The 144179-nt window shown below is 40.8% G+C and overlaps 1 protein-coding gene and 2 pseudogenes across 1 annotated transcript; 2 read left to right on the forward strand and 1 right to left on the reverse strand.

The window, feature by feature from the left end:
- The first annotated feature begins 654 nt into the window (after nucleotides 1–654).
- On the forward strand, nucleotides 655–40710 carry LOC134760247 (E3 ubiquitin-protein ligase HERC2-like). The gene is made up of 12 exons (XM_063716511.1): nucleotides 655–748; nucleotides 1364–1466; nucleotides 2368–2519; nucleotides 4496–4620; nucleotides 7092–7666; nucleotides 8969–9021; nucleotides 13038–13113; nucleotides 31774–31888; nucleotides 38245–38354; nucleotides 38822–38931; nucleotides 39444–39611; nucleotides 40640–40710. Exons 8-12 carry the CDS (start codon nucleotides 31816–31818, stop codon nucleotides 40656–40658), a joined length of 480 nt encoding a protein of 159 aa, XP_063572581.1. The 5' UTR covers nucleotides 655–748; nucleotides 1364–1466; nucleotides 2368–2519; nucleotides 4496–4620; nucleotides 7092–7666; nucleotides 8969–9021; nucleotides 13038–13113; nucleotides 31774–31815; the 3' UTR covers nucleotides 40659–40710.
- Nucleotides 40711–44028: 3318 nt separating this feature from the next.
- Nucleotides 44029–94109, forward strand: LOC129050305 (putative HERC2-like protein 3; annotated as a pseudogene).
- An 11327-nt stretch (nucleotides 94110–105436) lies between these two features.
- LOC129053770 (ATP-binding cassette sub-family B member 10, mitochondrial-like) lies at nucleotides 105437–117404 on the reverse strand (annotated as a pseudogene).
- Nucleotides 117405–144179: the final 26775 nt, after the last annotated feature.

Below are 144179 nucleotides of genomic sequence, written 5' to 3' on the forward strand. Positions count from 1 at the left end.
TATGTTGCCTAGTCTGGCAACATGGGATCCTCCAACTCCTGGCTTCGAGGGATCCTCCCGCTTCGGCCTCCCAAAGCGCTGAGAATTACATACGTGAGCCACTATGCCCGGCCTATATTGTTTTATATTTCTTCAATTTTATTTTGTGGTCGCTGGAGATCTGTTTCCTTCTTTGATTCCCCGCACCGTGCTTCTACAGCTGCTCCATGTAATCTGCTCAAGACTTCTGCTGCATTCAGTTCAACACAGAGGAAGGAAGCTCTTAGGCCCGAGTCAGCCAACCAGACAAAGATCCGTTCTCATACCCAGGGGAGCTGGTCTAGCCACTCGACCAGCGCCCTGGATAGCTCCAGTTTGTGTGAGCGCGACCACCCGCAGCCGCGTGATTAAGAGCGCTCCGGGCCAAGCAGTCTCCGTGGGAGTGAGGGCGTGCGTGCGTGCGGCGGAAATCCCGCCTTCCGGCTCCCGCTGTTGGCCTTGGCCACGGCCAGGGCGCTCCAAGTAGGAAGATAAGCGGGATTGCTGGAAGCGGGAGAGTCCGGAGGAGCAGCGAAGGGCTCCTCTTCCCCATTGGCTGCGCCCGTGGAGCAGCGTCGTTGCGATTGGCCGTACGCGGAGGGCGGCTGTCCCGCGTCGGCCCCTCGGGCCACGAGAGACGCCGGGATCGCAGGCGCCGGCTGAGCAAGCGGCTCCTGGGAGGCTGCGTCCGGACGCCCGCGGGGCGAGGCGGCCGGGCCCTGCGCTTCAGGTCCTGGCCTGGGGCACCCGGGCGGCCGGTGGCGGGGGCGGTGCGGGCGCGGGGCTGGCGGGCGGCGGAGCACGGGAGGCGGGCGTGGGCGCGGCGGCCGCACCGCGGCCCGCGCCGACCGCCCGCGGCGCAGCCTCGGGCCTCTCTCCATCTCTTAAGTGGTGGTGGCTGTGGGTTTTTCTGCAGGCGATCCTTTTGAGTGATTTGTTTCACGCACGCGCCCTGCTGTGGGGTAAAGCGGCAGATTCATGCTGCTGTCATTTGTCGTTAAAACGATGGGCTCCCTGTCGTGTGTGTGTATCTTTTCGATTTGAGGGCAGGGGGATGACATTGTGACTTGGCTTCCTGTGACCGTCCATTCTCAAGGTCTCGTCAGCGTGGTGCAGAAACTCGGCACACCCTGCCTACCTTGGAAGGAAGATTTCCCTTCCCCACCTCCCTCTCCCTCCATCTCTTCCCTCTTTCCCTGTCCCCCCTTCACTCACCTCCCCAGCTCTTCTCTCCCCCCTTTCTGTTCTCTCGCTCTCTTTTTCCTTTTCTGCATTAAACCGTTCGGGAGTGTCTTTGTAAACTATTAAAAAGCGTTAGGTCTTCAACATGTACGTTTACTTGCAGGCCTGAGACCTGGGAGGAAGCTAGAGAAAAGATGCCCTCTGAATCTTTCTGTTTTGCTGCCCAGGCTCGCCTTGACTCCAAATGGTTGAAAACAGACATACAGGTGAGGTTTGACATGTCTTTTTCTTGGTGTGTTTCTGCTTCCATGTTTAAATTTCTTGTGCAAGGCTTTTGTTTTTTAGGGTATGTAAAGGGAGATCAGTTGTATCTTGCTGAATTAGAGGAGCAGGTTTGTTTCCTGTAACTTAAAATGTAACAGTTTTTATGGCTGTTTTTGTAGATTGTGCACGGCTGCCTTTTAATTAGTTTCTTGCAAGTGCACGAAACTTGAGATCTATGAATAGGCAAAATTTTTTTCCTATTATTACTGGTTAAGAAATCTGCCACACTCCTAACCATATCATGGTGACTGTTGTTTTTTACTGATAGTTTTTGAGCTGTTGAGTTAACTGTGGAGGGGAAAATTGGAGAAGTAAGTTGCAGTAATTATGGCCGCTAGGAACTCACTCATTTTATGAGGTCTTGTGTTTGTGTTTCTGGAGAGAGAAGAGTTAGTTCAGTTGAGCTGTTTGTTTTGTATTTGTAACTCCTTATTGAGAGGAGTGCTCAGATTTTCACATCAAGAATATGAGGAAAGAGTGTTGGCCTTAGATCCTAATTTTTTTATTTAACGTGGTAATTGCAAGCTTGTCAGGAGATTATTAAATAAATACTAACAGTAATATTTCGATAGACAATTCTTTACACCCAATCTACTTTTATTTGGAAATGGCTTGGAAAAACTACTTTTGGAACTCCTTATCAGCAGCAAAAAGAAGTGTTTGAAATATCTTGTGTGTGTCTGTGTATTTTACTACTCCCTAAGGTTAACCATTTTAAGTATTAAGTAATCTGCCTTGACTGTTCATCGAAAGTCGTGTAGGCTGTTAAGCAGTAGTTGATCATGGATACTTACACTGAAATGTTATTGCCCCTTCCTAATTTTTCTTTTTCTTTTTAAACAGGTATTGAGTGTTGGTAGATATGAGAGTCCAGTGTTTAGAACTGTGTTGTGTGGCCGGGCGCAGTGGCTCACGCCTGTAATCCCGGCAGTTTGGGAGGCCGAGGTGGGTGGATCCCCTGAGGTCAGGAGTTGGAGACCAGCCTGACCAACATGGTGAGACCCCATCTCTACTAAAAATACAAAATTAGCCAGGGGTGGTGGTGTATGCCTGTAATCCCAGCTACTCGGGAGGCTGAGGCAGGAGAATCGCTTGAACCCAGGAGGCGGAGGTTGCAGTGAGTCAAGATCACGCCATTGCACTCCAGCCTGGGCAATGAGAGCAAAACTGTTTCAAAAAAAAAAGCTGTCGTGGATGATGGGATTGTTATTCATAGTGTAATGTTACATAAGACAGAGCACAGAGAATTGGGTCAAGAATTGGTGTAGTTACTCTTTGGGTTTGTTTCTCTTTAAACATGTCCTTTGATTTAGCTATAATGGTCTGTTTTTGTCATTTTAAGTGGATGGGAGAGGTGAGAGATGAGTACTTTCATATTTCTGAAATCCTGAGATTCTGGCAAAGTTGTTTTAATAATTGTTTTTATATTAGTGTTTATGTATTTAGAGAAACTTTTTGGAGTAAAGGACTTTACCTAATGAAGTTTTTTTCTTAATAATTGTAATTTAATAACTGCTAAACATGAGTTCTAGTGTCTTGATCTAAAACCAGTTTAATGCTGAATTGAGTTCCTGTGATGGGTTAGGCAGATAAACATACAGTGAAGCACCATTTATGTCTTAGAGGGCCTGTTGTTTTGATTTATTAAGTTTAATACACAGTACTTGGCCCTTGTTACACATTTACAATATGATTAGAAAGTCTTTTTTTTTTTTTTTTGAGACACAGTCTCGCTCTGTCGCCCAGGCTGGAGTGCAGTGGCATGGTCTTGGCTCACTGCAAGCTCCACCTCCCGGGTTCACACCATTCTCCTGCCTCAGCCTCCGGAGTAGCTGGGACTACAGGCGCCTGCCACCATGCCTGGCTAATTTTTTGTGTTTTTAGTAGAGATGGGGTTTCACCGTGTTATCCAGGACGGTCTCGATCTCCTGACCTTGTGATCTGCCTGCCTCGGCCTCCCAAAGTACTGGGGACAGGCGTTAGCCACTGGGTCTGGCCTCTGCTTACCTTATCAAATAAAACAGTTTACAGTAACCTTACAATCAAAACACAGCATCATAGATGGAGACACAAAGCCCGACGTTGTTATTACTGTTTTTTTATCAGCCGGTACAAGTATTCTAGTGATGGTGCTGTGCTGCGTAGCTACCCTGAACACACTACTTTCTCACTGTGTTAAGGGTATGTCATATTTTTACTGTTAAGTACTTATGTGTCAATAAGTGTAAGGAAATGTTTGCCTATCAGTAGCATATAAATTCAGAGGCAGGAATGATGGTAATGCCAAACAACCACAGATATTCCACGTGGGTGGCTGAGATAATGACAGTTTTGCTTTCTTACGGTTCACTGTACACAAACTTTGTGTAATGTAGAAAATAAATGTTTTGTAAAATTACCTTCAGGCTATGTGTATAAAAGATGTATATAATACGTAAATGAGTTTGCTGTTTCAACTTGGGTCCCATCCCCAAGATAACTTATTATGTGTATGCAAATATTCCAAAATATGAAAAATTCTGAATCACTTCTGATCCCAAGCATTTCAGATAAGGCATACTTAACCTGTAACTCAAGATGTATTTTACCCGTTTACCTGATCTAGATGCTATATTTTTGTTAGGTATATATTAGCTTTATATGTACAGGTGTCAGTGACTATAAGACCTGGCTTTAAATTTAACCTTTTCCTTAATATTGGATGGGCCACATATATTCTGTTGTATGTGTATATAAGGTAACACAAGTCCTTTTGTCTCCCCCAGTTCCTTTTGCATATGAGAAAACATAAGCCATTTTGTGCCTCTTGCATCTTAAGCCATAGTCTATTTTACTGTGTGGTTTCCTATCTGGTTACTTTTGGGAGTACCAGATGGTCTCATAAAAACAGTGGGTTTTCCTGAAACTTTTGGATTAATATTGAACTTGTTTATCATCTTTTATAATATTGAACTTGTTTATCATCTTTTAGCTGTGCGGTCAGAGAAGAAACGCCTTAGGAAGCCAAGCAAGTGGCTTTTGGAATATACAGAAGAATATGATCCGGTATTTACTCCTAAGAAAAAACAAAAGAAGTTACAGGAGCAGGTGCACAAGGTGTGTTGCAAAATTTTGGCAAACTTTCACTGGTCCTTAGGAAACTGCAATTTTATCTTCAGTGTCATACTTTAGCTTCATGAAACAGTAATTTCCTTAACTGGGATCTTGTTTTTTATTCTCAGCTTCTAGCACAGTACTTAGGATTTAGTGGTTATTCAGGAAATATATAAATGAGTCTACATATTATATTTCTTTATGTATATATTTTTCCCTCTTTGCTTTCAAAGAGTATTTAATGACTTAGGAATATTGTTATGATTTAATCTTAAGTAAAAATATGGGATATAAAGTGAAATATATATAATCTGACCCTAATTTCAAAAATAAATACATCTTATTTGTCTTATTTTTTAATTCAGTTTTTTTAAAATGAAGTATTTAGAGACATTTTGACCTTCTACGCCTACATAGGTTAATATGTAGTTAAAAAATGGAACATTTTCCTTTATAATCAGTTTAACAGATTTACATCTTATATAAGATCTGTTTATCTGACATCAACTGCCTTTCAGATTTCACCAGTTATCCCCTAACCTTTACCTTTGGATTATTCATACCAGGTCTCAGTCTAGGACTACTCATTGTAACTGGTTGTTATGGTTCTCAAATCCCTTTGAATTCAGAGCAATCTCTTTTTCCTGATCAAGATCATGTCTTTAAGAGAGTGACATGTAAAGTTATCTACTTCTCTATATTTGTGTAATTGCTTCCCCATAGGTGTCACTTAGATTTTCTCTATCTCCTGTTCTCTGTGAAGTGGAAGATAGAACCTATCAGTTTGATAGATTGAAGTTGAACATTTTTAGCTAGACTATACCAGAGATGAAAATGTGTAACATATTGCATATGGAGGGTTACAAAAAGGAATATTTTATTCCCATCAGCCATTCCCTGACAGTTTGTTTTTTCTTTTTTTAAAATGGAGACAGGGTCTTGCCCAAGCTGGAGTGCAGAGATACATGAACACAGTTCACTGCAGCCTTGACCTCCTGGGTTTAAGCAATCCTTCCATCTCAGCCTCCTGAGTAGTTGGGACCACAGGTGCACACTACCACACCTGGCTAATTTTTAACAACAAGTTTTTTGTAGTGGCAATGTCCCACTGTGTTGCCCTGGCTGGTCTGGAATTCCTGGGCTCCAGTGATCTTTCTGCCTCAGCCTCCCAGAGTGTTGGGGTTACAGGTGTGAGCCACCACGCCCAGCTTCCCTGATGGTTTCTTGAAAATGCCAGTTGAAGATCTTTACCTATATTAATAATTTTATTAGAGGTTACAAAATGCAGACTTCAGGTTTTATTATTTTCTCTATTTTTATTAAGTGATAGTCTCTTTCATTAACTGGACTCTATTATTGTCCTGAAATACTTGAAAGGCAGAATAAGTGCTTCTTTCTTTCCCATTAATTACCAATTGTAACATTAAGGAGTTCATTAGTAGTTGTTTTAATTGGAGACATTAGAGCAGTCTTTTCCCCTGCCTTTGAATTACTGTTGTGGACTTATCATGATATTATAGCTTCAGTGTATCTCAGTCAACTTCATTGTTTTCTTTATTTAATTTTGGTTAAAATATATATATTTATATGTTATATATATGTTATATGTATATGTTATATATATTTGTATGTTATATATGTTATATATGTTATATATATAGATATGTTATATATATTTATATATGTTATATATAGTTATATATATTTGTATATATATGTTATATATATGCTATATATATATAAAAATATATATATATAACATTTTATTATTTTATCCCTTTTTTTTTTTTTTTGGAGAGAGAGTCTCGCTCTGTTGCCCAGGCTGCAGTGCAGTGGCATGATCTCGGCTCACTGCAAGCTCCGTCTCCCAGGTTCACACTGTTCTCCTGCCTCAGCCTCCCAAGTAGCTGGGACTACAGGTGCCCACCACCATGCCTGGCTAATTTTTTGCATTTTTAGTAGAGATGGGGTCTCACCGTGTTAGCCAGGATAGTCTCCATCTCCTGACCTTGTGATCCGCCCGCCTTGGCCTCCCATAGTGCTCGGATTATAGGCGTGAGCCACAGCGCTGGGCCTGTTTTATCCATTTTTAAGTGTACAGTTCAGTGGCATGAAGCACAGTTACATTGTTGTGCAACCATCTCCACCATCCATCTCAATAATTTTTTTCATCTTTCCAAACTAAAAGTCAATACCCATTAACCAATAACTCCCTTTTCTGCTCAGCCCCTGGCAATTGCCATTCTATGTTCTATCTTAAGAATTTTCTTATTCTGGATACCTCATATACTTGAAATCATATGATATTTGTTCTTTGTGTCTAATTTCCCTTGGCATACATAATGTCTTCAAGGTTCATCCACTTTTTGTAGCCTTTGTCAGAATTTCATTCCTTTTAAAGGGCGTTATTCTTTTTGACACTTAAATTGCAACAATTTTGGCCTGTGGACTCTATTTTTATTTTTTGTTCTTAGGTAAGCTCCCGCTGTGAAGAGGAAAGCCTTCTAGCCCGAGGTCGATCTAGTGCTCAGAACAAGCAGGTGGACGAGAATTCTTTGATTTCAACCAAGGAAGAGCCTCCGGTTCTTGAAAGGGAGGTTCCGTTGGCCAAGCATGGTGGCTCAAGCTGGTAATCCCAGCACTTTGGGAGGCTGAGGCAGGTGGATCATGAGGTGAGGAGATTGAGACCATCCTGGCTAACATGGTGAAACCCCGTCTCTACTAAAAATACAAAAAATTAGCCGGGCGTGTTGGCGGGTGCCTGTAGTCCCAACTACCCGGGAGGCTGAGGCAGGAGAATGGCATGAACCTAGGAGACAGAGGTTGCAGTGAGCCGAGATCCTGCGACTGCACTCCAGCCTGGGTGACAGAGCGAGACTCCATCTCAAAAAAAAAAAGGAAGTTCCGTTTTTGGAAGGCCCCTTGGCTCAGTCAGAACTTGGAGGTGGACATGCTGAGTTGCTGCAGCTGACCTTGTCTGTACCTGTGGCTCCGGAAGTCTCTCCACGGCCTGCCCTTGAGTCTGAGGAATTGCTGGTTAAAATGCCAGGTAAGGTGGGGTTGGGGTCTCAGTATTTGAGCAGGTATGATTAGAGGAAGCAGGAGATTTTAGTATGTTTTGATGTAAAGCCAACATAGTATCTATATACAATAAACTACTCCCTTTTGTCCTGGGAAATACTTACAATGATGGCTAATTAGATATAGTTACTAACTATGAATTGTAGCACGCTATCAAGAAGACATATTTTTGATAACTATGCTCCTTGCTCCAGTGTTGCTCTTCATGATTGTTGATCAGCCACTGTGTAAATTACAACCAGGATAACAGGGCTTCAAGAGGGGCACCGCACATTAGTGGAATAAGGACTGTGCTTCAAGTGCTGGCTCCACCAGTCCTTGTGTTACTTGGGAAGTTGTTTAGTCTCTGAACTTGTTTCCTCATTTATAAAATGGAGATCATAATGTATTAATGTATGATGTTGTATACCTGACCACATAGTAATTACCAGTTCATTCGAAGTTAATTACCAGTTACTTCTCACTTGATCATTCTTTATATATCACCTGGGGAGAGTTGGATCTAAACACATTGTCTCTAATTCACCTTGTAACTATTGAATATTATAGGCAGTCAAGGAATGGGAAGAATCCTCTTTTCTGTACCCCTTTAAATTTTGGATGTAACTTTTTTACATTATCAACAGGAGCTTTTGATGTTGTTCCTTAAAGAAATGATTCCAATTGTGCTTAAACTAGTTGGGTATAATAAAAAAGATTTTTTAAAGAATAGTAAAGATAGTTGTTGTTTCAGTACCTATTATGTGCCAGACTCGATTTATTAAGTCAGCTCTTTTATATAATTCTTGAGTCATCCTATGAATTATCTTTTACCTATTGAATTTTATTTACTTAGGGGCAGAGCAGAAAGTGTAAGTTTGGTCCATTTATGACCATTATTCAAGCTCTGTTTCACTCCTTTTCTCCTTATTTTGTCCTCCCAAAAATCAGTTGTTATAAAGATAGTTCTGTCTCTTTGATTTCTCCCTTAGTTATTTTGTGATTTAAAGTCAACACACACATCCCTCACATTAGTTTGTGCTTGCATTGAGAACTATTTACTTGTTTTGTTTACTAATATTTTATAATCAAATTACCATCCTGCCTCTTCCCATAAGATGATGGAGAAAACATCAAAAACATTGACATTCATTTTGTGTGGTATACAGATTTTTAAAAAATTAACTTGTGCCCAGTTTCTAAATCATTTAATGTAAAGATACATGCATTTGAGGACTGTATGAAAGTAAATGTCAAAGAAAACCAACTAAGAAACTTCTTGAATCCAAAGATTTAGACCCTGGATTTATGCCCAAGAAGGGGGACCTTGGCCTTTCTAAAAAGGTATGTTATCTTTGTAAGTTCTAAAAGAAATAAACTCAGGAAATGAAGAATTTTAAAAATGACATTTTGAGTAGTAGTTATAACATTGATGTGCATGCATATAGAAATTAGTGTGTGTGTCAGCAGGCATACATGATCTGAGATTTCCTACAGGAAAGGCTGTTTTGCAGTTGTGTGACCATGTATGTGTATAAACTGGTTTCAGGTGTCCTTTCCAAGTGAAAAAAATGTTTCAATGCTTTTAAGATTAAGTTTGTGTTTGTTATAATTTCTTTTCTGGGTTCAAATCCTCTTACCTGTTTTCTGCTAAACTACTCTCTCAAACATCACTAGTCTATTCTATCCTATTGCCATGTTGTCGTAGCCCTTTTGTTTTTTTTTTTTTTTTGAGACAGGGTCTGATTCTGTCACCCAGGCTGGAGTGCAGTGGCATAATTTTGGCTCACTGTAATCTCTGCCTCCCAGGCTCCCCAGATAATTTTTTGTATTTTTTTGGTAGAGACGGGGTATCAATTTTTTTACGTGATTCATACTTTTTGTGTTTTATTCAAGAAATCTAGTGTGATGGCTCAAGCGTATAATCCCAGGACTCAGGGAACCTGAGGCGGTAGGATTGCTTAAGCTCAGGAGTTTGAGACAAGCCTGGGCAATAAAGGAGACCTTGTCTCTACACAACAAAAAAGAATGCCAAAAAACTCCGGGAAACGGGTGTGGTGTTGTGTGTCTGGTCCCAGCTACTCAGAAGGCTGAAGTGGTAGGATGTCTTGAGCCCTGGAGGTCAAGGCTGCAGTGAGCTATGAGTGCGCTATTGCACTCCACCCTGGGTGACAGAGCAAGACCCTGTCTCAATCAATCAATCAGTGAAATCTCTGTGTACCCCATGGACACAAAGATGTTCTTCCTGTGTTTTCTTTTAGGAGCTTTTTAGTTCTGATTTCACATATAGATGTTTGTTCCATTTTGAATTTTTGAGACGGAGTTTTGTTCTCCCCCATGTTGATGTCCAGTTGTTTTACCACCATTTACCAAAAAATTCGTGATATTGGCGGGGCGCGGTGGTTCACACCTGTAAATCCCAACACTTTGGGAGGCCGAGTCAGGCAGATCACTTGAGGTCAGGAGTTGGAGACCAGCCTGGCCAACATGGTGAACCCCATCTCTACTAATAATACAAAAAATATATATATAGCTAGGTGTCGTGGTGTCTGCCTGTAATCTCAGCTACTTGGGAGGCTGAGACAGGAGAATTGCTGGAACCTGGGAGGCAGAGGTTGTAGTGAGCCGAGGTCACGCCGCTGCACTCCAGCCTAGGCGACAGAGCGAGACGCTCTCTCTCTCAAAAAAAAAAAAAAATTCCCTGCTATTTATCCTCACCATCTCTCAGACTCCTAATCTCTTTTAAGTATTAATTATGCTTAATAACTCTTTGTCACTGTTGAATTTTTACTTTGGGGGAGAGGGGATTGCCATTAAATTTGGGATCAGAGCAAGAGAAAATCAGAATTATTGGTTATGGCTAGCACCAAACTCTGGAGAAAAGTGCCTTCTTGTCGGTTTGGGAGTCTGTCTTGCCATCTGACCTGGTCTACTTCATTGTTGAAGTCCTGGTTACCCTGAGGTATATTTTGTCATAAGGCTAAAGCCATGATTCAGTTCCATTTTAGTTTACCAGGCACACCACCACCCTGTCTGCAGGTGGATTAATCAGTAACAGAATGAGAGATGATCTGTTCTGGTAGTGCTTTAAGGGTACTCTGGCTGAATGTATATCCACACTAGACTATATATACACAGTAAGTCACTGGCATCTTAGTCACATCCTCTAAGAAGTTCTTTGGTCTTTTTCATTCTAAACAGAACAGTTTGATTTTTATTCATATGGTATGATTCTTGTGTGTGTGCATGGGTGTGGGTGTGTGTGGGGGTGTGTGTGTGTGCTGTTAATTTTTATTTTAATTTATAAAATTGATCAGAATAGAAATGAGAATATTTCCTGCATTATTCTCTGACTGTAGTTTGGGGAGCATTGTAATTATTTTGTTCCACAGCTTTTGGGTAACTGTTAAACAGTGAACTAATTTGTTATCTAAATAAAATGATTGGTATTTAAAAAAAAATACGGAAATGTATTTTGTGGATTTGTCTAGGAGTGTCGTTTTGTTGAATTGGATACCTAACATTTGCCCATTCATTTTACTTCACGTGGTTAGACTTCTGATATATACTGAACATGAGGAGAATTGCAGTCTTATGATTTATTAATATGATAAAATGAGCATTGAGAAATTCACAGCTGTATTTTATTTTGTTTTAGTCCCAAACATTAGGAACTCTACAGCAAGAATGGCCTTTATTTTTTATTTATTGATTTATTTGAAATGGAGTTTTGCTCTTGTTGCCCAGGCTGGATGCAATGGTGCGATCTTGGCTCACCACAACTTCCGCCTCCCAGGTTCAAGCGATTCTCCTACCCCAGCCTCCCGAGTAGCTGGGATTACAGGGATGTGCCACCATGCCCAGCTAATTTTTTGTATTTTTAGTAAAGATGGGGTTTCTCCATGGTGGTCAGGCTGGTCTCGAACTCCCGACCTCAGGTGATCCACCCGCCTCACCCTCCCAACATGCTGGGATTACAGTCGTGAGCCACCATGCCCGGACAGAAGGGCCTTTATTGTATTGACTTTTTGTGACCACTAAATGTTGTTTTACAGTTATGATGAGGAATATTATCATTCTTGTAGGAAAAGACATTTGCTTGGGTTGAACTAATTCATACAAGTACAAGTATTAGTAGTGGGTGAATCAAATGTTTGGCCCTTGATTAGACTCCTGATGTTGAGTATTTGTTTTGAGTTTTAATGTTGCTTTAATTTGGATTAATCTGAAGTCATTTTAAGTTGGAATGCCATTCAGTATTTCAGAACTGTTTAATGTACAGTTCACCAAGTATACAGGTCTGTGTCAAATCTAATAGCTGTGAATACAATTGTAGGAAGATGGATTATTTTTCTTTTTTTTTTTTTTTTTTTTTTTTGAGACTTGCTCTGTCTCCCAGGCTGGAGCACAGTGGCGCAATCTTGGCTCAACGCAACCTCCGCTTCCTGGGTTCAAACAATTCTGCCTCAGCCTCCCGAGTAGCTGGGATTACAGGCGTGTGCCACTGCACTTAGCTAATTTTTGTATTTTTAGTAGAAACGGGGTTTCACCATGTTGGCCATGGTTGGCCAAGCTGGATTCAAACTCCTGACCTCAGATGATCTGCCCCCTCTTGGCCTCCCAAAGTGCTGAGATTACAGGCATGAGCCACCATGCCTGGCCGGGAAGTTGGATTTTAAGTACAGGGTGGAGTGCAATAACATTGAACCTGTGGGTCTCTGGGTACATATCCCTTCTCTTTCTCTACTTCAGTCACAGAAAGCATTGTGTATCTGGTCTATATAGTCTATATGTTGGAAATCTCTGGCCAGTCTTTATTGTGGTGTTCACAGGTCTGTTGGAGTTTTTTGTTGTTGTTGTTGTTGTTTGTTTTTTTGAGATGGAGTCTCTCTCGTTGCCCAGGCTGGAGTGCAATGGTGTGATCTCGGCTCACTGCAACCTCCTCCCTCCGGGTTCAAGCAATTCTCCTGCCTCAGTCTCCCAAGTAGCTGGGATTACAGGCATGTGCCATCATGCCCAGTTAACTTTGTATTTTTAGTAGTGATGGGGTTTCTCCATGTTGGTCAGGCTGGTCTTGAACTCCCAACCTCAGGTGATCCACCCGCCTCAGCCTCCCAAAGTGCTAGGATTACAGATGTGAGCCACTGTGCCTGGTCTGTTGGAGCATTTTTAAATCTGCTTCCTTTTCCCCCTGAAGTTTCTGTTCAACCCCTTACTGTGGTCATGTTGATTTTTTTAATTGCTAAAAGAAGTCAAAAGTGTATATCCATGGCGGCTGATGATTCAGACTTTGGCATATAAGGTAACGGGTTTATTTTTTTCATTCCTCTGTAAATGGTGTTGTTTTCACTTATTTGTAGTGCTTATGAAGCTGGTCACCTGGAGAATGGACTAACTGAATCTTGTGCCACATCTTATTAAAAGATTTTGGTGGAGGTGAGTATTTTTGAGATTTAAAAAATGTAATACAGTAGTAAGTTTGAAGCACTTTGTCCGTTAACCACAAAAATTGTTTCATGTGTAAGCCAGACCAGTGAGGTACAAGTTTTCAAACTGGTTTGCCCAAAATCTGCTTCCTGAAACAGATAAAACATTCATAAATTGAACATCTACTCTACTAGGACTTTTAGTAGGAATGCTACCTGTAATCTCTTGAAAGCATTACAGAGATTTCCGTTATTATCTGTAGTATTCCTGTTTTTTAGAAGAAATGTGAAGATGAACAAGGTAGCAAGATCAGGGAACTAAATCCACATCTGACCAATTTCATGGTCATATTCCTGTCTTCTTATCCACCCCAGGTTTTCTCCATGCCACTTCTGTCTTCCACTCTTCATTTGTCTGCCAATGCCATTTATTGATTAGTGTCATTTTTGAAATATTATTCCAAATTTGAGCACACTGCAGCAGACATGGTGTGCTAGCAAAGAGTATCATGGGAAGATGATATTTCATATGACCTATGATTATTAAATTTTCTAACAAGTAAATCTAGCAATATGTTAGCTTATTTAGCCGTGTGGCAATTGTAATCCCATAGGTTGGTCAATTTGCTTGTAAGATTTAAAAATAGGCTGCTTTCAAAATAATATCAGGCCGATCATGGTGGCCCACAACTGCAATGCCAGCGCTTTGGGAGGCTGAGATAAGAGGATCACTTGAGGCCAGGTGTTCCATCCAGACCAGGCTTGGCACTTAGTGAGACCCTGTCTCTATCTACAATTTAAAAAACATCAGCTAGGGATGGTGGTGTATGTCTGTAGTCACAGCTGCTTGTTAAGCTGATGTGGGAGGATCCCTTGAGCCGGAGAGGTTGAGGCTGCAGTGAGCTGTTGCTCACACCAGGCACTGTAGCCTGGGCAACAGTAAGAGGCAATGTCTCTTAAGATAATAGTAGTAATAATAATAACATCAGCTCTTTTCCTGTATTTTTATATTTCGTTTTTAAAATAAAACCTACAACATGAACTTTATCCATTATAAATTTTGTGGAAGTGTTCCAGCTTATGAGAATTTCAAACCTTTCTGTTGTGCTCATATTAAGTTGTCTTATAGTGTTAGGCTGCAAGCAGTTTTGATGGCAGAGCTTCTCCAACTCAATCAGGCAGTCAAAAAAAGAGCTCACTGAGGCAGTCTTCAAAACTCCAGCTTTCATATTGTTAACTAGCAGAAATATCCTAGAATGTTTAATGAAATATCTCTTAGATTCCTCTTTGTGTTTCTATAACACAGTTGAAATGTGTTTAATGGAAAGTGCGGGAGGGACTAGAAGAATTTCTTTTTTTTTTTTGGTTTGAGACAGAGTCTGGCTCTGTCAACCAGGCTGCAGTACAGTGGCGTGATCTTGGCTCACTGCAGCCTCCGCCTCCCGGGTTCAAGCGATTCTCCTGCCTCAGCATCCTGAGTAGCTGGGACTACTGGTGTACTCCACCACACCCGCCTAATTTGTTTTGTATTTTTAGTAGAGACAGGGTTTCACCATGTTGGCCAGGATGGTCTCGATCTCCTGATCTCGTGATCCGTCTGCCTCAGCCTCCCAAAGTGATGAGATTACAGGCGTGAGCCACTGTGCCTGGCCTGGTGTTTTAAAGAACTAACTTTTAACTTTGGTTCTTGGAAAAGACTAGTAATACTAGTTTTTTTTTTTTTTTTTTTTTTTTTAAGGAAAAGGGTTTAGTCATAGGACTTTGATGACAATTCCTTTTTTTTTTTGAGACAGAGTCTCACTCTGTTGCCCGGGTTAGAGTACAGTGGCACTATCTCAGCGCACTGCAACCTCCACCTCCCAGGTTCAAGCCATTCTTGTGCCTCAGCCTCCTAAGTGGTTGGAATTACAGGCGTGCACCACCACACCCAGATAATTTTTTGTATTTTTAGTAGAGACAGGGTTTCACCATGTTGCCCAGGCTGGTCTTGAACTCCTGAGCTCGGGCAGTCCACCCACCTTGGCCTCCCAGAGTGCTGGGATTACAGCAGTGAGCCACTGAGCCCAGCAGATGACAATTCTTTATGAAGAAGAAATTGAGTAACCTGTTTAAGACACTCAAGAAAAGAAAATGTGAGTAAAGCATTTTTTGTTCTAGCAAAACCAACTTTTCAGATGAAAAACATGTAAACTTCTCAATGAGCTGTAACTTTGGAAGTATTGTTCTCATGAGCCCTTCCTTAGGAATGGAGTGGAGAAAGATCTTTGGACAACTGGATGACTGTAGATCAACCTGCAACTGATGATGGGCGTGAAACAGTTATTTGTTAAACCTAGACTGCATGAGTGTTAAGGGAGAGAGCATGGCATAGCTATGTGCTTAGACATTGTAGATTATGGTTGTAACTGTTATGCAGTGTTTCTTCTGTTAATATCATCCATCACAATTTTCACTTTTGTATTTTCATTTCTAGAGATTCCATTTGAGTCCTTTTTATATCTTCTGTTTCACTCTTTATAACATTCATGCTTTCCTTCTATTAGCATAGGGAGCATTTCTGTAAGAGAGGTTTTAATGTCCTTGTCTGTGAATTCCGTAATCTCTGATCACTTCTAGATCCATCTCTGTTGATTGATTCTGTCATTTCTATTGATTGATTGCCCTAGTTATGGGAGCATGGTTGTATGCCTGCTAATTTTTGATTGAATGCTAGACGTTAATTTTATGTTCTGTGCAGGATTTTGTTTTATTTTTTGAAAGAGCCTTAGTTTTGTTCTGCCATACATGTAAGTTACATGGGGTCAGTTTGATGTTTTCAAAGCTTGATTCTGAGGTTTGTTAGGGCTGATCCACACAACCTTTACCCTTGGGCTCATTTATCCATACTACGAAGGCAATACTCTTCTCAGGACTCCACCTGATGCTTGGTGTATGAGAAGATCTTTCTGTCCTTCTTTGTGGAAACACAGGCTTTTCCCAGACTGTGCATCATGGTGATGCTGCTTATTACTTTCTAGTGCTTCTTTCCCCAGTATTCTGTAGTTTTCTTAACCTATGCTCAGAGCAGTACTCAGACAGATACTCAAGGGGCCCCTCGACTCATCTCTGGAGCTTGCTGTATTCTTGTCATTTGGCCTACGTATAGCTGATCTGTCTCCTGAGCTCAGCAAGTTCTTTGGGCTCTATTTGGGTTCCCCTTTCCTGTGCTGCAGCCTGGAAGCTGCTTCTGGGCAGTGTTTTGCTTCTCTGAGGGATCCCAGCTCTGGGCTTTCTGTTGTCCAGTTTTTGGTAACAGCTTTTTGGTATATTCTGTCCCGTTTTCTAGTTGATTATAGCAAGGAAGTAATTTCTACAAAATTAATCCTTTATAGGTGGAGGAAGCACAGGCCTTCCCAATCTGTTTTTAATCAAATCCATTGAGTTTTAAATTTTATTATTGTATTTTTCTATTCCAGAATTTCCATTTTTAAAAAATATCAACTTTATTGAGGTATAATTATATTAAACACATCCCTTTAAAATGTTTAGTTTGAAATGTTTGACAGTTTCTTTAACTGCCACTTTAGGTACTTTTTTCTAGTTGAAACTTCTGTGTTGGAATTGTTAATATGATCTTTTTTTTTTTGAGAAGGAGTCTTGCTCTGTTGCTCAGGCTGAAGTGCAGTGGCACAATCTTGGCTCACTGCAACCTCCACCTCCTGGGTTCAAGTAATTCTCCTGCCTCAGCCTCCTGAGTAGCTGGGACTGCAGGTGCCTGCCACCACACCTGGCTATTTTTTGTATTTTTAGTAGAGATGGGGTTTCACCAGATTGGCCAGGCTGGTCTTGAACTCCTGACCTCATGATTCGCCTGCCTTGGCCTCCCAAAGTGCTGGGATTGCAAGCGTGAACCGTGCCTGGCTGTTAATAGGATCTTTTAATTGCTTGACCCTATTAAAGGTAGTTATTTTAAAAGTGTATTTATAAACCTCGTCCAACCCCATAGATTCCTTAGCTGCCTCTCTTTGTCCCTCTTGGTTGACTCATGCCTGTGAGCTGCCCTTCGGCTCCAGTCTCCGCTGTGATGTCACACAAGAGAGTTGGAGTATGGCTTCCTGACTGCCTACCAAGGAGTCAGTGACACAGCCTGGAAGGTGTGGCGAGTGTGGGTGTGAATTCCCTGTGGTATGAACATTCACCACTTTACAAGGAGACATGAGGGAACTGAGTGTTTTTATTCCTCCCTTTTTCTTTCCTCCTTGGACTATTTTATGGTGTAGTTTCTTCTTGCAAACCTTCTGGAAAAGCTACATATGCCTAGTGAATGTGCTGGCTGAACAGTTGGTTGTATTTGCAGCTCATTGAGAAGAGGGGGCACTAACATAGGGGTCAGCACATTTTTTCTGTAAAGCACCAGCTAGTAAATGTTTATGTGGACCATACGTGCTCTTTTATAACAACTCACCTTGGCCATTGTCCTGTGAGAAGCCGCCAAACGTGTGTGTGGCTATATTCCAGGAAAACTTTGTGGATACCAGAATTTGAATGTCATATAATTTTCATGTGTTGACATATGATTTTTTTTTTTTTTTCCTGAGAGGGAGTCTTGCTCTGTTGCCCAGGCTGGAGTGCAGTGGCGCGATTTTGGCTCACTGCAACCTCCACCTCCTGGGTTTAAGCAATTCTCCTGCCTCAGACTCCGGAGTAGCTGGGATTACAGGCATGTATCCATGTCCGGCTAATTTTTTTTTTGTATTTTTAGTAGAGACGGGGTTTCACCATGTTGGCTGGGCTGGTCTTGAACTCCTGACCTCATGATCCAGCCATCTCGGCCTCCCAAAGTCTGAGATTACAAGTGTGAGCCACTGTGCTTGGCTGACATACGATTCTTTTGAGTATGTTTCAACCATTGAAAAATATAAAATCACTCTTTTTTAATATATATTTTTCTTTTTTTAGGAAATTAAAGGAAATAAGAATGGCTCCTACATAGAGTAGGCTAAAATCACGCTTAGCTGACTGTGAAGTCATATACCACATACCATTGCTTCATTGATCTTGTCTTGCTTTCCCACTTCCCTCACCCCATTGCCCCGAGCTGGCATCTGCTGAGCAGAGTGTCAACACTTCAGTTCATTCCTCAGGCTCTTCTTTCGTGACAGAAGTCTTTATATTTCTGTTTTCAGGATCCACTTTTGGTCTGTTCTATTGACTTCTATTTTTTTTTTTTCATTTTTCAATGATGCAGTCTTGTATCTTTGTCATTATTATTTTTGCCTGACTTCCAGATATTGTATATGCAATATTGTAGCAATAAATCGAGGAGCAATATCTTCCTCCAGAGAGGATGTTCTAGGCAATCCTAGGTCACTGCAGTCCTGCTGGAAATTGAGAGAATGCGGAACTGGGCTGGTTTTCTGTGAAGGCTGGTCTACTTCTAACTCGCCTATATTTCTGGTGTGTGGCCCTTTGAGGTTCCAGCTCAGAGCATGGGGTCTTCCAGGCCTCTTTCTCTTGTATGAGGGCCCTGGGAGTCTCTCAGAAGCTCCGTTTTGCTTCTCAGTCTCATACCTGCTTGCTTAGGTTCTCTGGGCCTCTTTCTTCCTCTCGTGGGTCTTAGGCTATAGGAAGACGTCACTCCCTTGCTGCTTCTCAGATGTCTTCAAATCGACGTACTTAATGTTCCTGTCTGACCTTTCTAATTGTTCCAGGAATCTGTTCTTAACATTTTTTCATATGTTGTCCTGTGTTCAGTAGGTGTTTAGTATTTTTCTGTAGATTTCAGAAAAAAAGCCATATACCTCTACTCATCTGCAAATATTTGAAGATATTACTTTTCTGTCAAATTGTAAGGACATGAAAAAGAAACATTTTCTAACCTATACATTAATCAGATATTCATTTGTTATATTATTCAGTTTTGGATTTTACTGCCTGACTCTATTGTTCTGAAGGCACTTTAATAAATGCCTTAACGGGCCGGGTGCGGTGGCTTACGCCTGTAATCCCAGCACTTTGGGAGGCCAAGGCGGGCAGATCACGAGATCAAGAGATCAAGACCATCCTGGCTAACACGGTGAAACCCCAACTCTACTAAAAATACACAAAAAATTAGCCAGGCCTGGTGGCGGGTGCCTGTAGTCCCAGCTACTTGGGAGGCTGAGGCAGGAGAATGGCATGAACCCAGGAGGTGGAGCTTGCAGTGAGCCAAGATGGCACCACTGCACTCCAGCCTGGGCTACAGAGCGAGACTCCGTCTCAAAAAAAAAAAAAAATGCCTTAACGGTTTGCTTGCCTAGTCCTGATTGGTATTAAAGTATTGGTGGCCTACGTATGGGAGCGTGAAGGCTTGCCCTGGCTGCCGTGTTGCAGGTGTGGGTGCATGTTATGGTGTTGGTGGGAAGCGAATAAGCCTTGGAGTTGGGCCTCTTCCCAAATCCCACCTCTCACAGCCTCAGTGTTGTGTGGCCTTTGGTCAAGTCATTGAACCTCTGAGCTTCAGTTTACTAACTTACAAAAAGTGAGCCTGTTACTGCCTCTTTTGCTGGGGTCTTTTGATGATGAAAGTGCCTTTACTTGGCATGTCATTTCAGAGGTGTGAGATAGGAATGTGAGATTGGAAAAAATTGGAAAAGAGTTCTCAGCCCAAATAACCTAATTAGAAGCATCTGGGATCTGAACCAAAAAAGTCAAAAGTTGAAAACCTACTGGGCACGTTTAGGTAAGTCAGCTACTAATAAAAAGCTAATTGGAGACAGTTGTAGAAATAAATACTCTCACTTTACAAATGGAAAGTCTCATTCTTTTTTTTCTTTTTCTTTCTTTCTTTCTTCCTTTTTTTTTTTTTTTTTAATGAATAGGGTCTCTGTCACCCAGGTTGGAGTGCTGTGGTGTGATCAGAGTCAAACACCTGGGTGCAGGTGACCCTCCTGCTGTAGCCTCCCCAGTAGCTGGGATTATAGGCGTGTGCCATGTACTTGGCTAATTTTTATATTTCTGTAGAGACACGGTCTTACCATGTTGCCCAGGCTGCTCTTGAACTCTTGGACTCAAGCAGTTCTTCTGCCTTGGCCTCCCAAATCTCTGGGATTACGGCGTGAGCCACCACGCCCTGCCTGTAGTCCCTGTTCTTATCAGTGCCATGGCTGTCTTCCAGTTGTTCCCAGGCTGCTGCTTCCTCAGTCAGGATCCTGTACTGTGTGTCATCTGGAGAGCTCTTCTCCTGGGCTTCACTTTTGCTTGTTCACAGTCTAACTCTCTGGAGACTTCCTCCAGTGAGGCTTGCTTTATTGCCTTAGTAATGTTCCACCTTTAAGGTGCCCAAATTGTTTTTTGAATGGTGCTTACCATTTATTTCGGTCATCAGTTCCTAGGAGGCTTCCATAGTGCTTGTCCCTCCAGGAGTCCAGTCTCCACCTTCCAAAAAAGAATTCCTTGTCACTCAGAAGGACAAGGTCTGGCCTATCCTCTTCCTTCCCAGGTAATAATTGAAAGGTGGTGGTAATTATTCTTGTTTCCATGTAAACTGGGCTTCCTCCTTGGCTTAGTCTTTAAATGTTTCATCTTTTGGCTTTTTTTTTTTAAATGGTACCTCTGTAACACCAATGTTTCTCAATCTAGGCTGTACCGCAGAACACTGGTGTGTGGATCCCAGCCAGTCTGGGGCGATCTCAGAGTGCTTTCAGGGCTGGGCAGGGGTCTCCCCTCTCTGCTTGGGTGTTGGCATCTTCTCCAGGACATCACCTACAGTCCATTTGTTGACTACTCCCAGATTTGAGTCTCTAGCCCTGAACACTCTGCTAAGATCTGGATCTATATTTACTGAGGGTTGGTGGAGTGGGGAGGAGCTCCATGTTTATGTTCAGTAGTTAGTGCAAATCTTAGTGGTTAAGACAGAACTAATTCTCATTCCTCTTCTGTTCCCTCCCTTATTTTCCCTTTCACATTTGATTTAACTGATGTGATTTGAAATAGTTTCTTTTTAAGTCAGGGTCTCACTCTGTTGCCCAGGCTGGAATGCAGTGGCACCGTCACGGCTCACTGCAGCCTTAACCTCCCCAGGCTCAGGTGATCCTCCCACCTCAGTCCCCTGAGTAGTGAGACTACAGGTGCGTACCACCACGCCTGGTTAATTTTTGTATTTTTTGTAGAGACTGGGTTTCACCATGTTGCTCCGGCTGGTCTCGAACTCTGGGGCTCAAGCAGTCTGCCCACCTTGGCCTCCCAAAGTGCTGGGATTACAGATGTGAGCCACCGTGCCCTGCCTGAAGTAATCTTAAAGACTGTACCTCCCTGTCTTGACTTCGACTCTCATCCTTTCTTTTTTGGACCCTTGGTAATAGCCTTTTTTGTTTTGTTTTGTTTGAGATGCTGTCTCACTGTGTCACCCAGGCCGGAGTGCAGTGGTGGGATCTCTGCTCACCGCAATGTCCGCCTCCCAAGTTCAAGCAATTCCCTTGCCTCAGCCTCCCACGTAGCTGGGACTATAGGCGCATGCCACCACACTCAGCTAATTTTTTGTATTTTTAGTAGAGATGGGGTTTTGTCGTGTTAGCTAGGATGGTCTTGATCTCCTGACCTCATGATCCGTCCGCTTCAGACTCCCAAAGTGCTGGGATTACAGGTGTTAGCCACCGCGCCCAGCCAGTAATAGCTTCTTAATTCATCTTCTCTGTTTCTGTTTTCTGAAACACTTTAAGACGCAGATCAAGTGTCATATTCCCTTGAGTGCCTAAAGATAGTCTGTAACTGCTGCAGCACGGCCCACATGGGGCTGTGAGTTCTGGCCACTGTTAGCCTGTTATCATGTGCACTGTGGTAGGGTTTGGACTGAACCCCAGTGCATGTATTCACTGCCCTCCTCTGACTGAATGAGTAGAAGAGTCAAACCTTTCCATTCACTGGTTAAACTTCAGGGGCCCTGAATGCTTTCGGCTTCCTTTTTAATTTTATTTTTTATATTATTTTAATTTTTTAAATTTAAATTAAAAAAATTTTTTGATAGGGTCTTGCTCTATTGCCCAGGCTGGAGTACAGTGGAGTGATCTCAACTCATTGCAGCCTCTACCTCCTGATCTCAAGCAATTCTCCCACCTCAGCCTTCCAAGTAGCTGGGAGTACACGTGCGCCACCACCCCTGGCTAATTTTTTGTATTTTTGGTAGAGATGGGGTTTTGCCATGTTGCCAGGGCTGGTCTTGTACTCCTGAGCTCAAACAGTTCACCTGCCTTGGCCTCCCAAGTGCTGGGATTACAGGTGTGAGCCACCATGCCCAGCCTTCTGGCTAATTTTACAATTTTTTTGTAGAGACAGGGTCTTGCTATGTTGCCTAGATTGGTTTTGAACTCCTGGGCACAAGTGATTCTCTTGCCTCAGTCTTCCAAGGTGCTGGGATTAGAGATGTGAGTCACTATACCTGGCCAGGGCTCACTTTTTAGGAAGGAGTTTACCTCTCCCCCACCAGCTGATATTTTTACCAAAAGTCATATGTTTTGGTTTCAAGTATGTTTATGGCAGTTATCCTGTTAGTGATGTGAACAGAAAAAATAAGAGTGCTGAGAGAAAGCTGTTCCTTCTACAAAAACTGAAGGATGCTGGCTTGCTTGCTGTCGCTACAGAACAAGTTACCAACCACAAATTTGGCAGCTTGTAACAACAAGCATTTACACTCTCACAGTTTCTGTGGGTCAGGAGTCTGGCCATAGCTTAGTTCTGTCCTCTACTTCAGGTTTCACAAGACTGTAGTCAAGATGTTGGCTAGGGCACACTATCACCTGGAGCTCAGGTCCTCGTTGGTAGAATTGGATCCATTGTGGTTGTGGGACTGAAACCCTGGGCCCTTGGAGGCTGCCCCTCCCTACAGGCAGTTCATTGGCTGCATGCTTCTTCAAATTGGAGACCACCTCTTCAGGACGGTGCAGGGGGATGGAAAAAGGGAGAGGCAAATGGAAATCAAAGAAAAGCATAGTGGTTATATCAGACCAAATAGATTTCAAGACCAAAACTATAAAAGGAGACCAAAAAAGTCATTATGTAATGATAAAGGGGCCAATTCAGCAAGAGGCTGTAACTATTATAAATATATGTGTATATGCACTCAACACTAGATCACCCAGATACATAAAACAAATATTACAGCTAAAGAGAGAGATAGGCCTTAATACATTAATAGACGGAGGCTTCAACACTCCACTTTCAGCATTGGACAGATCATCCAGACAAAATTAACAAAGAAACATCAAACTTAATCTGCACTGTACACCAAATGGATTTAATAGATATTTCTAGAACATTTCATCTGATGGCTGCAGAATGTACATTGTTCTCTTTAGCACATGGATCATCCTCAAGGTTAGACCATACGTTAGGCCACAAAATAAGTCATTAAAAATTCAAACCTTGATACTAAAAGCAGACAAAGACACATCAAAGAAAGAATACTACAGGCCAGTGTCTCTGATGAATATTGATGTAAATATCCTCAACAAAATACTAGCAAACCAAATTCAGCAATACATTAGAAAGATCATTCATCGTGACCAAGTGGGGTTTATCCCTGGGGTACAAGGATGGTTCAGCGTATGCAAATTAATCGGTGTGATACATCGTGTCAACAGAAGGATAAAAACCATGTGATTATTTCAATTGATGCTGAAAAGGCATTTGATAAAATTCAACATCCTTTCATGATAAAATCTCTTAAAACTGGTTATGGAAGAAACATATCTCAACATAATAAAAGCCATATATGACAGACGCACAGCTAGTATCATACTGAATGGTGAAAAACTGAAAGCCTTTCCTCTAAGATCTGGAACATGACAAGGATGCTCAGTGTGGCCACCGTTATTCAACATAGTACTGGAAGTTCTTGCTAGAGCAGTCAGACAAGAGAAAGAAATAAAAGGCCTTCACATTGGAAAGGAAGAAGTCAAATTATCCTTGTTTGCAGATGATATGATCTTATATTTGGAAAAACCTAAAGACTCCAGAAGAAAATGATTAGATCTGATAAATTCAGTACAGTTGCAGTATACAAAATCAACATAAAAAATCAGTAGCATTTCTGTGTGCCAACAGTAAACAATATGAAAAATAAATTAGAAAAGTAATCCCATTTACGGTAGCCACACATGAAATTAAATGCCTAGGAAGTAACCAAAGAAGATCATTACAAAGATCTCTGTAATGAAAACTCTAAAACGCTGATGAAAGACATTAAAGAGAACACAAAAAATGGAAAAATATTTCATCTTCATGGATTGGAAGAATCAATATTGTTAAAATGTCCATACTACCCAAAGCAATCTACCAATTCAGTGCAATCCCTAGTGAAATACCAATGACATTCTTCACAGAAACAGAAAAAAAAAATCCTAAAATTCATGTTGAACCACAAAAGACCCATAATAGCCGAAGCTCTCGTAATTAAAAAGAAACAAACTGGAGGAATCAGATTACCTGAATTCAAATTATACTACAGAGCTATAGTAACCAAAACAGCATAGTACTAGCATAAAAACAAACACATAGACCAACGGAACAGAATAGAGAATCCAGAAACAAATCCGCACATCTACGGTGAACTCATTTTTAACAAAGGTACCAAGAACATACACTGGGGAAAAGACAGACTCTTCAATAAATGGTGCTGGGAAAACTTGATATTCATATGCAAAAGAATGAAGGTAGATTCCTGTCTTTTGCCATATATAAGTTAAAAAAATTATGTTAAGTATCTTCTCTGATCACAATGGACTATAACTAAAAATCAATAGCAAGGAATTTTGGAAACTCCACCAACACATGGGAATTAAACAATATGCTCCTGAATGACCAACAGGTCAGTGAAGAAATTAAGAATGAAATTAAACAATTTCTTGAAACAAATGGCAATGGCAATACAGCATACGAAACCTGTAGGATGTAGTGAAAGCAGTACTAAGAGGAAAATGAAAAAAGTAGAAAAACTTCAAATAAATAACCTAATGATACATCTTAAAGAACTAGAAAAGAAGGAGCTAACCAAACCCATAATTAGAAGGACAGAAATAATAAAGATCAGAGCAGAAATAAAATGGAGTTGAAATGAAGAAAATAATACAAAAGATCAGTGAAATGAAAAGTTGGTTTTTCTAAAAGATAAATGAAATTGACAAGCCTTCAGGCAGGCTAAGAGAAAAAGAAGACCCAAATAAATCAGAGGTGAAAAAGTAGGTATTACAACTGATATTGCAGAAATTCAAAGGGTCATTAGAGGCTGTGAACAGCTATATGTCAATAACTTGGAAAACCTGGAAGAAATGCATAAGTTTGCAGGCTGGGCGTGGTGGCTCATGCCTGTAATCACAGCACTTTGGGAGGCTGCGGCGGGTGGATCACTTGAGGTCAGGAGTTCGAGACCAGTCTGGCCAACATGGTGAAACTCCATCTCTACTAAAAATCCAAAAATTAACCAGGCATGGTGTTGCATGCCTGTAATTCCAGCCACTTGGAAGGCTGAGGCACGAGAATCACTTGAGCCTGGGAGATGGAGTTTGCAGTGAGCTGAGATCATGTTACTGCACTCCAGCCTGGGTCACAGAGTGAGACTGTGTCTAAAAAAAAAAAAAGAAAAAAAGAAATGGATAATTTCACAGGCACATCCAGCCTTCCAAGTTTGAACCATGAAGAAATCCAGAACCTGAACGTACCAGTAACAGGTAGTGAGATTGAAACTGTAATAATAAAGTCTTCCAGCAAAGAAAAGCCCGGGACCCAATAACTTCACTGCTGAATTTTACCAAACATTGAAAGAAGAACTATTACCAATCCTAGTGAAACTATTCTGAAAAATAGAGGAGGAGGGAATACTTCCAAACGTATTCTAAAAGGCCAGTATTACCCTGATATCAAAACCAGACAAAAACATAATCAAAAAAAAGAAAACAGGCCAGTATCCCAGATGAACATTGATGCAGAAATACCCAAGAAAATACCTGCAAACCGAATTCAACAACACATTAAAAGATCATTCATCATGACCAAAGTGGGGTTTATCCCAGGGATGCCAGGATGTTTCACCATATCCAAATCAATCAGTTTGATACATCATATCAGTAGAATGAAGGATAAAAAACCATATGATCATTTAAATTCATGCTGAAAAGGCATTTGATAAAATTCAACATCCTTTCATGATAAAAACTCGAAAAAACTGGTTATAGAAGGAACACACCTCAACGCAATAAAAGTCATATACAACTGACGCACAGCTAGTATCATACTGAAAGGTGAAAAACTGAAAGCCTTTCCTCTAAGATCCATAACAAGACAAGGATGCCCACTGTCACCACTATTATTCAGTATAATACTGGAAGCCCTTGCTAGAGGAGTCAGATAAGAGACAGAAAGGCCGGGTGCAGTGGCTCACACCTGTAATCCCAGCCCTTTGGGAGGCTGAGGTGAGTGAATCACTTGAGGTCAGGAGTTTGAGACCAGACTGGCCAACATGGTGATATGCTATCTCTACTAAAAATATAAAAATTAGCTAGACGTGGTGGCGGGTGTCTGTTGTCCCAGCTACTTGGGAGGCTGAGGCAGGGAAATCACTTGAACCCCGGAGGTGGAGATTGCAGTGAGCTGAGATTGTGCCGCTATATTCCAGACTGGGCTACAGAGCAAGACTCCATCTCAGAAAAAAAAAAAAAAAAAAAAAAAAAGAAGAAATAAAGGGCATCCAAATTGGAAATGAACAAGCCAAGTTATTCTTGTTTGCAGATGATTGTTATAATTGGAAAAACCTAAAAACTCCACTAAAAAATGATTAGAACTGATAAATTCAGTAAAATTGCAGGATACTAAATTAACATACTAAAATCAGTAGCATTTCTCTCTCTCTCTCTTTTTTTTTTTTTTTGAGATGGAGTCTCACTCTGTGGCCCAGGCTGGAAAGCAATGGCGCAGTCTCGGCTCACTGCAACCTCTGCCTCTTGGGTTCAAGCGATCCTCCTGCCTTAGCCGCCTGAGTAGCTGGGATTACAGGCGCCTGCCATCAGGCCTGGCTAATTTTTGTATTTTTAGTAGAGACGGTTTCACCACATTGGCCAGGCTGCTCTTGAACTCCTGACCTCAGGTGATCTGCCTGCCTCGGCCTCCCAAAGTGCTGGGATTACAGGTATGAGCCACTGTGCCTGGCCAAATCAGTAGCATTTCTATATGTCAACAGTGAACAATATGAAAAATAAATCAAGAAAAATCATTCCATTTATAATAGCTACAAATAAAGTAAAATACATAGGAATAATCCTAACCCAAGAAGTGAAAAGATCTCTACCACGAAAACTGTAAAACATTGATGCAGAAAATTGAAGGAGACACACAAAAAAGGAAAAGATACTCCGTGTTCATGGATTGGAAGAATCAATATTGTTAAAATGTCTGTACTACCCAAAGCAATCTACACGTTCAATGTAATCCCTTTCAAAATACCAATGACATTCTTCACAGAAATAGAAAAAAAAATCCTGAAATTTACATGGAATCACAAAAGAGACAGAATAGCCAAAGCCATCCTGAGCGAAAAACAAAACTGTAGAAATAGCATTACCTGACTTAAAGTTATACTACAATCACTTCCTAGTCTTTTTTGACTTAGATCAAGTGCAAAGTTTGCTAGAAAGGTATACCAAAACAGCATGGTACTGGTATAAAAACAGACACGTAGACCAATGGAACAGAATAGAGAACCCAGAGACAGATCCATACATCTACAGTGAACTCACCTTTGACAGAGGTGCCCGGAGGATATATGAGGGAAAGGATAGCCTCATTGATAAAGGGTGCTGGGAAAATGGGACACCCATATGCAGAAAAATGAAACTGGACCGCTATCTCTCACCATATACAGAAATCACATCAAAATGGAGTAAAGACTTAAACCTAAGACTTCAGACTATGAAAGTGCTAAAAGAAAACATTGGGGAGGCTCTCCAGGACATTGTACTGGGTAATGATTTCTTGAGCAATACTTCGTAAACACAGGCAACCAGAGCTAAAATGGGCAAGTGGGATCACATCGAGTTAAAAAGCTGCACAGCAAAGGAAACAATCAACAAAATGAAGAGACAACCCACAGAATGGGAGAAAATGTTTGCAAACTATCCATCTGACAAGGGATTAATAACCAGAATATATAATTAGCTCAAGCAAGTCTGTAGGAAAAAAATCTAATAATCCAATGAAAATGGGCAAAATATTTGAACAGACATTTCTCAAAAGAAGATATACAAATGACAAACAGGCAATATGAACAGGTGCTGAACATGGTTGATCGTTAGAGAAATGCAAATCAAAACTACAACGAGATATTGTCTCTCCCTAATTAAAATGACTTATATCCAAAAGACAAGAACAAATGCTGGCAAGAATATAGAGAAAAGGGAACCCTTGTGCACTGTTGGTGGGAATGTAAATTAGCACAGCCATTATGGAGATTAGCTTGGAGGTTCCTCAAAAAACTAAAAATAGGACTATCATATGATTCAGCAATCCCACTGCTGGTAGGTATATACCCAGAGGAAAGAATATCAGTATGTTGAAGAAATATGTACACTCTCATGTTTACTGCAGCGCTATTCTCAATAGCCAACATTTGGAAGCAACCTAAGTGTTCCCAGCAGATGAATGGATGAAGAAAATGTGGCATATATACTCAATGGAGTACTATTTAGCCATAAAAAAGAATGGGATACTGTCGTTTGCAACAACATGGATAGAACTGGAGGTCATTATGCTAAGTCAGGAACAGAATGTCATGAGCCAGACCCAGAAAAACAAACTTTGCATGTTCTCACTTATTTGTAGGAGCTAAGCAAATGAAAGTAATTGAACTCATGGAGATAGAGTAGAATGATGGTTATCAGAGACTGGGAAGGATAAAGTGGGGGTGAAGTGCAGATGGTTAATGGGTATAAAAATGGAGTTAGATAGGGCTGGGCACAGTGGTTTACACCTGTGATCCCAGCTCTTTGGGAGGCCGAGGCAGGTGGATCATGAGGTCAGGAGACCCAGACCATCCTGGCCAACATGGTGAACCCCATCTCTACCAAAAATACAAAAATTAGCTGGGTGTGGTGGTGTGAGCCTGTAGTCCCAGCTACTCGGGAGGCTGAGGCAGGAGAATCCCTTGAACCCGGAAGGCAAAGGTTGCAGTGAGCCAAGATCGTGCCACTGCACTCCAGCCTAGTGCCAGAACGAGATCCGTCTCAAAAAAAAAAAAAAAGAGTTAGATAGAATATATAAAATCTAGTACTTGACAGCATTACACGGTGACTACAGTCAATTTATTGTCCATTTAAAAATAACAGTATAATTGGATTATTTGTAATGCAACGGATAAATGCTTTAGGTATTGAGTACTCCATTTACTGTGATGTGATTATTACGCATAGTATGCCTGTGTGAAAATAGCTCATGTAACCCATTTGTATATATACTTACAACTAGTGTGTATCCACAGAAGTTAAAAAAAAAAAAAAAGATGGGCAAACATCTGTGCCTCTTTTGATTAAAAATGGCTTTTTTTTTTTTTTGCCAGACAAGGGAGCTTCTGTCACATACGCAGTTTTCAGAATGGATGCCTTCCCCCAGTGTCTGAAATGCTCCCTTTTCCTGTTGTGGGAAGCCTTTTCTGACTCACAGATGTTAGCAAGCAAAGGCGTTTTTGATTTTGATGCTCACAGATATTATAATTATTATAAATTTAGCCAGGAGTCCCTATCAGTCTTTGAGCAGCTGCTTTTTTTTTTTTTTTTTTTTGAGATAAAGTCTTGCTCTGTCACCCAGGCTGGAGTGCAGTGGCATAGACTTGGCTCACTGCAACCTCCACCTCCTGGGTTCAGGCTCTTCTCCTGCCTCAGCCTCCTGAGTAGCTGGGATTATGGGCACCTGCCACCATGCCCAACTACTTTTTGTATTTTTAGAAGAGGCAGGGTTTCACCATGTTGGCTAGGTTGGTCTCGAACTCCTGACCTCAAGTGATCTGCCCACCTCAGCCTCCCAAAGTGCTAGGATTATAGGCATGAGCAACCGCACCTGGACATTAACAGCTTTTTCTTTGAGGAAACAAGATATTCCAGGCTCATCTTTGTCTGCCCTAGCCCTTGAATCTATTTATTTTCCCAAGAGCCCTAGCATCTTTTATTGGGAAATGGTTCTGAGAAACCAAAATCTGGGTGCGTGCTGTCCGATTGCCTTTGATTCTAGTCCTTTCAAAAAACAGAGTAAGCAAATATATTCAAAAATAAAGTTCATAGCTTTCCAATTTAACTTGTTTTTCAAAATTTCTATGATTTTTTTCCTCTTTTCCACTGGAAACCTTAATTTTTTTTTTTTTTTTTTTTTTTTGAGATGGAGTCTCACTCTGTTTACCCAGGCTGGAGCGCAGTGACATAATCTCGGCTCACTGAAACCTCTGCCTCCTGGGTTCATGCTAGTCTTCTGCTTCAGCCTCCCGAGTGACTGGGATTACAGGCATGCACCAGCACACCCGGCTAATTTTTTATATTTTTAGTAGAGATGGGGTTTCACCGTGTTGGCCTGGCTGGTCATGAACTCCTGACCTCAAGTAATTTACCTGCCTTGGCCTCCCAAATGCTGGGATTACGGGTGTGAGCCACCATGGCCAGCCTAAAACCTTAATTTCTAATAACATTTAATACTTTATCATAAACATGTTTTGTTGTATTTACATTACTTTATTGTGCAACATGAAGTAGTTCTAAAATTGTGACAATATTATCAATACCAATAAATAAAAGATTTTATTTTTCATTATAGTATATTCTATTAATGATATATAGTTCAAAAGTCCCTTGACCTACTTTTCTTTGTATATGCATGGGTTAATTTGCTTGTTGCCAGTTGTAGGTTTTGCTTTTTTATGATTTAATTTTAATTTTTGAGGATGAAAGTCATGTATGTTTCAGAAGTAAAGACTTATAAAGTATACTCACAATGTTGTTGCTTTTTCTGGTCCTGCTGCCTTTGTCCATGTCCCCTCCCCATTTCCCCAAAGGTAGTCATTGGTACTTGCTTTTGGTTTATCTTTTCAGAGCACATGCACGTGTGTGTGTTTGTGTGTCTGTCTTTTTTTTCTTTTTTCTTTTTTTTTTTTGAGACCGAGTCTCGCTCTTGTCACTCAGGCTGAGTGCAGTGGCGCGATCTCAGCTCACTGCAACCTATGCCTCCTGGGTTCAAGCGATTCTCTTGCCTCAACTTCCTGAGTAGCTGGGATTACAGGCACCCGCCACCATGCCTAGCTAATTTTTTTATATTTTTAGTTGGGACGGGGTTTCACCATGTTGGCCAGGCTGGTCTCAAATTCCTGATCCCAGGTGATGTGCCCTGCTCAGCCTCCCAAAGTGCTGGGACTACAAGCATAAGCCACCTCGCCCGACCATGTGTCTTTTTTCTTGTATGTTACATAAGAGGTAGCATAGTATTTACACTATTATGCACCTTTTCATTTATATTTCTTGAATGACTTCCATGAAATGTAAAATGATTAAGTCACTAATTCAGTAAATCATTGATTTTATTACCGAATGATTGAATACATAAGGGGGATTGAGATTTTTTTTCCATATCATTCTTTAAAAATTGCAATGTGAGTGTGAGCACTCTGTAAGCTTATCTCGTTTATCATTGCCAGCTTGTATTCTCAAGAAATGGGCTGTGTGGTCTGTGGAATGAAATGGTTAAAGATGGAGAAATTGTATACACTGGAACTGAATCAACCCAGAATGGAGAGCTCCCTCCTAGAAAAGGTAAGGGACTTTAACTAGTGTTTTTTATTTTGTAAAGACCATTATAAAATGCATTTTATAGAAATTTTGTAATGTGCTATAGGAACAAGAGCTTTGAGCTTAACTCTTTGAAGTTTTGCTTTTTACTTTGGAGATTGTTGTCTAAAATGGTAGTTAATACAAGCTGCCTGGATTTTATTGTTTTATGTGATTTGAAGGCATTTTTATTGCAAAACCATCTTGCTGCATTTGTGGTGTTCTTTGGGGGTGTATTAAACACTTTTTGGAAGCCTTTGGCCTGCAAGGAAATGCCATTGAACGATGTTATTTAGCATTGTAATTTTGAATGCTCAATAATACTATCATTAGGTTGTTCATAACAGTGGCTGTGTTTCAGAGTCCCCATTGAGGTTTAAAAGAAATGGGTGCTTGTATACACCCTAAACTTGTTGAATCTGAAAAGATCCTTGGTTGAGAACCATTGTTGAAATTTGTTGGTCCCCCTACTTGAGAGTCATCAATGTGGATAAAGCTACCAGTTTAGAAAGTATTTATTCTAAGTTGAAATAGCTCAGTTGGGAGAGCGTTAGACTGAAGAAAGTATTTCTTCTTCTTTTTTTTTTTTTTTTTTTTGAGATGGAGTCTTGCTCTGTCACCCAGGCTGGAGTGCAGTGGCATGATTTCGGCTCACTTCAAGTTCCGCCTCCCAGGTTCACGCCATTCTCCTGCCTCAGCCTCCTGAGTAGCTGGAACTACAGGCGCCCGCCACCACGCCCGGCTAATTTTTTGTGTATTTTAGTAGAGATGGGGTTTCACTGTATTAGCCAGGATGGTCTCGATCTCCTGACCTCGTGATCCACCCGCCTCGGCCTCCCAAAGTGCTGGGATTACAGGCATGATCCACCGCACCCAGCAAGTATTTCTTCTTCTTTTGTGGAATGAATTGGAATGGTGTCCACTTGAAAATACATGGGGACCAGGTGCAGTGGATCATGCCTGTAATTCTAGCACTTTGGGAAGGCTGAGGTGGGCAGATCATTTGAGGTTGGGAGTTTGAGACAAGCCTGGCCAACATGGTGAAACCCCATCTCTACTACAAAATACAAAAATTAGCCAGGCATAGTGGTGGGCGCCTGTAATCCCAGCTACTTGGGAGGGCAAGGCAGGAGAATTGCTTGAAGCCAGGAGGTGGAGGTTGCAGTGAGCAGAGATTGTGCTACTGCACTCCAGGCTGGGCGACAGAGTGACACTCCATCTCAAAAAAAAAAAAACAAAAAACACAAAACAAACCATGGGAAAAAGTATTAGTCTCCCTTTTCAGTTTCAGTGTCAAGCAGAGTTACCCGTGTTTTTTTTTAATTTATTTTTTATATTTGTTTGAAAACATTCATACACACACACACAATAACTGACGTGTACAGTGAGTGGCTGCAGACCCACCTCCATGTTCTGCCACTGTATTTGGCTCCACATCCTGCTGTCTGTCCATCCACTGTTTGTCTCATCTAGCTCCTTAGACACTCATGTATGTAATTGATTCTAGTTCAACTTTGTTTTTGACTTTCAGGTAAAATTTATATATAATGAAACGCATCTATTTTGAGTTTACCATTTCACAAGTTTTGACAAATGTAACCTGTGTAACCCACATCTTTATCATGACTCTTGCTCAGAAAGTTCTCTGGTGTCCTGCCCCTTCTTCCCAGAGGCAATAGCTGGCCTGATGTTTCTCCAGCACTGACAAATTGTGCCTGTTCTAGAACTCCATAAATGGAATCATGTAGTCAGGTTCTTCTGTGTCTGGCTTCTTTCACTCTGCGTAGTGCTTTTGATTTTCATCTTTTTTTTTTAAACAACATATTGGGTTTATATTTAATATAGCACTTCTCATCAGGAGGTGTTACTCAGTTAATATAAAGTTTTTTTTTAACATTAAATCTCTTTTCTATGTCAATGTCTGTAGTGTTTTTTTTTTTCCCTTTAACATTAAGTCTTTTCTCCATTTCAGTGTTAGATACACTGAATACATTTTTCTAAATGATTTTTTTTCTTCCCAGAGATAAATGTTTCCCTTTTTAGCTGACTATTGGATATCTAAATACAATATTAACTTGGGAGATGACAGAAGTCTAATAAAATACAGAGAACAGACTCAGTGATTTAGGAGGCAGTGATTACAACTGAACAGTGGTGATTTCCTAGGATTCTGGGCAAAATCCATTTGTGTACCAATTTGTTCCCATTTCATGGAAACAACTCAGAAAGTAAAACTCTCCTACTTACTAATTCTTGGAAACTTTCAGACACCAAAGCTTACATTTAGTTTCAGTAGCACAAAGGTTTTCAGGGTGAGGTTTCATTCATTAGGCCCTTCAAAGTCACATCTGTTCAGTTTTTTCTTTTGTGCGTATACCCGCAAGCAAGTACAAATGCCTGTAATACTGAGAACCACACCTTTAACGAGAGAGCAGTTGCATCACTGGCTTCCACTGCCTTGACAACAGGCAGCACCAAAAGCAGTGACATGAGGACTAAGGACAATTGTGTTGAAACTGAGGTCATGATGTTGGGATCTTGAGGGCTGAATGTTCCAAATAAATGGTATATATATAGAGAATTCTCTCTGACTTGAAATTTTCCCTTTCTGGACCTGTGGATGCTGAGGCTAAGAGTGTCCATATGACAGTGTCTTCCAAGACAGGAATCAGCAACCTTTTTTTTTTTTTATTGTATCAGTAATTCATTCTGTATATTTTTTAAAGTTTTAACCTCTTCTTCCTAGCCCTCCAGTATTTGTTTATAAATTAAAACATTTCCCAAAGTGTTTTCTGTGAAACAATAGTTCTAAAAGGTGCTCTAAGAAAAAAAGCTAAGTACATGGCAAAATCCAAAGTATATGTTTTATTCATTATATTTGATGAATTTTTTTGTTTTTTCCTCTTCAGAGGGAGTCTTGCTCTGTCGCTCAGGCTGGAGTGCAGTGGCATGATTTTGGCTCACTGCAACCACTGCCTCCCGGGTTCAAGCAGTTCTCTGCCTCAGCCTCCTGAGTAGCTAGGATTATAGGCACCCTCCACCATGCCCAGCTAATTGTTGTATTTTTAATAAAGATGGAGTTTCACCATCTTGGTCAGGCTGGTCTTGAACTCCTGACCTCATGATCTGCCCACCTTGGCCTCCCAAAGCGCTGGGATTACAGGCATGAGCCACCATGGCTGGCTCACATTTCATGAATTTTTTTGTCCTTTGTTCTTTTAAAAATCATGGTTAGAAAGCAGAGCGTAATTGTTCTTTATGTAGATCCCAACTGATTCGGGGTGTTAGGGAGATGTTTTGACATTCAATAAATGTTTTTGTTTTCCATTATTAAGGCTATGAATATTTTATCTTATTTTCTGAGACAGGGTCTCAGAATTTGTCAAATGTGTAAAATTTATAGCCAGATGTAGGGTAGGGGTGGCCTACTTTCTCTAAAGGGCCAGATAGTAAATATTTTAAGGCCTCAATGGACCCTATGGTCTCTGTCATAGCCATGGGACCTTGCAGCTGTAGTGCCAAAGTAGCCACAGACAATACTGCGTCAGCGGGCAGGGGACGTTCATTCTGTAAAGTTGATTTATGGACACAAAAGATGAAGTCCTCAGAATGTTTGCAAGTCACAAAACACTGTTTTCCTTTTGATTGTTTTTCAATTATTAAAAAATATAAAATACGGTGGCCGGGCATGGTGGCTCACACCTGTAATCCCAGCACTTTTAGAGGCCGAGGCAGGTGGATCACCTGAGGTCAGGAGTTCGAGACCAGCCTGGCCAACATGGTGAAACCCCATCTCTACTAAAAACAAAAAATTAGCCGGGCATGGTGATGCATTCCTGTAATCCCAGCTCCTCGGAGGCTGAGGCACGAGAATCATTTGAACCTGGGAGAATCGCTTGAACCTGGGAGGCAGAGGTTGTGGTGAGCCAAGACTCTGTCTCAAAACAACAACAAAAGTAAAATACTTTCTCTGCATTCAGACCATACACAAAGAGGCTGTGGGCTGGGTTTGGCCAGTGGGCTGTGGTTAGTGACCACACACACACAACACACACACACACACACACACACAGGGCAGAGTGTGGCATTTAGAGCCAGCACCTGTGTTCTCACCTGAGCTGTGTTCCTGGCTGGGTTCTACTCTGTATTCTGTGACATGAGGTGTCTACCTTGGTAAACTGGACGCTGTTTTAGCTTGCATTCCCACTGGCAATCTGTCACGTTTCTGTTGCTCTGTGTCTTTGTTAGCACTTGATGTTATCAGTGTTTTTCAATTGAGCCATTCTAACAAGTCTAGTGGGATCTCATTGCGGTTTTAATTGCACTTCCGTAATGGCTAACGATGCTGAATATCATGTTCTTCTTTGCCACTCTTGTATCCTCTGTGAAGTTCCTGTTCAGATCTTTTGCACAGAAAAAGCTGTATCATGGAACCAGTAAAATAACCAAGGAGAGGTTGATTAAAGTTCTGTTTATAACCCTAGAAGATTCCTGCCCTAGGGATATGGGATGGCTGAACATAGGACACCGACATTGCACAGATGAAATAGCGGTTTATTAGTCACACATGCTCACAGCCCTGGGGGTGGGGGACACCGCATGCCACATGGGGGCTGCACTTGGGAACAGAGTGAACCACCAGGGGCTGTGGGAGACATATTTTGTAGTAACAGGAGGGTGAGGTGACCTTGCTTCCCATGGGAAGATGTGATTGGCTTGTTTGAATATCTCTGGGCCGGCAGGGATGAGCAGGCTGGGGTCGGGTCTCCATGATAAGGAGGTTGTTTGGCTTTGGGATCTTATACCTGAGAGCAGAGCTCCAGGGAGACCTTGTGGTTAGGCTATTGAGGCCTTCTTGATTTTACCGATCTCAAGGCAGCACATAATATTTGGTCTTAATTTCAGGCCACACAAGACATTCTTCTATATCTACTTTCTGTGGCACTTTTCAAAAGGTTTTGTCCTTAGTGTTTAGCAGCTGATTATGATGTGCCTCGTCATGGCTTCCTTTAGGATATATCTTGTGTGGGCTTTGCACAGATTCTTCAATCTGCCTAGGTTTATGTCATTTGCCGAACCTAGGAAGTTTTCAGCCATTAGTTCTTTGGATATTTTTTTCAGCATTCACCTTTTCTCTGCTGTTATTAACGTGTGGGGTCTGTGCTAATTCTAGGTAGTTAGTTTCAAAATTGAATTGCACTGTGGGACACACAGCTGGGTGTCGCAGAGAACTGGAGAATTGCTTGGTGCAAAATTCCATACATTTGGTGTCAGAAATGTTGTAAACAGAGGAACTGTTTCCTTAGAGATTTTTAGATACTCATTATTTGTAATCTGGATGGGATATCATGTCTTTCACCGACTGAGATACATTTTTCTAATTATGTTGTTTAGATGTTTAGTCACAGCCTTCTGTGATGGAAGGTGTTTAGACTTCAAGGTTCAGGTTATTTCTCTCTTCTCTTCGCTTACTATGTAAGGAGTTTTATGACAGTTGTTTTTGACTGAAACTTTACATTCAGTGGCCTAAAGTCATTTTTCTCAGCTTTTCCTTTTTGTCCCAGTGCTCTTGAATTATGCTATCAGTGACAGTGCCCCTGCATAGCAGTGCTTCCCGGTTGGCAGTGGAGTAGGGCCTTGTAAAGAGTTAAAAGATTTTTGAATTGTACTCCTTTTCTACACCCTCCATTTTCCCATGGGTACGCAAGCACTGGGACTCACTGGATAAAAGCAATTGGTGTGAAATTGAAGTAGGTAAATATCAAAAACTAAGTTTCTCAGTTGTGAAATCTACTAGGAAGTTAATGAAATATCATTTTGGAAGACACACTTTAAATAATTTGATATATTGGTTTCTTTTTTTTTTTTTTCCAGATGGAGTCTTGCTCTGTTTCCCAGGCTGGAGTGTAGTGGTGCCATCTCAGCTCACTGCAAGCTCTGCCTCCCAGGTTCACGCCATGGTCCTGCCTCAGCCTCCCGTGTAGCTGGAACTATAGGCGTCCACCATCATACCTGGCCATTTTTTTGTATTTTTAGTAGAGACAGGGTTTCATCGTGTTAACCAACATGGTCTCCATCTTCTGACCTCGTGATCCACCCACCTCGGCCTCTTAGAGTGCTGGGATCACAGGCGTAAGCCACCACTCCTGGCCGATATATTGGTTTGTTTATGAAAATTATACTGGATCTGTTACAGGTATGATTGATGTATTTTATTTTTAAGTTGTCAAACATTCAGTTAATGATGTGTGTTGTAACTTTTCGGGGAGGGACATTTGCAGAGACTAATGGTATGGCATTCTGAAAAGCGATTACAGATTAAAAAATTTTTAATTCTGCAGATGATAGTGTCGAATCAAGTGGAACAAAGAAAGAAGATCTGGATGACAAAGAGAAAAAAGATGAAACTCCTGCACCTGTATATAGGGCCAAGTCAATTCTGGAGAGCTGGGTATGGAGTAAGCAACCAGGTAATCTTTGATCAGAGATAGAAATTAGTATAGACATTTTGCCTCCAGATCCTCAGGTGGTTTTAGAAATTGGTTCTCTAATTCTGTAGGAGGAGGTTGATACTGGTATAGTCTTACACATCATTGAAACTGGAAAAGATAGCTATTCTTCTGCTTATGTTTTGGATAATGAGATAAATTATTTCATGCTTCACACACTTGGAGTATGTCATCTACTGTAATATAGTATCTGAATGAACACTTTAAATAAAATACATTTCTGTAAGTTAATTGTATACTTTAAAAATCTCTGAAAAATTTGAGTAGCAAGTCTCAGAAACTTGATTCTAAATATTAAAAATATATCCTTCCTTGGGAGGGAGCGTGTAGTAAACATGTTAAGTGTGATTGTAAGCATACTGTCTTTCTGGAGGTCGCTTTGTTCCTGCATCCACTGCTTTCATTTCAGGGATGTTCATGGAACACCAGGCACGAAAGGGCCAGAAGCATCCCCCTGCAGGACCAGCACTTGGCCCTGGCCATCCTGCTGGAGCTGGCTGTGCAGAGAGGCACGTTGAGGTGAGGGCTGCCGCAGACTGGAAATGCTTTGGGGAAGCACCTCTGTGTCCAAATACCTGTTGCGTTGTGTGCATTTCACTAAATCGTGTGTGACTGCAGCAGATGTGGTGCTCTGTAACCAGAGAACCATGTCCCAGAGCTCGCTCTCTCTTTACCTTTTCTTCTCTTCCTCTTTTATGCTCAGTTTTCTAGCCTGGGAACTGTTCTTTTTTTTTTCTTTCAGTTTTTCTCATTTAATTATTTTTATTCCATGAATTTAAGATCCTAGAAGTTCCATGTAAACGTGCTCTTTGAGCTTCTTAACTGGTCTTTCCTATCAGCAGAAGGCAATGTCTTATGCTAAAGTCTCGGTGTCAATTCAGTGATTTAATTACCACGGCTTTACTTTCATTTCCTTTAATATCCCAAGTATTGCTTCACTTCTATCTAGCTGTTTGCTTTTATTTTTGATCAACCATGAAGAAAAGAAGTTAATCTGTTTTTACAAGGAATAAATATGTTTTCTCCTTTAGCCAAATGTTGTCTGCCATCCTGTTGTTGCTTCAGCTGTGGGACAGCGGGGCACAGGAGACTGACAATGAGCGTTCTGCCCAGGGCACCAGTGCCCCACTTTTGCCCTTGCTGCAAAGGTTCCAGAGCATCATTTGCAGGAAGGATATGCCTCACTCCAACGGCGATATGTACGTGAGTGTCATGATGGAACTTTGTGTGTAGGTGGCACTTGAGTCTACTTATTTTTCACGCAAGACCAGCGTGTGTGTCCGCGGCAGTGTTTTTCTCTGGCATGTGTGTGTTTGGTGGTAACAGCAGCGAGTCAGATTAGACAGGTATAGGAGGTCACTTGTTTGTGGAGAAGACTCGGATCAGTGAGCACCGACTTCCTTGTCAGCACAGAACCAAGCTTGAAACACGCACTTTTAAATCAATACCAGAAAAGAATGACGAAAAGAGCGGCCTGCTTTGTTGGTCCTTCCTATGTACTGGGCTCTGTGAAGGGCATATCACTTGAGCTGTCACTCTGTTTAGTACCAGCTCCCCCCTTAACAGGTGTGGATGCCGAGCTGGGGGAGGAGCAGGCGTGTGGGGCCCTGGGCCTAAACCTCCAGGACTGCTGGTCTTTACAGGTCAAGTACAAGTTGGATTTTGCATCTTTTTGGGAAAGTCTTTGGCATTTCAATATCATGCTTTGGTTTAATTTTTCTATTATTTGGCAGTCTTTAAGCTAATGATAATAGGACTCTTCTGCCTTTAGAAGAATTAGAACTATGATTTAATTTGCAAATGAAAGTCGGCGTTCTCCAGAGTGGGCAATGTTTAGATTAAAATAAAGGTTTTGGATTTAGATTTCAAGGCCAGCTTGATATGCTGTGCTGGGTTCCCACAGAGGTGCTTCTGCCTTTCTCCAGGGCTCCTAGGCCTGTAGGGTGGTTTGCTCATGTTAGTAATCTGTGTGGATTCAACTTACCTGTGGTATCATAAATGTATACACGCACAGTCAATGTTGTGTACATGTATACCGCAAATTTAGACATTTACACAGTTTATATGCTGCACAAATACATAGCTGTATAGTATAACTGTATCATCAGCATTGTCACTTGATGGGTCAAATGAGTCAATACCAACATATAAAGAGTGGGTAAAGGCTAACTGTGTTACTTTAATTTTTCCCACCATTTCTGAATGTTTGTTTACTTTTCCTTTCTAGCTTTTGTCTGGCCCTCTGAGCCCCAGTGAGAGTTTCCTGAGGTACCTCACCCTTCCGCAAGACAACGAGCTTGCCATTGATCTGCAACAAATGGCGGTTTTTGTCACGGCCCTTTTAGACCATCTGGCTACACCCTGTAGATGCCTTTGCCGTATAGCTCTCCAACATCTCATAAGGTGTGTGTGCAAGAACCCTGTTCTCCATGTGTTTTGTAGCTATTACCACTTGTAGGTTCTCATCCTGGGCCTGTATGGAGACTTGCTTTTTCTGATATTGGTAGGGGGAGCTGGCCTGTGGTTTTTAAACATGTTTGCAGTTGAAGGTGTTATCCGTGTTGAGAGTGAATGATGAGCAAGCTGAGGCACACAGGCCTGGGGACCCAACCTGGGGGCCCAGGTTCCAGGTTCAGGTGGCACAGTCCCAAAGAGCTCCCCTTTATCCACAGTCCCAGGCCCTCCCACCTTCTGCAGGGGGTTCCACAGCCTTCTTTATACTCTGAACGTGGGCTGTGGTAGTATGTAATGCTGGTTATAGCAGTGACAGTATAATTATATATTATATCTGTTATGTAATAGTAATGGTAATAGTAGTGATTTGCACGTGTGGAGCACCTGTAGGGTGCAGGCCTGCTGAGGACCTCATGCACGCTGTTGTATCTCATTATGTCAATGAGAAAACTGCTTTTGCTAATGGTAGTGAACTTTGTCAGTGTAGAACAGTAATCCTAGTTTTGAATGCAGATTTTGCTAACATTTTATTTCTAGTATGAAGAGCATTTATTTTGTTTTACAGTCATTAAAAAAAAAAGGAATACAGTCACGTGGTTCAAAAATCAAACCTAGGCAGAGACACACTGTCGCTTCCCCGCCCACGCCTTCCACCCATTTCCCACCTGCTGCCTCTGACTTTTCAGTCTCCTCTGTAACCTCCTTGATCTCTGGAATGAGTACGCTAGTGGTAGCATGTTGCATTACTTCTGTTGCTTGTTTTTTTTTTTACTAACCATATATACTGGAGTATTTTATCAGAGTGTCGCTCTTTGTGTTTATAAAGCAGCTTAGTCTTCAGTGTGTGGATGTGTCTTTTATGTATCTTTCTTTAGTGAGTCTCTTATTGGTGGACACTTGGGCTTATTGCCACAGTGTTGCTATACAAATAGTGCTGAGGGTCGGGTGTGGTGGCTCATGCCTGTAATCCCAGCACTTTGGGAGGCCAAGGTGGGTGGATCACCTGAGGTTGGGAGTTTGAGATCAGCCGGGCCAACTTGGAGAAACCCCGTCTCTACTAAAAAATACAAAAGTTAGCGGGTCATGGTGGCACATGCCTGTAATCCCAGCTACTCGGGAGGGTGAGGCAGGAGAATCGCTTGAACCTGGGAGGCAGAGGTTGCAGTGAGCCGAGATCGTGCCACTGCACTCCAGGCTGGGCAACAAGAGTGAAACTCCATCTCAAACAACAACAACAACAACAATAACAAAAAACACAAATAGTTCTGCAAGGCCTGACCTGGAACATGTGTCCTCCATGTGTGCATGTGTGTGTGCCTGTGCACATGCACAGGTGGGGATGCACCTAGTGTGGGCTGGTTGTCACCAGATTGCTCCTGTACGTCTTGATTTCTCTCACCACCAATAGGGCTGCTGGCCTCCCAGCCTTGTGTGTGGGCTTTTGGGATTTTGCCTGCTAAGGCAGAAAGTGGTGACTTCGATATAGTTTGAGCGTTTTAAAATATATTAGTATTTAAGGGCCATTTATACTACTTTTTAGTGGGCTCTGTTGAAATGCAATGGAAATGGAAAAATAGCCTGTTCAGTTGCTTCATCATATCTGTTAAATGAGGTAATACGGCGTGGTACAAGATGGGGTTTCACTGTGTTAGCCAGGATGGTCTCGATCTCCTAACTTCGTGATCTGCCCGCCTCGGCCTCCCAAAGTGCTGGGATTACAGGTGTGAGCCACCGCACCTGCCTGATTGGATTATTTTAAAGCATAACTCTGTCTTTAAAATATTTTAAGGCATTTTACCTCTTAATGATAAGGATTTAAAAAAAAAAACCCTACAATATCATTATCCTGTTTTATAAGATTAACAGTGATTCCTTAATCTAACATGCAGTCCATGTTACATTTTCCTGGACTATCTCAAAAATGCCTTTTTTAGGTGGTAATTTTGAATTACGACCTGAGCACGTTCTCTGTGTTGGCATTGCTTGACATGTGCTTCTAGTCTCTTTCTCCAAACAGCATGGCTCCAGGCCCTCCTCTCCCTGTCTCTGATCATACCGTTTTCTTTTTCAAAGAAGCAGGTTGGTTATTTTGGAGAACTTCACATTTTCTGAATTTGGTTGATTGCTTTCTCTTATTCTAGACCAACATGTTCTTCTGTTAGTTCCATTAATCTGCTGGTTAGATCTAGAGGTTTGGTTGGATTTGAATTCAGGCTCATTAGGGTGGTGTTATGTCTGGAGTCATGCTGCGTGCTTTCTGTTGGCTCAGGAGGCCTGTAGTGCTTGGTGGCTCCCGCTTTAGTTCTGTGAAGCTAGACCAGGGAATTCATGTGTTGCGTGTCCCCTATAAAATCCCCACCAACCTTGCCCTCTGCTGTCTGGTTAGCAGGAGGTACAATCTGTACAGGAAGGACATAGTCTAAGCTTGACTTCTTGAACTGCCACCTCCCTTTAACTATTTTTCGTAATATTGAGTTGGTATCCTAGCACTTGCATAGGTGACCACCACTCAGGTTTTCTTTTTTTGAGTATTTTTATGAACTAATAGACTTTTATTGATTTGGTGTTTCTTTTCTTTTTTAGCTTTTTCCCTCTAATATACACATTTAAAGGCATAAATGCCTTCAAGCATGCATTTAGTTCTATGTCACCAATTTTGATCTGCAGTATTTTGATTATTAATTGGACACATTTTCTAATTTTCATAGTCATTTTTTCTTAGAATTTTGGGTTACTTATGAGTGTATTTTATAATTTTCAAATATGTGGATGAATATTTTTATTTTCTGTATATACAGTCATTTTTATTTTATTTTGAATGAATTTTTGAAAACCTATTTCTAATTTAACTGCATTGTAGTCAGCACACATGCTCTGTAACTTTATTTCTTTGAAATCTGTTGAGATTTGCTCTGTGGCCTGGCATGGCCCGATTTGATACTCATGCTGCCTAGATTTTTTTTTAAAGCATTCTATATTTAATAGAATTTGTATGTGTGGTATTAGTTTCAGAGCTAGATATGTATTTCTCCCATTGTGATTGTGGATTTTTTTATTTCTGCTGTAGTTCTTTCACACAGTTCTTTTCATTTTACCTATTGATTGATCGATGGACTGATTCTGGTTTCTGTATATACAGAGTCATTTTTTACAGGTCAGAACTGTAGAAATAATGAGGAAGTGACACTTATACACAAGGCTGATTTGGAGAACCATAATAAAGATGGAGGCTTCTGGACTGTGATTGACGGGAAAGTGTATGATATAAAGGACTTCCAGACACAGTCGTTAACAGGAAATAGTATTCTTGGTAAGATTACACTTCTTATTTCCTGGTTAAAAGTTACAGCCTGTATCATTCTAAGCAGAGTATTTGGCTTATAAATGATTTCTTTAGTTTTGTGCCAGCCCCTGCATACTTTAATGTATCGGTGGCTTTGGTGTCTGTCTTATCAACAAATTGAGCACATTTGAAGAATTTCCTTTCATTATGCATTTTTGTTTTAATACTTGGAACTCATTTCAAGTTCTGAGTCGGCCCAGGCAACCCTGGGAGACAGTGGGAGGTCATTATACTCTGGTAACCCTCACTTTTGAGTTAAGCACCTAACTTATTTCCTACTCACTATTTCTCCTATAGCTCTCCAGGCAAGCTGAATTGAACTCATGTTGCTTTTTCCCTTTTTGTTTCAGCTCAGTTTGCAGGGGAAGACCCAGTGGTAGCTTTGGAAGCTGCTTTGCAGTTTGAAGACACTCGGGAATCCATGCACGTGTTTTGTGTTGGCCAATATTTGGAGGTGAGGCTGTATGCCTTGAGTGACGCAGAGGATAGCAGGGGATACCCTCTGTGTGTTTGTGATAGGAATATTTGGATCTAGAAGTACTGATATCTGAGTCTTTTGGGGGGCATTAGAGATAAATATAAAGATCCTTTAGAAGTTTTGTCATAAATGAATTTACATTTATTCTTGTTGAGATCTGTGATGTACTGGTCTTGAAAGATTGTTTTTTAAATGATCAATTGTGAGAAATATAGACAGTGTTCCACAAGAAAAGAGGTTAAACTTTGGTCTTATGTAGAAATTTGGAATGGCTTATTATCTTGAGGTACGTATTTTTTGGGAAGAACTATGTACAAGTGTAATTCTTTACAATAGAAATTTGTCCTTACTATGTATTCACAAACACATAGAATTTATATATTGGGATTAGCTTTCTAGGTATCCACAAGTAATAAAATGTATTAAATGCCATTAGGGCAGGGCTTAAAGCATTTTATGAAGGGGAGAATTAACTTTGCTGTAAATATCTTCTGTGACTGGAAAAGTTGAACTCTTGCTTTTTTCAGATTTTTGTTAGAATAAATTTCATTTCCTCTACATGTGTGGTCACAGTCCGCTAATACTTGTCATCGAATACTTGTCATAGTTTTGTTGCCCAGTGTGTTCTTTGTGCATGTAACAATTCATTATACTTTCTGAAGCGTGGTGTACAGTCACTTTGGAAACCGATTCCTAAGGAATATTCTAGCCAAATCACGTATCTGTGCTTTAGTTTTTCTGCAGTAGGGCTGTGCGGTTGCTGCCTGCTTTATTGGGCATGTGGGTTTATGTGGTATCTGCTGTTACTTGGGCACAGCAGCATCAACTCACTACACTATGGAGAGGCAGAACGCCCAGAGCACCCCTGGGCTCACATGGAGGTACAGCTGCAGGACAGAGCTGTCCTTTTGGTTTTATGTTTTTAATTAATTCTGTTTCCTCAGATTGATGATGGAATTTATTTTTCCAGCCTCACCAAGAAGTTGTCACCATACCAGATCTGGGGAGTCTCTCTTCACCTCTGATACACACAGAGAGGAATGTGGGCCTGCTTCTCGGATTACATGCTTCCTGTTTAGCAATGAGCACACCGCTGTCTCCTGTCAAGATTGAATGTGCCAGTAAGAAAATCTTTGCTTTTTGCTGATCAGCAGATTATTTTTTTTGAACTGTAAGTGCCATTAAGAATGGGAGAGGGCCAGGCACAGTGGTTCATGCCTGTAATCCCAGCACTTTGGGAGGCTGAGGCATGTGGATTGCTTGAGGTCAAGAGTTTGCGACCAGCCTGGCCAATGTGGTGAAACCCCATGTCTACTAAAAATGCAAAAATTAGCTGGGCGTGGTGACAGGTGCCTGTAATCCCAGTTACTCGGGAGGCTGAGGTAGGAGAATTGCTTGAACCCAGGAGACGGAGGTTGCAGTGAGCCGAGATCGCGCCATTGCACTCCAGCCTGGGTGACAAGAGCGAGACTCCATCTCAATAAAAAAAAAAGAGAGGAGGATTCAACACAGTTGATGATGATAAAAATAATAATAATAAGGATAGTGAGACTGAATCAGGTAGAAACAGCTGTGAGTGGCTGTCATTTGCCCTCATGGTCTGTTGCTGCAGAGGAAGCTAAAAAGTGTGCAGGAATGTCTACCCGTCTACCCTGTGGTGTTCTCATGTATTGCAGCCTCTGCCTGATGGGCTCAGCATGGCTTTTTTCTGCCTGCATGCCCAGAAATTGCACAGAATGTGGATCAGCTGTCCTCTCAGGGAACAGCATTCTACTTGAGGACTGCGTTTTTACCAGACCAGGCTCAAGTCAGTTATAGTTCAGGATGGCAGCCTTTGTAACCACCTAAAATAATAAGCTTCTTCCTGTCTCCTAAGATGGGTTTACATTTTCCTTCATGTAGTTGTGCATTTCCCATCTGTCTGTCTGTCCGTCCGTGTGAGCAGCTTCTGTTGAGCAGTTGCCTGGTGCCGTTGCCATGCGAAGTGTACAGGATGCAGTGATGGATAGGACATGCCTCTGCTTTCTGGTACCGTTACCATGTGAGGTGTTCAGGATGCAGTGATGGATAGGACACGCCTCTGCTTTCTGGTGCCGTTACCATGCGAGGTGTTCAGGATGCAATGATGGATAGGACACGCCTCTGCTTTCTGGTGCCGTTACCATGCGAGGTGTTCAGGATGCAGTGATGGATAGGACACACCTCTGCTTTCAGCTGCTGCTTGTCTGATGAGCCAGCATTCTAAGCAGGTCACGTTACAAGGTGGTGAATGGTGAAATGGAGACGTTCATACATGATTCTGGGAGAAGAAAGGCTTCGCATTGGCAGCAGTCCTGAAATTGTGTGAGGGAGCATTCTGGGCAGAAAACACAGGAGTGTCAAGGGCACTGCTGAGAGGAGCAGGGCTTTCCTGCTGCTTGCGAGAGTGGGTGTGGCAGAGGCTTGCGGGGAAGGAGGATCTTGGTGTCCACACAGCCCCCCTGTTGGGTGGACCTTTGTGCAGTGCTGGGTGCTGGGCTGCCTGTGGTGTCCTGTGAGGTGTCTGCTTCCCTCCCTCCTCCTCAAGGCTCATTGCTTGCCAGAAGATGGGCTTTGTTTAAATTGGCAAGGAGGGCAGGGCTGGCGAGCTCCAGGGCAGAGGGTGCCATGGGCCCTGGCAGGTGGGTCCGATCCACAGGAGGCTCAGAGGCTTATCTTGCAACAGTAAGGAGGGGCTGTCCTGTGCTTAAAGCGAGAGGGCCAGAGAGAGTCGGCATTTGATTAGTGTTTCAGAAGAACGAATGTGGTGGGTTGGGGAATGCTCCTGAGTGCTCTAAAATCTAAATGTCCAGTAAAAGAACACTAAGTGCATGCCCGCTTTGATTGCTTGGATTTGGAGCAGTATTTGATAACACAGATCCTTAATAGAGATCTGTAGTGGTGCACTCCCTCAAGTTGCCATAAGCAGTTGTAATTAACATTCGCACTGGCCGATCCCGTGCCTTGCACCACGCACAGGTCTCCTTTCCAGTTCATCGGCCCTCCCATCTCCAAGGATCTATCCTTCATTAAAGATTGTGTGTTTGTTAAATATTTTCTCCTTTTTGTTCCTTTATAAGGGCTCTAGGAATACGTAGCTTACCCTGAGGGTGTAATTCTTTGTAGAGACCCTTCAGAGGTGCTGTTCCCTGCCTGGATACTCAGCGTCTAGGTCTTATTCCTCATCTTAGCTCAGTTGTTGCTTCCACAAGTCCCTTACTGACCCTCAGAATAGCGGTGGTCTGTCTTCCAGTCTCCCTGGTACCCCCATAGTCATCCGTTGCACATAGTTTCAGACTCGAAATCCTGTGATTAATTGTGTCAGTGGTGCCCTTTGCTGCCTTCCTTGTTAGAATGTGCAACTCAGTCTTCACGCGGTATATATGGAACCAGGCAGTTGCAGGCAGAGCACAGGTATCCAGAGAATGTTAGACTGGAACTATGATCCTGAGTTCTGATGCCATGCCTGAGGTGAGTGGAATCACCAGAAAGTGTGTTCACGTAGATAGAGGAATTATAAGTCAAGCTGTGTAAACATGTTAGGTGGAGCTCTTTCATATGAATGATGCTGAATTTCACCTTCTAAATTGAGTGTTTAGTTGAGCATCTTTTTTTTTTTTTTTTAGCATTTATTTTGAGTTGTGCACTTGAGTTTCTGTTTCATGTTTGCATGTGCATTTTCTAGAATGGCTTCAGTCATCCATCTTCTCTGGAGGCCTGCAGACCAGCCAGATCCACTACAGCTACAACGAGGAGAAAGATGAGGACCACTGCAGCTCCCAGTGGGCACACCTGCCAGCAAATCTCGACCCTGCTCCCACAGACGGGCCCTGGGGGACCATTCGCAGGCATTTCTGCCAGCCATTGCAGACAATAACATTCAGGATCACAACGTGAAGGTGAGCTAGGCCTGCCCCCACTGCCACCTCAGTGCTTTTGTTTATCTGGGGACTTTGACATGGGAATACTTATGTGCTCTTTGGTTAACATAGCACAGACTTTGTTTCATGTATTATTTGGAGGGTTTTGAGGTGAGAACCTGATTGTGTTAACATGCTAGCGAGGCTTCAGAAGCATTACTGATTGCAAGTGCACCAGAAGCTGTGGCATGTTTAAAATTTGTGAAGACTCACTGGGTGGCCCTGAAGTTACCTCCAGCTGTTTCTGTTGTAGGACTTTTTGTGTCAAATAGAAAGGTACTGTAGGCAGTGCCATTTGACCACACTGATCATGTTTCCCCCCGAGCATCCCGTGGAAGAGGTCGGTCGCTTGCTGTTATGTTGCCTCTCGAAACATGAAGATTTAGGTAAGGAGCTCAATATCTGTGTACTTTAGCTACACTGCAGATCCCTCGACTAACCTGCAGTACATATTCATTCCTTCCCTGCCCTTCTTTTAAATGTCTTTTTGCAGGTCATGTGGCATTATCTTTAGTTCATGCAGGTGCACTTGGTATTGAGCAAGTAAAGCACAGAACGTTGCCTAAGTCAGTGGTGGATGTTTGTAGAGTTGTCAGCCAAGCAAAATGTTCGCTCATTAAGGTGATAGATTTTAATTCTTTTTATTCTGTGCTTTGCAGACAGTTGCTGAAATATTTGTTGTTAAAGTTGTCTTTTCCTGGTTAACTTTGCAGACTCATCAAGAACAGGGCCGTTCTTACAAGGAGGTCTGTGCTCCTGTCATGGTACGTTTGAGATTCCTCTTTAATGAACTGAGACCTGGTGTTTGTAATGACCTCTCTATAATGTCTAAGTTTAAATCGTTAAGTTCTTTGCCCCGTTGGAGGAGGATAGCTCAGAAGATAATTCGAGAATGAAGGAAAAAGAGAGGTAAGAATGTAAAAGGACAGAAGATACTATTAAAGCATGTGCTTCACCCTGCTGCGCTGGACCTGTGATTTCAGAGTGAAGTTTCTCTACTGTTAATTCCATGTGACATTTCTACCTGCTGCCATCATTTTTATGTATAGTTATGATTAAATACAGAAATCTCGCTTATTTTTCCAAGAGGCAGTTTAGGAATTGAGTGTGGTATGATTTGATTACTAGTAAATTGATGTTGAAAATGTAAATAATCTTTACTAAATTGATGGGAACAAGGAAGTGTTTTTATTTTATTAGTTATCCTGGTAATGAGATATAATGGGAACATTTAAACTTATTGCCATTTTTCTAAAGAAATGTTTTTTGTTTGGAAATATTGAGTATTCTGATACATGGAGAATTATAAAGGGAAGCTAAAAGAGTTACTGACATTTTCCTGGAAGTAGCTGTGTAAGGGTACAGAAAAATCTTTTTGCATTAAATCCAAATTTGAATAAAAATGCTTAGAATTTAGTCACTTGTGATTATAAATAAACTACAGAAATTTCTGATTATATCCTTTTTTTTTTCTTTGAGACGGAGTCTTGCTCTATCGCCAGGCTGAAGTGCAGTGGCGCGATCTCAGCTCACTGCAACCTCTGCCTCATGGGTTCCAACGATTCCCCTGCCTCAGCCTTCCAAGTAGCTGGGATTACAGGCACGTGCCACCATGCCTGGCTAATTTTTGTATTTTAGTAGAGACGGGGTTTCACCATGTTGGCCAAGATGGTCTTGATCTCCTGACCTCGTGATCTGCCCGCCTCGGCCTCCCAAAGTGCTGGGATTACAGGCGTGAGCCACCGCGCCTGGCCTCTGATCATATTCTTAAGACTTATACTGATTTACTCACAAACCTGCTTATTGAACAGTATTAATTACTGAGTTTCTGATGGGTGTTTTGAACAATAAGCTTATGAAAGAGTAAAGTGTGATAGAAGCCATCCTAATTTGATTGTTCCTGAACAAACCCTACACCATAACAGCCTGTCTGGATCCGATGGGTGCTCTGGATCAGGAAGTAACAGCAGTCACACTTCTGTGATTCCTTTAACCCAGGCACGCAGGAACTCAGCCCGGGCCCAGGAGACAGGCTGCCTCAGCATGAGGGAGAGAGAATCCACCATTTGCCATCTCATATCCGTGGGTGCTGAGCCCACACTGTCACTCTTAGAGTTTCTTGTGGGTTTATAGATTTATTGTGTGCTGTTTCAAGCTGGTTTTCTTTTTTTTGGAAATTAAGTAACTTGAAAAGATTAAGTGATTAATATTCCTGTTGCTGTGTCAGGGATCCCTGAGCCTTCTCTCAGGCTTGATGATTCACTTAAAGGACCCAGAAGAGCTGTTAAACTCACAGCTGTGTTTTTTTTTTTTTTTTTACCGCAAGAATGGTACAGATTAAAATTAGCAAAGGGAAGGGTGAATGGAGGGAAGTCCAGAGGAAACTAGGCCCAAGCTTTGGTGTCTCTCCCCAGTGGCGTCACGTGGATGTGCTTAGCTCTCCCAGCAAGTGTGTCACATCATGTGTGAAGAAATGTTAACCGGGCCAGCGCACCTGAGCCTCGAGTCTAGAGTTTTTGTTGGGGGCCAGTCACATATGCAGGCAGTGCCCATGTGACTGACCTCAATTACTCAGACTCCAGTGCCCCAGTGCAAAAACAAGTGGTCCCTCGCAAGTCACATCATTAGCATAAACTACCTGGCCAGACCACTGCCACAAGGTCCTGGGTGTCAGGTATACCAAAAAACTTATCAGGCAGGGTGTTCCAAGGGCTCAGAGCTCAGCTCCTAGAAGGAGGACCAATCCTGAAGGGACAGACCTTCCTTGGGAATTTGCAGGGTCTGAGCAACCCCGGCCTGCTATGTTAGCTCTTTACTGCCCAGGTGTATTATCATGTTGCTTATTTTTTATATTATATGCTGAGGAGATTTAGACCAAAAATTTTAAAAGATAAAATATAGGGAGGAAATTCCACATATCACAGTGAATTCAATTGATTCAGTTACACACTAACAGAACCACTGAACTGGACCAGGGTGGACAAGCCAGGAACTGTGGGCCAAATTCCACCTCTTGCTTGCTTTGTGTTGCCCATGGACTAAGACCTTTTTTTTTTTTTCCAGTTTGAAATTGTTTTTTTAACAATTAAAAGAAGTATATTATTTTTGACACATGAAAACTACATGAAGCTAAAATTGTAGCACCATAAATAGAGTTTTACGGGAGCACAGCCACACCTATTGCTTTATCTGTGGTTACTTTTTGTGCTGCAGCAGCAGAGTTGAGTATTTGCAACAGACTGCATGGCCTGAAAGACTCAAATGTTCACTCTCTGGCACTTGAGGAAGAGCTTGCTGGCTGCCGGGCTTCCCCTGCTTCGGGGCTTCTCCCCTCGTCGCACTCTCACTTTGTCTTTTTGTTCTGCCAGGGTGATCATTTCACTCTTGTTGTTGAGCATTGCAATTTATAATGTTGTTCAGATGTTTATTTGAATGAAATATTTGTCCTTCATGTAAATCTAAGTATTTCTTAATTTAAAATTAATATTTAAGTATATGATTTTTATAGTGAATGATGTTTTAAAACACAGTTCCTAAGAAGCCAGAATCTATAGATGATGAAGAAAAAATTGGAAATGGAGTGATTTAGAAGAAGCTTGCATTTTGCCTCACAGTCCAATAAATGTGGACAAGAGACCCATTGCAATTAAATCACCCAAGGTGCAGTATTTTCTGTGATTCTGAGGTTGGCTGAATAGAATCATAGCACATAGCAAAGGAATCCACAGTCTCGTACCTCTGTACCTGAGCATCCAGAGGGAGGGACGGGCGATTGTTAGAAATATGGCCCCAGTGATGCTTCATGAACTTGACTTATGATGTCTTGGTCAGAGCTGTAGCTGGAGAAGGGTTTCCTTTTATTTTTGGTACTAGATTGTATCATTAATTATTCACCATTCATTCCTTAAATATATTCTTTGTTCCAGAAACAGTGCTGGGCCCTGTGGCCATTAAATTGAACCATAACTTAACTTTGTATGCCAAGCTAGCCTGTTCCAACATATATTAGTATAGAGATTATAAATTCACTTATATTTATAGCATAGTTTTAAAACCATGTATTAATGACTAAATTTAACATTTTAACCAATTTAAACCTATGAGCATTATTTATATTTTACTTGAATAACTTTTAGAGCACAGTTTAATATTAAATAGGGTAGACAAATGATGAAAATGGTTTTCCTTTGTTAGGACAAATGGCAGCTGCTGTTGAGTACTGTTACAGGTGTTCACAAATACAAGTGGTTGAAGCAGAATGTGCAGGGTCTTTATCCGCAGTCTCCACTCCTCAGTACAATTGCTGAATTTGCCCTTAAGGCGGAACCGGTGGATGTGGAAAAAATGAGAAAGTGTCTACTAAAACAGGTAACATTTGATGAGAAACGCATGTCTGCATTGGGTAATATACATAACACTTAACTGTATGCATTGATATTTTGCAGTTGGAGAGAGCAGGGATTTGCCTGGAAGGGATAGATACAATTTTAAAACTGGTGAGCAAGAATTTCTTACTTCCATCTGTGCAGTATGCGATGTTTTGTGGATGGCAAAGACTTATTCCTGAGGGAATCGATATAGGGTAAAACGTTAGCATATTTTTCTTAATTAAGGAAGCTGCGGCAACAAAATGTTGTTCTGTAACAGTTAGAAGTCTGGCAGTGTCCCGAGTCAAATTCTTTATCTTTATTTGAAAGGGAACCTCTTACTGATTGTTTAAAGGATGTTGATTTGATCCCACCTTTTAATCGGATGCTGCTGGAAGTCACCTTTGGCAAGCTGTATGCTTGGGCTGTTCAGAACATTCGAAATGTTTTGATGGATGCCAGTGCCAAATTTAAAGAGTTTGGTGAGTCAACAGTTGCATCAATGTTATTTTATAGTTTGCCTTTAATTATATGTTGTGGAAACTTGCAAATGCCAATTTTTGCTTTTGAGAAGACTGTGTTTGTACTTTGTACTTGTATAATCTATGCTGCTGTCAGCTTTCTCAGATTTTAAACAAAACTTTAAAATTTAGCAGGAGACACAATGTTGAAGTACTCTAGTATAACATTTTTACATTTTTACATTTTTATGTGTATCACCACATATCCTAAAGTGTCTGTGTCCTATATTAATATTTATTTCCTGTATAGTTTGAGCATCTACAGAGAGTTGATTGGATTGGTTTTGTGGAGGAAAAGTGAGGCATAACTTTTATATTTGAAATGGAAGGAATGGAATAGGGCACCAGGGTATTCAGAGAGCACCATGCTAAGTCCTGTAGACAGATGGAACGACCTGTGCACAGAATACAGGGGGTAGACCCATCGTGCAGCATGACAGAGCTGCCCACTCTGTGGAAACCACTGAAAAATAGTCAGAAGTTTAGAGTAATCACCCGTGCTTTCTGCATTATGTTTATTCTTGTATCCACGCACAAGAAATGTCAGTGGGTGTCAATGCTTATTAGGTATCCAGCCGGTTCCCCTGCAAACCATCACCAATGAGAACGTGTCAGGACCGAGCCTGGGGACCATCCCGCAAGCCCGCTTCCTCCTGGTGATGCTCAGCATGCTCACCCTGCAGCACGGCACAAACAACGTCGACCTCCTGCTCAATTCCAGCACGCTGGCCCTCGCTCAGACGGCACTGCGCCTGATTGGTAGGTCTGCACCGGCTTGAGAGCCTTTGGGAAAACGTCAAGATTTTGCTTTGATTTCTTTTTTTTTTTTTTTAAGCTTTTTGTAAATTATGGTAAGACACAAATAGCAGAAAGTGTAGCATTTTAACATCGCAATTCAGCGGTATTAAATATATTCACAATTTTCTAGAGTCATCACCACTGTCTAGTTGTAGAACTTTTTCATCACTATAAATGCACCCCATTTAGCCATCAGTCCTGACTCACCCTGCTCTCCAGCCCCTGATAGTCACAAATCTGCTTTCTCTGTCTATGGATTTGCATATCCTGGATATTTCATATAAATGGAATCATACCGTTTGTGGCCTTTGTGTCTGGGTTATTTCATTTGGTATATATCAGTACTTTATTTTTATGGCTGAAAAAGATTTCATTGTATGAATATGTAATAACATTTTGTTTATTCATTTATCTGTTGATGGACATTTGGGTTGGTTTTGCCTTTTGACTTTTGTGAATAGTGCTGCTAGGAACATTTATATACAAATACTTGTTTGAACACTTGTTTCTAGTTCTTTTGATTATACACCTAGGACTGGAATTACAGGGTCATATGGTACAACTGTGTGTAACTTACTAAGAAACTACCAAACTTTTCCACAGTGCCGTATCATTTTTACATTCCCACCACCAGTGGGCAGGATTGCAGGATTCCAGTTTCTCTACTTCACTGCCAACACTATTTTTTGTGGTTTTCTTTTTTTTTTTTTTTTTTTTTTTTTTTTGGATTAAGGCCATCCTAGTGGGTGTGAAGTGGTATCTCATTGTGATTTTGATTTGCATTTCACTAATGACGAATGACATTGAGCTTCTTTACATGTTTGTGCTTGTTGGCCATTTGTATATCTTCTTTGGAGAAGTGTCTATTCAAGTCCCTTTCTCTATTTTTTATTTTATTTTTTTGAGACGGAGTCTCACTCTGTTGCCCAGGCTGGAGGGCAGTGGCACGATCTCGGCTCACTGCAACCTCTGCCTCCTGGGTTCAAGCGCTTCTCGTGCCTCAGCCTCCCAAGTAGCTGGGATTACAGTCACACACCGCCACACCGGGCTAATTTTTGTATTTTTGGTAGAGATGGGGTTTCGGCTCACTGCAACCTCTGCCTCCTGGGTTCAAGCGCTTCTCCTGCCTCAGCCTCCCAAGTAGCTGGGATTACAGTCACACACCACCACACCGGGCTAATTTTTGTGTTTTTGGTAGAGATGGGGTTTCGCCATGTTGGCCGGGCTGGTCTGGAACTCCTGACCTCAGGTGATCTGCCTGCCTTGGCCTCCCAAAGTGCTGGGATAACAGGTGTGAGCCACTGCACCCAGCCCCTTTCTCCTTTTTAAATAGGGTTATTTGTCATCATCTTCTTGTTGTACCAATAAATGCACTATATAAGTGTGCCAAATATTTAAAGAAGAATTAACACCAGTCCTCAGACTCTTTAAAAATTTCGTGTATACTAGACCTTCACAGATCTGTAGACCTTTATCAGATATATAATTTGAGGGTATTTTCTCCTGTTCTCTGGATTGTATTTCCTTTGATAGAGAAGTTTTTTATTTTGATGAAGTTCAATTTATCTGTTTCTCTTTTGTCGTCTATGCTTTTGATAGATGGAAAAAGCCATTTCCAAATACAAGGTTGATGAAGATTATCCTCATCTCATGTTTTTTTCTGTAAGTTTTATAGTTTTAGCTCTTATATTTAGATCTTTGGTCCATTTTTAGGTAATTTCTTTTACACAGTGTAAGATAAGAGTCCAGCCTTTTTCTTTGGATGATCTGATTGTTTCAATACCACTTGTTGAGGACTGTTCTTTCCCTGAAGTTCTCGGTACCCTTGGCAAAAATCAGTTGGCTGTAGATATTTAGGTTTATTTCTGGACTCTCAATTACATTATCACATTCTATATGTTGATAATTATGCAGGTACCACACTGTTTTAAACATTGTAGTTTTGTACTGTTTTAAAATTGAGAAGTGTGTTTTCTTTCTCAAGATTATTTTGGCTACTTTGGGTCCCTTGCATTTTCATATGGACTTCAAGGCTGGCTTTTCCATATCTGCAAAGAAGACCATTGGGATTTTTGCTAGGGATTGAATCTGTAGATTGTTTTGGAGAATAGTGCCATCTTAACAATGTTAACATCCATTCTCTGAATGTGGAATGTCTTTCCATTTATTTCTGTCCTCTTTAATTTCTTTCAGCAATATTTTATTGTTTTACAGTTAGGGTAATAATGGCCTCATGGAATGAACTAGGTAGTGTTCCCATATATTCTATTTTTAGAAGAGTTTGAGGATTGGTGTCAATTCTGCTTTAAATGTTTGGTAGAGTTGACCAGCTAAGCTTTTCTTTGTTGAAAGGTTTGTTGTTTTTTTGTTTTTTTGTTTTTTTTTTTTTGAGACAGAGTCTCACACTGTTGCTCAGGCTGGACTGCAGTGGTGCGATCTCAGCTCACTGCAAGCTCCGCCTCCCAGGTTCACGCCATTCTCCTGCCTCAGCCTCCCGAGTAGCTGGGACTACAGGCACCCGCCACAACACCCAGCTAATTTTTTGTATTTTTAGTAGAGACGGGGTTTCACCGTGTTAGCCAGGATGGTCTTGATCTCCTGACCTTGTGATCCACCTGCCTCGGCCTCCCAAAGTGCTGGGATTACAGGCTTGAGCCACCGTGCCTGGCCTGAAAGATTTTTAATTACCGATTCAGTCTCTTTACTTGTTACAGGTCTATTCAGATTTTCTATTTCTTCTTGAGTCAGTTTGGGTAATGTATGTTTCTAGGAATGTGACCATTTTATCTAGGCTATTTTATTTGTTGGCATACAGTTGTTCACAGTGTTCTTTTATACTCTTTTTTATTTTTATGTTGGTAGTAGTGTCTCCACTTACATTTCTGATGTTATTTGCATCTTTTCTCTTTTTTTCTTTTTTTTTTTTTGAGATGGAGTCTCGCTCAGTTGCCAGGCTGGAGTGCAGTGGCACAGTCTCAGCTCACTGCAACCTCCGCCTCCCGGGTTCAAGTGATTCTCCTGCCTCAGCCTCCCAAGTAGCTGGGATTACAGGTGCCTGCCACCATGCCCGGCTAATTTTTTTGTATTTTTAGTGGAGACGGGGTTTCACCATGTTGACTAGGATGGTCTCGATCTCTTGACCTCGTTATCCGCCCACCTCAGCTTCCTAAAGTTCTGGGATTACAGGCGTGAGCCACCTTGCCTGGCCTCTTTTTTTCTTAATTTACCAAAAGCTTTTCAGATTTTTTGTTCTTGCCAGAAACCAAACTTTTGGTTTTGTAGATTATTTTTCTATTCTCTATTTAATTTTTGGCTGTTCTAATCTCTATCATTTCCTTCTTTCTGCTTTGTATTTTTTTGTTTTTGTTTTTGTCTTTGTTTTGAGACAGGGTCTTACTTTGTCCCTGAGGCTGAAGTACAGTGGCGCAGTCATGGCTCACTGCAGCCTCAACCTCCTGGGCTCAAGTTTTCCACCTGCCTCAGCCTCCCAAAAATGCTGGGATTACAGGTGTGAGGCACCACACCTGGCCTAACTTTGGTTTTTATTGTGTTCTTATTGTTCTTCCAGATGTAGAATTATTGATTTGAGATCATCTTTTGTAAATTCAGACTTTTATAGTATAATTGCCCCTTTTAGCCCTGCTTTTGGCGCAGCACAGAAGTTTTGGTATGTTGTGTTTTCATTCATCTCATAGTATTTTCTAATTTCCCTTGTGATTTCTTCTTTGACCCACTGATTGTTTACCGTATGTTGTTTAATTTTCATATACTTGTGAATTTTCCACTTTTCCTTTTGTTATTAATTTCTCATCATTTCCTTTTGGTTGGAGAGGTAATTTGTATGATTTTAGTCTGTTTAAATTTGAGACTTTGTGGCCTAACATATGGTCTGTTCAGTCTAAGAGAGTGTTCTGTGGTATATTTGAGAAGACTGTGTATTCTGCTCTTTTTGGTGAGATGTTCTGTATATGTCTGTTAGATCTGATTGGTTTATGGTGGTGTTCTTTGGCTAAAACCGAGATGCTGCAGGGCCAGTTGTCAAAGTCACAGTGAAAAAGCAAGGTTTTCCCAAGCTCTTTTAATCACATCAGTCTTAGAGTTCACATTAATCCATTCAAAAATATGTATCAGGCCAGGCTGTAATCCTAGCACTTTGGGAGGCTGAGGTGGGTGGATTGCTTGAGCTCAGGAGTTTGAGACCAACTTGGGCAACATAGCGAAACCCTGTCTCTACAAAAAATATGAAAATTAGCTGGGCATAGTGGTGTGTGCCTGTGGTCCCAGCTACCTGGGAGGCTGAGGTGGGAGGATTGCTTGAGCCAGGGAGGCAGAGGTTGCAGTGAGCGGAGATCAAGCCACTGCACTCCAGCCTGGGCGACAGAGTGAAATCCTGTCTTGGGGGTGGGGGGAATCTTTCTATCTATCTGTCTGTCTGTCTGTCTCTCTCTCTCTGTGTGTGTATATATATATATATAATTATTTTTTAATTTATATATTTATATGTTGTGTTAAATATATATTTTAATATGTGTATTACAGCTGAAAAGAATCATCTAGTAAGAGTTACATCTCATTTCTTGAGGCCTCATTAACAACGAAAAGTTGCATTTAAAAATTACAAAAGCATATCTCCATCGAGAAATGGCCTTTTTATGTTGTCTTCTTTTTCCCCGGAGGTTCCAATAATGAAAATCACAGCACAAATCATTAAGTATGGGGACTTGTTCTGTTGATAGTATTCATGTGTTTAAATTTCATCTGGCCCACTAGCTGCAAAAAGCAAGGAGGTTGTGTCTCATGAATATCTGTCTATATTTGCAGCTTGCCCTGATCAGGGTATCCTTCTTATCATTTAAGAAATTATAAGCATATAATATTTTATACCAGCGTAATGTATACATCCACATGTAACAGCCACAAAACATAAAGCTATGTAAAATAAAAAATTCCCCCCAGTTTTGGCTGCAAATGTATTCAAGCCCTTAGCAATAAATTCAGTCTTTACAGAGTTAACAGTATAGCTGCCCAGGGGATACTGGGAGATCCACCTGGAATGCAACTCCTGTCCCTTCCTTGGGGCCCCTTCCTGGGGGCCCTAAAGTAGCGGCTAGGCTAAAGGAAAGGCTATTTCCTCCACTAGTTTATCTAAAGTTTTGCTCCAGCCCTGGGAACTGAATATCCTTTTTTGCTCTCTTGGAAGAGAGAGAAACACAAACTTTTTACATTTTTGGTCCACCCAAGCCCCCCTTTGGGACTGTTTGGATCTTCTCCCCTCCCACCTGGAGGAGAAACTAAAATCAAGGGAGTTAGCAGAACCGCACTCCCACCCCCTCTCAGTTTAGCAAGTGGGAAAAGGGGGGTTAAAAATCTAGCCTACTCTCCTAGGGTTAGCCTCCTATTTTCAAATCCATTGGTAAGTTTTACTTCTCTCAGGTGACAGCAGCTCAGCTTCTGTTTCATGCTATGGGTGACTCTGTAGCCACCCAGGGCACCAACTGTCAGGGGTCTCCAGGTTTGATGGTTGGCCAGGAGGACTCACAAGACTCAGCATGTAGTTGTACCCAGGGCTATAGTTTATTACAGTGAAGGGACACAGAGCAAAATCATGAAAAAGGACATGGGTAAAGTCCAGAGGAAAGCAGGTACAAGCTTCCACAGGATCCACACAGGACGAGCTTAACTGCCCTGGCACTGAGCCGTGTCAAGTGCTGTCTGCCGGGAAGCTGGGTAGAGACTCCAGGCCCAGGGTTTCCATCGGGGCTGATCACACAGGTACCCCCTGCCTGGCACGTACCAAGTTCCAGAACAAGGAAAACAGGTTTCAGCACAGAACACATTGTTTGTACAGACAGTTCAGGCACAGCAAACCACACCTCCCACCTAGGGAGTGGGGGAGTCCTCCTGAGATCCAGACTCCAGCCGAGGGCTAGCCTGCAGCAATCCTGTCTGAGGTTGTATCTCGGGCCAGCTGTTAGCTGTCTTCTGCACAGAACCATGATTAAAGTTTGTTAGTTTCCCACTGTTAGATATTTAGGTAGTTATCTTTGTTTTTCTATTAGTAAAAAATGTGATGAGTATCTTTCTAACTCAGTTATTTTGCTTTTTCAGGGGAGTAACTCCTAGAAGTAGAGAAAGTAGCTTTACTGAGCATTTTAATATCTTTTATATCTTCTTAGCCTATTTATGTATTTCGTTCTTCAGTTTGTCTTCTTTTTATCCTACATCAGTAAAATATTGATAGTATTATATTAATTGATAAAGCATATAGTATGGATTCTTCAAAATTATGATCTTCATTAGTACTTTTTAAATGTTTTGTGTGTATTAAGGGGACATTGCAGCTACTTGTTGGCTCAGCTATTGTTTTTGACGCTCTGTCAGGCCCCAGTTGTGACAATGTTGAGGAAGATATGAATGCTTCTGCTCAAGGTGCTTCTGCCACAGTTTTGGAAGAAACAAGGAAGGAAACGGCTCCTGTGCAGCTCCCTGTTTCAGGGCCAGAACTGGCTGCCATGATGAAGATTGGAACGAGGGTCATGAGAGGTGTGGACTGGAAATGGGGTGGTCAGGTACTCAGAGATTTGATGGGAACACATTAGCCACACATTAGTTATCTTCTGCACAGGTGTGTATGATATTGGTGGGTGGAAATTGGAATAATCCAGGATGTGTCGGTTGATCGATGACACAGGTGTTGGTTCCCAAGCAGCTGAAGGGAGTGAACACAAGTAGGGAATCATAAGTAGGGCATCTGAGCAGAATCAAGTCTGGAAAGAGAGGCAGCTCTTTTCAGGAAACTCACTGGCATGAGGCTCAGTTTGATGGGTCACTGGAACAAGAGTGAGAGTGAGCAAGAGAGTAAATCTCATCCTGAAAGTTGGTGTAGTGAAGGCTCTGCGGCAGGAAGCCCAGGTGCTGCCCCTGTGAGCTGATGGCATGTGCTGCGAAGTGCCCTGAACCCAGTAGTTAGGGATATACTTCATGGGCCTGTGGCCATGTCTCCATTTTCCCTCATCGCAGGCCTCTTCTAAATCTCTGCCAGGTGCCCCCAGGTGGAAGTCACTTACCACAGCCCTAGCTAAGTTAGGGCAGTGTTCACCTTCCCGTGGTCTGTCTAGCTTTTCTCAGCCATGCTGGTAAGCCCCGGCTTTGTCACAGTCATCTTAGAAATAGCAGTGTCTGGAGACAGCAGCATCCATTCTAGAAACAGCTTTCTCCTGCAGAAGTGAGAAACAGAGCTTCCCCCTGGAGCCCGGGGGAAACTGAAGCAAAGGGAATGTGGAGGTGCTGGTGCTTGTTTCAGGTTTCTGCTCTTGCAAGGCCTGTGAGGGACTGAGGGGTCAGGACTTGCTGCAAAGCCCTGTCTCTGCATTGACTTAGAGGATCCTCATTGAGATGAGATTTCCCTGACTTCCTTGGTAAAGCAGCATGATCACGTTATTTTATGCCATTTAATTTAAAATGATGCAAGCACACATTTTGTAGGAGAGGTGAAATCTGTTTCTGGGGACAGCCCCTGACAGACAGGGTGGCATATGGCGAAATCTGTGTGGCAGGTCTGCTGGGAGCCATGGAAGGACCAGGGCGGGGCACGCACCCTCCTAACTGATCTCTCCTTTGGCTTTCTCAGGATGGGCCTCCTCCAGGCCTAGGCCGAGTGATTGGTGAGCTGGGAGAGGACGGGTGGATAAGAGTCCAGTGGGACACGGACAGCACCAACTCCTACAGGATGGGGAAAGAAGGAAAATATGACCTCAAGGTGGCAGAGCTGCCAGTCGCTGCACAGCCCTCAGCAGAGGACTCGGACACAGAGGACGACTCTGGTGGGTGACTCAGGAAGGCATTTAGTCCAAGGCAGCCCACAAACTGTGCAGGTGCTGGCTGCCACCACTGCCATCTGGGCCTTAGAATGGGATGTCAGGACGCACCTGCAGCTGGCGCTCTGTCCTCGGAGCCTGCAATTTAAGTAAGCTCCCAAGCACCTCCGATGCAGGTGTGTGGAGTGGCTGTGGGATCCAACAATCTGGCTTGAACTGACTTTCTGCATTTTCCTCTCATGTGTGCACCCACCCCTCTTTGAGAATGTGGTGGCCAGGTGGGGGCAGCTGCACCACCAGTGAGTCTCATGTGGTTGGTGCTGAGCCTGCATCTGAGCGAGTGAGCCGAGGCCTGGTGGAATTGCCCTGCAGTCTCGGTCCATCACCTCCTCCTCCAGTGAGAGCCCCCGCCGGAGCACACCCCACCTTCTACCTGCCTTTACCTTTTCTCTGCGGTCCCTGACTCTGAACTCTTCATGTAATGTGGAGTTAGTCAGCACTTTATCACTTCTAGGGAAGCAGAGGTGAGAATTTAGGGGTGCACCAAGAAAGCTAGATCCTATCTGTGGAGATCCAGGTTGTGGGAGGAGGTTTCGTGACATTTCTTAGCTGTTCCTAAAAGACATGTGAAGCTTCACATGGCTGGGCTTGGTAAGACCATCCAAGAGGCTGGGGCTCCCAATATCATTTGTTATTTTGATTTTTTTTTTAGAAGCCGAACAAACTGAAAGGAACATTCACCCCACTGCAATGATGTTTACCAGCACTGTTAACTTACTGCAGTCTCTTTGTCTGTCTGCTGGAGTTCATGCTGAGATCATGCAGAGCGAAGCTGCCAAGACTTTATGTGGACTGCTGCAAATGTTAGTGGAAAGCGGAACGACAGACATGTATGGAATGAGAGATCGAGGGCCCAGGGAGTCTGCGCTGGGGGCCGCAAGCTTGTCGTGTCTGGGTGTGCGTGTGGGTGGGTGGGTGTGGATGTGTGTGGATTCATTTCCTGTCACTGCTGTTATAAAGTACTACAAACTTGGGGGCTTACACAGTAGAAATTCTCATGGTTCTGGTGGCTGGAAGGCTGAGATCAAGGGTGGTTCCTTCTGGGGCTGTGAGGGAGAAGCTGCTTCAGGGCTCTGCCCCAGCTTCTGGTGTTTGCTGGTCTCTTTACTGTTCCTTGGCTTGTAGAGGTGACACCCCGATCTCTGCCGTCATCTTCACATGGCATTCTCCCTGTGTGTGAGTCGCCTCCAAATCTCCCCTTTTCATAAGGACGTCATTCAGCCTCATCAAACTGATTACATCTGCAGTGACCTTATTTCCAAACAAGGTCACCTGCCAAGGTATGGTAGGGGTTAAGGCTTCAACATACGAATTTTGCAATTCTGAATTCAACGCCTAACACTGGCTTCAAACAACAAATTTGTTCTCTCAGAGTTCTGGAGACCAGAAGTCCCAAATTCAGGTGCGGGCAGGGCCATGCTCCCTCCACAGGCTCTAGGGGAAGGTCCTTCTTTACTTCGTCCAGCTTCTGGGAGCTCCAGGCTTCCTCGGTGTGGGGATGCATTGTGCCAGTCTCTGCCTGCGTCTTCACATGGCCTCTGCCCCTGTGTTCTGCATGTCCTTTTCTGTCTCTGAAAGGACTCTTTCATTGAGTTTCTTTTGATGTCACCTAAATTCTTACCTTAATGACGTCTACAGAGACCTCATTAAATAAGATCATATTCTGAGGTTCCGAATGTATGTGAGGTCGGGGGACAGGCACAGTTTAATCCATAAAGTGTTTGTGTGTGTGGAGAGTAAGTATGAGAAATGTGAGCTGAGGGAGTGGGGTGAGTGTGCCTGTGACTGAGAGTGAGCACATGTGAGTGTGGGTGGATATGTGGGCGTGCTCCAGTGTGTGTGAGAGCATGCGTGTATTAGTGGTGTGCTGGAGAGTCCGCACATATTGATGAGAGTGAGTGTGTTAGCAGTCGATGGGCAAGTGGCTGAGCGTTTGTGTTGCAAGTGTGATGGTGTGTTTGTAGCATGTGGTTGTGTGGGTGTGTGTATGCGTGCATTTATGTGAGTGGTGTGTATGTCCATGAGAGCGTGTGAGTGGGCAGGTGACTACATTCAGGTGAAGTGGGAGTGAAAGCATCAGTGCATTGAGCCAGTGTGTGTGTGTGAGGGTGAGCACGAGGGGGGCATGAGTGTGAGGGAATTACTGGGTGTGCGAATGAGATGAAGTGTGAGTCAGGCTTGGTGAGTGTGAGGAAGTATGAGTGGGTGGCAGCACAAGTGTGTAAGTGTGCGATTGACTGCAAGCATTTGTGTAAATGTGTATGAGTGCCTTGTGTCAGTGTGAGCACGAGTGACGTTATTGTGAATGCGTGTGAGTGAATGTGAGCATTTTGCTCATGTCAGTGAGTGGGAGGTTATAACAGTATAGGTGTGAGTGTAAAGTGAGAAAGTGTGTGGGTAAAGGTGTGAGTAGGTGAGTAATCAGTTGTGACTAGTGTTTTGGAGCGTGAGTACATATGTGAGTTTTTGTATGCATTGGGAGGGGTAAGTGTATGTGAGAGTGCATAGGAGTGTGTGTCAGCTTGCATCGTAGGTTGTGTGTGCATACGTGTGACTGGGATTGTGTGTGTGTGATTGCGACAGTGGTGTGAGTGCACCTGAGAGTGTGAGGATGGGTGTGTGAGTGCCCATGAGTGTGTCTGAATAACTTAGTATGGGTGTGAGTGTGAGGATGCATATGAGGGTGTGAGAGTGTGTGTGTGTGAGCTCATGTGAGTGTGCTGAAGGAAGGCAGGTGTCCTCATAAGCTTGGATAGCTGAGGGCAGGGTGGGGGAGGTGGGAGGGAGAGCAGGTCCTGTGGGGCTGTGGGCGGGGTCCCTCGGGGGGCCCAGCCTCCAAGCCTCAGCCTCCATTCAGGGAGTAGTGGAGTCCTGGAGCCAGGCAGAGCAGAGGTGGGCCCACTGGTGCCAGAATCCAATGGTGTAAACCTAGTGAAAAACTCATTTTGTTAATGCAGATGTATTAAACTTGGATTGGAAACTCTCTACTGAAAATACAAAAAAAGTAAGTGATGCAGATTAAATATAAGTAAGATTGTGGAGATATTTAAAACATGAAATTAAAAATATAATAGATGCATTGTTGCAAAGTACTGCTATTTGAATTATAGATCATTTTCCTATTGCCTAGAAACAATGCATAGCTAAAATTCCCTAACTACTTTTACTACACATCCTTAGGAGGTTTTAAAAATGCCTGTAGTCCCAGCTATTCGGCAGGGCAAGGCAGGAGAAACACTTGATCCCAGGAGATTTAGAACAGCCTGGGCAACATAGTGAGAGCCCATCTCTAAAAAAAAAAAAAAGAAAAATTCGGAAATGTTTCTTGAACTAACTTAAAAGCTTTCTTCCACTTCTCACTTTGAATTAGTTTGAATTAATTTACAAACTGCAATGTATGTTAAAGGAGCTTATTGTAGAAAATAAAATAAGTTGATAAAAAAATAAGGATTTATCTTGAGAGATTTGTCTTTAGGGACTTGTTACCAAGCATGTCTATTTTCCCTCCTGCAGCTTCTCCAAACAGGCTGGTGTACAGGGAGCAACACCAGAGCTGGTGCACGCTGGGGTTTGTGTGGAGCATCGCTCTCACGCCGCAGGTGTGCGGCGCCCTCAGCTCCCTGCAGCGCGGATCACGCTGCTCATGAAGGTTGTGGAAGGGCACACACCCTTCACTGCTGCCTCGCTGCAGAGACAGGTAATGTGCTGCCAGGCAAAACCAGTTCCCTGAGAGAGGCCTCCATGTACTGAAGTTCCCTGCCCTCAGATTCAGGGGCCTTTATTCAGTAACGAGTGCAGAAAGGGTCTAGAAGTGACAGGGTAGATTTTCTGGAGGCAAGGGGCAGAGGTCCTTGATAATTGGTAAGTTGCTAACCTTTAGTTTACCTGCTTTTCTCTTAAGTGGTAAATCCTGTAACTACTCACTCATCTGCTTCACAGAATCTGTAGTGTAATTGTCTTAAGAATTAAACTAAAAATAATTCTTTTTTAATTAAACACATGCATCTGTAGTGTTGCTTTTTTCTAAAATCCCTGACAATCCTAATCACTAATCAACTTGAGTGTAATTACTTGGCTGTAAAGTAATGAATCTCAAAATTTTCACATGATTACTAGCATTATGAGAACAGAAAATGAGAGGCTGGGTGCAGTGGCTCATGCCTGTAATCCCAGCACTTTGGGAGGCCGAGGCAGGTAGATCATGAGGTCAGGAGTTTGAGACCAGCCTGGCCAACACAGTGAAATCCTGTCTCTACTAAAAATCCAAAAAAAATGAGCCGGGTTTGGTGGTGGGTGCCTGTAATTCCAGCTACTCAGGAAGCTGAAGCAAGGAGAATTGCTTGAACCTGGGAGGTGGAGGTTGTAGTGAGCCGAGACCATGCCACTGCACTCCAGCCCGGGTGATAGCGTGAGACTCTGTCTCAAAAACAAAAGAAAAAGAGAAAATAACAATCTGTAGTTTCCTAATCAGATTTTTTTTTAATGCTTGTCGTTTTAAACTTTCTTTTATCAGATCTTAGCTGTGCATTTGTTGCAAGAAGTCCTTCCGTCATGGGACAAGACCGAAAGGGCGAGGGACATGAAATGCCTCATGGAGAAGCTGTTTGACTTCTTGGGGAGCTTGCTCACTACCTGCTCCTCTGACATGCCGTCTCTGAGAGGTGGGTGGCCATTTCTCTTCCCTGTGCCCTGATGAAGAACGGTGTAGTGCCGTCACTCAGAGGTGGGTGGCTGACTCCCTTCGCTGTGCCCTGATGAAGAGCGGCATAGTGCCGTCACTCAGAGGTGGGTGGCCGTCTCCCTTCCCTGTGCCCTGATGAAGAACGGCATAGTGCCGTCACTCAGAGGTGGGTGGCCGTCTCCCTTCCCTGTGCCCTGGTGAAGAGCGGCGTAGTGCCGTCACTCAGAAGTGGGTGGCCGTCTCCCTTCCCTATGCCCTGGTGAAGAGCGGTGCAGCAGCTTCTCCCCTTGTTTCCTCCTCAGAGTCCACGCCGAGGCGGCGCAGGGTGCGCCCTCAGGCCTCGCTGACTGCCACCCACAGCAGCACACTGGTGGAGGAGGTGGTGGCACTGCTGCACACGCTGCACTCCCTGACTCAGTGGAATGGGTTCATCAGCAAGTACATCAACTCCCAGCTCCGCTCCATCACCCACAGCTTTGCGGGAAGGCCTTCAGAAGGGGTGGGTTTGTGGTCTCAGAATTAATTTAGTTGAACGGTAAACCTGTAGGGATTGGGCAGCTCCGTGAGTGTCCCTGGTCGAGCTCGCTGTTTGGTCTGCACTAGGCCCAGTTAGAGGACTACTTCCCCGACTCCGAGAACCCTGAAGTGGGGGGCCTCATGGCGGTCCTGGCCGTGATTGGAGGCATCGATGGTCGCCTGCGCCTGGGTGGCCAAGTTGTGCACGATGAGTTTGGAGAAGGCACCGTGACTCGCATCACCCTGAAGGGCAAAATCACCATGCAGTTCTCTGACATGCGAACGTGTCGCGTTTGCCCAATGAATCAGCTGAAACCAGTAGGTGAACTTGTGCTCAGTTACTGTATGATAAGGGAAATTGGCTTTTCACTAGAACGGAGCACCAGCATTAGCACTTGAAAGAACTTGATTCTGGTACTTCAAGTTTGCCTTCCAGGAAGCTGTGTGAGCTTGCGCTTCTGTGCTGAGCAGGGCCTGTCTTTAGCAACCTAGAAGGTACCGTGCATCTATGAGGTAGTTCTAATTATTTTAAAATGTGAATTTATGAAGTGTACTTTTTATTGAACAACTCAAGTTTTAAAAAAACTTCAACATGTTTAAACACCTTTAGAAAAACAGCCTTTCTTCATGTAGAAAATGCTTAGTTGTTTTGAGTGACGTGACTTAATGTAGCAGCTACTGTTATCTTAACCTATGAATCAAGGATGCACTGGGAGAAGGAGCCATTTACATTATTTTCATGTAGCCCAAGTGCAAACTTACTATATATACTTTTTCTTTTTTTTTGAGATGGAGTCTTGCTCTTGTCACCCAGGCTGGAGTGCAATGGCAGGATCTTGTCGGCCCTCTGCAAACTTTGCCTCCCGGGTTCAAGCGATTCTCCTGCCTGAGCCTCCTGAGTAGCTGGGATTACGGTGTGTGCCACCACGCCTGGCTAATTTTGTATTTTTTTCACGTATCCGTAATTCATTGTGTATATTTTAAAAAGTTTTAACCTCTTCTTCCTAGCCCTCCAGTATTTGTTAATAAATTAAAACATTTCCCAAAGTGTTTTTTGTGAAGCAATAATTCTAAAAGATGCTCTAAGAAAAGCTAAGTACATGGAAAAATCCAAATTATATGTTTTATTTATTACATTTGATGAATTTTCGGTTTGTTTGTTTTTCCTCTCGAGAGGGAGTCTTGCTCTGTCGCTCAGGCTGGAGTGCAGTGGCCTGATCTTGGCTTACTGCAACCTCCGCCTCCCGGGTTCAAGCAGTTCTCTGTCTTAGCCTCCTGAGTAGCTAGGATTACAGGTGCCCTCCACCACGCCCAGCTAATTTTTGTATTTTTAGCAGAGACGGAGTTTCAACATATTGGCCAGGCTGGTCTTGAACTCCTGACCTCATGATCTGCCTGCCACGGCCTCCCAAAGTGTTGGGATTACAGGCGTGAGCCTCCGCACCTGGCCCACATTTGATGAATATTTTTGTTCTTTAAAATTGTGGTTAGAAAGCAGAGCATAATTGTTCTTTATGTAGATCACAACTGATTGGGGTTTTTAGGGAGATTTTTTGGCATTCAGTAAATGTTTTTATTTTCCATTATTAAGACTATGAATATTTTATTTTATTTTCTGAGACAGGGTCTTGCTCTGTTGCCCAGGCTGGAGTACAGTGGCATGATCTTGGCTCACTGCAGCCTCTGCCTCCCGGGTTCAAGCAATTCTCCTGCCTCATCCTCTCGAGCTGCTGGAATTACAGGTGGTTGCCACCACACCGGGCCAATTTTTGTATTTTTAGTAGAGTTGGAGTTTCACCATGTCGGCCAAGCTGGTCTGAAACTCCTTACCTCAATTGATCCGCCCGCCTCGGCCTCCCAGCATGCTGGGATTGTAGGTGTGAGCCACTGCACCTGGCCCATTTTCACTTTTCATTAGCTGCTTTTTCCCCCCATTTATTTCGAGAGCAAGGGAGGCGCAGGAGGGAGCACCAGCAAGAGAGAGTGGAGCGAGACAGAGCCACGGTCCTGTGTAACTGAATCACAGAAGTGACCACACTCCATTGTTCTTGCCCTATTCTGCTCATCAGAAGCAGGTCATTAAGTCCAGCCCACACTCAGGGAGCGGGAGCTGTAGGCATACTTGGAGGTATGCAGGCTTGGTTCTAAACCAACACAATAAAGCAAGTGTCTTCACAAAGCAAGTAACACAAATTTCTTGGTTTCCCAGTGGATATAAAAGTATGTGTATACTATAGTCTATTAAGTCACATCTTCAGGCTCCACTTCTAATTCTAGTTCTCTTGCTGTTTCCACCACATCTGAGGTCACTTCTTCCACTCGTCTTGAACCCCTCAAGGTCATCCATGAGGGTTGGAATCCACTTCTTCCAAATCCCTGTTAATGTTGATATTTTCACCTCCTCCCATGAATCACAAATGTACTTAATGGCATTTATAATGGTGATGGCTTTCCAGAAGGTTTTCAATTTAGTTTGTCCACATCCATTAGAAGAATCACTGTCTATGGCAGCGATAGCCTTATGAAATGTATGTCTTTGTTTTTTTTCTCTTTTTTTGAGACGGAGTCTCACTGTGTCACCCAGGCTGGAGTACAGTGGCGTGATCTCTGCTCACTACAAGCTCTGCCTCCCAAGTTCATGCCATTCTTCTGCCTCAGCCTCCCAAGTAGCTGGGACTACAGGTGTCCGCCACCACATCTGGCTAATTTTTTGTATTTTTTAGTAGAGACTGAAATGTATTTCTTAAATAACAAGATTTGAAAGTTGAAATTACTCTTTGATCCATGCAGCTGCAGAAAAGATGATGTGTTAGCAGGCGGGAAAACAACTTTAATCTCTGTACATGGTCATCAGAGCTCTTGGGTGACCAGGTACATTGTCAATGAGCAGTAATATTTTGAAAGAAATCTTTTTTTCTGAGCAGTAGGCCTCAATAGTGGGCTTAAAATATTCAGTGAAGCATGCTGTAAACAAATGTGCTGACTTCCATCCAGGTTTGTTCTATTTCTGGAGCACAGTCAGAGTGGAGTTAACATAATTCTTAAGGGCCCTAAGATTTTCAGAATGGTCAATGAGCATTGACTTCAACGAGTTCAACTAATAGAGTCACCAGCTTCATTAGCCCCTAACAAAAGATTTGAAGCTTTGAAGGCAAACATTGACTTCTCTCTAGCTATGAAAGTCCTAGCTGGTGTCTTCTTCCGATAGACGGTTGTTCCATCTACATTGAAAGCCTGTTGTTTTAGTGTAGCCACCTTCATCACTGATCTTGGCTAGATCTTCTGCGTAACTTGCTGCAGCTTCTACATCAGCACTTGCTACTTTCCCTCGCACTTTTATGTTATGAAGATGGCATCTTTCCTTTTAAGGAACCAATCTCAGGAACCAACCTCAGGAACCAATCTCTGCTACCTTCAGACTCCTTCTGCAGCTGTCTCACCTCTCTTAGCCTTCGTGGAATTGAAGAGTTAGAGCCTTGCTCTGGATTAGGCTTTGGCTTAAGGGAATGTTGTGTCAGTTTTGATCTTCTGTCTATGCCGGTCAAACATTCTCTATTATCAGCAGTAAGACTGTTTTGCATTCTTATCATTTGTGTGTTTACTAGAGTTGCACTTAATTGTGCTTCAAGAACTTTTTCTTGGGTAACTGGTGCAAGAGGCCTAGCTTTCAGCCTGTCTTGGCTTTCAACATGCCCTCCTCACTAATCTTAATCATTTCTAGCTTTCGACTTAAGTGAGAAATACACAACTCTTCCTTTCACTTGAGCTCTTAGAGGCTACTGTAGGGTTATTAAGTGGCCTAATTTCAATAAGTTGTGTCTCAGGGACACAATAGGGAGGTCTGAGGAGAGGGAGAGTGATGGGAGAGCGCTGGTTGGCGGAGCAATCAGAATATACACAACATTTATCATTTAAGTTCACCGTCTTCTATGGGTGTGGTTTTTGATGCCTCAAAACAAGTACAACAGTAACATCAAACATTACTGATCACAGATCATCATAACAGATAAAATAATAATGAAAAAGTTTAAAATATTGCAAGAATTATCAAAACGTGACATGGAGACAGTAAGTCAGCACATGCTGGTGGAAAAATGGCGCTGATAGACTTGATCAGTGTAGGGTTGACACAGACCTTTGGTTTATAAAAAACAGTATCTGCGAGGTACAGTAAAGCAAGGCACAGTCAAATGGGGTGTGCCTGTGTACAGGAGCATGCATATTTGGAAGCAGGGGTCATTGTGAACCGTGTCAGAGGCGGACTGCTAGCACAGGTGTCGAAGTGGTCTAGCCTCATAAAAAGGTTTGAGGGTCAGGTGCCTTGACTCACGCCTGTGATCCCAGCACTTTGGGAGGCAGAGGCAGGCGGATCAAGAGGTCAGGAGATTGAGACCAGCCTGGCTAACACGGTGAAACCCAATCTCCACTAAAAATACAAAAAACTAGCCAGGCGTGGTGGCGGGCGTCTGTAGTCCCAGCTGCTCAGGAGGCTGAGGCAGGAGAATGGTGTGAACCCGGGAGGTGGAGCTTGCAGTGAGCCGAGATCATGCCACTGCACTCCAGCCTGGATGACAGAGTGAGACTCCGTCTCCAAAAAAAAAAAAGTTTGAAATATAGCCCCTCTTTGACAATTCTCAGGAGAATTCTGTTTCTTTTCATTGTTTCTCTGGTTATTTTAACATAGGTACTTAAAAACCTAAAGTTAATTAGTATTTCTCCCCTCCTCCCAATCAGTGACCCCTTGTTACCCAGTGTTTGGGTTCTAACCTGTTCCCCTCTGCCGTAGACATTATTGTTGTTGTTTTGGTGCTTTTATATGGACCGTGGTTTTTTTTTGGAGTTAGCCAAATGTTGCATATCTTTGCTTACTATCATTTCTTACCATCATTTGTTACTTCTCAGATCTTATAAAATCATTTCCTTCTTCTTTAGCATATCTTTCTCAATTTACTTTAGTGAAATTCTTTCCTTGGTTAATTCTGATTGTTTGTTTCAAAATATCTTTATTTTGTCCTTTTTCTAGGGTGGGGTTGGTAAGCACTTTCTGTAAAGGGCACAATAGTATTTTCAGCTTTGGGCCATATGGTCTCTGTTGCAACTACAAAAGCAGCCCTGGACATATTATAAATGAGTGGGTGTGGCTGTGTTCCCATAAAACTTCATTTACAGAAACAAATGATGGGCCTGATTTGGCCCATGGGCCATAATTTGCCAACTCCTGTTGTAGTTATGAATTCTCAGGGACAAGCCTCTGTCTCCCTGTCAGTGCTGAGGCTGAGAAAGGCAGCTTTCTGTGGTGTTCTTCTTATTCACAGGCACTGAGGGGTAACCCCTGGAGCCCCACTTTCTACAGGAAGTCCTTGGAGGCACGCTGCATTACCCTGCACCCTGTGCACCCCAGAGCCTCACCCAGCACCCAGAAGCTGGCTTTGGGGGTGGGGCTTGTTTATCCACCTGAGTTTGGGTTTCACGTCCTGCGTTGGCGCTTGTGGCTTCCTTACATTATGTTAGTGCAGCAGCACCTTTGAAAGATGTCTAAAACAGCATGGAACAGCATTTAAGTTTTTATCAGGAGGGATGTTTGCCTTCATTTGGAAAACGGCAGTCTGACTGTGTGTGTGTTTTTTAAATTAATCATGTTTTTTTAAAAATTAATCATAGATGTTTTGTGTCCTAAAACATTCCCACTTAGATGGAAAAATAAAAGCGTTTTTTCCTGTGTGGTTCATATGCTGCCCTGCTGAAATATTAAAATGTATTTGTGTTCTTTTATGGGTATGTTTTTGTGGCTGTTATTGTCAGATTTGCATATAGTAGATAATTAAATTGTTTTTTGCTTTTCTTGGTGTTAATTGTAGTTGGTATTCTACACAAAAATGGAAGAGCTTCCAGGGAGACTTTATTTTCACAATATGTTTTCTGAATTTGGAATTTCTAATAGTCATGTCTTTATTTCATTTCTAGAACTTTGATAGAGCATGTATAAAGGCATAAACATTCCTGTGATTTTTAACTTTACATTTTATTTCTATGTGGTAAAAATGTCTAAAGCATGGATTAGGTTTATGAATTACTAAATTTAGGGGATATGGAGATTAAAAACTGATGTTATTATTGCTTTTTCTTTTCTTAGCTGTATGCCACTGGGTATGCTGCAGGTGGCAGACTAGGCATTGGAGGGACAGAGTCGGTGTCTACCCCAACATTGCTTGAATCCATTCAGCATGTGTTTATTAAGAAAGTAGCTATAAACTCGGGAGGAAAGCACTGCCTTGCCCTGTCTTCAGAAGGAGAAGTTTACTCTTGGGGTGAGGCAGAAGATGGGAAGTTGGGGCATGGCAACAGAAGGTGTGATGTGAAAAAATTATTTCAACATTCTATTTGTCTTTGTTTTTGTTTGTTTTAATGCTGCTACAATCTATTGGTGCTTTGTTTTTCAAGACAACATTTAAAATAATCTGCTCAAACTAAATAATGTTAATGACTCATTTGTCAGAAATAGTTTTATGTTGCAATATGAAGGCTTACCCATATGACTCCTCTGTTGAGAGGAAAAAAAAGTCACCTCTGTGTTTTTGATGACAAGTACTAAGTAAGTGTTTTTTTGTCCTTCTCCCTTAAATTATCCACTGAATAACATTTGGCATTTTGTGTAACACTCAAGATAGTAAAACTGCAAATACAGCGGAAACGGCAGGGGTGAGGAAGAAAGAACACACACTCAACACCATTTTTTAAACAAACGAACCAAACTCACAAGTATTAAAAAATTAATGGGAACTACCAGCCAGATTGGAGTAACAGGGGCCTTCCTATGCTAGGAATAACTAAAACACTATATAAAATGTATTAAACAGGTCCGGCATGGTGGCTCACGCCTGTAATCCCAGCACTTTGAGAAGCTGAGGTGGGCAGATTGCTTGAACTCAGGAGTTCAAAACCAGCCTGGGCAACATGACAAAACCCCATCTCTATGAAAAATAGAAAAACAATTAGCCAGATGTGGTGGTGCACACCTGAAGTCCCAGCTACTCGGGAGGTAGAGGTTGCAGTGAGCTGAGATCATGCCACTGCACTCCAGCCTGGGTGACAGAGTGAGATCCTGTCATATGAAATAATGAAATGAAATAAATGAAATGAAATGTGACCTGAGATTGTGCCACTGCACTCCAGCCTGGGTGACAGAGTGAGATCCTGTCATATGAAATGAAATTGAAATGAAATGAAATGAAATAATGATGAAATGAAATGTGAGCTGAGATTGTGCCACTGCATTCCAGCCTGGGTGACAGAGTGAGATCCTGTCATATGAAATGACATAAAATGAATGAAATGAAGAAATGAAATAATGAAATGATATGTGAACTGAGATTGTGCCACTGCACTCCAGCCTGGGTGGCAGAGTGAGATCCTGTTGAAAGAAATGAAATAAATGAAATGAAATGAAATGATGAAATGAAAGAAATGAAATTAAATGAATGAAATGATGAAATGAAATGTGAGCTGAGATTGTGCCACTGCACTCCAGCCTGGGTGGCAGAGTGAGATCCTGTTGAAAGAAATGAAATAAATGAAATGAAATGAAATGAAATGATGAAATGAAATGAATGAAATGAAATGTGAGCTGAGATTGTGCCACTGCACTCCAGCCAGGGTGACAGAGTGAGATCCTATCATATGAAATGAAATGATGAAATGTGAGCTGAGGTTGTGCCACTGCACTCCAGTCTGGGTGACAGAGTGAGATCCTGAGTGAGATACTGTCATATGAAATGAAAGAAATGAAATGAAATAATGAAATAAATGAAATGAAATGATGAAATGAAATGTGAGCTGAGATTGTGCCACTGCACTCCAGTCTGGGTGACAGAGTGAGATCCTGTCATATGAAATAATGAAATGAAATAATGAAATGAAATGAATAAATGAAATGATGGAATGAATTGTGAGCCGAGATTGTGCCACTGCACTCCAATCTGGGTGACAGAGTGAGATCCTGTCATATGAAATAATGAAATGAAATGAAACGAAATGAAATGAAATGAAGTGAAATGAAATGAAATGAAATAAATGATGAAATGTGAGCTGAGATTGTGCCACTGCACTCCAGCCTGGGTGACAGAGTGAGATCCTGTCATATGAAATGAAATGAAATAAATGAATGAAGAAATGAAATGATGAAATGTGAAGTGAGATTGTGCCACTGCACTCCAGGCTGGGTGACAGAGTGAGATCCTGTCGAAAGAAATGAAATGAAATAATGAAATGAATAATGAAATGAAATGATGAAATGAAATGGTCCCAAAGCCACTGAATATCAGGCAACAAAATACAGTGTTCTGTGAGTCATGGGAAACAAGGAGAGTTCGAAGGGATGATGGTTAATGGTACAAAAATATAGTTAGATAGAAGGAATAAGATCAAGTATGATACCACAACAGGTGACTATAGCCAACAATAACTTATTGTACATTTTAAAGTAACTAAATTATAATTGGATTGTTTGTAACACAGGAAAGGATAAATGCTTGAGGTGATGGATAACCCATTTACCCTGATATGATTACTACACATTGTATGCCTGAATCAAAATGTTTCATATACTCTATAAATATATACATCTACTAAGTACCCACAAAAATTAAAAATTAAAAAATTTTTAAATGAAAAATAAAAAAAAACAAGGCAAGTTCTAAAAATTGCCCAATGGATTTCCTGTAGAAAGTTTCCAGACTGTGACACAGGAAGGAGAACACCAGGCAGATCCTGGCAGACTCCCTTACTATACAGGAGACAGAACTGGAAGTCCAGGGAGGCCAAGACATACAGAGTCTACAGAGTACCAGAGCGGAGAGAGCTGCACAGAGAGGACTGCGGAGACCTGCAGAGCCTAATATGGCACTCACAGCTGTGAGGTTGAGGAACAGACCACCCAAAGGGATGACAAGGAATAGTCCCGAGAGCTCACACAGCAGGGAGATGGAGCCTGCTCCCAAAACCTCAATTTACAGGGCAATGATTAAAGTACTAAGAATGATGTTACCCAGTATTGGTGAAAAATTAGCGACAGACAAATTGTTGCTCTCATCCCAGCAACAAAGCTTAAAAGCAAGACCCGAAAGGATTAAACTACTTATAAGTAACTTATCACAGAGATCAAAGCTCAAGAATATATATATATATATTTTAATTTTTGTATTTCTTTTATTATACTTTGTTTTAGGGTACATGTGCACAACGTGCGGGTTTGTTACATATGTATACATGTGCCATGTTGGTGTGCTACACCCATTAACTCATCATTTAATGTTAGGTATATCTCCTAATGCTATCCCTCCCCCCTCCCCCAACCCCACAACAGTCCCCGGTGTGTGATGTTCCCCTTCCTGTGTCCATGTGTTCTCATTGTTCAATTCCCACCTGTGAGTGAGAACATGCGGTGTTTGGTTTTTTGTCCTTGCAATAGTTTGCTGAGAATGATTGTTTCCAGCTTCATCTATGTCCCTACAAAGGACATGAACTCATCATTTTTTATGGCTGCATAGTATTCTATGGTGTATATGTGCCACATTTTCTTAATCCAGTCTATCATTGTTGGACATTTGGGTTGGTTCCAAGTCTTTGCTATTGTGAATAGTGCCGCAATAAACATACGTGTGCATGTGTCTTTATAGCAGCATGTTTTATAATCCTTTGGGTATATACCTAGTAATGGGATGGCTGGGACAAATGGTATTTCTAGCTCTAGATCCCTGAGGAGTCGCCACACTGACTTCCACAGTGGTTGAACTAGTTTACAGTCCCACCAACAGTGTAAAAGTGTTCCTGTTTCTCCACATCCTTTCTAGCACCTGTTGTTTCCTGACTTTTTAATGATTGCCATTCTAACTGGTGTGAGATGGTATCTCATTGTGGTTTTGATTTGCATTTCTCTGATGACCAGTGATGATGAGCATTTTTTCATGTGTCTTTTGGCTGCATAAATGTCTTCTTTTAAGAAGTGTCTGTTCATATCCTTTGCCCACTTGTTGATGGGGTTGTTTGTTTTTTTCTTGTAAATTTGTTTGAGTTCATTGTAGATTCTGGGTATTAGCCCTTTTTCAGATGAGTAGATTGCAAAAATTTTCTCCCATTCTGTAGGTTGCCTGTTCACTCTGATGGTAGTTTCTTTTGCTGTGCAGAAGCTCTTTAGTTTAATTAGATCCCATTTGTCAATTTTGGCTTTTGTTGCCATTGCTTTTGGTGTTTTAGACATGAAGTCCTTGCCCATGCCTATGTCCTGAATGGTATTGCCTAGGTTTTATTCTAGGGTTTTTATGGTTTTAGGTCTAACATTTAAGTCTTTAATTAATCTTGAATTAATTTTTGTATAAGGTGTAAGGAAGGGATCCAGTTTCAGCTTTCTACATTTGGTTAGCCAGTTTTCCCAGCACCATTTATTAAATAGGGAATCATTTCCCCATTTCTTGTTTTTGTCAGGTTTCTCAAAGATCAGATAGTTGTAGATATGTGGCATTATTTCTGAGGGCTCTGTTCTGTTCCCTTGGTCTATACCTCTGTTTTGGTATCAGTACCATGCTGTTTTGGTTACTGTAGTCTTGTAGTATAGTTTGAAGTCAGGTAGCGTGATGCCTCCAGCTTGATTCTTTTTGGCTTAGGATTGACTTGGCAATGCAGGCTCTTTTTTGGTTCCATATGAACTTGAAAGTAGTTTTTTCCAATTCTGTGAAGAAAGTCATTGGTAGCTTGATGGGGATGGCATTGAATCTATAAATTACCTTGGGCAGTGTGGCCATTTTCACGATATTGATTCTTCCTACCCGTGAGCAAGGAATGTTCTTCCATTTATTTGTATCTTTTATTTCATTGAGCAATGGTTTGTAGTTCTCCTTGAAGAGGTCCTTCATGTCCCTTGTAAGTTGGATTCCTAGGTATTTTATTCTCTTTGAAGCAACTGTGAATGGGAGTTCACTCATGATTTGGCTCTCTGTTTGTCTGTTTTGTCTGTTATTGGTGTATAAGAATGCTTGTGATTTTTGCACATTGATTTTGTATCCTGAGACTTTGCTGAAGTTGCCTATCAGCTTAAGGAGATTCTGGGCTGAGACAATGGGGTTTTCTAGATATACAGTCATGTCATCTGCAAACAGGCACAATTTGACTTCCTCTTTTCCTAATTGAATACCCTTTATTTCCTTCTCCTGCCTGATTGCCCTGGCCAGAACTTCCAACACTATGTTGAATAGGAGTGGTGAGAGAGGGCATCCCTGTCTTGTGCCAATTTTCAAAGGGAATGCTCCCAGTTTTTGCCCATTCAGTATGATATTGGCTGTGGGTTTGTCATAGATAGCTATTATTTTGAGATACGTCCCATCAATACCTAATTTATTGAGAGATTTTAGCATGAAGGGTTATTGAGTTTTGTCAGTAGGCCTTTCCTGCATCTATTGAGATAATCATGTGGTTTTTGTCTTTGGTTCTGTTTATATGCTGGATTACGTTTATTGATTTGCATATGTTGAACCAGCCTTGCATCCCTGGGATGAAGCCCACTTGATCATGGTGGATAAGCTTTTTGATGTGTTGCTGGATTCGGTTTGCCAGTATTTTATTGAGGATTTTTGCATCGATGTTCATCAGGGATATTGGTCTAAAATTATCTTTTTTTGTTGTGTCTCTGCCAGGCTTTGGTATGAAGATGATGCTGGCCTCATAAAATGAGTTAGGGAGGATTCCCTCTTTTTCTATTGATTGGAATAGTTTCAGAAGGAATGGCCCCAGCTCCTCTTTGTACCTCTGGTAGAATTCGGCTGTGAATCCATCTGGTCCTGGACTTTTTTTGGTTGGTAAGCTATTAACTATTGCCTCAATTTCAGAGCCTGTTATTGGTCTATTCAGAGATTCAACTTCTTCCTGGTTTAGTCTTGGAAGGGTGTATATGTCCAGGAATTTATCCATTTCTTCTAGATTTTCTAGTTTATTTGCATAGAGGTGTTTATAGTATTCTCTGATGGTAGTTTGTATTTCTGTGGGATCGGTGGTGATATTCCCTTTATCATTTTCTATTGCATCTATTTGATTCTTCTCTCTTTTCTTCTTTATTAGTCTTGCTAGTGGTCTATGAATTTTGTTGATGTTTTTAAAAAACCAGCTCCTGGCTTCACTGATTTTTTGAAGGATTTTTTGTGTCTGTATTTCCTTCAGTTCTGCTCTGATCTTAGTTATTTCTTGCCTTCTGCTAGCTTTTGAATGTGTTTGCTCTTGCTTCTCTAGTTCTTTTAATTGTGATGTTAGGGTGTCAATTTTAGATCTTTCCTGCTTTCTCTTGTGGGCATTTAGTGCTATAAACTTCCCTCTACACACTGCTTTGAATGTGCAGAATGGACATCCACACCAAAACCCCATCTGGACGTCACCATCATCAAAGACCAAAGGTAGATAAAACCACAAAGATGGGGGAAAAGCAGAGCAGAAAACCTGGAAACTCTAAAATCAGAGTGCCTCTCCTCCTCCAAAGGGACGCAGCTCCTCACCAGCAATAGAACAAAGCTGGACAGAGAATGATTTTGATGAGTTGAGAGAAGCAGGGTTCAGATGATCAAACTAGTCTGAGCTAAAGGAGGAAGTTGAACCCACAGCAAAGAAGTTAAAAACCTCAAAAAAAAAAATTAGACGAATGGCTAACTAGAATAACCAATGCAGATACGTCCTTAAAGGACCTGATGGAGCTGAAAACCATGGCACGAGAACTACGTGATGAATGCACAAGCCTCAGTAGCCGATTCGATCAACTGGAAGAAAGGGTATCAGTGATGGAAGATCAAATGAATGAAATGAAGCAAGAAGAGAAGTTTAGAGAAAAAGGAATAAAAAGAAACGAACAAAGAAATATGGGACTATGTGAAAAGACCAAATCTATGTCTGATTGGTGTACCTGAAAGTGATGGGGAGAATGGAACCAAGTTGGAAAACACTCTGCAGGATATTATCCAGGAGAACTTCCCCAATCTAGCAAGGCACTCCAACATTCAGATTTAGGAAATACAGAGAATGCCACAAAGATACTCCTCGAGAAGAGCAACTCCAAGACACATAATTGTCAGATTCACCAAAGTTGAAATGAAGGAAAAAATGTTAAGGGCAGCCAGAGACAAATGTCAGCTTACCCACAAAGGGAAGCCCATCAGACTAACAGCGGATCTCTTGGCAGAAGCTCTACAAGCCAGAAGAGGATGGGGGCCAATATTCAACAATCTTAAAGAAAAGAATTTTCAACCCAGAATTTCATATCCAGCCAAACTAAGCTTCATAAGTGAAGGAGAAATAAAACACTTTACAGACAAGCAAATGCTGAGAGATTTTGTCACCACCAGGCCTGCCCTAAAAGAGCTCCTGAAGGAAGCACTAAACATGGAAAGGAACAGTCGGTACCAGCCACTGCAAAAACATGCCAAATTGTAAAGACCATCGAGGCTAGGAAGAAACTGCATCAACTAATGAGCAAAATAACCAGCTAACATCATAATGACAGGATCAAATTCACACATAACAATATTAACCATAAATGTAAATGGGCTAAATGCTCCAATTAAAAGACACAGACTGGCAAATTGGATAAAGACTCAAGACCCATCAGTGTGCTGTATTCAGGAAACCGAGCTCACGTGCAGAGACACATATAGGCTCAAAATAAAGGGATTGAGGAAGATCTACCAAGCAAATGGAAAACAAAAAAAGGCAGGGGTTGCAATCCTAGTCTCTGATAAAACAGACTTTAAACCAACAAAGATCAAAAGAGACAAAGAAGGCCATTACATAATGGTAAAGGGATCAATTCAACAAGAAGAGCTAACTATCCTAAATATATATGCATCCAATACAGGAGCACCCAGATGCATAAAGCAAGTCCTTAGAGACGTACAAAGAGACTTAGACTCCCACACAATAATAATGGGAGACTTTAACACCCCACTGTCAACATTAGACAGATTAACAAGACAAAGTTAACAAGGATATCCAGGAACTGAACTCAGCTCTGCACCAAGCGGACCTAATAGACATCTACAGAACTCTCCACCCCAAATCAACAGAATATACATTCTTTTCAGCACCACACCACACCTATTCCAAAATTGACCACACAGTTGGAAGTAAAGCACTCCTCAGCAAATGTAAAAGAACAGAAATTATAACCAACTGTCTCTCAGACCACAGTGCAATCGAACTAGAACTCAGGATTAAGAAACTCACTCAAAACTGCTCAACTACATGGAAACCGAACAACCTACTCCTGAATGACTACTGGGTACATAACGAAATGAAGGCGGAAATAATGATGTTCTTTGAAACCCATGAGAACAAAGACACAACATACCAGAATCTCTGGGACACATTCAAAGCAGTGTGTAGAAGGATATTTTTATGAATACAAACATGAACCACCCAATAAGGTAAATTCCACAATTTCCTGCATCCAATAAAAAATTACCAAGCTTGCAAGGGGGGAGCAGGAAAATACAACTTACACGAGGAGAAAAATCTTCAGTTGCAACTGACTCAGAAATGGTATCAGTGGTAGAATTACTAGACAAGAACTTTATTAAAATAGTTATTTTAACCATATGCCGTATCTTCAAGAAGCTAGAAGAGAATTTGAATGTGTTAGGTAAAGCCTAGAAGATATTTAAATGCCCAAATCAAAGTTCTAAAGATGAAAAATACATTGGGATTAATGGCAGATTAGACATTGCAGGAAAAAAAGATCAGTGAACTTGAAGACATAATGAAAGAAACTGTCCAGAATGAAACAGAAAGAAGACTGTACAAATGAACAGAACATCAGAGAGGTGAGCTGTAGGACAACCTCAGATGTCCTAATATATGCATAATCGGAGCCACCAAAGGAGGGGAACCTGGGGGGTTTTGAAGAAATAATGGCTAAAAAATTTCCAAATTTGTTGAAAACAATAAATCCACGATTCAAGATGTTTAAAAAACCCTAAGCAAAAGAAACATGAAGAAAACTATACTAAGGTGAATGGATCAAGACCAGAGATAAAGAGAAAAATATTTTAAAAGCAGATGGGGTGAGGGCGAGGGTGAGGGCGGGGGCGGGGGCGGGGGCGGGGGCGAGGGCGAGGGTGGGGGCGAGGGCAGGGGTGGGGGTACTAAACATGTTCCATACAGGAAGAAAGATAAGCATAGATACAGATGTCTTTTAGGAATCAATGCAAGCTAGAAGACAGTGGATTTTCTATAAGGAAAAATTATTGTCGACATATTTTTTTTTTACCCAGCAGAAATATTTTTTCAAGAATGAAATTGAAATAGAGTTGTTTAGATAAACTGAAAGAACTCATTACCACGGACCTGCACAACCAAAACCTTAAAAGAATATCTTTAAATAGAAGGAAAATTATACCAGATGGAATCATCAGTCTATCAAAGGCATGAAGAAACATTAATGTCGTGACGTTTTTCCTAGATCTTTGAAAGAGATAATTGAATATTTCAAGGACATAATACAAATAAATTAAGGTGTTTAAAACCTACACAGAAGTTAATTGTAACACAAAGACTCGGGGAGGAAGTGGAAGTAGACTTGTGAAGTTCTTATACAGGTGTAGCATATGACTTCAGAATAGACTGTGATAAGTTAGAGATGTAATCTACACACCCCCAAAACAATCACTAAAATAACCCAAGAGTTTTATCTGATGAACCAACAAAAGTTGAAGTGAAGTCATAAAACATAATCAGTTCATCCAGAAGAAAAGCAAGAGGAAAATGAAAACAAAGAACAAATAAATAGCAAGATACAGATTTAAACGTAACACACACACACACACACACACATTTTTTAGAGCTGGGGTCTTCTTTTGTCACCCTGGCTGGAGTGCAGTGGCGTGATCATGACTCACTGCAGCCTCAAATTCATGAAAACTGGTAATTCCAGGTCTAAGAAGCTCAGTGAGCCTTATGCAGAAGAAGCAAAGTAAAATCACACCAAGGTACATCATAATCAGACTGCCAAAAAAAAAATGTAAACTTTCAGGAGAAATAGGATGAAATAAGAAAGAATGCATTGTCGCAGTGTTTTTATATTCAAACACATTTCTAAACAACAAAAGGACCTTAGAATTACAAATGATGGCAAAACTCAGTAAATGTAAATTAATGATTTGTACATTCTATCATTACTAATACTATAAGTAAACACCAAAAAAGCACATAAGGTTTGAAATAAGAACTGTCCCTCACTTCCAACAACAAAAAATCATGAATATCTGTAAGATGTTACAGTGCTTTTCCTTTCCAATCACACTGCGTGTGAGTAAAATCTGCTCATGTGGTAGGAAGACTATAATACCTAATACCATCACTACCACCACCACACACAAATCCCTCAGAGAGAAAATGACTGAAGCTCCCCCAGAGATCATTGAAAAATTCAGAGTGAAGCAAAGAAAAATGTAAAACATTATAGCAACTCAAGTACATATATAATATCAATCCTTTTATTTAAATTATGGAACATTTCAAAGATAAAGTAGGGTGATTTTTTAAAATCCATTTCACGTTATCAAATCTTAATATTTGAACTTGTAAGCCCAAATTCTTTTTAAGAAACAATGAATTAGACACAGCTGAAGCCTCTGTTCTAGCTCTCTCCAATCCCACGGCCCTCCCTCTAGCCTCAGAAGCAATCATGCTCTGGCTCTGGTGGGTTACCACCACAGATATTTTTTACTACATAATCATGTATCCATAAGAAATATAAAGATTTATATTTTTAAACAATTGTATTTTACTTATCCAGACAAAAAGTGTATCTTTAGACCACTAAACAAAATAATTTACAGTATTAATAATATCTATATCCACATGCTAATGAATATAAGAAAACAATACATATATGGTGACAACTCTTTTTTTTTTGGTGATGGAGTCTTGCTCTGTCACCCAGGCTGGAGTGTAGTGGTGCAATCTGAGCTCACTGCAACCTCCGCCTCCCAGGTTCAAGTGATTATCCTGCCTCAGTCTACCAAGTAGCTGGGATTACAGGTGTGCACCACCACACCCAGCTAATTTTTGTATTTTTAGTAGAAGTGAGGTTTCACCATGTTGGCCAGGTTGGTCTCAAACTCCTGACCTCAGGTGATCCACCCACCTCAGCCTCCCAAAGTGCTAGGATTACAGGCGTGAGCCATCGCACCCAGCTGATAACTCTTTTTTTAAAAAAAACATTGAAACAACATAAATATGGAAATGAACTACTCACGTATGTTACTATATTGTGCATATCCTTCTGCAGCTTTTTTTCAAAGTTTTCTTTATGAGATTTACCTATGTTAATTCTTTTCAATCTAGTATGTTCATTTTTAATTGCTGTATAATATTCCACCACATGGATGTGAGTTTAATTATCCAGTCTCTTGTTGGTTAACTTACATTCTGCATCGTCTTATGTTACTGCATATGTGTGATAACTGTGATAAAGTTTTTCCAAATTTCTTTGTACACATGTATTTTTTGGCTGAGGTATGTGCGTCTTCAACTTCAATAGAGAGTATAAAATTGCACTCCACTTTACCTAGCTGAGTTTCCACTGGCCCATATCTCTGCCAGCAATTCTGTCAGACTTACATTTTCACCAATCTGAAGATGATAGAACATTCATTTTAACTTTCATTTATCCACTAGTTTCTATTCAATTATCTTTTCCCGTGTTTACTGACCGTTCCAATTTCTTCCTCTGTAAAGTAACTCTTCACATCCTATGCCCATTTTGTCTTAAGTTTTCCTTTTCATTACTAGGCTATTTTTCATATCCTGGATACTAATCATTAAGAAAAGTTTCCCTACAACAAGATCACAAAGACAGTTAGGTAAATTTTCTTTTAAATTTTTTGCAAGATTTCCTTTTCATATTTTAGTCTAATAATGTCAGAAAAGAAGGCCTAACACTCAAATGTCAGTTAAAAACTAGCTGAGTAAAAATGTGGTACGGCTGGGCGTGGTGGCTCACGCCTGTAATCCCAGCACTTTGGGAGGCCGAGGCAGGTGGATCACAAGGTCAGGAGATGGAGACCATCCTGGCTAACATGGTGAAACCCCGTCTCTACTAAAAATACAAAAAATTAGCTGGGCGTGGTGGCGGGCGCCTGTAGTCCCAGCTACTCAGGAGGCTGAGGCAGGAGAATGGTGTGAACCTGGGGGTGGAGCTTGCAGTGAGCCGAGATCGCGCCACTGCACTCCAGCCTGGGAGACAGAGCAAGATTCCGTCTCAAAAAAAAAAAAAAAAAAAAAAAAAGTGGTACATCCACACTACAAAGTACTAATTTAAAAAAAGATGAAGAATATTTCTATAAACAGATACGAAGTGATCTCTGAGATAAGTGTAAAAAGGTGCAAAATGGGCCGGTGCAGTGGCTCACACCTGTAATTCCCAACACTTTGAAAACACTTTGGGAGGCTGAGGCAGGTGGATCGCCTGAGCCCAAGAGCTCAGCCTGGGCAGCATGGCAAAACCCAGTCACTACCAAAAATACAAAAAAAATAGCTGGGTGTGGTGGCACACACCTGTGGTTCCAGCTACCCTGGAGGCTGAGGTGGGAAGACAGCTTGAGTCTACGAGGCAGAGGTTTCAGTGAGCCAAGATCACACCACTGTACTCCAGCCTCAGTGACAGAGTGAGACCCCACCCCAGGTCAAAAAATAAATAAAGTGCACAATGGTGTATGCTGTCTTTTGTCTAAGGGAGGGAGAAAATATTCCTGCCTCAGCCTCCCGAGTGGCTGGGATTGCAGGCGTGAGCAACCATGCCTGGCTAATTGTGTGTGTGTATGTATATATGTGTATATGTATATATACATATATATATATTTTTTTTTTTTTTTTGGTGGAGATGGGGTTTCTCCATGTTCATCGGGCTGGTCTCAAACTCTCGACCTCAGGTTATCCACACACCTCGGCCTCTCAGGGTGCTAGGATGGGAACAAGAATTAAAATAAATTTAAAAATGTGTAAGCAAAAACTCAGTTATATGTAAAAAAAAAAAACAACCCAATTCCTCCTTAGAAAGGGAAAGAGCTGGAGTCCTTTAAAAAAAACGACCTGTTTTTCTATGGCTAGTGAGCCTTATCTCTCCTCCCTTCCCAGGCATTATAAAAACCCTAATTCCCTAGCTGTGCAACTGCAGGGTCACTAAACAAATAAACTCAAGTCACAAAACATATTTTTCCTAAAAAAGGAAAAAATAATATAATGCATGATTCAGTTAAACAACTATCTTTGTTTCTCGCTTCTATAATATGCTTCCCCCTGCACAGATCTACCCCCTCCCCACAAAAGGCTTAAAAGATAACTCTTTGTTCAGAACTCAGTGCTTTAAATGTTAATCCGACTGGGCCGATGCACCTAAATAATTAATAACCTCCTAAACCCCATCAGTCTCTCTAATTCCTTAAAAATCCCACTACAGGATTGCAGGCGTGAGCCACCGTGCCCGGCCTGATTTATTAATCAGAAAGGAACAGATTGGCCTAGTGTGGTGGCTCACACTTGTGATCCAGGACTTTGTACCGCTGAGCATGGCGGATCACTTGAGCCTAGGAGTTCTAGACCGGCCTGGGCAACATGGTGAAACCCAGTTTCTTTTTTTTTTTGAGACAGAGTTTCGCTCTTGTTGCCCAGGCTGGAGTGCAGTGGTGCAGTCTGGACTCCCCACAACCTGTCTTCTGGGTTTGGGTGGTTCTTCTGCCTCAGCCTCCTGAGTGGCTGGGATTGCAGGCATGAGCCACCATGCCCAGCTGATTTTTTTTTTTTTTTTTTTTTTTTTTTTTTTTTTGGTACAGACGGGCTTTCTCCCTGTTGTTCAGGCTGGTCTCAAACTCCCGAACTCAGGTTATCCACCTGCCTTGACCTCTGGAGGTGCTGGAATTGCAGGCATGAGCCAGCGTGCATGGCCCAATTTATTTCATTTATTTTTTTGTTTTGAGATGGAGTCTCACTCTGTCACCCAGGCTGGAGTGCAGTGGCACTGTCTTGGCTCACTGCAACCTCTGCCTCCCAGGTTCAAGCAATTCTCCTGCCTCAGCCTCCTGGGTAGCTGGGATTACAGGTGTCCACCGCCACACCCGGCCAATTTTTTTGTATTTTTATTAGAGATGGTGTTTCATCATATTGGCCAGGCTGGTCTCCAACTCCTGACCTCAGGTGAGCCACCCACCTCAGCCTCCCAAAGTGCTGGGATTACAGGCGTGATCGGCCTGGCGTGGTGGCTCCACTTTTGATCCCAGGACTTTGGACGGCCGAGCGTGGAGAGTCGCTTGAGCCTAGAAGTTCCAGACCAAACCTGGGCAACATGGTGAAACCTGGTCTCTTTTTTTTTTTTTTTTTTGAGACGGAGTTTTGCTCTTGTTGCCCAGGCTGGAGTGCAGTGGCATGGTTTCGGCTCGCCACGGCCTCTACCTCCCAGGTTTGGATGTTTCTCCTGCCTCAGCTTCCCAAGTGGCTGGGATTGCAGGCATGAGCCACCATGCCCGGCTCATTTTGTAATTTTTTTTTTTTTTTTTTTTTGTGCAGACGGGGTTTCTCCATGTTTGTCGAGCTGGTCTCAAACTCCCGGCCTCAGGTAATCTGCCCGCCTCGGCATCCCCGGGTGCTGGGATTGCAGGTGTGAGCCACCATGCCAGGCCTGATTTATTAATCAGAAAGGAATAGATTGGCCTGGCGTGGTGGCTGACGCTTGTGATCACAGGACTTTGGATGGCCTAGCCCAGCGGATTGCTTGGGCCCTAGGAGTTCCAGACCGGCCTGGGCAAAATGGTGAAACCCAGTGTTTTGTTTTTTCTTTTTTTTTTTTTTTTTTTTTTTTTTTGAGGCAGAATTTCGCTCTTGCTGCCCAGGCTGGAGTGCAGTGATGAGGTCTCGGCTCCCCGAGGCCTCCGCCTCCTGGGTTTGGGTGGTTCTCCTGCCTCAGCCTACCAGGTGGCTGAGATTGCAGGCATGAGTCACAATGCCGGGCGAATTTTGTAATTTTTTTTGTGGGGGGCGAGGAGGTTTCTCCCTGTTGGTCAGGCTGGTCTCAAACTCCCGACCTCAGGTTATCCGCCCGCCTTGGCTTCCGGGGCTGCTGGGATTGCAGGCGTGAGCCAGCGCGCAAAGCCCAATTTCTTAATCAGAAAAGAATAGATCGGCCTGGCGTGGTGGCTCACACTTGTGATCCCAGGACTTTGGACGGCCAAGCGCGGCGGATCGCTTGAGCCTAGGAGTTCCAGACGGGCCTGGGCAACATGGTGAAACCCGGTCTCTTTTTTTTTTTTTTTTTTTTTTTTTTTTTGAGGCGGAGTTTTGCTCTTGTTGCCAGGCTGAAGTGCAGCGGCTTGGTCTGGGCTCCCCCAGTGTCCGCCTCCGGGTTTGGGTGGTTCTCCTGCCTCAGGCTCCTGAGTGGCTGGGATTGCAGGCATGGGCCACCATGCCCGGCTAATTTTTAATTTTTTTTTGGGGGGGGTCGGTTACAGATGGGGTTTCTTCCTGTTGGTTAGGCCGGTCTCAAACTCCTGACCTCAGGTTATCCGCCCATCTCGGCCTCCCGGGGTGCTCAGATTGCAGGCGTCAGCCACCGCGCCCGGCCCACTTTATTAATCAGAAAGGAATAGATAGTCCTGGCATGGTGGCTTACGCTTCTGATTCCAGAAATTTGGATGGCCAAGCGCGGCAGATCGCTGGAGCTAGGAGTTTCAGACCAGCCTGGGCAACATGGTGAAACCCGCTCAATTTTTTTTTTTTTTTTTTTTTTTTTTTTGAGGCGGAGTTTCGCTCTTGTTGCCGGGCTGGAGTGCGGTGGCGCAGCCTCGGCTCCCCGCGGCCTCCGCCTCCGGGTTTGGGTGGTTCTGCCTCAGCCTCCTGAGTGGCCAGGATTGCAGGCCTAAGCCACCAAGCCCGGCTCATTTTGAATTTTTTTTTTGGGGGGAGGGTACAGACGGGGTTTCTCCCTGTTGGTTAGGCTGGTCTCAAACCCCGGACCTCAGTTTATCTGTCCGCCTTGGCCTCCCGGGGTGCTGGGATTGCAGGCGTCAGCCACCGCACCAGGCCCAATTTATTAATCAGAAAGGAATAGATGGGCCTGGCGTGGTGGCTCACGCTTGTGAGCCCAAGAATTTGGACGGCCAAGCGCAGCAGATCGCTTGAGCCTAGGAGTTCCAGGCCGGCCTGGGCAACATGGTGAAACCCGGCCACTTTTTTTTTTTTGTTCTTGAGGCCGAGATTCGCTCTTGTTGCCCAGGCTGGAGTGCAGTGGCGAGGTCTCGGCTCCCCGAGGCCTCCGCCTCCCGCGTTTGGATGGTTCTCCTGCCTCAGCCTCCCGAGTGGCTGGGATTACAGGCATGAGCCACCATGCCCGGCTCATTTTGTATTTTTTTTTTTTCGGTGGAGATGGGGTTTCTCCATTTTCGTCAGGCTGGTCTCAAACTCCCGACCTCGGGTTATCTGCCCGCCTAGGCCTCTGGGGGTGCTGGGATTTCATGGATGAGCCAGCTCGCAAGGACCAATTTATCAATCAGAAAGGAATAGATCGGCCTCGCGTGGTGGCTCACGCTTGTGATCCCAGGACTTTGGACGGCCCAGCGCGGGGAATCGCTTGAGCCTAGGAGTTCCAGGCTGGCCGGGGCAACATGGTGAAACCAGGTCTTTTTTTTTTTTTTTTTTTTTTTTGAGGCGGAGTTTCGCCCTTGTTGCCTGGCTGGAGTGCAATGGTGCGGTCTCGGCTCCCTGTGGCCTCCACCTCCGGGTTTGGGTGGTTCTCCTACCTCAGCCTCCTGAGTGGCTGGGATTACAGGCATGAGCCACCATGCCCAGCTCATTTTGTATTTTTGTTTTTTGTTGTTGTTGTTACTGTTTTGGTGTGGACGGGGTTTCTCCATGTTTGTCGGGCTGGTCTCAAACTCCCGACCTCAGGTGATCCGCCCGCCTCGGCCTCCCAGGTGCTGGGATTGCAGGCGTGAGCCACCGCGCCCGGCCCAATTTATTAATCAGAAAGGAATAGATCGGCCTGGTGTGGTGGCTTACGCTTGTGATCCCAGAACTTTGGACGGCTCAGTGTGGCAGATTGCTTGAGTCTAGGAGTTCCAGACCGGCTCGGGCAACATGGTGGAACCCGGTCTTTTTTTTTTTTTTTTTTTCTTTCTTTTTTTTTTTTTGGAGGTGGAGTTTCGCTCTTGTTGCCCAGGCTGGAGGGCAGTGACTGGTCTCGGCTCCCCACAGCCTCCGCCTCCAGGTTTGGGTGGTTCTCCTGCCTCAGCCTCCCGAATGGCTGGGATTGAAGGCATGATCCACCATGCCTGACTAATTTTGTATTTGTTTTGTTTTGTTTTTGGTACAGATGGGGTTTCTCCCTGTTGGTTAGGCTGGTCTGAAACTCTCGACCTCAGGTGATCCGCCCGCCTCGGCCTCCCGGAGTGCTGGGATTGCAGGTGTGAGCCACCGCGACCAGCCCACTTTATTAATCAGAAAGGAATAGATCGACCTGGAGTGGTGGCTCACGCTTGTGATCCCAGGACTTTGGATGGCTGAGCGTGGAGGATCTCATGAGCCTAGGAGTTCCAGACTGTCCTGGGCAACATCGTGAAACCCGGTCACTTTTTTTTTTTGGAGGCGGAGTTTCGCTCTTGTTGCCCAGGCTGGAGTGCAGTGGTGCGGCCTCGGCTCCCCACGGCCTCCATCTCCAGGATTTGGGTGGTTCTCCTGCCTCAGCCTAGGAAGTGGCTGAGATTGCAGGCATGAGCCACCATGCCCGGCTAATTTTGTAATTTTTTTTTTTGGTACAGACAGGGTTTCTCCCTGTTGGTCAGGCTGCTCAAAAACTCCCGACCTTAGGTTATGCTGCAGCCTTGAATTCCTGGGCTCAAGCAATCCTCCTATCTCCACCTCTTGAATAGCTAGGACTACAGGTTCGTGCTACCACACCCAGCTAATTTATTTTTATTTTTTGTAGAGGTTGGGGCTTGCTGTGTTGCCCAGGCTAGTCTCAAACTCCTGGCCTCAAGCAGTCCTCCTATCTCAGTCTTCCAAAGCACTGGAATTATAGGTGTGAGCCACCGCACCCCAGCTGCCAAATATGTTAATAATCACATCAAACATAAATGATTCAAACAGCCCAGTTAAAAGTCAGAAGTTGTTAGAATGGATATGAGAGCAAGATCAAACCATACGCTGCCTTCAGGGGTCCTACTTTAAATACAAACAAATAAATAGGCTAAAAGCAAAAGGACAGGGAGGTACATACCATGCTAATGTGCATCAAAAGAAAGCTGGAATGCCTGTGTTAATGTCATACAAAGTAGAATTCATAGCAAACAATACTGACAGGGACTAAAAGAATAGTATCCAGACAATGCAGGTGATAGTTCATCAAGACGACATAATGTCTTAAACCTTTGCACCCTTCATAATAGATCTTCCAGATACATGAAACTAAAATAAAACTTCATGGAGAAATAGACAAATCCACAGTTGTAACTAGAGATTTGAATACCCCTCCTTCAATAATTGATAGAACAACTACGTTTAAAAAATTGATATAAGATTTGAACAACTGTATCAACTAACTTGACCTAATTGACATTTTTTAGAACACTGGACAGATTTTACATTCTTTTCAAGTGCATGAGGAATACCTACCAATATAGATCATGATTTGGACCATAAAACAAATCTTACGCATCAGAAGGATTCAAATTTTGTAAAATATATTCTCTGTCCACAGGGAAATTAAATTAGAAATTAATAACAGATCCCTAGAAAATCCCCAGTATGTGGAAAGTAAAACATTTCCAAATACAATGGATCAAAGAATGAATCAGAAATAAATTACAAATAATTTTGAAGAGTGAAAAAGAAAACTGTGTACCAAAATGTGTGGGATCCGGCAAAGGCAGACCTTAGAAGGAAAATTATGGCATGAAATGCCTATTTTAAAAAAGAAAAATGGTCTCAGAACTATGACCTTAGTGTCCATCTTAGAAAACAATAAGAAGGACAGATACAAACCAAAGTAAACAGAAGAAACGGAGGGAGTAAGAAAAGAGTAGAGGAGAATCCATAACATAGAAAACGGAAAAACAATAGAGAAAAAGCAAAGGAAATAAAAACCGGTTCTTTGAGAAGATCAATATAATTGTTAAAATCTCTATCTAGACTGGTCAAGAAAAAAAAGATTACAAATTATAAAAATATTAGGCATAGAGGAGTTTTTGTCACCCCAGAGTATACAGATATTAGAAAATAAGTATAATGAACAACTTAATGCTGACAAATTTGACTTTTTAGATGAAATGGACAAGTTCCTCAAAGGACATACTCTTAGCGATGTGTCTAAGAAATTGAATTTCCTGGAAACCAATCTCCAGGACCAGATCTGGTGATTTCTAACAGACATGTAGCTAACAGATAATACCAATTCTACACAAACTTTTTCAGAAAATTGGAGGAGGGAATTCCCATTTTTTTGAGGATAGCTTTACTGATAGCAAAGACTGTCTCAAGAAAAAAAAAGATTTTTAATATATATATTCAAGAATATGTGAAACAGTATTTTTTCAAGTTTCCATTGAAAAATTTAAAAATAGATGATATGAAACCTCAATATATTTTTTAAAATAAAAACCACACAGGTCACATTACCTACTCAAAGTTTAATTACATTAGAAATTAAGACAAAGTTGAAACAGGACAACCAGCACCCATAGTATCACCCTCCTCAGAGTATTTAAAAATAGATTCCTTTAAAACTATTTCTTTTTTTACAGGAATAAAATCTAATCAATTATTAGAAAGATAATCTCAAACTGAACTCAAAAGAAGACGCAAATCGTCTTCAAAGTCAGTAAGGGTGCTATAAATGCTTCTTGTACTTTGAAACTCTCTGACTTTCCATTCTACTCTCAGTTGTAGAAAACTCCCTGATTGTTCAGTTTTTGTGTGATTAGATTAGGTTTACCCAGATACTCTCCCTGTCTTAAGGCTGACGGATTATTAGCCTTAGTGACATCTGCAAGACTCCTTTGCCGTGTGAAGTATCAGCAGAGTAACAGGAGGAAATGAAGGTCATAGGGGCTTAGAATTCTTCCTGCTACAACTTCTATTCACTTATTTTGAGTCCTCAGAGTTTAATGAGCTCCTACTATGTTCTAGGTCCTTGCAATAGGAGTACAGCAGTGAACAAGACAAACATGGTTCTGGTCCTTGGAGTAGAAAGTAAATGCTGAAAATTTAATAAATGGGTGGGTAGATAGATAGATGTATGAAGGTCTAAATGCACACTCAGAAAACAGCAGGAGAAGACTGAGACTCAATATTATTGAATATGTTTTCAAGGCCCATGTATCGTCTTGAATGAAAATGTTGCTCAATTTCTGATGAGACTAATTCATCAATATCTGTTATCATTGACTGATGACCTCACATAATAAAAGATCTTGACTTGAGTGTATGTTAATAATCAACATAATGGGTAATGTATCAAGAGAGTATATGGAAAGTAATAAAAAGATATAAATTAAAATCTTGAAAATTTTTGTGCTAAAAATGTTAAAATATTTTATGTTAAAAATTTATATGTTTATTTCAATTTTTAGATGCTTCATCTGTTACAGGCCATCATGATTTAAATTTAAAAAATGAGAAACATTTTGTTTAGAGAATAAAATATAAAGTGTTAATAAACTGATTTTTCTATTTATTATTTCTGCGAACTTTTGTCCACCACAACCTATTTTAAAAAGTTACTATAGGCTGGTTGCAGTGGCTCACGCCTGTAAACCCAGCACTCTGGGAGGCCAAGGCAGGTAGATCACTTGAGGTCAGGAGTTCCAGACCAGCCTGGCCAGCATGGCAAAACCCCGTCTCTACTACACACACAAAAATTAGCCCAGTGTGGTGGCGGGCACCTGTGATCCCAGCTACTGGAGAGACTGAGGCAGGAGAATTGCTTGAACCCAGGAGGCAGAGGTTGCAGTGAGCTGAGATCATGCCACTACACTCCAGCCTGGGCAACAAGATCCAAACTCCATCTCAAACAAACAAACAAACAAAAACAACCCACACAAACACAAAAAGTTACTATAATTGTATCTCTTTTGACTATAGCCTGGAAGAAATCCCTTTTTCCCCAACTTAAGGAAGTGGAGACTTTCTCTATCCAAGCTTTGAGTACACATATATATATAAAAAGAAATTTTCATTTTCTTGAAACTGACTTGATGAAAAGGCATATGGTGTTCCCAAAAAATGTCTGATGAGTGAGAATATTAAAATGACTAAACTCATGGGACATATTTAATTTAATATTTAAACTTTATAAATAAATAGTTAAGCATTGAACTCAAGAATTTCAAAATGGTACAGCAAAGCATACAAGCAAAATTAAAATGAATACTAATTACATATTAAAAGGCAATAAATTATAAACAAAAACAGTAACAATTTATAAACATACACAAGTTCATTCTTTAACAAATCACCCATAATACAGAAAAATACAGCAAATGTGATAAAGCAAAAACTGAGAAAATATAAAATTTAAAGTGAAAAAAAAAACATGCAGCAATTGTTTTAAAGACAAAAAATACTATCTTAGAAAATTAAATACGTTTCACTAAAATAAACAGGTACTGCTTAAATGAATCTTAATTTTAAAAATAGTAAATAGGTTGCATGTATCAATTTTTGCAAGAAAAGTAAAACGTTATTTTAAAAATTTTTATTAAAGTCCCTATAACCAGTGTTTTTAATAAGCATCTGTTTAAAAAATCTTGTAAAATGGACCCCAAACTACGAAATATGGATAAAGTTATAAAAAGTGGCTTCCTTTCAGTTCATTTTACAAAGCAAATGTAACTATTACCAACTCTTGATGAAGTGAATATAAAAAGAATAAAATTACTAAACAGTGTCTCTTATAAACATAGTTAAAATATTCTTAAAAGAAAAAGGAACTGAATTCCACACTTACTAAGAAATCACCCACCCCAGTGATTTGGCATACAAAGATTTAATACTAGGAAATATATATTAATATAAGGCAACACAACAATAAAGCTGTTTATTTATATTGTACATTTACTGCTACAGACTAAATGTTTATATCCCTCTCAAATTCGCATGTTGAAATGCTAACCGCCAATTGAGGGTTTTTGAAGGTGGGGCTTTTGGGAAGTAATTAAGTCGTGAGAGAGGAGCCCTCATTAATGGGTTTAGCACCCTTCTAAAGCAGCCCCCTGGAACTCCCTTGCTCCTTCCCCAACTGAGGTTATAGAGAAAGGGCAGCCTTCTTTGAACACAGGTTTCTCCCAGACACCAAACCGACTAGTACCTTGGTGAACTGTGGTATTCGGGTACAGCAGCCCAATTTCAGATATTTATTTAATGATATTTAACATGCGTGACTGATAAAATTTAACAAAGTAGTTATAGATATGTCCTTACCATGACTAAAAATAACTATCTTAAACTGATGCATACTTTTATTATCTAATCTAGTTCTAGCCAAAGGCATAAGATAAAAACACAAATAAGAAACCACCATGGCACACGTATACCTATATAACAAACCTGCATGTTCCACGCGTGTATCCCAGAACTGAAAATCATATGTAAAAAAAGAATTATTTATATAGAAAAAGCAAATGATAATATTTTTTCAAAAACTGATAATTATAGTAAGTTCTGTGTGACATGTGCCCGATATGTGTGATATGTGTCTGATGTGATATGTGTGATATGAAAAACATTAAGGGGGTATGTGCTTTTGAGGATTCACATGCCCATAAATCTTTGTTAGAATTAAAATATCACATTAAACCTCTCTTTCTTTTAATGTCCATGATTTCTTTTATATGTTTTAGTAAGTGACACAGAGGAAAATATTGAGCAGACACCATTTCTAAATGGGTAAACTGCCCTGAACTGCCACTTTACTCTCTTTTCTACAGCAGATGTGGAAGATTAGAGTTCAGGCAAACATGTCATGTAAGTTGTGAAGATTCCCTTTTTCCACTGGGACAGCAGTAGAACTGAAGGGAAATCAGATAACAGCTACCTCAGCAGTAGAGCCTCAATGATGATACTTTTACCTCAACAGTGGAAGCTGGTAGTTTCCAAAAATAGAGCTAAAAAGTGAATCAATTTTTAAAGCACATTGAAAGTCACATGCAAAAGTCATTATTACAGAAAAGCTATAAACCAATCACAGTAAATGAGTGAATTTAGAAATTAAATTTTAATATGAAAGGTTCATGTTGTCAAAACTGACTATATTAGTCCATCTCAATGCTATAAAGGAATACCTGAGACAGGGTAATTTATAAAGAAAAGAGGAGTATTTGGCTGATGGTTTGCAGGCTGTACAAACATGGCACCAGTATCTGCTCAGCTTCGGCTGAGGCCCAGGAAGCTGACAATCATGGCTTAAGGCAAAGGGGGAGCTGGCGTATTACATGGGGTGAGAGGGAGCAAGGGAGATGCCAGGCTCTTTTAAACAACAATATCTCTTGTGAATTCATAGAGCAAGAACTCACTCATTACCAGGAGGGCAGCACAAAACCATTCATGGGGGTCCACCCTTGGGAAACAAACACCTTGTACTAGGCCCACCTCCAACACTGGAGGTTGCATTTCAACATGAGATTTGGAGGGGACAAAACATCCAAACCATATCACTAACAGAAAGTTATTGTTTAAATTTCTGTATTCAGTCCCTTGGCCTTTTTGAGAAATGCCATTCATTTCAGCCATCAAGCAAATTATTATTTGAGACATTTACACCTCTTCATCGTTTAAAAGTTTCAGAAGCATGAATTTAAAAAGTATTCATTGTAAATTTAGGCTAGTCAAATTGATGTGGCATCTAAGTAGCACGGGGATAGGATGAGGAGACAAAGTCACGAGGGGAGGTAGGAAGAAACAGAGAAAAAGAGAAATAGGAAGAGAGAAAAAGAAATGAGGAGACAGTATAAGAAAAATAAAGAAGAAAGAGGAAAAGAAAAACGGTTTAAATCAGGGGCAAATGTCATCTGATGTTTTACCATTGGGCCATAGGGTATTTGAAGTTTCGGAAAATTCCTAAGTTATTAAAAAATGTGACTTTAGTGTAGTGAGGTTATAACTTGTAAGAAAACAAGAACTGATTTCTTTTAAGAAAGCCTGCTTGGCCGGGCCCTGTGGCTCATGCCTATAATCCCAGTACTTTGGGAGGCCGAGGCGGGTGGATCACGAGGTCCGGAGATCGAGACCATCCTGGCTAACACGGTGAACCCCATCTCTACTAAAAATACAAAAAATTAGCCGGGCGTGGTGGCGGGCACCTGTAGTCCCAGCTACTCGGGAGGCTGAGGCAGGAGAATGGCGTGAACCCTGGAGGTGGAGTTTGCAGTGAGCAGAAATCGTTCCACTGCACTCCAGCCTGGGGAACAAAGCAAGACTCCGTCTCAAAAAATAAAAAAATAAAAAAGAGAAACTTCTTAAAGATGCTGTTGTCTTTCTTATTCTTCCTTTAGCTCTTTTTCACCTCTCCACTGATACAGATTTTTATACCAAATAGCTGGCATTAGCTAAACCAATGTCTAGGAGAACTGATCCTCACGAAAGTCATAATTTATTATTTTTTTAATTCATAGTATTTACTTGTAAAAGAAATATATTTCTATTTAAGAGAAAGTAGAAAACAAAGGAGAACAGAAACAACTTTTTCTTTTTTATTTTTTTTTTTTTTCAGACAGAGTCTCGCTCTGTCGCCCAGGCTGGAGTGCAGTGGCGCGATCTGGGCTCGCTGCAAGCTCCGCCTCCCGGGTTCACGCCATTCTCCTGCCTCAGCCTCCGGAGTAGCTGGGACTAGAGGTGCCCGACCCCATGCCCAGCTAATTTTCTTGTATTTTTAGTAGAGATGGGGTTTCACCTTGTTAGCCAGGATGGTCTCGATCTCCTGACCTCGTGATCCGCCCGCCTCAGCCTCCCAAAGTGCTGGGATTACAGGCTTAAGCCACCGCGCCCGGCTGAAAAAACTGTTTAAAATTTGTTTGGGGATCTCCCATATTTGCCAAAGTAATCCCACAAAAACAATTAACATTTGACTTTGAAAATTAAGACAAAAAATACAATGATGAATATTTTCTTGTAAAAGCAAAGACAGTAAAAATATTCAGATTTAAAATAAGCCTGAGAAAAAGCATGATTTCCTTGAGCTTACCTAAGTAAACCTTAATTTACATGTGAATGTATCAATAACTAGCAAAAGTAAAAGTCATTATGAAATCCTCCAAATCTTTCAAAGTAAAGTACTATCTTACATTCAAGCATTGAGTTTGCCCATAACATTACTTAAGCTCAACCTTTTCCTCAATCTTCAAAACTCTGGCATGTAACTACACACAAATTTCAACAGGGGACAGAATCTCCTTTTATCATTAATTCTACCAAACATCAACTTCATAAGAATTAGAATCCAGTGTAATAAGAATGAACTAAATATAATCATTGATAGAAATTTATAGGTGTTCAGACATAACCTTTAGACATATTTGTCAGTGTACATGTAAACAATACTCAATAACTTCTTTAATAGACTTCCCCAGAGAAATAGAACCAATTGGATGTAGGTATATAACTCAGTTATATATTTCGTCAGCTTCCTTTTTATGTAATAGAAACTAACTACATCTAATGATGAATTTTTTTCATTCATTAATCTTTAAAAGGGGAGAGAGAAATCCAGGCTGGGTTTGTGCCATTTTTGTTCCCTCACAGTTATCTCCTTGCTGCATGATTTTTCCTCTCAGATATTAACCAGAAGGAGTGGTTAGCCTGACTATAGCTCTAGATGAGCAACACAGGCTCTGGATAATGAGGATGCATGGGCTTTAATCAGTCCCAGCAGAAGGTCTTGGCTTAGACAACTACATAGCTGATGGTGTCCCTATAGGGAAAAAAAACATATATATATATGATTTTGTAGTAGCAGGACAGATTCAGTTTCAGACATTTGTTCAACAAATGTTGGTGTTCAACATACATTAGTGTTTTGCACTAGGTACTATGTACTAAAAGTATAGTAAGGAATAAAAATATGTAGGGGAATAAACAAAAACAAAACAAAGAAACAGATAAAATTCCTATTACCCTTTAGGAAAAGCAACATAAAATAAAGTAACAGAATCTAGAAATAGAGAATAACAAGATAGAAGCCTTGTATATACCACCATTATCAACCTGTCAAAATAAGCATCGTCAGTAATGAGACAAACTGAAATCATGTACCAGCTGATAGGATGCAATGAAAAAAACACAGCATCAGTTCTGTGATATTCTTTCCAAAATGCATTGCCTGACTCTAGTCACAAGGAAACCTCAGAAAACCTAAAGGGAGCCATTCAAAAAAGAAGCAAGGGAAAAGGAAAAAGTAAGGGAAAGGGGAAAGGAGAAGGAAGGGGAGGGGGAAGGGAAGGGGAGAGGGAAGAGAAAAAAGAAGGGGAAAGCGAAGGAGAAAGGAAAGGAGAAAAGGAAGGAGAGGCAAAGCAAAGGAAAAAAAGAAAGAAAATATGGGCCAGAAATCTTGCTCAAGTTAGGTTTAAAGATCTATTCTTGATACAAGGACATTAAAAAGACATGACAATGAAAGGCAATGCATGATGCGGAACTTGATCCTTTTGCAATGAAACATTATTGGGACTATTGGTGAAATTTTCTTTTTTTTTTTGAGACGGAGTCTCCCTCTGTCCCCCAGGCGGTAGTGCAGTGGGGCGATCTGGGCTCACTGCAAGCTCCGCCTCCTGGGTTCATGCCATTTTCCTGCCTCAGCCTCCCGAGTAGCTGGGACTACAGGCACCCACCACTACACCCGGCTAATTTTTTTTTTTTTTTTTGTATTTTTAGTAGAGACGGTGTTTCACCGTGTTAGCCAGGATGGTCTTGATTGCCTGACCTCGTGATCCATCCCCCTCGGCCTCCCAAAGTGCTGGGATTACAGGTGTGAGCCACCGTGCCCGGCTGACTATTGGTGAAATTTTAATGGGGGCTTGAAAATCAGATGTAGCAATATATTAATATCAATTTTCTGGTTTTGTTAGTTGTACTGTGCATGTATTGTGTGTTTGTGGGGGGGGCACACACATATTACTGTAATCGATTTGTAATATATAGAATTATATATATGTATATACATATATAGACACAATTGTGTTTGTAGAAAATATATATGAAAACAGGGTTTTTCAACTTTGGCACTATCGCTTTTGACATTTGGGCCATATAACTCTTTGTTGTGGGCATTTCCTGTGAGTTGTAGGATGTTGAGCGACTTGGTTTGCCTTTAATAACTAAACGACAGTAGCATCTTCCTCACACCTTTCCCCAGGCGAACAACTAAAAATATCTTGAGATATTATCAGATGTTTCCTGGAGGGCAAATCTCCTCCTGGTTGAGAATCACTCTACTAAAGTATTTGGAGATGACAGAGCATCAGGTTCGTTTCTATATATTATTAAAGTATCTTTCAAAGTTGAAGGTAAAATTAAGACATTTTCAGAAAAATTAAATGGGCTAATTTGTCACCAGCAAATCTGTACTACAAAACATGCTATCAGAGTTTTTGGCCTGAAGGGAAATAACATCAAATCTAAACTTCAAATTAGAGGAAATGAAAAGCATAGAAATTATAAGTATGTAAGTAACAAGAAATGCTTTTTTTAATCTGTCAATTTCATTGAAGGAAACTGACTATTTAAATTGAAAAAGATATCATTTTATTGTGGGGTTTATGATGTGCATAAAAAAACTTACACTAAAAAAATCACAAAAGACAGAGGAATAAAGGAAATGTTACTGTCATCAGTTTTTGTTGTTGTTGTTGTTTTGGGTTTTTTAAATAGACTTTATTTTTAGGGCAGCTGTAAGTTCACAGCAAAATTGAAAGAAAGATACAAAGATTTCTCATACATCATCGTGTCCACACAGGCACAGCCTGACCCCTTGCTGTCATTCTCCTCTGGAGTGGCACATAACTTACCGCTGATGAACCTGCATTGGCACATCCTTATCACCAAGGTCCATAGTTTATATTAGGGTCCACGCTTGCTGTCATACATTCTATGAGTTTGGGCAGATTCATATACCATTATAGTATCATGCAGAATAGTTTTCTGCCCTAAAAGTGCAAATGAATAGGATAGGTGGAGCACAGATCACTTTTTATGAAAATGTTGCCTTGTTTTGATTTGACAAAGTGGACAACACTATCAATCACTGGAGAGAATGTAAAAATAGAAAAAGGATGTCATCAGTTTTTTACATTATATATGAAGTTGTAAAAAATTACCTCTAAGTAAAATTTAGATTAAGTATAAATTGATGATTATTGTAATACAAATAACTCAATACAAAAGCATTGCAACTAACTCATCTATGCAATTTAAAATGAATACTTAAAATACAATTAAACAAAAATATGAGAAGAGAAGAAAGAGATTGTACAGTTTTTAAAAGTGGCAACACGTTTCATTTAACATATTTATGAATTAAATTATCCAATTACAAGGTAGAGATTGTCATATTAGACAAAAGAACAAGACCCAACTAATGTTGTCTACCAGAGACATATATTAAACATAAAGACACACATAGGTGAAAAGTAAACCTATAAGAAAAGATAAACCATATACACAGCAAGCATTAGGAAGCTTGTGTGGCTATATTAGCAAAATGCAATGTAGACTGGAAAAGAGGGTGCATTATAAGAGAAAATGGGGGCATTTCATAATCACGAAATAACCAATTCATCAGAGGACAATAATATCAGGAATTGTCCTCTGATGAATTGGTTATTTCATAATTATGAAATGCCCCCATTTCAGAATTATGAAAGGGACAGCAACTTAATAATAAAGCCTCATAATTCATGAAGGAAAAAGCAGAATTGAAGGGAGAAATGGATAAATGACAGTAATAATTAAAGATTTTAACATCCCTTTGCTCATCACTGATAGAACAGTAAGACAAACCATTCGTATGGCTATAGAACATTTCAACTTCATTATAAATCACCTTGAGCTTATTGACATTTATAAAAACTACACTTAAAATGCTGAATATACATTGTTTTCTCGTGTATTGAAAGCATCACCAACATAGGCCAAATGCTGAATCAAAGAGTAAGTTTAAATGAATTTAAGTTTTAGATTTTATAGAATATATTCTCTGATCACAATAAAATTTAATTTGAAATTGATGACATAAGAGTTACCTAGGAAACCCCCAAATAGTTGTAAATAACATGAAACACTATTTAACTAACTCATAGTTCATAAAAGAAATCAAAAGATAATTTAGAAAAAATATAAGGAAAACAGTATATTGAATAAACATCTGCACCTAGATGTTTATTGCAGCACTATTCACAGTAGCCAAGATATGGAATCAACCTAAGGATCCAACAATAGATGAATGGTTAAAGAAAATGTGGTATATAGGCCAGGCACGGTGGCTCACACCTGCAATCCCAGCACTTTGGAAGGCCGAGATGGGCAGATCACTGGAGGTCAGGGGTTCAAGACTAGCCTGGCCAACATGGTGAAACCCCATCTCTACTACAAATATAAAAATTAGCTGGGCATGGTGGCACCTCCCCAGCTACTCGGGAGGCTGAGGTGGAAGAATCACTTGAATCCGGGAGGGAGAGGTTACAGTGAGCCAAGATCACACCATTGCACTCCAGAGCAAGACTCCATCTCAAGGAGGGGAGGGGAGGGGAGGGGAGGGGAGGAGAGGGAAAAAGGAGGAGAGGGAAATAGTACACAATGAAGTACTATTCGGCCATAAAAGACAAGGAAATCCTGTCCTTCACAGCAACATGCATAGAAATGGAGGGTATTATGTGAGTGAAAGTTAAACATCACAGCTTCTCACTCATATGTGGAAGCTAAAATATTTTGATCTTATAGAAGTTAAAACAGAGGATGCTAGAGGCTGGAAAGTATAAGAGGAAGGGAGGGATAGGAAGAGATTTGTTAAAAGATTCAAAATTAAAGCTAGATAGGAGGAATAAGTTCTAATGCTCTAGACCACTATGGTATGACAATAGTTAACAATAATATATTATATAGTTTCAAACAGTTAGCAAAGGATATTGAGTGTTCCCAAAACAAAGAAATGGTAAATGTTTGCAATGATGGATATGCTAATTACCATCACCTCATCAGGGTAATTCAATATATACACTATGTGTATTGAAACATCACTATGTACCCATAAATATGCACAATTATTATGTGCCAATTAAAAAAATAAAATAAAACAAAATTTTGATAATAACAGCTACATATTTGTGGTGTAGAGTTAAATTGAGAGGGTAATTTATTACTTTAAATTCTTGTATTGGAAAAATACATAGGTTTAAAAGTCAATGAAAAAATAAACAAAACATGATTTGAAAAAAATAAAATAACAGAGGTAATGAAAGAAATAAATGAAATTGAAAGTAAATAGTAAATTCACAAAGTGAAAATTCCCTTGGAAAGATCAATAAAGTTGTTACATACTAGTAAGACTAAGAAAAAAGGACTGATAAAAGAAGAAATATCATTACAGAACCTCTATATTTAAATGATAATAACTATTATGGACAATTCCATACTCACGAATTTGGCAGCTGAAAGTTCTTTAAAGAGACAAATTACCAAAGGTTATTTAAGAACAAATTCATAATGTGAATATTTCTGTATCTATATGTATCTATATATTCTAGGTTTTCTAATTTCTGGCGTATGTTTGCTCATAGTAGCCTCTAATGATCCTTACAATTTCAACAAAGAAATTAAGAAGAAATTGAAAAATTTATTGAAGCAAATGAAAATGGCAACACAACATACCAAAACCTATGGGATACAGCAAAAAGCAGTAGTAAGAGGGAAATTTATACCTATAATTTCCAAGATCAAAAAAGTAAAAAACCTCAAATAAACAACCTGATGATACATCTTTTTTTAAAGTTCACTATAAATTTTAATCTATGATATAAAATATTACCTAAAGATATAATTGAACATCATGCATCAGAAAATAAAACATAACAATGAAATGCAATTTTGTAAATACCTCCATGGCACAAGGATTATTTTCCTCAGATTCAACCTTGTAATTGTGTTTTGTTTGCTTTCTGAAAATCACACTTTATAAAGAACACAAGTGGAGCTTGTTAAAATGATTGTCACAGATGTACCGTTTACTAATTCAGAAAACACTACGTTCATTCATTCAATTTTATTCATTAATTATGAAGAATAAAATATAATATTCCATGCTTATCATGAAATAGCAGTTTCTTCTTCCAGTCTAATCAGGGAACTAATAAATGCTTAGTTCATAGCAAAACTTCCATTTGATTTACATTGACTTAATTACTTCTTAGGGTCTAGCCTCATCAATGGAGAAAAAGCAATTTTTCCTGAGGCAACAGCACATTAACAGCACTGAATACAAAATATGGCAAATTCAATGGTTATCAGCACTGCTTTAGGAATTTTGAGACTGTAAATAAAACTATAACCGTAAATAAAAGAAAAGGGCTTATTAATATCTTTTCAGAAGAGTGATACATTTTTCTTGTTATTCTGTTGAATAGCAAGGACTTCCAAACTTAAATGTCTTAAGGCTGAAAATTAGTTATATTCCTCAGATTTTAGCCTTATTAATGAAATTCCAAAAGTATCATAAGATTCAATTTGTTTTGAAATTATAAATTTGTAACAGATTTTTTTTCAAAATACATGCCTTCAAACAACTTATATGCAAAAATCATTCATTCTCAATAATACCTAGCAGTTCACCCCTTGCTTCCCAGAAGTACTCATACACACATGTGAATTTAATAGGTTTTCCTGTTCAAAAAATAAGCTTCTGCCCTTTTAAAAACTTATCAGGTTTTCTTGTGCCAGAATGTTGAAAATTGCACATATTCAAACATAGTTCCCATAGGAACACGTAGTCTTCAACTCTTACACCTTTGAAGACACAGGAGACGGGCAATATAAATGTTCTCTTCTTTCCAGCTGATGTTAGTTAGGTTTGCTTCATGAGATTATCGGAATAAAGGGTTAAATTTTCATTTTCCATTACTCTATCTAGTAAAATTAGACTTAAAGTAGGTAGACTATTACCAGAAGAATTACACAGTGACTGGTAAACTGGCCTAAAATAATCAGGCTTTTTATTTATACTTCCATTTTTTAAGTTGTCATTTGACAATAGCTTCCATCTTTAACAGCAGGCAAAAGAAAATGAGATGCCATGCTATATTAATTAAAATATTCCACAATAAAACAAAATACAAAACCTGAAAATAACTTCAGTGCTATAAACATTTAAAAAGTTACAATTATTAAAACTCTGAATAAAAAGATCTTGAGAACAGGTACATTTCAAAGCAATATTTTACGCACTTTGGAAAAAATAGGTATTTTTCAAATAACTTGATATATGGTTTACATATTTCATACAGTCTCTGAAGTTTTTTTTTCTGCAACACTGTTTTGCATTAAAGTCTCTCATGTTGTCTACCAGATGGGTTCCTGTCTCACTGTCCCAATCTTGGATCTCAGCCACACTGGGTTTAGCTGACGGATGTCATGGCCATCAAGACTGATAGTTCCAGAAGCAGGGTCCTACAACCTCAGCAGGAGCGAAAGCACTGTTGATTTGCCAGAACCACTTGGGCCACCGCCAGAACCAGTGCGGTGATAGATCCTGACGGAATGGAAAGGCTGAAATCCTGAAATATGGGCGCCTCTGGGCGAGCGGGATCGCCAAAATGCACGTTCTTAAACTTCAAAGCACCCTGGAAGGTTTTCTCATTTAAGATAACCCTCCCCCCTCGTTAAAAGGCAGGTTGAGCTCTCTCTCCAGGAGCTCCCAGAGGCGCCCCCCGGCACCCAGTCCTTTCATCAACTCCAAGTAAAAAGATCTCAGAACTCCAATGCTTATTCCAACCCAGAAAGCATACATTAGGAAGGAAGAGAGTTCACACCCATGGTCATGTGGGCACTGCCCATCAGCAGCTTCCCTTTTTACAGGACAGAAAGCACAATCAGGTTTCCGGACAGCCTAGTTGCTCCAAAGAAGCCAGCCCGAGCGAATGCCTCTTTCTTTGTTAACTGCATCACATGGTCCACTTTGCTGGCATATTTCTCTATTTCAGTCATTTCTTTTCCAAAACCTCCAACAGTTCTTACATTTCCAATACATTCCTCAGCTAGCTGAGTGGCTTGTGCCTGGGAATCCTGGGTGACTTTGTTCAGTTTCAGCAGATATCGTTCATAAATTACATCAATGATTGACACCGGAGGCACCACGCTCAAAACAAAGGTGGCCAGATTAGGTGAGACAAAAAACATCCATACTGATGCCTACAGAAGCCCGGCCCCGGCCCTGGCCCTGAGCCCATCTGAGAGGTTTTCAGTCACTGAGCGCCCCAGGAGTGCAGTCTGATGAGAGGCGGTTGATCAATTCTCCTGTGCGAGTCTTGTCAAAGAAAGCAACCTCCTGCCCCAGAATGGAGGCGAATAATGAAGTTCTCAGCCTCTTCACAACGCGCTGACCTGAAGTTTGCATGAGGGAGACACCAATGGCATTGGCGGCAGCACCACACAGAAACACGCCACTGAGGCCAAGGCAGAGGCGGGTCAGGTTGTCGCTGTAGTCTACACAGTGGGGTTGGTACAGATGACATCCATGATCTTCCCCAGGAAGAAAGGGGCAGACATGGAGATAACAGTGGACATCGCGAGAAATCCAACCGCAGCTGCCAGCCTCGGGCGCTCAGGGTACGCCAGCCCCAGGAGCTTCCGGGCTCCGAGAGTCCAGGCGCGGCAGGTCGTAGCCGCCCATCCTTCCCGGAGGCGCCGCCGGCCCGCGCCGCCAGGCCTCATCCCCGCCCAAGCAGTGTCGATGGGAGCGCCCAGGAACCCGGTGCGTGGGAGCCGAGGAGCGCCCGGCCAGGCAAGAGCCCGGCACCTGCAGCAGCCAGGCGCCCGAGCCCACAGCCCCAGGAGCCGCGCGAGGCCCGCGCCGCCCCCTGAGCCGCCCAGACCCCCGCCCCGGTAGCTTCCCTCCAGCGGCGCGTGGCTTCTCCAGCACCGCGCGGCTCCAGTGCCCCAGAGCAGCACCGGCCCCGCGCCCCATGGGGGCGCCAGCCTCAGGGGAGTGAACGGCGAGATGGACGCGGGGCGCGGCTGGCCGGGCCGCACGCAGGCTACCGGCAGGAGCCGCCCTGGCTCTGCTGGGCCTGAGGCGCCGATACATCTTAAAGAACTAGAAAAGCAAGAGTAAACCAGACCCAAAATAAGTATAGAAGAAAGGAAAGAATAAAGATAAGTGCAGAAATTAATGAAATTGAAATGAAAACATACAAAATATGAACAAAATGAAAAGTGCGTTTTTTAAAAAAGATAAACCAAACCACTAACCTGTAGCCACACTAAAAAAAACAAACAAACAACAACAAAAAAAACCTAAATAAAATCAGAGATGAAAATGGGGACAACATTATCATTGATACTGTAGAAATTCTAAGGATCATTAGAGGCTAGTATGAGCAACTACAGACCAATAAATTAGAAAATCTAGAATAAATGGATACTTTCCTAGACACATACAACCTAGCAAGAATGAACCATGAAGAAATCCAAAACCTGAAAAGACCAATAAGTAGTGAGATGGAAACAAAATTTTCCCAGGAAAGGCCGGGCGCGGTGGCTCACGCCTGTAATCCCAGCACTTTGGGAGGGCCAGGCGGGCAGATCACGAGGTCAGGAGATGGAGACCATCCTGACTAACATGGTCAAACCCCGTATCTACTAAAAAATACAAAACAAAACAAAAAAATTAGCCGGGCGTGGTGGCGGGCGCCTCCAGTCCCAGCTACTCAGGAGGCTGAGGCAGGAGAATGGCGTGAACCCGGGAGGCGGAGCTTGCAAGTGAGCCGAAATCACACCACTGCACTCCAGCCTGGGCGACAGAGCGAGATTCCCTCTCAAAAAAAAAAAAAAAAAAAAAAGTTTCCCGGGAAAGAAAAGCCCAAGACCCGACGGCTTTACTCCTGAATTTTACCAAATATTTTTAAAAGAACTAATACCAATCCTACTCAAACTACTGTGAAAAATAGAGGAGGAGGGACTATTTCCAAACTCATTCTACAAGGACAATATTACTCTGATACCAAAACCAAAGACACATAAATAAAAAACAACAGGCCAATATCCCTGGTGAACATTGATGCAAAAATGTTCGGCAACATGCTAGCAAACTGCATTCAACAACACATTAAAAAGATCATTCATCATGTCCAAGTGGGATTTATCCCAGGGATGCAAGGATGGTTAAACATACGCAAATCATTATCATCATCTCACATCAAATCACATCATATCAATAGAATGAAGCACAAAAACTGTATGATAATTTCAATTGATGCTAAAAAAGCATTTGATAAAATTCCACACCCCTACATGATCCAAGCCTTGAAAAAACTGTATGGAAGGAACACACCTCAACATAATGAAAGCATATAGAACAGACACTCAGTTTCATACTAAATGGGGGGAAACTGAAAGCTTTTCCTCTAAGACCTGGAACAAGAAAAGGATACCCATTTTCATCACTGCTATTCAACATAGTACTAGAAGTCCTAAGCAAGTCCTAGTTAGAGCAATCAGTCAAAAGAAAGAAATAAGGGGACACGCAAATTGGAAATAAAGTAATCAAATTACCATCGTTTGAAAAATTAGTAAAGACATTACCAAAAACAATAATAACCCGCCATAACTTACAAACACAGATGCAAAATTTAAAAATACATATTAGCAAATCAATTCTAGTAATATATAAGAAATATATAATGATTAACTGTGGTTTACTGTGATAATAAAAAGTTATTTTAACATCCAAAAATTAAGCAATGTATTTGAATTGATTAATAGCATTAAAAAGACAGTTCCATATAGTGATCTGAATAGATGTACAAAATTCTACTGACAAAATTATATAAGTAGTCTTGATAAAATGTCAGAGTAGACCAAGAATAGAGGCAAACCTTTTCTTATATTGGAGAGGAGCATCTACATAATCATACATCAAATGTCATACTTAATGACTATATATTGAATGTGTTCTTCCTAACAGTGGGAACAAGGCAAGTATGTATGCCCCTGTAACTTTTATTTAACGTTGTACTGAGGTTTGAGCCAGTAATAAAAAAGCAACAAAAAAGAATGAAATACAAAATTTGGAAGAAAAAAAAACAGCCATAGAAATCTTTATGCACAGACAACACAATCACTTATGTATAAAATCATAAGAAATTTATAAAACAAGACATAAGACCAATGTGAAAATAAATTATATTTCTTTTAAAATTGTACTTGCTAACATTAAAACATAATAAAATGTATACAATAATACTACCCTGAAAACTATTAAGCATTTCTGAGAAAAATTATATATGACCTAAACCCATGTTCATAAATTAGAAGACTCAATCATGTTAAGATGCCAATTTTCAATTTGGTTATTAGATTAAATTTCAATCAAAATCCCATCTGCTGTTTGGAAAAAACTGATAGGTTGTTTTTAAAAATGTGTATAGAAATGCATAAGACTTATAATAGAAAGATAAGAACCATAATGAAGCATGAATTGGGAGAAATTATTATTCCTGGTTGAATACTTGTCAAAAGCTATCCTGAACAAGACAAAGCAACATTGGTGTAAGGGAAAATGAATACACTAGTAGAGAAGAATAGAAATGTACAAATACATATTTGATCATTCAATTTAAACAAAGGCACCAAGGCAATTCAAATTGGAAAGAAAAATCTTTCTAACAAATGATGGAACCACTTCCTAAGTCAAAAAAAAAAAAAAAACCTTAAGCCCTACATCATAATGCATAAATTAATTTCAGGTATATAATAGATTTAGGTGTATAGTCTAAAGCTATAAAGATTCTGATATAAAGCATAGGAGAAAATCTGCCCCATCTTCAAGAAAAAGTATTTCTTAGGACATAGAGAACAAAAATTTATATTCACAAGGTGTCTTTACAAATGAAAAAGAAATAATCATAAATATTAAGAAAATAAAAGAGCAAGCTACAGACTAGAATAAGATATTCAAAAATATATACCTGAAAAAGAGCTTGACTACTAAAGAAATCCTACACATCAATAAGAAAAAGATATCCTAATGTCTAACTTGAACAGATGCTTCAAAAAAAGATATACAAATGGCCAAGATGCACATGAAAATACACCTAACATCTTTAATTGTGTGTAAATACAAATTGAAACCACAAAGAGTTACTAATTGTGGAATGCAAAAAAATGACAACACTAAATGATGAACATATGGTGAACAACTCAACCTCTCATAATTTGCTGATGGAAGACTACAATAAAATACACACTTTTGAAAACTAATCCAGTTTCTTACAAAGTTAAACATAAAAATATTTCATATTTATCAATTTCACTCCTAGGCCTTTACACAAGATCAATTGAATGACCACAAAAAGACTTTTTAAATACCTGTTTATAGCAGTATTACTGAAGATAGTAGAAACTTTGAAAAAAATCAAATATTCATCCAAAAAAATCCAGATTTTTAAAAAATGTGTATATCTACACAATGGAATACTACTTAGCAATGAAAACAATGAACAATGGAACTTAACAATGAAAATAATGAGATACCAATACACACAACATGAAAGGACCTCAAGAATATATATTAAACAATAATAGTGAGACACAAAATATACAAAGTCCAAGAACAGACAAAAGTAATACATGGATATAGACTTCAGAAATCACATTGCCTATTGGAGCTGGGAAATGACTGAAAGTGGACAAAGGGAACTTTCTAGCAAGTAGAAATATTGCATATCCTGATTTAGGTTTTGGCTACATGAATTTATATATATTTGTCATTGAATTATATATCTAAAATCTATGCATTCATATACAATTTCCCTCAATACATAATACATAAAAAAAACTAAAATTGAAAACTCAGTACTAGACTGAATGACCAAGAAAATCATAATGTTTAAGGTATAGGTCATGCCGGCATCAGAGATCTAGAAGTAGTGGAATTGACGTCATCAGAGTTAAGGCATTTTGAAATACCATGAAACTTGACAACTATATCATGAAAAACCAGCCTGCTTTCTATTTCTTATGTCCTGGCAGTAACTTGTTTGGTTGCATTAATCAAGGATTTGATTCTACATGTTAATTTCATATTATTAGAGAATATTGCCAATTTTGCTTCTCATTCACATTTCCATTTAGAACTTCACTATTTTTTCACAGTAGGAAAGTACAATGCTTCGTATAAAATAGGCGTTAGGACTAATTTTCCATAACTCCGTAATGGCAGGAAAAGATGACTCATTTTATATGCATGTTTGAATGTAGATTGCCATGGTTTTAATAGCTAGTGGGAAAGTACACATTTTACAGATATTTTAAGGTAGATTAAACAAAATTTCATTGCTTAGATATGACTATTCTCTTAAGAGCTGAAAAGCCAATGAAATTTGAAGTTGTACCTGTTCTATAATTTCATTCCATGGTTACTAGGAGCTAGTTAGAAAAGCATGTTAAAACTCACCGGTATAGAAGATAAAGTCTGTCAACATCTACTAGCTATTGTCTTTATCAAATTTCACCGTGGCATTTTCCAAAATTTAGACTATAAAGTTTGAAAACAGGATTAAAAAATTTAAATAAGGCTGGGCGCGGTGGCTCACGCTTGTAATCCCAGCACTTTGGGAGGCCAAGGCGGGCGGATCACGAGGTCAAGAGAGCGAGACCATCCTGGCTAACATGGTGAAACCACGTCTCTACTAAAAATACAAAAAAATTAGGCATGGTGGCGGGCGCCTATAGTCCCAGGTACTTGGGAGAATGACGTGAACCCCGGAGGCAGAGCTGGCAGTGAGCCGAGATCGCGCCACTGCACTCTAGCCTGGGTGACAGAGTGAGACTTCTCAAAAAAAAAAAAAAAAAAAAAATCAAATGAGTATCTTTCAAAAATAGTAACAGAGATGCTTCAATTTAATTACCATCAATTTGTATATGCAATGAGATTGCTATTTAATACATTTATTCACATTTCCAGGCAACATAAAATAGTTAACATCTTAGGGAATAGAAAAAAAATCAAATGTGACTTGAAAGTGCCGAATTCTCATTTTAACCATCATAAGTCTAGAAACTAAACTCCTATTTTTTAAACAAATGTTGAAAACATGTCTATTAACAGTATAAATTTGAGGGTTAGATTTCACATATATTTTTTAAAAGTGAAAATAAGCAATTGAAATATTTCAGTTGTTTTTTAAAAATGAATTTAATTTCTAGTGTGATTGGATGAGGGAGTACTTGCTTATTTTTGCCTTTCTTGGTTGAAATGTTCAGTATCTTTTAAAAATCAAAACAATGGAACTCATGGAAATAGAAAATGGAAGGATAGTTACCAGAGGACAGGAAGGGTGGTTTGGGGAGGGGAAAAAGGAGAGGAAGTGGGAATGGTTAACGGGTACAAAAAAAATAAAAATTAGAAAGAATGAATAAGACAGACCAGGCGCGGTGGCTCACACTTGTAATCCCAGCACTTTTGGGAGGCTGAGGCGGGCGGAACACAAGTCAGGAGATGGCGACCATCCTGGCTAACACGATGAAACACTGTCTGTACTCAATACACACACAAAAAAATTAGCCTGGGACCTGTAGTCCCAGCTACTGGGGAGGCTGAGGCAGGAGAATGGCGTGAACCCCGGAGGCGGAGCTGGCAGTGAGCCGAGATCGCGCCACTGCACTCTAGCCTGGACGACAGAGTGAGACTCCTTCTCAAAAAAAAAAAAAAAAAAAAAAAAAAAAAAAAAAAAAAAAAATTCAAATGAGGATCTTTTAAAAATAGTAACAGAGATGCTTCAATTTAATTACCATCAATTGGTATATGCAATGAGATTGGTATTTAATACATTTATTCACATTTCCAGGTAAAATAAAATAGTTAACATCTTAGAGAATAGAAAAAAATCAAGTGTGACTTGAAAGTGCCGAATTCTCATTTTAACCACCATATGTTAAGTCCAGAAACTTAACTCATATTTTTAAACAAATGTTGAAAACATGTCTATTAACAGTATAAATTTGCGGGTTAGATTTCACATATATATTTTAAAAGTGAAAATAAGCAATAAAAATATTTCAGTTGTTTATTAAAAATGAATTTAATTTCTAGTGTGATTGGATGAGGGAGTACTTGCTTATTTTTGCCTTTCTTGGTTGAAATGTTCAGTATCTTTTAAAATCAAAACAATGGAACTCATGGAAATAGAGAATGGAAGGATAGTTACTAGAGGACAGGAAGGGTAGTCTGGGGAGGGGGAAGAAGAGAGGAAATGGAAATGGTTAATGGGTACAAAAAAAAAAAAAAAAAAACACAACTAGAAAGAATGAATAAGACAGGCCGGGTGCCGCGGCTCACGCCTGTAATCCCAGCACTTTGGGAGGCTGAGGCTGGCGGATCACAAGGTCAGAAGATTGAGACCATCCTGGCTAACAGGGTGAAACTCCGTCTCTACTAAAAATACAAAAATAAATTAGCTGGGCGTGGTGGTGGGCCCCTGTAGTCCTAGCTACTTGGGAGGCTGAGGCAGGAGAATGGCGTGAACCCTGGAGGCGGAGCTTGCAATGAGCCGAGATCACGCCACCGCACTCCAGCCTGGGTGAAAGAGTGAGACTCCGTCTCGGAAAAAAAAAAAAAAAAGAATAAGACCTATTATAGTATTTGATAGCTCAGCAGGGGGACTAGAGCCAATCGTTCAATTGTATATTTTAAAATAACTAAGAGTTTAATTGGATTGTTTGTAACACAAATGATAAATGCTTGAGGGGATGTAGACCCAATTTCCCATGATGTGATTATTACCTATTGCATGCTTGTGCCAAAATATCTCATATACCCCATAAATATATATATCTATTATGCACCCACAGAAACTAAAAATAGAAAAGGAAGAAATTTTCAATATCTTTATTTGTTCTGAAAAAGCTAAAATGTATTGTTGTGATTGCAGAACTCTCCATACTATAAGTATTTATAGAATAATTGGTTATAGCACCTCTTTTTTTCCTGCTTGCTCATAGAACGTTGCTACCAATTCCAAGCTCAAACCATGAAGGGCTTGGAAAGCCACGGAGTAAGTGCATGAATAAACCTTCTAGGCCGGACGCGGTGGTTCACACCTGCAATCCCAGCACCTTGGGAGGCCGAGGCAGCCGGATCACAAAGTCAGGAGATGGAGACTATCCTGGCTAACACAGGGAAACCCAGTCTCTACTAAAAATATAAAAATTAGCTGGGGGTGGTGGCGGGCGCCTGTAGTCCCAGCTACTCGGGAGGCTGAGGCAGGAGAATCGCTTGAACCCAGGAGGCGGAGCTTGCAGTGAGCCGAGATAGCACCATTGCAGTCCAGCCTGGGCAACAGAGTGAGACTCTGTCTCAAAAAATAATAAATAAATAAATAAATAAATAAGCCTTCTAACAGCAGAAATTTCAGGAAAAAAATAACCATAGTGAACTTGGAAGACTTAAGGAAAGCTATTTATGTTACTCTGAGGAATACAAATCAATAAAAGCCGATGGCTGAAAGGTTCTCATTGGCTGGAACATACTGGTAGCACAGTAATTTCAAAACCCAATGTAGGGTTTGCCAACCACACCACATTTTCTGATTGTATCCAATAAAACGTTATGACCTAGAAACGGTTATCTCTAGTGTAAATTTCTTGAATGACTTTATTTTTTATTCTAACAGGACTAAGCTGATATCAGGGCATTTTAAATAAGGTTTCAAAGAAGGGTAAAATGCTTTTAAGTTAAATATTTCAAAGTCAGCTTCATGAATGTTGATGTTGGAAAGCACACTCATCATTCAGAGGTGTGAGGAATATACAGACAATAACTTGATTACCTTTCTAGAAGTTTGTTAAATTTTCCATTTTGAGAATGCCAACCAATCATCTGTTAATTCTTTAGCCACATCTAAACCAATGAAAGCTGTTGTAAATCTCTCCATGCTGCAATGCCAGTGTAAAGTCTTCTTGTGTCTTGGTATAAGGGCAGAGTAATCACTTTTCTAAGATGTACCTTAATTTTCCATGCTGATTTAAAAAGTTACCCTTCTCTAAATGCTGCTGATCAGTGTATCTGCCACGTCAACTATGATATTTTAAATGAAAAAAGAAATAAAATTCTTCCAGCATAAAGTCTCATCCACATCAAGCATTATACCCCCAGATGAGAAAGAGAAACCCCAAAAGAATAACTTGAAAAGTTAGAGACTGAGTATCAAAGTTCTTAAAGACAACTTTTAGCTTAATATCAACTTATTATTTCTATAATTTTAAAAAAATTCCATTAATTTACCAATCATTACATTGCTCAGTCCATGAAAACACTTGTACTTACCATTCTGACCGTATATAAGAGTGAAAACTCTTAATGAAAAGTTGCATATATAGATGAATAATACTAATAAACTACCACTCTAGAATGTAAACTATACAATGGCAGAGACTTCAGTTGTTTGGTTCAGTGCTGTTGTTCTGAAGCCTAGAATGGTGCTTGTCCTAGAGTAGGCACTCAGCAAATGTTTCATAATGAAAATATCTGAAATGAAGCTCTCCAAGTTCTGCATTATCTCATAAAAGTATAGGCATGCCCCACATAACAATGTTTGGCTAACGACGGATCACATATACCACAGTGGGTCCCTTAAAGTTATACTGGAACTGAAAAATTCCTATTGCTTGTTGAGGTCCTAGCTGAAGTATCATTACAGCTCAAACATTATTCACATGTTTATGGTGAGGCTGATGTAAATAAACCTAAAAAGAGAAGACGAACTCCCAAGAAAATACACAGTGATGGGTGCAACTTTTGCAAAGCTCAACAAGCTCCATAAAAAGTTTTAAAACATGGACACCAACAGCAACAGATTTTCCTTAATAGAGAGAAATGTTCATGATGCATTATTTGCTTATAAGCAAATCTATAAGGAGAGAAAAAAAACAATAAGTAAACCACCATGGACATATTTCTAAAAAAGTGACACCCGGGATCTCCAGGAAGTATTTGGAAAGAAGGTCCTGTTATCATGGGAGATGAAAGCTCCGTACATGTCATTGGCCCTGATGACTTTTCAATGGAATAAGATGTGGAAGTGAAAGACAGTGATATCGACGATCCTGACCGTGTGTCTGCCTAGGCTAATGTGTGTGTTTGAGTCCTAGTTTTTAACAAAATAATATAAAAATATAAACAAAAAATAATTTTTTAAAATTAGAAAAAAGCTTTAAAGTAAGAATATAAAGGACAATTAAAACAATCAATGTTGGTAAAGTAAAAATGTCACAGTGAGCTAAAGTTAATTTTTTATGTAAGAAAGAAAACGTTTTCTAAATTTAGTGTAGCCTAAGTGTACAGTGTTTATAAAGTCTACAGGGGTGTACAGTAATGTCTTCGGTCTTCAAATTCACTCACTACTTACTGACTCACCTAGAGCAACTTCCAGTCCTGAAAGCTCCGCTCATGGGAAGTTCCCTATGTGGGTGTATTTTCTCTTTACCTTTTGGATTTTATTTTTACTGTATTTTTCCATGTTTAGGTCTGTTTACATACACAAATACCTATCATCCTGCTACAATTGTTTACCGTATTCAGTACCTCTGGGGCACTGGCTGTATCTCATCTCTAAATGAGATGTGTTCAAAATGTTTTTTTCTGCCAGAAACAATATTTACCTCCATGTACTTGTCAGGTGTCAGCTCAGACCTCACCTGATTGCTCAAGCCTTGATTATAGGCCCTTTTGTGTCCATTTGTAATGCCTTCCATATTCTTTATCATCATATCACATCTTGTTTGTAAATTCACTTATGAATATCCTGCAGAAGGCTCAACTCCAAAGGGGCAGTTATGTGTCTAGCTTCTATTTCCTGGACTCAATATTTCTTCAATGTATAAAAAATTACTATTCATCATCCCATGAAATTGTTAATAGTTAATAAGGATAGGGCCCCAAACACAAATAAATACCAGGAAATGCAAAAAACACAAAACAATTTTTTTCTTGTGTAGATCAATGGTGGAAACTAAAATACAACAATCACACTTTTTTCTATCTATCTAGAGACATATCTAACAAATGAAGCTTGAAAAGTTACAAAGGAAAAGCACTGGCATTCGTGTGAGGTTAGACTTCTTAAAATAGACCTTTGAACAAAAAGGAAGAGGATCAAGTTCTATAAAACATAGATGAGAATATTTGAAGCACTTCATGAAAATATGACATAATGTAATCTAGAGACAACCCTAAAAGTTTGAAATACAATAGAAAAGGGAAGATCAGACTTCTTTTCAACTAGCATAGGATACATATCTTTTATTACATATAAGTATTGCAGAGGGCAGCATTAAATCCCTTTAGTGGGTTTATCAACCTTGATATTATTGACAGTTTGAACCAGAAAACTCTTTCTTGTGACAACCAGAAATGACTCCAGACATTAGCAAATGTCACCTGAGGGGTAAAATAGCCCCGGGTTGTTCTATAGGTTTCAGGCAGATTTGGCAAAAAGCATGAATGTCAGAAATATAGTGATGGTTTTATTGTAAATTTGATGATACTAATTATCATCAATTAATGATATTATCGTTGGTTATCGAAGGTTAAGCATCGCTAACCTTTGAAGGTGAGAGAGTCATGGTATCTCAATCAAACACTAGTGTTGTAACTTTCTTTCTTTCTTTCTTTTTTTTTTTTTTTTTTTAAGACACAGCCTCGCTCTGTCACCAGGCTGGAGTGCAGTGGCATGATCTTGGCTCACTGCAACCTCCACCTCCCAGGTTCAAGCCATTCTCCTGCCTCAGCCTCCCAAGTAGCTGGGGTTACAGGCATCTAACACCAGGTCCAACTAATTTCTGTACTTTTAGTAGAAACAGGGTTTCACCACGTTGGCCAGGATTGTCTCAATCTCCTGACCTCGTGATCTGCCCGCCTTGGCCTCCCAAAGTGCTGGGATTACAGGCATGAGCCACCGCGCCCGGCCTATAGTGTTGTAACTTTCAAACATTATTGATCCAAAAAACCTCCGTTGAAAGATACAAGTAATCAGCATTTAAAAGATTATAATTAAGTGCCAGTTTCATATACTGGACGGGAGAATAAAGAAATCTCAATGCCTGACTCATCTTCACCTCTACTCTGTGAGACAGCGAGCAATATCCTTTACAATATTTTCCCTCACTTTTCTCATCTTTACACTGAAGGTGTGAATTATTTCTTAGTCCCATAATAGCTCTAATATTCCATGATCATATGACATCATTTTGTGTATATCAGAGTTAGCAAAATAAAAATAACCACTCTCTTCTGATACAGGCATCGTAATGTACCACAACTGATATTAAGCATAAAAAGATTTGTATAGATTATGTAGTTTTTGGAGGTTTCCCTCGATCAAAAGCTCAATAGCCATTTGAAGGTACCTGAAGTTCTATTAGAAACTTGCATTTCTTTGAGTTAAAGCAACTCTTTTCAATCTGTGTTGTATGGATACTCAAGAGCATACATTAAAGGGCAGTAAGCCTGCAAGGCTCTAAAGCTCCAAAAATTCAAACAGAATACACAAGCTTTAATGATGTTATTTACTGAGGTGTGGCCAAAAAAACCTCTGAATATAGAATTCGGCTAGATATAAAAAAACACTGCAAGGTATAAAATATATTTTTAAATGTGCATAGAGCTATTAAACCATGTGTGGTTTATAGGCAATGGATGGAAATTCACTCATTTTTCTTTCCAAGGCAGCCTTCTGAGGAAGGACGGTGCCTCTATAGAGCAGTGTCTGGGATAAACAAGCCTGGAAATTCAGACACAAAGCCCTGGTAATTCTGAGTGTAGAAATATATGTCATGTCATCATACTAAAAGGGTAGGTAGCAGTGTGCAAAAATTACATGGTTTTGAAACAGGCATGTATGTGGAAACCCAGCAGAAGCCAATGCATTCTTTACTACATCAGAAAAAGAGCCATAGGTTTGCAGCACATAGGTAGAAGGAAGGAGTTGCAGAGCTACTAGGATAAGCTAAAGGGGCTGACCACCTCCTTTCAATAAGCCAAAACTATTTTTTCCATGGCAGTTGTAGATCTGCCCTCTCACCTCTAAAAACAGTTCACATTTAAGGATTCTGGGATTCAAGATGATAAATAAAATACCAGCAATCTATATTATTAAGTTGTAGAATTAACCATACTGCATGCAATATATTTTCAGGAATATCTGATTTTTTTAAAGTTACTCATTATACAAAGCTAAAGTTGTCCTAACTTGTAAATTATTGCATAACAATTGACTTTCAAGTCCATAGAACTCCTAATGAATCAATCATCAGAATGTCCCTGGTTCAGAAGCAAGATGATGCTATTCAGAATCTATTGGAAAGCTTTGCTACTATGGTTTAAGAGATTAATTCAAATATTGTATTTCCCAAATATAGTTAACAATAGATATACCTCACTTACGAAAGAAGCTGAACCACTTTAAAACATCCTCTTTTCTACCCTCTTCTTTCTTCCCTTCTACTTTCTCTTTCTTCTCCATTTCCACTTTCTGGTCTTCTAACTCTTACAGGCCCACCTCCCCCAGAAAACCATCCTTTAGGCTGGAGCCCCTCCCAGGCCTATTCCCATAGGTATGTCTCTCCCACTGCATTTACTGCAACTCTCCCTCACTACTATAGGCTTCTGTGGACAGGATTAAGCCCACTTACATTTTAAATTCCTAGTTTCTACTACTAGTTTTTGATGTGCAACAGCATCCAATAAATATTATTTCAATCAATAATTAAATAAACAAACTGTTGGCCAGATTTATCCAACATACGAACTGAGAAGACACACTACAGCCTCACACTTTCTTCCTAATAGAGTAGAGCAAGTTATGTTTTCAGGGTGAGAATAAGGGACAAAATTGGCATTCACATGAAAACTGGCATTTAAATACATGGTCTGGAATTAGTTCCAATTAATAATTATGATTTGTGTATGAAAAGTTTAGGACTGAAAAGAAGCAGCCCATTCCATCACTGTGAACTGATTTCATCACTTTCCAAAGAACAGAAAATTACATGGCATGATTACATAATAACAGCCAAGGGCCACATCAATACCTCACTATTAAAAGTATTTTGCTCAACTAAAATGATGTTTTCCAAAGCAATGGAGAGTACAGCACTCAAGGCTATATTTTCTACTATAAGACTATGAAGAATATTCTTCAAAAATTAGATTTATGGTCACTATAAGGTATGTATTTTGAAAATAAAATGAGTTAAAATTTCCTGTCAAAATACATCTTACTTTAGAAACTAATCTCAGAGATCATTTAACCAGGAGATGTAATTTCTGATTATACAACCAAAAAGGATAAGGAAAGTTTTGTTTTATTATTCTATTTCTAAATAATCCTGTATCTCTTTCCTGTAATATTTACTAAATATATATTTTAACCAGGGATGAGGTTTCTCATTATTCTTTTGATTTTAATTACTTCTTATTCTTAGGTTAGAAATTTGGAACCAAAGTAGAAATATTACATCAAATCTTATGGAAAAAGAACATTTCTCCCCTCTAAATCAGAAATGTAACACTCAGCAGCTGACAGGAAGTAAACTATGCCTAATTCTACGTCATTGCTCTTTGACAGAATTTGTTTTTCAATCAAACTCTATGATATACTTACAGTAAAGGCCATAATTTCTCTAATCTGTGTGTATATAAATATATATACACATATACATAATTATAATAAAGGTACATACAGAAACCTATTTAATGGCCATCCTTAAAGGAGTCTTTCAAAACTCACTACATCTAGTAATTATTACTAATCATCAATGATGTTTTCACACCCATTTCTGTTGCACAAAATTATAATAAAGCATACATTCTCTCTTTGAACTTAATCTTCACTCCAACAATCTAATTTTTTCCCATTAATATTATCCATTTTCCCAAAACCTCTTCAATTCCCATAAACATTGAGAACTGTTATCTCACCCTAGAGTAACTTCAACATTTTCTATAGAGGATTTGAGACGAGATTGGCCAATTTGATGAAAGGAAATGGGAGAATACTTGAAGGAGAAATAACCACTGACAATACTTGCAGAGGTATCCAAGTAGGTAGAAATTACACTGAGTTCCTCCTTCCTTTTGTCTTCGTAAAGAGCCATTCAAAAGCCAATGATGGAGAAGCCTACTCATACTACTAATTACTTCTCTCGGTGAACTTGCACTTCACAAAAGATCTAGGTGCCTAAAGCTGCTCAGCTTATTATAAAGGTATACTTGATCATCAACTTCAGTTTACATGCTTACATCAATTCTAAGGAAATACTAAGTTACTAATCCATGACCAATAAAAGAATGAAAATTTCAGTAAAACCCTTATGTGCAACTCAAAATTGTTACACTGGGAGAATCAGGTTAAACTAGATTTAATATGTTACTATGATGGTATATTAGATGCTGTTTTTTTCTTCAACATAAAGCATGCAATTTAGGATTATATGTTAATTGAAAAGTTGTAAAATGAATATGACTGTATATTAGAACCTGGTGTGTTTGTCTGATTTAGTAGGTCACATGGGCATGCCAGGGTATAAAGTAGCTGATATGTCAAGTGTCTTACAGCCATATAGATACTTTTCAGATCATGTAGAGGGAGCCCCACAATGCCTTCTGCAAAAATGGTTTCCCATATGTACATTTAATTTGCATAGATTTCACTATATGCCTTTCTGCCAAAAGGAAAGATAATGGGATAGGGATGATGTAAATGATGATGGTTAAAGCCCCAGTTAAAGTATTAACTATGATCCAATTTTAAGCGTGATCTAATAATCCCCTATGAGGTACCTACTATTATCTCTATTTTACTGATGAGAAAACAAAAGCTAAGATAATTTAAAGAACTGTTTTCAAATCATGCAGTAAGTGACAAATCTTAAATTTTAACCAAGTTTTATCTCTTTAGGAATGATGATGACACTTAAAAGGGTTATTATTAGGTTAAGTTAGAAAATACAGGAAAGGCACTCAGACATGGTAATACTGTTTAACATTTTTATTACTGCTTTGTACACTGTTGAGGGAATGGTTCTTTTCTTCTTTAACTCTCGTGCTGGAACAAAGTTGGGGAAGAAGGGCCAAAAGCCCTTGTCTGTGCCTTCCTGGTTATGGCAAACTATATTTACTCATTAAGGTTAAGTGACTAAACAACTGTTGATTATAGTTAATAAGACTGTATTGTATACTTCAAACTTGCTAAGAGAGCAGATCTTAAGTGTTCTTAACAACAACAAAAAGGTACATATGTGAGGTGGTAGATTTGTTAGTTAACTTGATTATAGTAGTCATTTCACAATGGAAATACATATGTGTATCAAGCCATTAAGCAGTAAATGTTACATATGTAGTTTTGTCAATTATATTTTAATAAGGATAGAAAAAGATTAAACAACTAAAAAAAACTTACTGATTTTAGGTTAAAGGCAAATCTAACAGTTGTGTGTCAAGGTGTGACACTAAGAAGCCAATAAATTAAAAAGTTGCACTATATTTAAAACAAAAATACAAACAGAATCTCAGAGTTCAAAAATTAAAGGCATTAATTGTGATAGTATAAAAGAGGAATCCATGAGCTTATTACTAGCATTCTTTTGTTGTGGAGGATCACAGTGTAGTAATTATTAGAGCTACCCTAAAATGATAATTCCATATTTTGCTAGGTTATATGAATAAGTCCTGTGTTTTCCAAATCTTCTCACCAGAAATATTTAATTACAACTCTTTTCAATATTAAAAGATGTGGGTTTCCAGAAAATTACAGTTTATTTTTTTCTTACTCAAATTAATTTAAAAATGCACACAACAAAATTAGCTGGGCATGGTGGCAGGTGCCTGTAATCCCAACTACTAAGGGGGCAGAGGCAGGAGAATCGCTTGAACCCCTGAGGTGGAGGTTGCAATGAGCCAAGATAGCACCACTGCACTCCAGCCAGGGTGACAGAGTGAGTGAGACTCTGTCTAAAAAAACAAAAACAAAAACAAAGCAAAACAAAACAAAAACCACACACCATCAAAGGTTATTCCAAAAGAGAGGTGATGGTTAAATTTCCAGGACTTTTTGATTCACTTCTGCACCCTTCAGTGGATGATCACCCTTGAATGCAGAGAACTGCCTCTTGAGGTTTATATTCCCACTCACCGGCCACTCCAGAGTTTGTCCATAGCCAATGCCTACTTGCCATAGGGTTCTACAGCCCAGGCCTTTAGCTCAAGAGAAGACTCAGGTGCAATTCACACTCTAGAGGTCCCACTGGAATCAGTTTGAACCTCATCTCCATCTGAGCCTGCTCCTCTGCCTGTCTTGATTCCCCAGTAACATTAGAAGTTTCTGCAGAGAGCACACATGCACAAGAATTCCAATCTCAGCTTCCAGGGAATCAAAGCTAAAAACAAACTCATGATGATCTGCTTTTCAAATCCATCAACCTCTTTTCAATCTCCATCCTTCTTCGACTTTATGTAATTTCCAAATTTGTTGATAACCGCTGCTTTTCCTTAAACTCTATTCTTACAAAATCTCTAAAATAAGATTTTCATATCATTTTCCATACATCCCTTTCATTCTTTCTCACTGCACTTTACTGGAGCATCTGTTTCATTCTCTTATCCTTTACCTCCTATCCTGGTAAAATCTCATCTACCATGAGGCTTCATATCAGATAAATGCCAAACCCTCAAATGTATATTATTTTCCCCTGCCTAAAACAGTATTTTTCACAGACCTAATCATCATCCTGTGTTCTTTATCTGTTAAAGGCATCACTATCTCTGAAGCCACTGAACCTCGAAGACTTCGTGTTCACATTCATCTTCAATCCTTCATATGCTCCCTTATTTGTTACACCAGTTAGTGATCAAGCCATGGCAACAGGAGCTACATTTTACCTTGGCAGCTGTTTCCCCCTTTCCTTTAACATTGCATCAGGAAAGCTTATGCTTCCCTAGAAACATTTCATACACCTCCAAATGTATCTCCCTTCCTCCAATCTGCTGGGCCAGCCACCTACTCTTCATACAGCCACTACAGTTTTTTTCCAAAAGATGTCTTCTGGCACTGTGACCCCCCTTTTTAAGAGCTTTGCAGTTATACACATTTACTGTAAGTAATTTCTCGGTTGTTTTAAAGCAGTATCCGAAGACTATTACAAGGTGTGGGAAATCTTATTTTTCCTCTCATTTTGCCATGCTTCCCAAGACCGCAGAGAATACTAGTTTATTTGCCATTCCATACATATATCACGCCTTTGTATATTTCAGTGTCTGTGTTCATGTTTCTCCCTCTTCCTGTAGTGTCCCTGACCCTTCACCTACCAAACTCAACTCCTTTTGTGGCTAAATTCCAGTGACTCACTTTTCATGTGGTATTTCACCCAACATATTCTCCCTCCCTCATGAATCTGTAATACATGCTTATATCTCCATTATGAAAGTTTAATATTTTGGCTAATTTGTAATTTTGTGTGTATATTTGTCTTTCTTAGAGTGGTGACTATAAATAGTTAGAAACATGAAGATTGTTAATCAAGTTTTATGTTTCTTCTGGTGTGTAGCACAGAGCTTTGCACAAAATTGTTGCTTAGCAAAAGTTTGGAATGCAATTCTAAAATTATGACTTGCTACTTAGTCAATTAACAGTCATGACTATGGTAGGTTATTCAAATAACCACTTAAAAATAGAAAAAAAGGAGATAATTAGATGCTAAAAGTAAAATTGAAATACTGCCAATTAAAATCACATGGCTAGTAACAAAAAAGACAATTCATACTCTTAAACTACTTTCATTTTAGGGTATTAAGAGGATTCCAATTATCTGGATAATAAAATAAATTAAAATGTATCCTGAAAGATAATTCAACTGTAAAGAGCATATCTCATTTTCAATATTTGCCTCAGATTAGATGTTTTGAAAATCTTAAGCAGCACGCATAAAACTAAAATGTAGGCAGTTACCGAGAATATAAATTAAATATTCTTAAGCATCAAGTTTGCCCTATGAGTTTCCTTAAAAATATCAGTGTTCAATATTGGAGAAGCATCATTCAAATTATAGAATTTTTAAGAATTTAAGAACAACATATTTTTAATGATAACCTTTTGAAGTAAAACATTTCATTCTTTCACTCTTTACCTCTCCTTTATTTTTTATGCCATCAATCAGATAAATGTCAAATGAATTGCCTTGTTTCTAAATATATGTTCCCATTCCTTTGCTCTAAACCCAAATATTTATGAACTAGAGAAGAAACCCTTCTTTAATGGTAGAACATGGTTTGATTCTGTAGGACTCGAGAGATGCATGGCATGGACAAAAATCAAAGAAAGTGTCAAAATTCCTGTACTACAATAAGGTCGTGTCTATGCAGACATGGTGAAGAGGTAGCATTGAAATTCAAACTTACTTCAAAATAGTTTATCTTCCCTGGCACAAACTGAAACTTTTATGATGCTGTGGAGAGTATGAATCATGACTAAGTCCAGTTGACTAAAATATCTTGAAAACACAGTAGCTCTTGACACATTAAATAGAACCTCAAACTGCCCATATGTTCCAAGACTCACTGAAATAGTTTGTCAGTTGTACTCGTGTTTGTTCTATTGAGATAGCCCACTCGCTTTCCTTCCCTCCTTCCTCCCATCTTTCTTATTTCCTTCATTTTTCCTCTCTTCCTTTTTTCAGTTGGCTTTCTAAGCTACTCTAAATTACCAATATAAATCCAATGCCTTCTTATTTATTTGCAAAGAGCAAATACCATTCGTGTTATTCAGTGGCCACCTTGTGAAAGCTGACTGCTCTACAGTGATTGAATTTCTTTTTTTAAATTTAATTTAGTTTTATTTATATATATATTTTATTATTATACTTTCAGTTCTAGGGTACATGTGCACAACGTGTAGGTTTGTTACATATGTATACATGTGTCATGTTGGTGTGCTGCACCCATTAACTCGTTATTTACATTAGGTATATCTCCTAATGCTATCCCTCCCCCCTCCCCCCACCCCACAACAGGCCCCAGTGTGTGATGTTCCCCACCCTGTGTCCAAGTGTTCTCATTGTTCAATTCCCACCTATGAGTGAGAACATGCGGTGTTTGGTTTTTTGTCCTTGTGATAGTTTGCTGAGAATGATGGTTTCCAGCTTCATCCATGTCCCTACAAAGGATTTCTATCTGTAATCATCAAGCGGGGCAACAGAACTAAGAAGATATAAACAGCATTTAGCACAGTATACTACTTTGAAAAACAGATGAATTTTTTATGTAAAATGCTACTGAAGCACTCACTTAAACTTAACCATTCAATTTTCTACCTCGAGCCCCAAAGCCCTCTTTGCTGCCTAAGATATTTTTCTTTATCTAGCATGCCTGATGTTGCAGGTCTCTTTCTCACTCCTTATTCTGCAAGACATGCTCAGATTCTCTTTCCATTCAATTTATGACATAATTCATTGAATGCTACAGCCTACTTGAGGATTTTTAAGAAATATTTTCTTTTTTCTTTTTTTTTTTTTTTTTTGAGACAGAGTCCCGCTCTGTCGCCCAGACTGGAGTGCAGTGGCGTGATCTCGGCTCACTGCAAGTTCTGCCTCCCGGGTTCACGCCATTCTCCTGCCGCAGCCTTCCAAATAGCTGGGACTACAGGCGCCCGCCCCCATGCCCAGCTAATTTTTTTTTTTTTTTTTTTTGTGTTTTTTAGTAGAGATGGGGTTTCATCGTGTTAGCCAGGATGGTCTCCATCTCCTAGCCTCGTGATCCGCCCGCTTCTGCCTCCCAAAGTGCTGGGATTACAGGCGTGAGCCACTGCGTCAGGCCAAAAAATGCTATGCTTATTTTCTTATTTGGTTTTCTAAACTAATTAGATTATTTGCAATTCACAATTTCTTGCTTTCACAAAAAGAGTAGATACTGGGAGGCCGGGGGTCTCTACTAAAAATACAAAAAAAAAAAATTAGCCTGGGGTGGTGGCGGGCACCTGTGGTCCCAGCTACTCGGGAGGCCGAGGCAGGAGAATGGCGTGAACCCAGGAGGAGGAGCTTGCAGTGAGCCGAGATCACGCCATTGCACTCCAGCCTGGGCGACAGAGCCAGACTCCGTCTCAAAAAAAAAAAAAATAGAAAATAGAGTAGATACTGGGAAAATTTGAATCTGTTCAATGCCTGGCACCTTTTCTAAATATCCCCCATTATATCCAGTATTGGCAAAATTCATCCCTAACCCCAACTCCTGAGCTGAAAACCATGTGTGAGGATGCTTCCGATACTGAGCATCCTGGCTTCTGCTCTGTCAAAGACCAACCCAGCCTTGGCACCAACCACCTTGTGAAAGAACACAGTTCTGTTCTGCAGATTCTCTTTAGTGAGGTCTGGAGGTTCTCGCTGTCATGCTAAACAAGAGTTTGAGACTTGGCAGCCCAATACATGGCTGCCTCTGTACTGCACCACAGCAGCCGAAATCTTCGCAGCTAGCCAAAAGCTAGTGAAAATGTCAAAGGTACAAAGCTCCTCTCAGAGCTCCAAAGAAGCAAGAGAGCTTTCAGCAGGATCATAACAGGTGCATCAAAGTAATGCCAAGGGGAGAAAAAGGCTTCTTGGACCTAGCAACAAATAAAAATTATAAAAATAAATATGCACACATAAACCCTGTTTTATATTTGTCAAAAAAGCCCCTTTCAATATTCAGCAAGTAACTGCCAAAGGATCAAAAGAGACCTGTATAAACTACAAGAGGTGACAAGTATAAGACTTATTTCCAGTTTAAAGAAGATTGAAATGTCTCACTTTGGAATTTCAAGTACTGCAGTACTTCTGTGACACTTGGGGCTTAAACTGCACAAAATGTACTTTTAACGGGCAAAATGTATGTGAGAGACAATGAATATAGACTTCGTGGCCGGGAGCGGTGGGTGGCTCATGCCTGTAATCCCAGCAATTTGGGAGGCCGAGGCGGGCAGATCACGAGGTCGAGAGATCGAGACCACCCTGGCCAACATGGTGAAACCCCGTCTCTACTAAAAATAGAAAAAAAAAAAAAAATTAGCTGGGCGTGGTGGCAGGTGCCTGTAATGCCAGCTACTTGGAAGGCTGAGGCAGGAGAATCGCTTGAACCCGGGAGGCAGAGGTTGCAGTGAGCCGAGATCACGCCATTGCACTCCAGCCTGGGGAAAAAGAGTGAAACTCTGTCTCAAAAAAAAAAAAAAAAAAAAAATTTTAAATTTAATGAATGCAGACACGAGTTACTGTTTTCTATTCATTTTCTAAATACTGTTGCGAATGTGAGAACTTTTAGAACATGTGAAATATTTGCTGGCTTCGGCTGGGCACGGTGGCTCACGCCTGTAATCCCAGCACTTTGGGAGGTTGAGGCTGGCGGATCACGAGGTCAGGAGATCGAGACCATCCTGGCTAACATGGTGAAACTCCGTCTCTACTTAAAATACAAAAAATTAGCCGGGCATGGTGGCGGGCACCTGTAGGCCCAGCTACTCTGGAGCCTGAGGCAGGAGAATGGCGTGAACCCGGGAGGCAGAGCTTGCAGTGAGCCGAGATCGTGCCACTGCACTCCAGCCTGGGTGACAGAGGGTGATTCCGTCTCAAAAAAAAAATATATATATATATAAATACCTCTTGGGTTTTTTCTTTTCTTGGCTATACAAAATCTCTGTGACTCTAAATTAAAAGGAACAAAGAAATAAGAAAGGTGTTCCTCAAAATCTTATTAAGTGATAAAGAATTAAATATTAGGTTAAGATTTCCCTTCATTGGGATTAATTATTTTCCCTTAATGTTTTACTATAACATCTGGTGACATATTGAAAAGTTTATATTGTACAACTAAAGTAATGATTTAAATATGTATACCCTGTATATGGACATAGCATAATTTGTTTAATCATCCATCTACTATTGGACCTTGAAGTTTTCCTACCTTTATTATCCTGAGAGACACATCATTGTTATTTCAAAAGATTTTTACTCTATTTTATTATTTTCCTGTGTTAAGCCAAGGTCTTCAAGAAATTAAATTATACCAGCTTTACTCTAGTAACTAAATTGATTAATTCATTCAGCGAAAAGAGAGAGTTCTCTTATACAGACTATATAATTGAAGAGTTTATGGAAAGAACACTGTCTTTGCATGCAGATTGGACTTTAAGTTCAACCATTCCCTGGCACTATAACATTAGGTATTATTACCTAATATTCAAATATTGTGCCCTAATCTGTAAAATAAGAGAGAAAGTAATATCTCTTTGACTTGTAGGAAGTATTAAATAATACAACCTATGTAATTATCTAATAAGAATTCTAGAACATAATAAACAAGGCATCATAGTCCTTTTCTATCCTACCAAAGGTAAGAAAAATGACATCTTAGGGCCTGATCATCTTATATAACACACTTGCAACTCCAGGTTTAGTATTCTGGTATTACAGCAGTTAATTTTCTGAAACTAAATTGTTTTCCTATTTTCGGAATTGTCTCCAAACTTCTCTCAGTTTCAGTGTTAGAAAAATATGATTTCCTCCCCTTGGAATAGAATCACTTAAGATAATTTTATACCACACCCATTAAATGTTGTTTTTTAATTGCACAGAATTCCCTGAGAAACATCTGAATCCCTGAATCTTAGATTTCACACCATAACCTTCCCTAAAGGCTCATTAACATATGCATCCAAAAAAGAATGAACTATTTCCTAATATCCATTTCTTAACTGATTAATATTTCAAAAAGTCAATTTTCATTTTACCTTTTATGTCACATATTCATGAGAATTTTTCACATATATATTTAAAATTTTGTAGAGTATATTCAGTATATGTTTCAACATGTCTTTGGGCCATATGTATTTTGTGCTAAAGTTTCTCTTTATAAAAAAAAACAAAGCAGGAGATAAGAGTTTTGTGGTGGGAAATGGATTCAATTATTATGTTCTAAGGGAGATTAAAGAGAAAAATAAATTTTCCTGTTAATTCTGTGACAAACAAAAGTAAGCAATATAGCTGAGAAATTCATCTGAGCTGATAGTTGATTATATGTGTAATTTTTCTCTAACAGAGCCACAACCAATGAGACAATTATAGTTTCACCAACTCAAATGTCAGCCAGAGGACTTACAGTTTTTACACTTGGCAAGGCAAAGCAAAGAAAATGTGAAGAATCCTCATTTACTTGTTAGCCAAACTTAGTGTCAAAAAAAAAAAAGAACTATTCATCATTGGTTGTCAATCACAGGGTAGTTCTCTGTCACTGGAAACTTCTGCAGACAGGATAATTGCTATGATTAAATGCAGTGTATTTAAAATATTTCAGTAGCGGTTAAAGTAACTGTTGAATACTGATGGTATAATATCAAATCAAAAGTGCAAAACTGTCCACTAATTATCCAGAGTATAAAATATCTGATGCTGTGTAAGTATAATGCCAAAGCACATTCACAGGTACAGAAATTGATGAGGGTTGAATCATGCTTTTTGGAAATATAGTAAAGAAGATAATCCTTTTTCTACCTTAAAAAAATAAATTTTAGACCATGTCCTTCAAGGTATACAGTTTGTATTGTTGACAATTAGCTCTGATTGTATAATGTACTCTAGCTGTTGCTTTCAATTTATTTATCTATACTTCTGATTATTCCTCTAACACAAAGATACTGAGGGCTTTCTCTGTGTCAGGCAACAGCTGCAAAGCTAAGTCTTGGAATACAGAGATGTGAAACAATGCTAGCACTGGCTCAGAAATACTTTATTGCCTCGTGAAATTTTTAGCTTAGTCCTATTCCCACAAACATTTCTATGTGAGTGGCGGGGATTGGGGGGTACCTCACTCTCCTCCAGGGACAGGCCATGTCCTAAGCAGTAGTTTGAAGGCATCACTTTGGAGAATTTAGGTCTGGAGACTCTGTAGAAATCAGCGAGGTTTCAAAGGATCATTATTACATTGCAAAGTCTCATAGGCAGGAGTGGAAAAGAAGTAATATGTTGTATTTCCTCTTTTGTAGTGTGAGTTAGTTGATCTAAATGTTCATTGTGTTTTCTCTATCTTTGAATTATGTGTAACAATGTAGATAGTAAAAAGCTGTCAAGAGGCCATGAGATTTCAAATAAACAGGTAAGAGCATACTCTTACCAGGAAATTGTAAAGGAACTAATTAGAGTCCACGTGTTCAGTGTCAGTTCAAAGACACAGAGAGATAGGTGCTCAACAGATGGAATATGTTAGAACCCATAAAAATGACCAAAATGGGATGGCACAAAATCAGCAGAGCTATAATCAATAACCAATGAATTGGGACTCTCTTCTGTCTTTCCCACTGTATTTGGGTCTTCATAGGTTATTCAATCATGTTTGAAGTGATGAAAAACCACTATTCATTCTCAAGGCAAAATAATTATATATGCTTTTGGGAAGAAGAAGGATAAGGGGTGGTTTCTAAACTTTTACAATGGGCCACACTACCTGTAGTATACAAATCATCTAAAATTAATTTTTTTCCTAGAAAGACAGATCTTAAATCAGCTAGAAGTTAATGTGGTTCATCAGAGCTGTATACTCTTAAATTCAGATTTTCTGAATCCATCTCACATTATCCTAGTCCCACAAGATAACTGCAAAAATGTCTCATTTCCAAATACATTCAACAGTGAACTATACAGTTGCCTCCAAGAAATTCACTGCATATTGGTCTGTTCATTACATTAAGAAATCATGTGGTTAAAAACAAACAAAAAATGTACTTAGTATCTTTTAAAATATAGCATCTACAAGATTATTTAAAACTTACTTTCCTTGTTGTCTCTCTGAATATCTCTCAAAAGAACTGTTGGAAAATATTGCTTAACATGATTGATCTTCCATTTGATTGATCTGCATTTTACACCCATGCCTATTTTGTGTAGATGATCAATTCATTTGTCAAGAGTGCTTTTATAATTATGCATTGAAATGCACAAGATTGTCATCCCTCAAAAATGCTACTATTATCACCCATAATTAAGTCTACCAAATTTACACTAGAAAACAAACACAGGGAGAACAATGGGTAGTTGTTAGATCATTTAGCAATCAGAGGTAAAAATTAGTAGCAGAAACAAAATTATTGTCATTTCTCAAATTATTTTTCAAAAGACAATGTTGCCTTATTAACTAATATTTAATTGGGGATATTTACAACCATTAATCTAGAAAAGAAATTCTTCTACTGCAATGCACCTCCTCTACCTACGTGTGTGAATGAGTGTCTGTCCATTTTCTTTATTTAAAGTTCCAAGTTACTTATTCATTCATTAGGTAATCTTTTCACATGGAACAAAATTTTTGTGGTAATTTATGATAGTTGAAAAAAAAGATTTGGGTTGATTATAACCCTATTTAGATATTTCTGCCTGCATCTATATCATATCAAAAAAAGTAGGGCCAGGCCCGGCAGTTCACGCCTGTAATCCAGGCATTTTGGGAGGCCGAGGCCGGTGGATCACGAGGTCAGGAGATGGAGACCATCCTGGCTAACACGCTGAAACCCCCTCTCTACTAAAAGTACAAAACATTAGCCGGGCGTGGTGGCGCACGCCTGTAATCCCAGCTACTCGGGAGGCTGAGGCGAGAGAATGGCGTGAACCCGGGAGGCGGAGCTTGCAAGGAGCCGAGATGGTGCCACTGCACTCCACCCTGGGCGACAGAGACTCCGTCTCAAAAAAAAGAATAAAAATAAAAATAAAAATAAAAAAGTAAAATCTGTTGATTCTCACAACTTACTAGCCAAATGTTAGATGCTGGTTGAAAATGAAGATACCTGGGTTAGTTCCCAAAAACTGTGATTAATTTTGTTGGGAGTAAGAGCTAGAAGTCTATTCTCAAAAAATGATAGTGAATCTGATATTAGTTGGTGTGGGAAGCAGGCTTAGAGAAATATCGATCTATTGCAAAAAGCGCACTTCTCTTTGGACACCTGAAAAAAAGAGCATGCATTAAATGCATTAAAACTCTATCAAGAATGCTTCAATAAAATGCTTCCAAAAATATATTGATATAGCAAATAAGATTTTGATAATTTTCAGGGTAATGCTGATAATGTTTTTAAATAAATGAGTTCATTTGTTTTGGCTTTTCCTTCTCCCCGTTTCTCGCTAAATATTGCAGATCTGCCACCTTTTAAAAAATAGATGACACTTCCATTTCCCACTCCCACTAATATACTTACAGCTCCTCTTTAGTGAAAATTCTAATGTTCTTGTGCTCCAACAGAAAGGAAAAACACAGTAGCACTTTATTACTTAATCTTGGAGAAGTTACTCACCTTGTCTGAAATTTATTTCGTGTCCTGTAAAATTGTGCTAATACAGTACAGTGTTATATTAAGGTTCAAATTTAAAAATGCACGTGGAAGGTCTTTCAAAAATAAAGAGGTGTGTAAGATGTGAGGCATTACCCCCCGCCATGCATTCATTTGAATGATGCCATTTAAGAATGTTTTTTGGCTGGAGGCAGTGGCTCACTCCTGTAATCCCTGCACTTTGGGAGGCCAAGGAGGGTGGATCACAAGGTCAGGAGATAGAGACCATCCTGGCTAACACGGTGAAACGCCGTCTCTACTAAAAACACAAAAAATTAGCCAGGCATGGTGCCGGGCGCCTGTAGTCCCAGCTACTCGGGAGGCTGAAGCAGGAGAATGGCATGAACCCGGGAGGCGGAGCTTGCAGTGAGCAGAGATTGTGCCACTGCACTCCAGCCTGGGCGACAGAGCCAGATTCCATCTCAAAAAAGAAAAAAAAAATGTTTTCTGGCCGGGCGTGATGGCTCATGCCTGTAATCCCAGTGCTTTGTGGGAGGACGAGGCGGGTGGATCACGAAGTCAGGAGATGGAGACCATCCTGGCTAACACGGTGAAACCCTGCCGCTACTAAAAATACAGAAAAATTAGCCGGGCGTGGTGGCGGGCGCCTGTAGTCCCAGCTACTCCGGAGGCTGAGGCAGGAGAATGGCCTGAACCTGGCAGGCAGAACTTGCAGTGAGGCGAGATCGCGCCACTGCTGTCCAGCCTGGGCGACAGAGCGAGACTCCATCTCAAAAAAAAAAATTAGCCGGGTGTCGTGGCGGGCGCCTGTAGTCCCAGCTACTGGTGGGGGCTGAGGCAGGAGAAAAGCGTGAACCTGGGAGGTGGAGCTTGCAGTGAGCCGACATCAGGCCACTGCACTCCAGCCTGGGCGACAGAGGAAGACTCTGTCCTGTTTTCTAAAAATAATTATTTATAACATATAGTTTACCTCCAGTTGGACATTTCCTCTGCATATGTGCATATATTTACAAAATTGAGCTTCCCAAAATCTGTAGTTTTCATTCTTTTTCAATATCATGAGTACTCAGACCGCTGGAAAATCCTCATATACCATGCTTTAACCATCCATGGCTTTTTAATTGGATCTCAGTCTTTTTGTTACTTGATTTCTTTGCTTATTTCATGACCTCCATGTATCTGCATTAAGGGAAATTATAAAACCAAAACCTAGAATGACATATTGGGACATTATATATTAAAGATTTATGGCTTTATTCAGTGGGCACTGAGAAATCCAATCCTGTTTTTTAAGCTGTAAAATGAGGCAGCAGATTGATCCAAAGATGAGAAAATGAATGGAAGAGGCCATTTTGAAGATGGTCACAGTAGTCTAGGTGGAGATGGGTATTGAAAGCATTAATTAGAATAATAATAAAGAGAATCGAATGTAAAGCAAAGTTTGGAGAAACATTGAAAGAGTCAAGTAGATTAAGATCAAGGGAATGATAAAACACGTAGAGGGAAAGTGGAGACAGACGCCTTTCTCTAATTATGTTCTCCATTTCTGACCTTCATTTCTATTCCTGTTCTCTCTTTTTGTAATATCCTTTTTCAATCATCTCTGTTTATTGAAATCTACACTTTAAGTGCCAGGGTACATGTGCAGGATGTGCAGATTTGTTACAAAGGTAAATGTGTGTCATGGTGGTTTCCTGCACCTATCAACCCATCACCTAGGTATTCAGCCCAGCATGCATTAGCTATTTCCCCTATGCTCTCCCTCCCCACGCACTCCCTGCACCAGCAGGCCCCAGTGTGTGTTGTTTCCCTCCCCATGTTCTCTGCCCTGGGTGATAGAGCGAGATTCCATCTCAAAAAAAAAAAAAAAAAAAAAAAAAAAAGGTTGTATTTTCAGTGTCTACCACCATCACTCACTGTCCCTAGAGGATTTAGGCACAGTTGGGCTGTGGATTATACTTTGAAAAATTCTGGACTAAGTTGCTGATTGAATTTTATCTTTTATTACAGCATCTCTCCCCAATTGCCTTGGCCCACTAGTGAACAACTACTAGATTTAGATTTGTACGTTTCTTCCAACCCATCTCTTTTGAAGGTTTATTATAGGGTTATGTACCCATTCACAGCTTAGTACCTATAAATGGAGAGGATTCTCTGAAGATAACCTCCATTTATCACCTCTAACCTCTTATTCTTGGGTTGTGACCATTTTGCTTACTCAGGGATTCCTCAGCCTTTTAAAAAAGTGCTCTAAAGCGTAAATTAAAGTAAAAAGCATTTTTAATGATATTCAGGTATCCATTAACTATTTGGACTTAACAATCCTGAAATTCTATAACTCAATGAAATGCACTTTTATAATGTTATACATCTATATTTCAATTACCTATTAAGATTTAAATCACAGCAAAACTTCTTTCTCTCAGAGAATGCACAGTGAAAGTTGAGAATTTACCTCTCATTTCTTTCCAGTATTTCTTTCTCCCATTTTGTGTGAGATATTTGTCTTTATAATTTGATATATTATTTTGGTGTTTGCTGCTTAAATATTGCAACTATTATGGGTAACTGAGCTGGTTATTGACATTGCTTGCCACTTATTATAAATAAGAAAATGAAGACAAGTCAAAATGTCAGAACCTGTTAATGATGGGATCGCAGTTATGGTTGGATAGACATCAAGGATGGGAGTAGCTGGCTGCTATTTATTATGACATTGTACCAAGTGTGTTACCTTTCGTTATTTTATTTTTTTCTCATTTTATTCTTACTTGAATCATGTAAGTATAATCATTCTAGTGTTACAGAGGAGAAAACAGAATCTCAGAGAGTAACCTGCCTTAACCACACCAATGTAAGTAATAGAGACAGAGCAGAAATCCTGGCTTGCTTGACTCCAGTCTCTGCTTTCCACGCTACCCTGTGCTGCTATGATGCTTAATTTATTTACTGTATGACAACTCAATCAAAGTAGGTTTAGTCCAGTGGAAACTGTAGGATACTATGTTGGTGGATGCATGTCATTATACATTTGTCCGAACCTCTAGACTATAAAACACCCAGAATGAACCCTAATGCAAACTATGGACCTCAAGTGACAATGATGTGTCAGTGTGGGTTCATCAATTGTACCAAATATTCCACTCTGTCCAGGGGTGTGGCTAATGGAGGAGGCTATACATGTGTGGGAGCAGGAGCTACATGGGACCTTTTTGTACCTTCCTCTTAATTTTACTGCAACGCTAAAATGGATCTTAAAATATATATATGCATTTCTTCTTCTTTTTTGAGACAGGGTCTCACTCTGTTGCCCAGGCTGGAGGGCAATAGCACAAAATGCAGCAGCAGGATTCTCCTGCCCCAGCCTCCTAAGTAGCTGGGGCTATAGGTATGCACCACCACGCCTGAATAATTTAAAACTTTCTTTGTAGAGACAAGAAATCACTATGTTGCACAGGCTGGTCTCAGACTCCTAGATAAAATAATCCTCCCACCTCTGCCTCCCAAAGTGTTAAAATTACAGGCGTAAGCCACTGCCCCAGCCTAAAAATATATATTATATATTATATATTATATATATTATATAATATATATATAATATATTATACAAATATATATATATTTTGAGACAGAATCTCGCTGTGTCACCCAGGCTGGAGTGCAATGATCTTGACTCACTGCACCCTCTGCCTCCTGGGTTCAAGTGATTCTCATGCCTCAGCCTCCCAAGTAGCTGGGATTACAGGCATATGCCACTATGCCCGGCTGATTTTTAGTAGAGACAGAATCATTCGTGATATGGCTCCCAGACCCCAGGAGTTGCTGGCCAAGGGGAGGAGAAAGGAAAGAGCTGATGCTGGCCCCTGCACCTGCCTGGTAACACCATCATTCACTCAACTGAGGCACCGACTGCTCCAGGTAGGTGCTGTAGCATCCTTTTGAGACAGGGTCTTGCTCTGTGTCCCAGACTGGGGTGCAGTGGTGCAATCATAGCTCACCACAGCCTCCAACCCGAGCTCGAGTGAGTCTCTGCCTCAGCTTCCTGAGTAGCTGGGACTATAGGCACATGCCATCATAACTGGCCTTTTTTTTATTTTGACAGATGGGGTCTTACTATGTTGCCCAGGCTGGTCTCAAACTCCTGGCCTCAAGCAATCCTCTCACCTTGGCCTCCCAAAGTGCTGGGATTATTGATGTGAGCCACCATGTCTGCTTATGGCATCTATTTTTACTGACCAGAGGTGTCTGTCACTCACCCGAGGTCACAGGGCTGAGATGGGGACACAGGCACACAGCCTACACTCTTAGTTCCTGCTCCTGCCTTTGGAAGATTAGAAATGTCTTATTCTGGCTGGACCAAGGGGTGTGCAAAGGCAGGAGGTAGGGAGATGGGCCACGGAAGCCAATGATCAGAAATGCGCAGAGCTTCAGGCTTTTCTTTTTCTTTCTTTTTTTTTTTCTTTTGAGATGGAGTTTTGCTCTTGTCACCCAGGCTGGCCTGCAATGGCACAATCTCAGCTCACTTCAACCTCCGCCTCCCAGGTTCAAGCGATTCTTCTACCTCAGCCTCCCAAGTAGCTGGGATTACAGGTGCCTACCGCCATGCCTCGGTCATTTCTGCATTGTTAGTAGAGACGGGGTTTCATCATGTTGGCCAGGCTGGTCTCGAACTCCTGACCTCAGGTGATCTGCCTGCCTCAGCCTCCCAAAGTGTTAGGACTACAGGTGTGAGCCACCGCACCCAGCTGCTTCAGGCTTTTTCTAAAGACAGGATCAACTTGTTTTTCTTGAGCCAGAGCCTCAAACTTGGGGAGGCCCTGTGGGTTTGGTTCTGAGTCTGTCTCCATCTCTGGACTGTGCTCTCTGGGAATCCACGGCCCTCCTGGCTCATTTTGTGACCTCAGGGGCTGGTAGGTGGCCTGGCATGGCCCAGGTGATCAAGAAAGGTTCTTAAATAAATGAATGACTCAATGAAGGGCAAGAAGGCAACAGGAAGGCCAGTGCTTACCAAGGGGCCAGTCCACAAGAGTGGAGCTGAGGGAAGGCTGGCTTGGCAGGACACTGAGACACTGCGTTGGGAAACTGGGAAGCAGGGAGGGGGAGCAACAAGTGCTATGAAGTTGGGAGGCAGGAGAGGGGCTCCTCTCCCCTCCCCACTTGTGCAGAGCAAGCCCTCCTGGAACTCTGTCTGTCTGTACCCCTTGGCAGATGCTTTTAATTGACTAGTACATGATATTAACAACTAAACGTTCTAATAATGGAAAGAAGGAAAAGGAGAAACAAAAACGCCATTGATTGCCTGCTCATCACTTGCTGGGCTCTGGGTTAGGCACTTTTATTTATTTATTTATTTTTGAGATGGAGTTTTACTCTTGTCACCCAGGCTGGAGGGCAACAGTATGATTTTGGCTCACTGCAACCTCTGCCTCCCAGGTTCAAGTGGTTCTCTGGCCTCAGCCTCCCGAGTAGCTGGGATTACAGGCACCCACCACCTCACCTGGGTAATCTTTGTATTTTTAGTAGAGATGTAGTTTCATCACGTTGGCCAGGCTGGTCTCGAACCCCCGACCTCAGGTGATCCACCCACCTCGGCCTCCTAATGTGCTGGGATTACAGGCATGAGCCACTGTGCCCAGCCTGGGTTAAGCACTTACATTCATGACATCATTTAACACACATACCACCTGGCAGGGAGATACTGACATACAGGGTACCTGAGAGGCTGTCCCCTGTCCGATTACCAGAATGTGACATAGCCATAATTCCAACCCTATTCCATGTGACTCTGAAGCCTTTAACCAACTCTCAGCTGCCCTCCTTCAGTCAGGGGTCCCCACAGGGCAGAGTGCAACCAAAGTGGGAGTGAGACCATTTTCTGTGGTTCACAGACCAGGGCTTTTTCATTTAGAATATCTATTTGTCATATATTTAGATATATACATATATTATATTGTGTTGGGGAGAGAGAGAAAGAGAAGATGGGAGAGAGAGAAAAAGGAGGCAGGGGGAGGGAGAGACAGACGGACACACACCAGGACCTGCACTTTACTTATTTATTTATTTATTTTTGAGATGGAGTCTCGCTCTTTTTGCCCAGGCTAGAGTGCAGTGGCACGATCTCACCTCACTGCAACCTCTGCCTCCCGGGTTCAAGTGATTCCCCTGCCTTGGCCTCCCAAGTAGGTGGGATTACAGGCACTCATGACCATGCCTGGCTAATTTTTGTATTTTTAGTAGTGATGGGGTTTCACCATTTTAGCCAGACTGGTCTTGGACTCCTGACCTCAGGTGATCCATCTGCCTTGGCCTCCCAAAGTGTTGAGACTACATGCGTGAGCCACCCTGCTCAGCCTTTGTTATTTATTTTCTTGAGACAGGGTCTTGCTCTGTTGCCCAGGCTGGAGTACAGCAGTGCAATCATAGCTCACTACAGGCTTGAGCTCCCGGGCTCAACCAATTCTCCCACTTCAGCCTCCCAAGTAGCTGGGACTATAGGTGCACACCACCATCCCTGGCTAATTTTTTAAAAAAAATGTTTTATAGAGATCATGTCTCACTATGTTGCCCAGGCTGGTCTTGAACTCCTTGGACTCAAGCAATCCTCCTGCCTTGGCCTCCCAAAGTGCTGGGATTACAGGCTTGAGCCACTGAACTCAGCTATTATACTTTATATATACACATATACATAGTTAAACCAAATACAATTGCTGTGATTATAGCTTGAAAACGGTCAGATGATGATTTCATATGGTCCACCATAAGTATTTGTTTATATGTGTGTATTTGTTTGTATTTACAAGGACCTTCTTATTCAGGGGTAACAGTGACAACAAACCTTTATTGAGCATTTACTATAAGCTATACATTTTTCTAAGCATTTTCATACACCAAACACAGCAAAATATTATAACCCCCATTTCCGAGAGGGGAAAATGGAACAATGGCCTCATTTTATGGCAAGTTATCCTGGCTTGTCACTGATGGTGATGGAAAGCCTCCTTTGTAAACAAGTTTACTGTAAGAGGAATGGGGCCGGGGGGTCAGCTGAAAGGAGAGCACGCAGCACCTATGGTGAGGACATGGTGGTGCAGGAGGCTGGGGAGGGACTGCGGTTTGGAATCCCCATATCTGAGGGGCAAGGCAGCAGTGCTTACATACGGGAGCAGAACCCAGCTTAACCAAGGCCCAAGCTTCGGGAACCAGTAGGCAGAGCAGAGCAAATTCTGAATGAGGAGTCAGAGGCTGTGGGATCCCATTCTGGGCCCCAGTGAATTCCCCATGGTACAGGCCCCAACCTCAACAGCTGGTCCTCAGGGTGGCTGAGTCAGGAGTGCCTTCGGCCACAAGTCACAGGAAATCCACCTGGCAGTGACTTAAAGCTGCAGACAGTGGCCATATTTGACAAGGTTGGAGGTTAGCACTGCGGCTCTTTGGCATCAAGGATCCAAGTTCTGGCTGTGCAGTGGCTCACACCTGTAATCCCAACACCTTGGGAAGCCAAGGTGAGAGGCTCTCTTAAGCCCAGGAGTTCAAGACCACCCTGGGCAACATAGCAAGATCCTGTCTCCACAAAAATAAATTTTTTGAAAAAGCATCCAGGTTCCTCCTGTCTTCTCAGTCTGCCACCCTTGTGTGTTTGCTTTCCATCTCCAGCCTGTGTGCTGTCACATCCTAGTTCAAGACAAAAAGAGACAGAAGAAGTGTCTATCCCTTGCATTGGCCAGAGCTTGATCACACGGCCACTTCTCTTTTGAGACAGGGTCACCCAGGCTGGAGTACAGTGGCACGATTTCAGCTTACTCCAACCTCTGCCTCCCAAGTTCAAGCAATTCTCCTCAGCCTCCTGAGTAGTTGGGATTACAGGCATGTGTCACCACACCCGGCTAATTTTTTTTTTTTTTTTTTTTTTTTTTTTTTTTTTGGTAGAGACAGGGTCTCACCATGTTGCTCAGGCTGGTCTGAAACTCCTGACCTCAAATGCTCTGTCCACCTCGGCCTCCCAAAGCACTGGAATTACAGGCGTGAGCCTCGATGCCCAGCCCACATGGCCACTTTTTTTTTTTTTTTTTTGAGATGGACTCTCGCTCTGGTGCCCAGGCTGGAGTGCAGTGGTGCAATCTCAGCTCACTGCAAGCTCTGCCTCCTGGGTTCATGCCATTCTCCTACCTCAGCCTCCTGAATAGCTGGGACTACAGGTGCCTGCCACCACACCCGGCTAATTTTTTGTATTTTTAGTACAGACGGGGTTTCACTGTGGTAGTCAGGATGGTCTTGATCTCCTGACCTCATGATCCACCCGCCTCAGCCTCCCAAAGTGCTGGGATTACAGGCCTGAGCCACCGCGCCAGGCCAACCACTTCTAACTACAAGAGAAGCTGAGATACTAATGTCCAGGAAAGGGAAAGGGATTGCCGCAATGGGGCCAGAACCCTCATGACATGGCCCCTGGGAGCTGGGCACATGTGCTTCCTCCCTTCTTGGTAGCACTCATCACAGCTGCAATCTGGTCTTTATGTGGACCTGTGGTTGTTCGGTGTTTGTCTCCCATGGACTAGGAGCCCCTTGAGGGCAGGACCTGCTTGTACATTCTCCTCCATGTCCCTAGTCCTGGATCTGGCACACAGAAGGTACTCAGATCACAGATTAACTGAATAAATGAACAAGTGAATGATCTAAAGAAGTCTCCTTCTTGGCCAGGTGCAGTGCCTCACACCTGTAATCCCAGAACTTTGGGAGGCCAAGGTGGGCAGATCACTTGAGGTCAGGAGTTGGAAACAAGCCTGGCCAACATGGTGAAACCCCACCTCTACTAAAAATACAAAAATTAGCTGTGCATGGTGGTGGGGACCTGTAATCCCACCTACTCAAGAGGCTGAGGCACAAGAATCACTTGAACCCAGGAGGTGGAGGTTGCAGTGAGCTGAGATTGTGCCACTACACTCCAGCCTGGGCAACAGAGTAAAACTGTGTCTCAGAAAAATAAAGAAGTCCCCTTCTCTTTTGGGCTGACAGATGAAATCTGAAGTCTCTTTGATCTCCAACATCCTACAGCCGGTTGGCCAGGCTAAAACCACTCTTTATGGAGTGTCCACCATGCACACTAATAAATGTATGTGCTGGGTGCAGTGGCTCATGCCTGTAGTCTCGGGATGATGGCTTGAGGCCAGGATTTTAAGACCAGCCTGGGCAACATAGCAAGACCCCATCTCTACAAAACAATTTAAAAACTAGCTGGGAGCCAGGTGCAGTGGCTCACACCTATAATCCCAGCACTTCAGGAGGCCGTGGCAAGCAGATCATTTGAGGTCAGCCGTTCAAGACCAGCCCGGCTGACATGGTGAAACCCCATCTCCGTTAAAAATACAAAAATTAGCTGAGCGTGGTGGTAGGCACCTGTAGTCCCAGCTACTTGGGAGGCTGAGGCAGGAGAATCACTTGAACCCAGGAGGCAGAGGTTGCAATGGGCCGAGATTGCATCACTGTACTCCAGCCTGGGTGACAGAGTGAGATTCCATCTTAAAAACAAAACAAAACCACAGAAAACAAACAAACAAGCAAAAACTAGCTGGGCATGGTGATACATGTCTATAGTCCCAGTTACCTGGGAGGCTGAGATGGGAGGATTGCTTGAGCCTACATGTTCAAGGCTGCAGTGAGCTAGATCATGCCTCAGCAGTTCAGCCTGGGTGATAGAGACTATCAAAAAAAAAAAAAAAACTCTCCCCACAGTCATATTCCATGGTGTGGTGGGCTTAGAATCCACACAGGCCTGGGTCCAATCACTGCTCAAAATACACCAGCCTATTAACAACACTCTATGCCAGGCCCGTACCAGGGGTGTTGTGTGTGTGGTGTCTGGTTGCCCGGTTTCAAGTTTTATGTGCTGGCTGTGTGATGATAGGCAGGTTACTTAACCTTTCTGTGTTTTATCTGTAACACAGGGATAAAAACAGTACCAAACTCACAGGACCCTTCTGAGGATTAAGTGAGATAAGGCCTTGAAGAGCTTAGCTCAGACAGGCACAAAGCAAGTTCTCAAAAGTGGCATAGATTTTTCTTTTCTTTTTTTTTTTTCTGAGATGGAGTCTCACTCTGTCACCCAGGATGGAGGGCAGTGAAGCGATCTCACCTCACTGCAAGCTCTGCCTCCCAGGTTCATGCCATTCTCCTGCATCAGCCTCCCGAGTAGCTGGGA

The sequence above is a fragment of the Pongo abelii genome, chromosome 16 (genome assembly GCF_028885655.2).
Source record: "Pongo abelii isolate AG06213 chromosome 16, NHGRI_mPonAbe1-v2.0_pri, whole genome shotgun sequence".
Classification (NCBI taxonomy): Eukaryota; Metazoa; Chordata; class Mammalia; order Primates; family Hominidae; genus Pongo; species Pongo abelii.

Bases quoted from the DNA above. Each gene is read 5' to 3' on its own strand.
- LOC134760247 (XM_063716511.1), top strand. From the start codon at position 31,816: ATGGTTAAAGATGGAGAAATTGTATACACTGGAACTGAATCAACCCAG. The intron at 38,355-38,821 runs GTATGGAGTAAG...CTTTCATTTCAG, and splicing joins AGTCAATTCTGGAGAGCTGG to GGATGTTCATGGAACACCAG. The intron at 38,932-39,443 runs GTGAGGGCTGCC...TTTCTCCTTTAG, and splicing joins GTGCAGAGAGGCACGTTGAG to CCAAATGTTGTCTGCCATCC.